This window comes from Babylonia areolata, chromosome 14 (assembly GCF_041734735.1).
Source record: "Babylonia areolata isolate BAREFJ2019XMU chromosome 14, ASM4173473v1, whole genome shotgun sequence".
Taxonomy (NCBI): Eukaryota; Metazoa; Mollusca; class Gastropoda; order Neogastropoda; family Buccinidae; genus Babylonia; species Babylonia areolata.
Genome location: NC_134889.1, coordinates 12,507,111 through 12,650,338, shown reverse-complemented (window position 1 = coordinate 12,650,338; position 143,228 = coordinate 12,507,111). Strand labels below are relative to the sequence as shown.

General features: G+C 41.7%; 3 protein-coding genes across 6 annotated transcripts in view; 2 read left to right on the top strand and 1 right to left on the bottom strand.

Annotated features, from left to right (window-relative positions):
* Window positions 1-7,929, top strand: part of LOC143289823 (uncharacterized) — a 135,687-nt gene extending 127,758 nt beyond the window's left edge. The window contains exons 34-35 of one of the 2 annotated variants that reach the window (XM_076598998.1): window positions 3,461-3,516; window positions 6,114-7,929. In XM_076598998.1, the coding sequence (XP_076455113.1) occupies window positions 3,461-3,504 (44 nt within the window). In that variant the 3' untranslated portion in view covers window positions 3,505-3,516; window positions 6,114-7,929. Of the gene's footprint in view, window positions 1-3,460 lie in introns of both variants that reach the window. The other variant, XM_076598997.1, reaches the window with a different exon arrangement.
* Window positions 7,930-22,744: 14,815 nt separating this feature from the next.
* LOC143289822 (uncharacterized) lies at window positions 22,745-101,209 on the top strand. 3 transcript variants are annotated; one of them, XM_076598993.1, is made up of 20 exons: window positions 22,745-22,855; window positions 35,078-35,129; window positions 40,934-40,999; window positions 48,088-48,294; window positions 49,472-49,573; window positions 51,627-51,830; window positions 55,646-55,765; window positions 58,348-58,584; window positions 59,538-59,636; window positions 63,848-63,954; window positions 67,426-67,523; window positions 69,084-69,193; window positions 69,880-69,984; window positions 70,875-71,049; window positions 72,323-72,399; window positions 74,420-74,773; window positions 76,362-76,548; window positions 84,006-84,196; window positions 88,823-88,963; window positions 93,771-101,209. In XM_076598993.1, exons 1-20 carry the CDS (start codon window positions 22,778-22,780, stop codon window positions 93,908-93,910), a joined length of 2,850 nt encoding a protein of 949 aa, XP_076455108.1. In that variant the 5' UTR covers window positions 22,745-22,777; the 3' UTR covers window positions 93,911-101,209. The 3 variants fall into 3 exon arrangements, with proteins under 3 accessions (XP_076455108.1, XP_076455109.1, XP_076455111.1); XM_076598994.1 differs by lacking the exon at window positions 22,745-22,855 and adding an exon at window positions 23,419-23,587; XM_076598996.1 differs by lacking the exon at window positions 22,745-22,855 and adding an exon at window positions 30,903-31,020.
* A 3,257-nt stretch (window positions 101,210-104,466) lies between these two features.
* On the bottom strand, window positions 104,467-136,338 carry LOC143289821 (general transcription factor 3C polypeptide 5-like). The gene is made up of 9 exons (XM_076598992.1): window positions 136,108-136,338; window positions 133,660-133,912; window positions 128,152-128,397; window positions 126,890-127,020; window positions 126,277-126,490; window positions 111,940-112,076; window positions 110,628-110,750; window positions 108,749-108,869; window positions 104,467-104,872 (listed from the first exon to the last, which is right to left on the bottom strand). The coding sequence occupies exons 1-9, from the start codon at window positions 136,291-136,293 to the stop codon at window positions 104,754-104,756; spliced, it is 1,530 nt and encodes a 509-aa protein (XP_076455107.1). The 5' UTR covers window positions 136,294-136,338; the 3' UTR covers window positions 104,467-104,753.
* Between the last annotated feature and the right edge of the window lie 6,890 nt (window positions 136,339-143,228).

Genomic DNA, 143,228 nt, shown 5'->3' with positions numbered 1-143,228 from the left:
GTTGTAAAAATCTTTTGAGATTGTAGCAATATCATCATTACAACATTAATTGTCTGTCTCAAGGACTCATCATACTGTGTTGTTTGTTTGTTCGTGTGTGTGTGTGTGTGTGTGTGTGTGTGTGTGTGAAGAGAGATATATATAGAGAGAGACAACTTAAACTTGAACTCAAAAACTTTAATCAGTATAAGCCGTGGTCATTCTCAGGGGTTACAGTATTTTTTACACAAATTTTCAGAGTAATTCATTCAAACAGAGATACACTGAAAGAAAAGCATCACGAAAGCACACTGTAAGCAGTTAGTTAAGTCAGCTAAGCATAACTGTGCATCTTTTAAAATTAAAGGCTTACTGTTTGCACACTTTGAGTTGCCATGAGCAGAGCAATCCAAAACAGGGATGGGTGCTGACAATACTGATGTGGAATATACTTCAGACAGTAAATCATGATCATCCTGACAACAAAGCATGGCTGTCCGTGTAAATGAATGTATGCAAGTATATAATGCTGCGCGCGCGTATGTGTGTGTGTGTGTGTGTGTGTGTGTTGTCAACACCAAATTTGGCTTACAATGTGAATCGTACCAATAGTTAGTAATAACATTACTGATTCTTTCTTATTCACAGAACTGTATGCAAAGCTCTCACCAATCTGTGCATAATGTTCATGAATGACTGTTGAATAAACAGATCCACATGTCTTACAGTAGACAGCTCATCACCTATAGAACATCTGATATCCAGGAACCATACAAGAGAATGTCAGGAAAAACATCTGATATCCAGGAACCGTTCAAGAGAATTTCAGGAAAATCACAAGACTTCAGTTTCCAGTGATCACATTTTTAAAAAAATGTTTTGAGTGATGGAATGCATTCGATCCGCCATTTGTGGTTTTACTGGCAGAACCAGATTTGATCAGAATGACTGTGTACATATCACCTGAAAATAAAAACATAGGTCAGTATTACTTTACAGATTGTTTACTCCCAACTGGACTGACTGTATTGCTGAGCAAACAAATGAATGCACACATGTCAAGATGGTAACAAAACCACTATGCATGTAGTTGTTGTTCTGCTGGGTGCCCCATAGAGATATGGTGATGAGTTCCATGCATGCCAAGTGAACATAAACAGGACACTTGCTTTCAACATTATGAGGGTGCAGTGGCTGTGCAGTTGAGTAACACTTTAAAAAAACATAGAATAAAACATGGAAGTGGAGTGGGGTTTTTTCTTTTTAAATCAGTAAGAATCACATGTGAGCCATGAAGGCTTTGCCTCTCTTATTTATCCAGTCCTTGCCCGAAGAAGTGTGTACACCACACAATGTTAAATGTTAAAGGTACATGCATGCTGGTTTACAAAATGCCAAAACAAAACCAAGAAACACACACATCAGATTATAACAGCAATGTTGGGAAGACAGCCAACAAGCCTGACAAGAAGATGCAGCCAGCAAGCAGGCAGGCTGATGGGACAACAGAGAGAGATACAGCCAGCAAGGCAGGCAGGCTGATGGGACAACAGAGAGAGATACAGCCAGCAAGGCAGACACGCTGATGGGACAACAGAGAGAGATACAGCCAGCAAGGCAGACAGGCTGATGGGACAACAGAGAGAGATACAGCCAGCAAGGCAGGCAGGCTGATGGGACAACAGAGAGAGATACAGCCAGCAAGCAGGCAGGCTGATGGGACAACAGAGAGAGATACAGCCAGCAAGCAGGCAGGCTGATGAACAAACAGACAATAGAGAGAGATACAGCCAGCAAGCAGGCAGGCTGATGGGACAACAGAGAGAGATGCAGCCAGCAAGGCAGACAGGCTGATGGGACAACAGAGAGAGATACAGCCAGCAAGGCAGACAGGCTGATGGGACAACAGAGAGAGATACAGCCAGCAAGGCAGACAGGCTGATGGGACAACAGAGAGAGATACAGCCAGCAAGCAGGCAGGCTGATGGGACAACAGAGAGAGATACAGCCAGCAAGGCAGACAGGCTGATGAACAAACAGACAACAGAGAGAGATACAGCCAGCAAGCAGGCAGGCTTATGGGACAACAGAGAGAGATACAGCCAGCAAGGCAGGCAGGCTGATGAACAAACAGACAATAGAGAGAGATACAGCCAGCAAGGCAGACACGCTGATGGGACAACAGAGAGAGATACAGCCAGCAAGGCAGACACGCTGATGGGACAACAGAGAGAGATACAGCCAGCAAGGCAGGCAGGCTGATGAACAAACAGACAATAGAGAGAGATACAGCCAGCAAGGCAGACACGCTGATGGGACAACAGAGAGAGATACAGCCAGCAAGGCAGACACGCTGATGGGACAACAGAGAGAGATACAGCCAGCACGCAGGCAAGCTGATGGGACAACAGAGAGAGATAGGCAGGCAGGCTGATGGGACAACAGAGCAAGGCAGACACGCTGATGGGACAACAGAGAGAGATACAGCCAGCAAGGCAGGCAGGCTGATGAACAAACAGACAACAGAGAGAGATACAGCCAGCAAGGCAGGCAGGCTGATGGGACAACAGAGAGAGATACAGCCAGCAAGGCAGGCAGGCTGATGAACAAACAGACAATAGAGAGAGATACAGATAAGAATGTTTTATTCAATACAGGCCATGGCACCTTATGAAGGGGTGGTGTAAACAAACATTTCTGAGATGATAAATATAGTTATGTTAAATAACAAATATGTAACCTGAAAATGATAAAGAACACTCATCAGTTATATCCAGTATTTTTAATTCGCACAACGTAACACTGTGGAAAAGTAAACACACACACAACAGCATTTTATATTTCTAACTTTTAAGGCTTTACACACACACACAACTGCATTTTATATTTCTAACTTTTAAGGCTTTACATACACTCAACAGCATTTTATATATCTAACTTTTAAGGTTTTACATACACGTAACTGCATTTTATATTTCTAACTTTTAACCTTTATACAATTAAATTATCAGTATATTAACATGTTTGTTTGTGGATGATTTAAGCAAAGGCAATTTGAAGAGGGATAGTTGCCATAATATTTTGAATTTATTAGTGGATTTCTAAGATCGACAACTTTGGACAACAAAGTACATAGTGCAGTTCATTTTCTTTCACACATTTACATAAAGGGCAGATAAGGTCGCTGTCATTATTTGTCTGTAGCTGTAATAATATATAAACAAATCAGAAATTCAAAATTTTAACTTTGCCATAATACAGTTTAAATGTCTTTCCATATTCATAGACAAATGAACTTGTTCAGCATGTCTCAAGTTAATTAGTCTATAAAAATAAAATCCAACACTATCTTGGGTATGACTCGACCATTCTTGCCAACAGCTGTCAATTAGTCTCTAACAGAGTGTACGTAAAAATATGTTTTGGGGAGAGAGAGAGAGAGAGATCTTAACTTGAATTGCTTTATTGTTGTTTCCAACAGAAGGCGCTGTACCCAGAAGAATGACATCTGAGGGAATGGAGTAGAATGAGGCTCAGGTAACCAAGGACTAGACCTGCATTTTATCAGTGCTGGACTTAAGATGCACCGTACAACAGTCATGTTAAAATATTGATGACAAAGGTTTGCATTGCTTATCAATCAGCTTGGCATGTCGAACTGGGTTTGAACAATGACTTTGATACTGAAGGGTTCCACAGAACCAGGTTTGTCACAATGCAAGAAAGAAAAGATACTATTCTTCTGTGTTCCCATCACAGTCTTTACATAAATCCTGGTATAATTCTGTTATCTATATTGCTTGTCCAGTGTTGATTAAATGCTTACGTTTTCACTTTTCTTTTACCATTGTTGCTGTACATACATGTCAAACTGAGGGTATATGAATGGACGTGAAGCTTCCTTTTTTTTTTGGGGGGGGGGGGGAGGTCTTTGGGGAATTATTTCTCTGGTCCACGTATTTCCTGTCTGCTAGCTGAGGATTGTGCAGGCAGCGATCACTTTGTCTTTTAAAGTGTAACAATACTTATTCTCTGTTTGACATGCCTCTTCTATTTTCCTCACTCATTTTTCCTGGAGTAAATATTTCTTCTTCTTCTTCTTCTTCTTTGTCTGCGTTCATTGGCTGCAACTCCCACGTTCACTTGAATGTACACGAGTGGGCTTTTACGACGTGTATGATCGTTTTTACCCTGCCATGTAGGCAGCCATACTCCACTTTCAGGGGTGTGCATGCTGGGTATGTTCTTGTTTCCATAACCCACCGAACACTGACATGAATTACAGGATCCTTAACGTGCATATTTGATCTTCTGCTTGCAAAAGATGTTGCACCGTTTAATAGCTCATGGCACATACAGTACTGGTAGTGTCATTTGCAGTAAATATCACTGAGAGGAAGGGTTAACAAAGGAGGAAACGAGGTTGAGGGTGATGAAAGGGGAAGGGAAAAGGGCAGGGGAATGTATCGGAAGAGAATGGTCTGAGGAGATACCATCTTTATGTAACCAAGCGCTCTGCTTGCTTCAAAAACTCCTTCACGCACAAGCTGTATAGCAGATGACGTCAGTTTTTGCAACTAACCTGCGAGCAGAATGTGTGACGCCATTCCTGGTTTGAATGAAAAGCCCATTCTAAACCTTTTCCCTAATCATCTATTAAATCAAGTCTCTGTATCGTTCACTGCAATATTATATGTGTTGTGCTTCCACACACACTTTAATCAGTTAGAAGCGTGCTTGATTTTAGCTTAATCATTCATCAGTCTAAAGATTTCAACTGACGCTAAGCCACTTATGTCATTTTGTCCTTCTCGCGAGACAACCTACTCCTGGACCAGTTCGCATCGCCGTAGGCTATTGGCTGAGCTGGAATCTGTGTTTCTGCTCCACCGTATTTAATTAATATCTCTTTTGTCGGATCAGTAAACTACAAGTATTAGTTGTCGTAATTCCATCTTTAAGTCTATTCCATTTATGTTTGCCTACATTAAAGTATTAGTTGTCATAATTCCATCTTTAAGTCTATTCCATTTATGTTTGCCTACGTTAAAGTGATTTAATGCAGTTTGTAATTTTCCTCGATGAGCTCGTTAAAACTTACCCTCTTCAGGTGACTTAAAATTATTATTAAGATTATAAATTCATCTTAAATAATCAACATTTCATTTTATACTCATTAGAAAGTAGGCATTCAGCTCTTTCTTTTGCGACTTATCCAGTGTAAATCGGTTCAGGAATCATTTAGAAATCTATCACTGAACACCTTGTAAGAAACACAGTTGTTGTCGGATTTGGCCTGATTTGAGACGATCTGCTTCACAGCACACGTGATTGTCTTTGCAGTCCACTCAACTTGCATATAGAGACAAGTGGGTGATCAGTGGTCTCTTTCTTTCAACCTGGTCAGTCATCTGCCAGAGCTGTTCTCTCTCTGTCTCTCTTGCTGCGTCGCGAGCAGTATGTGTGTGTGTGTGTGTGTGTCGTGTGTGTTCCCACAACGGCAGACATCTCGCTACGTATCACTGCACTGTCTTCTTCTATTCTTCTCTCATTATTTGTCATCTTTTCTTATGTTCTTATTACTATTGTAAATAAAACAATAGAAAAACCCATTTGTGAATGGCCTGTGCGCAGGAATTCTTGTCTATCCTTTAATACAGTAAATCATCATTAGTTAGTTCTTCTGTACTGTCCCTTGAATAACCACTTGGTTAAACCTCATCGGCTATGGTACCGCCACTGCGCAAGCCGAAAGCTGAGCTGTAGCAGACGCATTTTAAATTAGTATTTCATGATAACTTGCTCCCTCTGCACTCTGCCAAGGGAAGGGCAGAAGGGAGAGGGTATGGGGAGGGGTGTTGGTGGGGATAGATGCCATGGAAGGGGGAGGGAGGAGAGTAGGGAGGTGGGAAGGAGGGGTCCATCAGTAAGCAGTGTGTGCTGGGAAAAATCCCACGTTTCCATCACAGGCGCCTGACAAACTATAACATTGCATTGAAGCGATAGGAAGATGCATACAATAAAGCCCAGTTTACACACCTCATGGGGCTGCTACTAAAGTATGGAGTAAGTTTGACACTAACAAGATGGATAGCTGCAGTGCTTCATGAAAGAACTGTCGTCCTACGTCTTAGAGACTGGATCTCTGCACCCTCTAAACTGTCCATGGGACTGCCACAAGGATCTCCGCTCTCTCATGTCATCTACAACGTATACAGACTTGAACAATGGAGCAGCTCCAGTGCTTTCTCTTGCGGATGATGGCCTTGTCTTCAAATCTTCGAAAAATGCTCAAGAAAGAACTGCAGCTGTCCAGAAACAACTGAACAATATCTCCCAGAAACAACTGAACAATATCTCCCAGAAACAACTGAACAATATCTCCCATTGGTGCAAGGACACAGGGTCTTCCATCAATCCAGTGAAAGCCCAAATGTTCCTATGCACTCTCAACAGCAACAGAACTGAAATGCAACTACCAGAAAGATTTGGCTGGCCGAAAATATTTCTTTCAGAATTTTGTTGTGCACAGCAATTATTGATATGGTAAAGGAAACACTTGCTCAATGCAGATATTGCATTCAGTGTCATCAGCATTTGGTTTCCAGATATCAATAATAGTTATAGAATGAAAAAATCTGTAATCATGGACTGGTCATTCTGGTCACCATCTGGCTAATCTGAAACAACGTGCCAGTGTCATGACTTTTTTTTTTATCCTTCAAGTATTCACAAATGATTGTAGACAATGTTACATGCAGTCCGTATTGTATAATCCAGTAAGGATGTACATGTGTGTGTATATTTGCCAAATGGCAAATCAGACTACTGAAATGTTTACAGTGTGTGTTTATTTGTCAAATGACAGCAAAGAATAATGAAATCTTTACTGTATGAATCAGATATCATTTGTCCTCAAAACCAGCTGGTTTACAGGACAATGACAAAGAGAATATTCAGTGTTCCATAATTACAAAGAGAATATTCAGTGTTCCATCTTAATTTAAAACAGTTGTGAAAGTAGGAAACTGGGCCAAGTTTTATACATTCTGCTTGCAAGGAACCAGCATTTGAATGTGCAGATACTTGTAAATTCTGTTCTATCATTTTCATATAATTTGCACTTATCAAGAAAATAAATGGTATATTCCAATATGTCATGATCTTTGCATGTTCTTTACTCAACTGATATGTTGTTGTGCCTTCCGTTCTCTAAGTATGAAATCATAAGCACTCACTCTTGAGTTTGCTCATTTCTCTTCTGTATTTATATATTTTACATTGTTGGTGATACGGTTCTGATCTATGATCTGATTTTTTTTTTCATTATAAAATTTTAGACTGGACTTTGTTTTCTTTTATTCCAGTGCTGAATGTATTTTTACCCTTCAAATTTACTCTGTATTACATATTTGAGTCTGTTTACACCCATAGTCGATTATTTATTCCATACATGTATAAGACCCACTTCAATTAAGATGTTTTCGATGAAATGAAGCCATGTGTAATTAAGTCCTTTGTATGTATTCTACAATGATTTGACTGAATTGTGTGTAACTGGTATGTTGTCATTGGGCACTTAATTTCAGCGTTGCTTGGTATCTTCAAAATTCTGCAAGTACTGATAATGCCATTGATTTCTTGCAAACGCCCAAAAGAAATGACAAAATTTGACTTGATGACTTTCATGTGGATATGCATTCGAAAGACAGCTGTCAAATATTTCAAAGAGATCATCTTTACATTTGCAGATGTTAGGGACCATACTTCAGGACTATGCGCACAAACTGGATTTATCAAAGTGTTGTATAACAGTAGTGATATCCATTGGCTTGATCTGCCCATGGAATTTCCTCATTAGATTGCAGTGCTCTGTTGGTTTTTCTTTTAAATCATTCTTGTGCTTCTAGAATGTTTCCATTTTTATTAAAACATATCTATATCTATCAATTGTGTCTAGAATGTTTTGCCCAGATTTAAAATGAATCAGAAACTTTCGGAGAGAGAGAGAGAGAGAGAGGGGGGCGGGGGGGGGGGGGGGGGGGCAAGACGTGTTTTTTTTGTTTGTTTTGTTTTGTTGTTGTTTTTGTTTGGTTTTTTTACACAAGCACTGCTTACGTGGCACTCAACGCACTCGGTGCATGGCACAAACCACGCGAAATGACACGCCCCGCACACCCACCCTTCCCTTCCTCGTGCCTTACCTTCCCACACTGCATGTGACTGGATCGTTCAAGTTAACAATTACTGCAGAACTGAAACAGGTAACAGGTTTTAATTGTGCCATTTACCTCCATCTGATACCACCATTTTCTAACTGAAACGGGGTGTCATGACCGACAGCGGCCTACCTGCTTTGTTCTCGCTGGTATCTGAACTGGAGTTAGCGATCTATTCTTTTTTCTTTCTTTTTCTAAAAATAGTAACATTACTATTTATCCTTAAGGTGACCATAACCCCCACTACCCAGGGGTTGGGGGGTGAGGGTGGGGGTCATTATATATGTTTTCCCGAAAGTTTGATCAGTTTGCCATCCAAATATACCTGTCTGGCAAAAACGAATTACGGAATGAATAATCCTGGGTATGGTTAAGATATGCACTGTTTTTGTATTGTCGCGAGTGTGTGATCAATGAAAATGGTATGTTGTTATTAGTGAAATGTTCTGTTAGGTTTGTAGAGCTTCAGTGTTATATCACTCAGCCTTCTACTATCAAGAATGGCCTGGTGAAATATACCCCAGTGATACAGACGTATTATTACTGATATAAACTCCACAATTTCATAGCAGATACTGAATTCAAGATTATAGTGAGTTCGCAGACGATAGTTCTTTTACTTTAGAAGGTGATAGACATTTATATGAAAAATTGTTTGAAACATTAAACAGATTTGAAGATATTTCAGATTTGAAAATGAACTGTGAGAAAACAGTAAATGCTTGGTCAGGCAGCAAAAAATACACAACAGAAATGTACCTACCGCATAAAAAAATGGAATGGAATCCAAAAGAGTTTAAGATATTAGGGCTCTGGTTTACGAAGGAAACGTCTCTAATGATTGAAAGAAATACCCGAGATAAATTTATTGAAGTAAAATATCTACTCAGAACATGGCTTAAAAGAATAACACCACCAATTGGAAGAGTAGCTGTATTAGAATCGTTAATATTATCTAAATGTATTTACTTGTGGATTCTTTTGCCGAATCCACACGACAGGCAGATCAAACAGTCACAAAAGATGTTGCGAGTTTATATGGGATAATAAAAATGATAGAATCAGGAGACAATATTCTGTACACAGTATTCAAAAATGGGGCGGGGAAAGGGGTTGTATACCGAATATTGAAACATATTTACAACCATTATAATTGTCATTGGTACGTAAACTGTTAGTTCAGACTCCAAGGTGGAGAATAATACTGACATCTCTGTGTCGTGAGGTGAAAATCATGAACAATTATGGTCCAAAACACTATATAACCAGCAAACTAAACCCTTTTTGGAGAGATGTTTTTACCGCATAAAAGAGTTGAGTAAGGACAAGGAAATATTAGCTGAACCAATATTTTTAAATGAAAACTTCACTATTGGCCATGAACATTTTTTAATAAGAAGTGGGCTGGACTTTTTTTTTTCTTTTTTTTTTTAAGATTCGATTGATGAAAATGGTAGATTCTTAACGTACCAGTCTTTTTCACAAAAAATGATATGTAGAATCAATTTTATGGAGTATACAAGTTGCATACACTTGATTAGATAATATACGAATAAGAATAATATTCAGACTGAAAGTAATGAGGCTCAAATTAACACAAAATCTAAACAACGCTTAATGAGTATAAATAAAAGATCTAAACAATATTACGAAATGTTAACAAATAAGTTTAAAGTATCTAGCTATAAATATTTTATGATATGGGAGGAAAAGTTAAATACACGGATACAATTGGAAACGAAATTGAAAAAGATTTGCAAAATAACAGGTGTGAAGTTGAAATGGTTTCAAATTAGAATTTGTCATATAATCTTCGTGACAAATACAATTCTTAAAAATATGGGAGCAGTAAATAATGACAAATGTAACTTTTCTGGAAGGACACTGTAAATCATTTCCTGTATGATTGCCAGTATTCACTTTCATTTTGGAAAAGATTACAAGGTATCATCGTAGAAAACTGTCAAAACTGTGTTGACCTGAACTTTGATATTAAGCTTATACTATCTGAAACTGAAGAAAACAGCAGAACTGATGACATTATAGATCTTAATTCTTATCCTATTACTTTGAAAATTATTTATATACAGACGCAGAATAAACAAACTTAGACCAAATATCCAAACGTTCTTGACGGAATTAGAGATAAGGTACAAAACTGAAAAACATGCACAGCTGCTGAATATTATTGTTATAAAATAGCTTCCATACATGAACTTAATAGAATAATGATGTATGTCAGTGCCTTACTTAAAAGAAAAAGATCATATATATATATATGTGAGAGAGAGAGAGAGAGAGACGCAGCACGCGAAAACCCGACTTCTTCTTTTTTTCTTTTTCTTTTTTTTTATACCTTCTAAAAGTTTAAAAGTCAAAGATTAAGATAGAAAAAACAGAACTGATCTGTCTGTCATAGTTTTTTTCTGTGATTTTTTTTCTAAGTTCGTGTGCCCGAGGAGTAGAAATGGAGAAATCGGCTCGAAAAAAACACATATTTGTGTGCCTGTGACTTAAAAAACAAAAATTATCCTTAATGTTTATGTGGTGTCAAAAGATTCAGAACTGAATAAACTTTTAATTTCCATATGAAAAAGGCACAGGATAATTCGTATTTTCTATCTGTGCTACTCAAGAACGAAGACAAGTATTGCAAGTGGAGGAGTGACGTCATGCAATACAGATTATTCAGCCACAACAAGCTCATGGAAAAACCCACATATTTGTCTGCCTGCAGCATCAAAACAAGAATTTTCCTGAACATACATGTGGTTTTAGACGATTCAGAATTAAGTGAATTTTACATTTCGATATGTCAAAGGCACAGGAAAATTCAAATTAATAAAGACAAGAATGGCAAGTGGAGGAGTGACGTCATGCAATACAGACTGTGCTGCCATAAGAGAGCCGACGGCGACAGTGAATGTTCAAATATTTCACGCCCATAAGCTAATGCATGAATCTTTGGAACTTCGGCTTAGATCCAGATCAAACTAACGTTTCTTAACTGCAGTCATGATGTGTATTGCCACATAATCAGCTGACGTGAAATCAGCCTGGGACATAGACTCTATGATTAGTCTCTATGCCGGCCTGGAGCGAAGCCCAAATCCACTCAATGTTACAACTAAAGTGACGATCATGTCGTTTGTATGCAGCTTTACCAACAGCTCCAGCGTCTTGACAAGGATGGAGATCCTGTGTGAAAGTGGTCGAGGGAGTGACAGTGCGTGCGCGCGTTCATGTACATATGTGTGCGCGTTTGTGTTATGCATGCTCGCATGTTTACGTGTGCGTATGTGCGCGTGTGTGCCCTTGTGTATGTGTGTGTGCCCACGTGTACGTGTGCAGTTTATGAATGTTTGTGTGTATAATATGCTTGTGTATGTGAGTGATGGTAAAATATGTGTGTGTGTTCTCGCGCGCACGTGTTTTCCCTGTTAGTGTAAAAAAAACATGGTGACTGTGTGCATGAACGCAGGCGCGCAGGCGCCGCACACACACACACAAACACTGACACACATTGGGCCGTGGGCAAATACGCACGCTCCCAAACACAAAAAAATCTTGTATTGTTCGGAGTGGAAATGCGTGTTTGATCCGCCAATTCTAAATTGTCGAAAAGAAATGGGCTTGCCCGGAGTGACTGCCGAAAATATTTCACCAGAATTTGCTTTGGGGCATTTTTGTTGCAAGTTAGTAAAGCAGGAAAGTCGCGACAAACATAGAGGAAGTTCTAAACTTTGACAGATTTGAATAATGATTTTAAAACAAAGAAATAAAGATGGATGTGGGGTGTCAAAGATAGGATCGTTTCGTTTGCAGCACACATGGTTTCGAAAAACACTAGTATCAGATGGTCATAATATATATGATATGTATCAGATTCATATCAGTACTGTTAACTGCCACCCTCCCTTCCCTTTGTCACTTTTGATTTTGTTGTTGTTCAGCAGGAATCGCGCATAAATAATGGCTTTGCTTGTTGGCAGAAGCAAAAGAAAAGCATCGAACACATGAACTGTGTAAGCAAACTACTAATGCTCTCTCGATGATGATGGATAACCAGTCTAAGACCCCGAGTTCTTCGTTGAGCAGTTTGTTGCCCTGTTGTTTGCCAGTCATATATCTGATCATGTAAGTGTGTTACTGGATCAGTCCTTTACAGTCAAAATCAGTTACTAGAGCATAATCTGGAATAACAGGGCCTTGGCTGATGGGTAAAAGCAGATTTACAAGTTTTTAAACTACCGAGGACTGTGTTAAACATTCATTTTTGTGCCTTTTAGTACCATATCAAATACGATTGGAAACGAAAATGGTCTTACTGTATTTCCCACATTATAAAATATCTGTTTCGGTAGTTACAATAGCATGAGTATTCGCATTTACCACAACCTAATAAAATATATGTTGTAGTTCAGGCATTAGAGATAATCTTCCAGGCCTAATTATGGATCTGCTGGTCAAGGCCATCACATCTTGCTGTGACCAAATTACAGATTTAATTAATCTCATGACGTGCAGCTGATATATTAAACAAAACAAACTCAATTAGATTCCAGGTAATCAGAGTGTTTATGAATTTAGCTGATACAGATCTCGTGCAGCACAGTATTTGTGGGTATGGTCACAGGTAGTGCGATAAACACACCGTTTAGATCAGTAGTCACCGTAATGTAGTCAGTGCATGTAGTAACCTAATTTCATGACAAAATCTAGCCATTTGAAGAAAGTGCTGGTAGATCTATGTGCCTCAAAATGTTCAGATAGCATCACAATACATGCGTGAACACATTTCCATTCAGTTGTCTCTGGCTACAAATTTTATATTTGTCTTCAAAACATTTTAAGTTAAAGGGTTTGCCGGTCACGGTTATCTCGGGTTTTACTGTGACCAAATCACATGTTTAGTGCTAAATCTATTAAGCAAAGTGTCTGAAACAAATAATATTACATAATACAACAACACACTGATTGTTTGAAAATCAAAAGTGATGCTCAAAGGAAAGACAACATGTTTGAAAATCAAAAGTAATGCTCAAAGACAACATTTAGATCTGCAGTTACAGTTCGTGACCTACATTCATAGCTATTTGTAGCCAAACGAGGAAAGTGTCAAGATGCCTATTGCCTGTATATGTTCAGACAGAGTCACAGTGCATGTGTGCAACAGGCCATGCTTTCATTTCACAACCTAACCGTTGGGATTCGTTGAGAATTGCTGTGAGTCTTTTGATTGATTGATTGATGTGGATACTTATAGAGCGCCTATCCTCGGTCAGAGACCAAGCTCTAAGCGCTTTACATACACGGGGACATTTGCACCACAGGCTGCCTACCTGGGTAGAGCCCACTGACGGCTGCCACTGGGCGTTCATCAATCGTTTCCTGTGTCATTCAATCAGATTTCAGACGCACACACATACACACTCAGACAGACATGTTACATTTTACGTGTATGACCGTTTTTTGTTGTTGTTTTTTTTCATTTATTTACCCCGCCATGTTGGCAGCCATACTCCGTTTTCGGGGGGGGGGGGGGGTATATGCTGGGTATATTCTTGTTTCCATAACCCACCGAACTTTGACATGGATTACAGGATCTTTAACGTGCGTATTTGATCTTCTGCGTGCGCATACACACGAAGGGGGCTCAGGCACCAGCAGGTCTGCACATTTGTTGACCTGGAAGATCGGAAAAATCTCCACCCCGGTTTACCCACCAGGTGCACCGAGATTCGCACCCAGGACCCTCAGATTGGAAGTCCAGCGCTTTAACCATTCGGCTATTACACCCGTCAAGTCGATTAGCAAATGATGTTTTCGAACACGCCATACTTGTTCACTTCACGTTGCGTTGATTTTATGAACAGATAGGTCCTTCGATGAATTTTCGTGAGTCAAACACACCACAGAATGAAACAACATCAATTAAAATATTCCACGGAAAGCCTGAACTTTTTTCTTCTTTTTTTTCCGAACTTCGAGTCGGAAACTTGGCTAAATTCGAAGAATCGATGGGACCCGGCTAAAGTCGCAACTTACGGAGGAAGCCAGTAAAACCGTTGAAAACTGACTACATTCATACGCTATCTTGATTCAGAAGGTCTAGGGGAGACGATTAATGCCTGTTCACTGCTTATTTCCATTTATGACTTCGCAGACCGGAGTTTCCCCGTCTTCGTTACATTCAGCATGCAACTGAAATAGGGCAAAAGAGTGCAGTATTTTTCTTCATGGTTTTGACAGGCATGCACATGAAAACATTGAAAATACTACAGTTCCATGGTGTTTTGTGCAAAGATATTTACCGGCAGCAAAGATAAGACTTCCAAGATGCGATATCAATAAAAAATCCCGATCTTTATAATTTTGACCCTAACCACTTGTTTTTGTGCACAGTTAAGAATCGCTGGATGCGAGTTTACCCGGGTTTTCGCGTGCTGCGTCACACACACACACACACACACAGATACACACACACACACACACACACACACACACACATATATATATATATATGTATATATATATATATATATATATATATATACACTCCACCTGCATTCGAGCCACACAAACTTACCCGCAATCATATTGATATAGTATAATTTCTTTCATAAAAATGCACTGGAAAAAGAAGAGAAAAAAAATGGCGCTTGCGGTCGGCCGGCTGGGCCATAAATTATTTTCAATAGACTGATTAGATATAATACTACATGTATAAAATGAATGTATTCGAATACAGTGCCAAATCATGTCAGCAGCTACCTTACGCTGACAAGAAATCCTTCATCTAGCAACCAGATTGCAAGCATTTGAGCATTTTCATTACACCGGAAGTATTGGTCACGTGACAAGCTATCACGGCACGAATCCAATTTTGATGTCATTCTTGGAATAGCTCACTCTAATTCCTTTCTGTATACTTTAAAAAAATTTATCCGCGTGATGAAATATGTGGATTTAGTGTCGTTTCAAGCACATATACCTCCAACAATCATTATAGGGCCCAAAGAAGGAAAATTGTCCCTTTTTTTTTTTACCCTCCCCATGCATTTATACCGCAATTCAAACTTGGCAGACAGGTAAATTATGATTTCTGACATGAAATCACACACCAGAATCACTATGAAAATCTCCCTCCACCCCTTCCGCACCCCTTCCCCACCCCTCCCGAAAACTATGTCAGCACATAAGGTTAAAATTCATAATCAGTATGTGCTTGACTAGCACATGGATTCAGTTGGTAGCTATATGTCCCAAAATTAGCACACACAAAAAATTATCAATACATGGGGTCTTGTGAACACAACCACATAACTATTTCTAAAACAATAGCAACAAACAAACAAAAACTACCAACACACACCTCAGGACAAAGATGTTCCAGCAAACGTTCTTGCCTGCTGCCTGTCAGACACACATTCTGACGGTGCACTTAAGTCACTGAAAACGAGTTTACAATCATAAGCACCCAAAATCACTACTCCTGATATCAAAATAATTTTTAGACATTGTAGTGTTGCGGAAATTATTTGTGAACAATTCAAGACTAAAGCCACGGACTGAAGTACAGCATCTGAGTTTTAGCTTTTTACTGAACCGGTGCTCGCAAACTCAAACGGTTTACAAAAACAACCGAAAGCAGATAACTCTTAGTTCAGGGGAAGTTATCACAGTACCCCCCTGAGGTGAAATGCTTGCCTCAGTCCAAGGTAATGTCTTCGGGTACACCGGTTCTGGCTATCCAGTGGACGAGAGCTGTGGCACAGGTGGAAGCATGGGCACCTGGAAGAGGAATGGCTTCTGACCATCTGGTGAAGCGACCAATGATGGCGAAGAGGTAAGTGACTTGCTGGCAGTGGCCCAACGAGGTCAACGTGAAGACAGCAGAACCCGACTGTTGGAAGCGGGCGCTTCACCAGTGGCACTCGTGTGTGTCGATGAATTTTGGAAGCCTGACAAGCATGACATTTCTTGCGACATTCGCGTGTGTCCGGTTTCATGCCATGCCACACGAAACGTGTGATGGCCTGTTATGTGCGGCATGCACCTGCATGTGAGAGTCCATCAATTTGATTAAACACCGCGCGAGTCTAAGAGTTTGGCAAAACTGGTTGTGGGACGCCAGTGGATGTATCACACAACAGAGTTGATGTGCCAAACTGGATGTTTTGAAACTTGAGGCTGGTGGTAACTGTGCGATAGGAGCCCATCTCGCCAGACTGTACCTGGGCTTGAGCAAGTTGTTTGAAGTTTCCCACATAGAAAATGCCCTGTTCCTCACAGTTGGAGTTGATGTTGAAGCGTGAAAAGGCATCAGGCACCATATTGAACTTGCCTCTGATGTACTGGATGTCAGTGGTAAACTCAGATATGCAGGAAAGGTGTCTTGTCTGCCAAGGAGAGCTAATATAATAATAATTCATAACTTTTCTATGGCGCGATATCCAGTCCTAATGCTGCTCAATGCGCCTTACACCATCGAGCCAGATAAGAACATAACATAAAACATTACAACAGCTCAATCCAATGCATTCACAGAATGAATAAAAAATAAATAAAAGCATGATCCACCAAACAATAAAAAATACCAAGTAAATAATGCTTAGATTAAAAAGAAATGATGGAGTCTCCCGTCGGACCGACGGATGAGTAGGCAGGCAGGCTTATTTGTCGGTGTGTATCCTCATATGGGAGAAGAGGCCGATTCTGGATGCGTAGCACTTCCCACAGGTGTTGCAAGGGAAAACGTCTCCAGAAGTTGAGACCTGCTTCCTTTACTCACGCTTCTCCTTAATGGCCAGCGTTCTCTTGTTTTCAAACGTCTTTATACCACTAGAGCACAGCGTCCTCCAGCGAGAGCGGTCAAGGGCATCAGTTTCCCAGGAAGCGATGTCTATGTCACAGGAATTGAGGTTTGTCTTCAAGGTGTCCCTGAAGCGCTTGCAGGGTCTTCCAAGTTCACGGTGGCCTTCCTTCAGCTGGCCATACAGTAGCATCTTCGGGATCCTGCTGTCTGTCATGTGGACAACGTGTCCTGTCCAACGTAGCCGGCACTGGATCAACAGGCTTTCGTTGCTGGGCAGGCCGCTCCTCTCTAGGACCTGGAGGTTGGAGACCCTGTCTTGCCACTTTATGCTGAGGATCTTTCGTATGCATCTCTGGTGAAACTGCTCAAGTTGTTGAATGTGACGGCGATACCTCGTCCATGTTTCACAGCAGTACAACAAGGTGGTCAGCACAACAGATCTGTGGGTTTTGATTTTGGTGCTGAGCCTGATGCCTTTGTTGTTCCACAGCCTGTTGTTGAGTCTGCCAAAGGCGGAGCTGGCCTTGGCGATGCGCAGCGTCACTTCTGCATCAAGGGATCCGTTGCTGCATGGGGTGTTGCCCAGGTAGCAAAACTTGTCAACTGACTTGATCTCTGTGTCACTGATCTTGATTGCAGCTGGGGGTGGGGGGTGGGGGGGGCGGGGGGTCGGGGGGAGGCACTGGCGTTCTGTGAGCTAGCTGGTTGGTACATGGATTCGGTCTTGCTGAGGCTGAAGGTGAGTCCGAAGTGCCTGCAGGAGGTTGAGAACCTGTCCATAATGAACTGCATATCTTCATGGGTGTGTGCAGCAAGCGCGCAGTCATCAGCGAAGAGGAACTCTCTCAACAGTGCCTCAAACACCCTGGACTTGGCGTGGAGTCGCCACAAGTTGAAAAGTTTGCCATCTGTGCGAAACTGAATGTAGATGCCCCGAGCTCGGTCTCCTACAGCTCAGAGCCGATGCCAAGGGTTTGTGGCCAGTTTAAAATGTCGTCCCTCAAGAAAGTGTCTGAAATGTTTGATCGCACTACAGGCTGCCAGAAGCTCACGACCAAAAGCGCTGTATTTCTTCTCCATTTCAGAAAGTTTCTGGGGGAAGAAAGTGAGAGGAACCCAGACAAGCATGCACACACACACACACACACACACACACACACACACACACACACACACACACACACACACACACACACACACACACAGCCCCCTCCATCCCCTCACCCCTCCTGCCCACATACACACCGTGACATCGACAGTTTCACCAACGGATGATTGAGAAAACAAGAATTCCGACATTGGAATGTGTGAATTGACCAAACAACATACATCGACCACAGCTGGTAAAAGCGGATGATACATGCTAAGAACTTTCGACCAACGCCAACCAGGCCCAGCGAACCAGTTAGTTAGCACATGACATCTGGAACACACCGTGGAAAAAAAATTGCAACGCCTTTTAGGTTGGTGCGAAGAACTTCCTACTAATCTACGAGAATTTTCTAAACTTCCGATCGTTACATAGATGCCTCAAAACAACGAGTGCAGTTGTTACAACTAATCTACGAGAGTTGTTGGGGTTTTTTTGTTGTTTTTTTAACATCCGATTGTAATGCCTCAAAATGACGCGGAGTGCAATTGTCACAACTAATAAATCTACGATAAAAAATTTTTTAACTTCCGATTGTCACAGAGATGCCTCAAAACGACGAGTGCATTTGTCACACATTTTCATTTTTATCTTCTTTTTTTTTTCTTTTTTTCTTTTTTTTTTTTTAAAGCAGCAGCAGTATTAGGCAGACCTGATGCCATTATTATCGTAACAAGCCACAGTAACTCAGCCAATGGGTCAATGGGGATATCAACTGAAGGAACAGATAAGAAGTGAATAAACTCCTACAACAACAACTACTACTACACTGAACTACTACTACTGCTACTACTACTACTACTACTGCTGCTTCTGCTGCCGCTGCAGCTGCCGTTCCTGCTGTTCCTCCTTCTCCTCCTACGGGTACTAGTAGGTTAAAAACTACTGCTCTTTATCCAAGACTGGTGAAAGGGATTCATTTAAATCTGGAGTTTAGTTAAAAGGGCCACATTGTGACATAATATTACTGGAGTGGGGAGAGTTCCAGTGAATACAAAAAGTTTACGGGGAAAAACAAAACTGCTATATCAGGTGACCCAGCCATGCAGGGGCCGCTTCGCAGCGCCGGCCCTAACGCCATGCGGATTATGGCAGGGAAACCCTGTCTTAGGATCTTTCAAAAAACAAAAACAACTTGAAAAAGTCTCTGCTCCGGAGTGAACGCTTACTCAGTCTGGTCAGTGGCAAAGCCATTCATTGTCAACAGTCAGGGCTTTACTAGCTGGGGAGGAAGGATGGGACAGCACTGTCTTGAACGGCACAGCTGACATGTCAGCGAACACAACAGTCGTGTGGCCCAAGTTAATCCATTGCATGTAGGGTACCTAAATTAATGAAAAATATGCTAAAAGTGGAAATCGCTGCAATATATATATATATATATTTTTTTTTTTTTTTTTTTTTTTCCTGAATATTTCTCTACATGGTTTGTAGAATCTGAAAATCAACCCTAGGACGCACAGGTCTCTGTCCTAGTAGCTGAAAATTAGGTCACATTACGCAATACCCTGTACAAATGACCTACTTTACAAATTATTGCGGGAACATGCAGAAGTTGCACCTCGTTGGAAAGGTCTTGAAAAATTACGTTCAAATCTGTTATCAAACCATATTCATTAGATAAATTACAACAGTAAAAGGCTTATTTGTGTGTCAGTCACCAGTCAACATAAGATTGTCTTGCCTGAGTATTCCTCAGTCAGCTCCTCTAAAGATATCACAGGAAAGTTTCCTGCAATATATTTTCCTTTTGCTGAATATTGTTCTACATGGTTTGTAGAATCTGAAAATCAACCCAAGGACCCACAGGTCACTGTCCTACTAGTTGAAAATTCGGTCACATTACACGATACCTTGTACAAATGACCTACTTTACAAATTCTCAGTTGCGGGACTATACAGAAGTTGCACATCGTTGGAAAAGCCTTGAAAAATTACGTTCAAATCTGTCATCAAATCATATTCATAACATAAATCACAACAGTAGAAGGCTTATTTGTGTGTCAGTCACCAGTAAGCATAAGATCAGTTTGTCCTGGTATTCTCAGTCACTTCCTCCAAAGATAATCACAGGAGAATTTGCATAAGTAACACTGCCGCAGTCACCACATGTAACAGAGCAGGCCAGTCCATGTTTCTTGCAGCTCCACCACCTTGAACCACAGTCTGACTAGCATTTGTATCCACTTACTTAAAGAAAATTGATGTGTCTGGAGCAGGTTGCGGGTCAGCTATGGTCGTCATTTTCACGCCATCCCTTGTCCTCTGGATTCAGGTTGCAGTCACAGTGCACCCATTGCGGTACTTGAAGATATAATCACATATTGTGATACTTGCTGGCGTCACTGGCTGGTGGCAGAGAGTGGACCTGTACGAAGCTGGGTGATTAGACCCACTTTCCGTTGTACAAGATGATGACAATCTCGCCTGCAGACACCACCCCTTCCACTGTTTGGAATGCAATTCAGCAGCTTCCTGAAATATGTTTTCTGCCTTCAGCTCCCTTTGTGTTGGTATACTTTTCCCCATCCCAAACAACCTTGAGGTTGTGCATAATTATGCAATGGCATGCACAAACAGTAATGCCTGGCATATATCCTCTCCAAGTGCCTGCTGTAGCCTCTGGATGACCCACACACGTTGTTTCTTTATCTTTGACTTTGAACCTGATCTGAAAATTTGGGCTACATGGTATCAGAGCAAAATCAGCAGGTTGGTGTCTTCTCTAATGACCACAACAGGATGATCAGCTGTATGTCCGATGGCAGTTTCAACATTTTCAACGATCAGGGCGTCTGCATCAATTTGGCTGTGAAGTGTTGGGTGTCCATTTGCCACAAACATCTCACAAAGCACAGTTATGAGTTTCAGCTTGTTCACAAGGTTTGCCAGAAATTCTCCTTCTTTTTATGATAAAGCGATGTTGGTATTGAAGTTGACTGGTTCAAACAACACACCCTGACCAGCAAAGATGGGCCATGTCTTGTGGACGGATCAGTTCCATAGCCATAAGAAACAATGATGGAGGGCTAAATTCATGTTCCCAGGAATAGACTTCATGTTTTGTGATCCTATTTTATATCACTTCTGTTAAGTTTTGCTGCTGTTTCGATTCCGAAAAAACTGCCTCTGAATCTTCTGTCTGCGAGGTGTTAAACTACAGGTTGAGGATCTTCCAAGAAGCTGTTCTGAGGGTTACCACATTGGTATTTTTGCCTCATCTTAATATCAAAATATCTGCCTCAACGTGTTCAGGAATTTTGTTCTTTTATACGTGCTTTGTAGTGTATGCATCAACTCTATCCCGGAAAACTCCTACGTTTTGAATACAAGATCAGACAACGCGGCTTGTTCAGCATTATTTACCTCCAAATGTTGACATATTTTGAGGGAAGTGTGCAACCTGGCCTAGTTTTTAAGGATCCTCAAAGGACAGGGACGGTTTGGGTTTTTTACGTTGGTAAATCAAGCAGGAATGTTCCTGTGTTCTGAGGCTGGCACTGCAGGCATCATGGTACACAGCATTCCTTACAAAAAGGTCCTCCCTACTTGCTGCCTAAATTCTGTCAGATACTGTTTTTGCCCTGTTGTCATCTCGATCTTTGCAGACTCCTAGAATAGCTGCCTGAAATTCTTCTTGTGGTTTGGTTTTTTACTGGGAAGTTTATGTATTAATTTTTTCTCTGATGATGGACATTAGCAGGGATACCACAAAACAGACAGTGGATCCTTGGATCTTAGGCAGGCTGAACTGACTCGTCTGGATGGCCATCTGTACAGGCGTTTTGTTTCGTCTCTGGATATATCCAAATTGTTTTCACATTTGTAAAGACACGCCAGGCTTTTGTACGTAATCTCTGTCCTGTACACTTTAAAATATCACCACACTGTGTGCAGTGTACCGACTGACAGTCTTAGATCCAGACTCACCTAAATTGGCTGACAATTATCATGGAATTCTTAGCATATGATGCACTTTGCTGCTCTTTCACCTGTAATACACATACATCTTATTGCCCTTTTACTTGTTCAGTTAAAATAAATTGTGATATTGACCTTATGTGTTCTCATATTTTTTATTGACACACACACACACGCACGCACGCACGCACGCACGCACACACACACACACACACACACGACACATTCATATATGCATCCATTAGCCAGACTGAATAATAATCACTGTTTAAAAGTTCACAAGGAAAAATAATCAGTTTTTATCATATTTCCAAATCCAAGCTGATAAAGAAAATAAACTCAGAACTCCAGCAACAAACGTTGTAAACTCGAAACATGGTCAAAGCATTCCTACTAACTTTAACAATTTCGTCACTCATAATTACCTTATCGAGATGTCAAAATATGATTACATAAAATTAATGTTACATGTCGGCTGTGTCATATTTCGTTTGTGTTAAAGAATGAAAACATCAAGTTCAAGAAAGCACGTTACTCTTTCCTAATGTCCAGTTTTCTTCTTCGGGGAGATCCGCCGATTCCGCGGGATTTTGAACTTCTTGGTCGACCACAGTTTTTCAGGGTCGGTTACCAGTTAGTCTACGTCCGTCGGTATATCGTGGCAAGCGCAATGCCAAGATAAGAAGAACTATGCTTTTCAGGGTAGCGGACGCCGCTGTTCTCAGGACTTTGGCGCGCTTGCCGCGAGTTGCATGGCGCATCAGAGCGGTCAGTATTTTAGCAAATCACAGCGTTTGAAAACTTAATAATTTGTTAATTATGACCACATGCCAAACGTTTGTGCGTCCTAGGGTATTTTTCTTGTTATAGATGACTTCATTCTGAGCTATGAGAAGAAAACAAAATTATATTGCAGTGATTTCCATAAAAAAAAAAATTAAAAAAAAAGTTTCAGTAGACTAATGGTAATTTTCGAGGTGAAACTTGTAGGGGGGACTTGTCCCTAGTTTTGCTAAAAATTTTATTTTAATCAGCATTGCAGCAGCGCGCGTTGTTTCCGGCCATGAACTGGCCCACTGAGCGGGCGGTAAATCAGCGGGTAGTCGTTCGCGAGAGAATGACTGAGACCTGACGGTAGCTAGAATATGGTTACAGTAAAAGAGAAGCAGAATGGAGTGATCCCTTAATGCCGTTGTAACAATTATTTTGTCTGTCGGTATAACATGAACATTTCCTCCCAGAGAAATTTAGTCCGGTGTAAAATTCTCTGGCTACAAATCTTGTCTTACACTGGTAGAACCCTCGTGACACGGAAGTAAAATCCGTGCACATGTCAAGGCCAGAGAAGCGAAACGAGGTGGGCTGCACAGCTTGCTTTTCGTGAAATTTGACGTCGTTAAGCTTTACTGGCTCATTATTTCAGTAGACCTACACTGCACCAGAATTAGCAGTCTCCAGAAAGGAACTGCCGTTTTCTGAAGACAAACTTTATGCTGTGAGGTAATGTTTTTGACAGAATGAAGAGTGTGTGGTGTTTTGTCATTCACTGTGCAGATAAGTTTCCGGGTTTGTCGCTTGACATTGACATGTTTGTTTTGGTGTCGAGTAGATAGGCCTGATACTGCGAACGATCCAGTCGAAGCGACCAGCTCAGCGTATGTATTGTAGGGTAGGTATGCCTAATTGCAAACAATACAGTCGAAGCGACCAGCTCAACGTGTGTACTGTAAAGAGAACATGTACGAAAGTCGAAAGGTAGGCAAGTTTTTTTGTCGACGCTTGAAATAGCAGAGGTGCCTGAGGCTAAATCCATAACCCACCGAACGCTGACATGGATTACAGGATCTTTAACGTGCGTATTTGATCTCATGCTTGCGCATGCAAACGAAGGGGGTTCAGGCACTGGCAGGTCTGCACATATGTTGAGCTGGGAGATCGTAAAAATTTCCACCCTTTACCCACCAGGCACCGTCACCGTGATTCGAACCCGAGACCCTCAGATCGAAAGTCCAACGCTTTAACCATTCGGCTATGGCGCCCGTCGTCAGAATGCTTCAAAGTGGGGTGGTACACGAACTGTTCACAATTACGCCTACCAATCCTACTCTTAAAGTGTTAGACAGATATTGAACACATATAGAAATGATACATAGGACTAGGAGTGTCAGATATCAAATTGTTGAACAGGTTGTTAATTTTTCTGTAGTGATGGATTTTTCGTCTAAAATTCTACCTTATTCTGAAATTCCTTTTTTACACCTAAAGAAATCATGTGGATGGAGCCTGATGGGAACTCACCTTTCCCAGAAAGAGCAGTGCAAATCTTACAAAGGAATCCATTGTGGCTGAAGAATAATAGAATGAATACAATACGATACATATGAATGCTACTTATATTTATGTGGGGTGCCCTTCTACAGGAGAAAAATTACACTTTTTCCCAGCTTCCCCATGTTGATTACAAGTTTAAATCTATCAATTCAGCTGGATGTTTTTGAGACAGACATGGTAAAAACACTTCTCTCTCTCTCTCTCTCTCTCTCTCTCTTGTTAGACAGGGAGGGAGACTGTAGGAGACAAAACGAGACAGGACAGGAAGTGCTGATAAACAGAGAAGGGACACGGACAAACCGGCTGTTGACTAACTGGCTGAAACATCAAAGCAAGAAGACAAACTGGACAGTCCATGCAATGACGACAACAGAGCAGAACAAGACGATAGTCAACAAATCACACAACTTCACTTGCACAAACGGACAGCTGACAGTGAAGACACTCACACTAATAGGAATACGAATACACAAGGGGATTCCCCTTCTGCTAAACTTGGCAAGACGGCAAACAGGCCAGCACGGAATACACGGAAAAAAAACCAACAGCTCAAGCATGACACACAGACTGCATGCCACAGACAAGCAGATCGAGTAGTCAGTTGATACACTGAGACAAATGGGGTAAAGAGATAGAAGTGGGGAGGGCAGACAAGGGAGACGGGGGAGCTAAATCATGGAAAAAACTGTCCAAGACGAATAGGACATCACCCGGGCCAGTTGAGTGAACTCAGTTGATGAACAGTTAAATAACTCTGCATGTGTTAACAAAATGAACATTCCAAGCACCAAAACAAAATAAAAATTTCTCAGTTACAATGTAAATGGCTGCCTCCAAAAACTGGACGATAATGATTTCATTGATTATATTCAATTGCATGATATTAGAGTAGGTAAGGGTAATTGCAAACGATCCATTCAAAGTAACCGGCTCAACGTGTGTACTGTAAAGATTACATGTCATATGATAGTTGAACATAGTTCTTTTGTTTTTGAAGGCTTTCTCCGACTGGTTGCATCAGGAAAAGTTTGTCTGCTCATTCTTTTCAACTTTTTGTCAACGTTTGAAATAGCAGGGGTGCCTGAGGGTAAATGCGAATGTGCAAGTCTAAATGTGAACAAGGGTTTTGGGTACATGTAGACAATTAAAACAGAAGCAGGTCTTTAACTCATTAGACATAACATATTATTGGAACATTGCACCAGATTCTTGTATTGTTGGTTTTGATCACACACGCGCACAAACACACAGACATTTAAACACACACACCCCACACCGCACACAAACACACCCTTTTGTGCAGCATCGTTCGCAAATAGACTCACGTCAAAATATCCTATGGTCTAATTGCAAATGACAATATTTTGCAGATTCCTGTCAAAACTGATGTTCTGATCTGTCACCAGTGTGCTTTCTTAAATTCTCCTAGCACTGGTAATGTGCAGTCAACATATCCGATCAAATAAAAGTATTTTAAACTGTGTCGAAGTTCAAGTCCTACAACTTGCTTCTCTTGATTTTAGGATTTTGAGAGTACGTTTAGTAACCTTGGTCGGCAGTGGTGTGCGAAGAGAAGAAATAGCACGGAAATTACCAGAAATAGCTGATGTTTGACTGGTTCTTTGAAATGGATATTCATTAAAAGGTATTTGGAAAAGGTTGAAGCAGACGTTAAATTGTGAAATGCAACCGATAAGAGTGCTTCGAAGTGGGGTGGTATACAAATCGCTCGCAATTACACGCTGTTCACAATTACCCATACCTACCCTATTTGTTTAACGGAAACATTTGTTGTTGCAGAATTTGAATCTGACCTATTCAGCTAATTTCTTTTATTCACTTCCAAGGTTTCTGAATTGTCATGCCATGGTAGGTATTCAGGTGGAGTTGTTGCCATGATCAGGAAAATAATTTCTCCATATATTAAGCACATTTGGGTCACAATGGAAAACACTATAGTGATTAAGTTTAGTCAGACTGTATTCGGAACCGATAAAGACGTTATGTGTATATGTTCTTATATTCCCCCACATGATTTAAACTACTTGAGGACACATCCAGATGGATATGGTATAGAGCTGCTGGAAGCGTGTTATCTTCAGCTTCAAGACATGTATAATGATTTTTATGTTTTGATGTTTGGTGACTTCAATGCCAGAACTTCCAGTGCTAACTACTGCTTTGTGGACACTGATTTTTCAAGTTCACTGGTGCGCACACAGAGTGATTTTTCCAGTGAATCACATGACAACTGCCACATTGCTTTTTGTGATCTATTGGTGGAATTATATAGCATGTTTGATTGCATTATTTTAAATGGACTGATGGAGAAAGGTTTTGATCAAAGTTTTACTTATGTACCTAGTTCGGGATGCAGTGCGTAGATTATTTCATTATTTCTAGTGATCTTTATGTTAGTGTGAATATTGTTTCACAGGGTGTTCATAATGTGTCAGAGTCTGATCACTTGCCGGTAGTTTTGACGCTTGCTGGAAGAAACTGATATGATACAAGAAGAAAAGAAGGAATCAGCAAAGAATTCTGTAATGTTCATGAAAAATGTATGGAAAGCAGAGAAAGAAGCAGAGTTTATCAGTAAATGGAAAAGTAGTGATATTCAGAAGATGCTGCAAACAGCAAGTGACACTCTGGTACATAATACCAGTGAAGCTTTAACCATGTTTGTCAAATGTTTGAATAATGCTGGTAGTTGTATGGTTGCTAAATGTTATTCTGGCAAAGCAAAATGACACTCGGAATGATTTGATGACAAATGTAAAAATGCAAAGAAAAATACCAGAAGAAAATTAAACATTTTTCGAAAACCAAGGGATGCGGCGATAGAGAGGATTATGTTCAAGCAAGAAGATTATATGAAAAAATGAAGAAACGTGAATTTCATAGAGATAAGGCTACTTTTCTCAGCTCAAATTCATTAGATCCAAAAATATTATTGGCAAGAAATAAAAAGTATGGGATGTGGAAAAAATAACAAAAAACTTTTAGCAACAGTATAACGGTTGGTGAATGGTATGAACATTTTAAGAATGTTCTTGGAAATAATACTGATGAATTCAGTCATGAGCTTCCCCAGTTTGATCGGGTTGAAGAGCCAGAGCACATTTTATATACAATTATTACAGAAGAGGAAGTGAAACTTGCCATTAAAAAGCTAATAACAGGCAAAGCAAGTGGTCTTGATGGTGTAAGTGCAGAAATGTTGAAATTAGATGGGGAGGAAATTATTTCCTTTTTAACAAAACTGTTTAATACTATATTTAGTAAGGGTGAGTACCCACAGGAATGGGCAAAAGCTATTGTTATACCAGTCCATAAAAAAGGTGATAAAGAAGATGTAGATAATTTGAGAGGGGTGTCCCTCCTTAGTATTGTATCCAAATGTTACACAACTGTGTTGAATTCGAGGTTATATTTATGGCTAGAAGATAATAGGCAAATCTCTGAATGTCAAGCTGGTTTTCGAAAACATCACTCAACTATAGATCACATTTTTACTCTCTATGCTATAGTACAGAATAGTCTAAACAAAAAAGGTAAAAAAAAAAACCCAACTATATGTTGCTTTTGTGGATTTTAAAGAAAGCTTTTGACTCTGTTCGACATGATAGACTGTTAGAATGTATAAAAAAACAATGGAATAAAATGAAAGTTTTTATGTTCACTTCGAGCTATGTATGATTCTTTAATGTCATGTGTAAGGATAAACTATCAGCTATCAGATTAGTTTGCCTGCCCTTTTGGTGTTCGTCAAGGATGTGTATTAAGCCCCAACTTATTTTCTCTTTTTATAAACCAGTTAGCCGATCATGTATCAAGAAATTGAAAGCATAGTATTCAAATGCTTCCTGGAATTACGGAATTGTTTATATTACTTTTTTGCCGATGATGTTGTTTTGCTCTCATCCACTCCTTCAGCTCTACAAACACAGTTAAACTGTCTAAAGGCTTGCTGTGAAAGCATGAAACTTAGTGTAAATAAAAACAAAACAAAAATTATGGTTTTTCGCAAAGGCAGATTCTTGGGTAAAAGAGAAAAATAGTTTATGAAGGCATACCACTGGAAGTTGTGAACAAATACTGTTATCTTGGTTTTAGTTCCACCACTAAAATCAGTCATAAACGGGGCACTAATCTTTTGGTAACGAAAGGCAGGAAAACACTATTAAGCCTAAACAGAGCATTTCGATCATATGAAGATATGTCGCCCAATGCCTTCTTTAAGATTTTTGATACAAAAATCAAACCAATATTACTTTACTCTTCTGAAATATGGGGAATGCAACGATTGGATCATATCAAAAAGGTTCATATTATGGCATGCAAAAGATTTTTAGCGGTTTCTGTGCGCACACCCAACAAGATGGTGTATGGCGAACTGGGACGTTATCCATTGTACGTGAACTCGTACATAAACTGCCTTAGGTACTGGTTTAAATTTCTGTAAATGGATCAGCAACAGTTACCACGAAAAGCGTACGATATGTTATGGTGTTTAGATGAAAATGGAAAGAACTGCTGGGTTACACAAATAAGAGAAATTTTATGTCAAACTGGTTTCAGTATTGTGTGGCTACAACAATGGATTGGGGATGTTGTTCCTGAATATACTAAAAAAAACGTCTGGTTGACATATTTATTTAAGAATGGTCTGGGGCTATTTAAGATAAAGAGACATATTTACATTATCCAATATTCACATTATCGATCATTTAAGGTTGTCTTTGAGAGAGAAAAATACATAATGAATGCTGGTATTTACTGCTTTAGAGTTGCTCTCTCTCAGATCAGACTTGGTGTACTTCCTCTCAGTAATAATATTTATTGTTATAGCAATTCGAACCAGAAGAGATGCTGCCCCTTTTGTATGTCAAAAACCGAAAGTGAATTGCATTTTCTGTTTGAATGCCCAGTGTATGCAGATTTAAGAATAAAATTTCTAAAACATTGAAAAAAGGTTCCCATTTGCATATTGCTCCAAGCAGACCATGACCCACATAGGCGTAATCTGTCTCAATATATATTTCATTGTATCAAGAAAAGATCTCATAAGATCAATGGTGATTACTGAACAGATGTTTCTACATTAATTTCACACCTTATATATGTTTGTGATGTTGGTGAATGCGTAAGATTAAAATGACACTACAAACATGATGTTAAAATGCTAAGAAATGTCAAATGTACATTATAAGAACATTTAGTAGTAGTAGTAGTAGTAGTAGTAGTAGTAGTAGCAGTAGTAGTATCAACGTGTGTGTGTGTGTGTGTGTGATAAAAAAACAATAATATTAGCAAAGAATAGTGCTGTCAACATGTTTAGCTGTTGTCACATATGGACATTGACATACAGTGCTACCGGGAGTTACCCAACATCCCGGAAGTACAAAAATCTAAAATGATGAGTTTCAGAGAAAAGTTTCTTAAATGGTGTGTTTGGTAGAATGGTGGCACACTTGTGTGTAGTCTCTTCATCTTCCTTGATTGTCCAAATTACCTCAGTTTACTGCAGTTTGGGTAAGAGAGAGAGAGAAGAGAGAGAGAGAGAGAGAAAGAAAATGAAACGAAAATGTTTTAGTTCAGCAGAAAAAGACAGACAGAAAAGCAAAATAAACCAAAAAGTTTTATTCAGATAAAGGCAAGAGACTTTAATTAAAGCTTCAGTATTTTATACTTAGTTTGTTCTTGTTTGTTCAGAGAAAAACCACCTCTTGTGTGTGTGTGTGTGTGTGTGTGTGTGTAGTGCAAATATGTGCTTTCTTCAAGTGAATGCATGTAAATGTTTGCCTGAGTGAGTGCACATATATTTGTTATAATCAGTGATCTTAGTAACATGTTGGTCTGGAGGCTTGGTTATATCCTGTCACGCGCGCACGCGCGCGCGCACACACACACACACACACACACACACACACACACACACACACACACATGCTGGTATTTGTTGACAGCATGCATTCACACATTACACACCCATTTTCTCATGTACACCCATTAAAAATTTAGATATAAAATAAGATGATAGTAAATTATGCAGACAGCACTAAACAAGTGTTGATTGTACACTGAGGATCCTGTATCCTGTTGGACACCTTATTTCCACAAGTGACGAACAAGGAACTACACGCACCACACAACACATGACACGAAATCACTTGTGAATCACTGGTAGAAATGTTTTTTTCTTTCAGGTTTCTTTCAGGTTGAAAGAAAAAAAATTTCTACCAATGATTCACAAGTGATTTCGTGTCATGTGTTGTGTGGTGTGTGTGTGTGTGTGTGTGTTGCATTGTGATCTATATGATGTGTTTGTATGTCTTGTGTGTACACATGCAAACTGGAAATATTTTTAGCGTTCATAATGTGCACCACAGCTATGTAGCAAATGTGTGTCAGGGATAGCTCAGGAAGATCGAAGTGAGGGGTGGTGGGTGGTTGGGCCTTGACATTGACACATCCACCCCCTGCCTAGCTCAGGTCCGGGTTTGGGTTTCAGTTTTGCTCAGGTCCCCGGTTTCAGTTTTTGATCAAGCTGTGCTGGTGCAGATTTGTTCAGCTGTACAGAGAGTACAGGTCATACACAGGTAGGAAGGGTATTATTTGTTTAATAATACATGATTATGCGTGTACATTCTTAAATTTATGTGCATGTGCGCGTGTGAGTGTGTGTGTGTGTGTTATTGATTGTTTTTTTGTTGCAAAATATATTTTAGTTCCACGTATTACTCACTTCAGATATCCCTTAAAATTTCATTGAATGATTTATTTTAGCATTTGATTGAATCCCATTAGATGATTCTGATCTCCAAATTTTTTTAATGGTTACTTTCTTGGCTTCAGATTTTGTTTAGTATTTGTACTCATTATTTTTACCTGCAAAAATATATTTTTTTATCTTTGCGCCCCACCTGATGTGACCTGTCAGTGGCATTACTCCCCAGCACTCCCAAAGTCCCCGACATGATATGACCTGTCAGTGGCATTACTCCCCAGCACTCCCAAAGTCCCCGACATGATGTGACCTGTCAGTGGCATTACTCCCCAGCACTCCCAAAGTCCCCGACATGATATGACCTGTCAGTGGCATTACTCCTCAACACTCCCAAAGTCCCCGACATGATGTGACCTGTCAGTGGCATTACTCCTCAGCACTCCCAAAGTCCCCGACATGATGTGACCTGTCAGTGGCATTACTCCTCAGCACTCCCAGAGTCCCCGACATGATGTGACCTGTCAGTGGCATTACTCCTCAACACTCCCAGAGTCCCTGACATGATGTGACATGTCAGTGGCATTACTCCCCAGCACTCCCAGAGTCCCTGACATGATGTGACCTGTCAGTGGCATTACTCCTCAGCACTCCCAGAGTCCCTGACATGATGTGACATGTCAGTGGCATTACTCCCCAGCACTCCCAAAGTCCCTGACATGATGTGACATGTCAGTGGCATTACTCCCCACCACTCCCAGAGTCCCCGACATGCTGCCACAACAGGCTGATTGGGTTGCATTGTGAGCACCAAGAATTTGAAATTTGAGCACCAAGAGAAATCAACATCATAAGGCACACACACCTGTCAGAGTTGACCCATAGTCCTCCTGGAGTCACTTTTAAGGTGTTCACCTTGACTACAGTCTGTGATGAAAATATTGCTTTCAATAGCTAAAGCCAACAGTTTTTTAATTTCCATTTCCCATTTACCACTCAAGATGGTCAATAGGTTGTTTATTTCCATTTCCCATAACCATTGAAGATGGTCCCCATTCTAGCAGCTGTTTGGGGGATCAGTTAGAAAACAGCAAGTACTGTGAAGAGCTGTCCAGATGAAGTCTGAGTCATATATACTCGGTAACTGTAATAATAGCAGAAATGGAAAACTTTTAACTGATGCTTCTGGACAACCAGAATGTGGAGTCTGACTGGAGGACCCTGCATGAGCTGATCTATAGAACAGCTTCAGAGACCCTGGGACCCATGACCAGAAAGCACAAAGACTGGTTTGATGAAAACTGTGATGAAATCAAGCAGCTTCTGGATGAGAAACGCCGTCTGCATCAAGCCCACCTGAGCAACCCAAAGTCCACATCAAAAAAGGATGCATACAATGACATCCGCAGGACTGTTCAGCAAAAGTTACGCCAGATGCAGGATAAGTGGCTGAGTGACAAAGCTGATGAGATCCAGGGATATGCTGACAGGCACGATATGAAGAGGTTCTATGATGCCTTAAAAGAAGTCTACGGCCCCACATCCTCAGGATCATCCCCCCTCCTCAGTGCAGATGGGAATACCTTGATCACCGAGAAGGAGAACATTCTCGAACGATGGGCTGAGCACTTCAACAGTGTCTTAAATCGCCCTTCCTCCATAAATGATGAAGCCATAGACCGTCTCCCACAAGTCCCCACCAACGAAGCACTGGACGATCCGCCAACACTTCTTGAGACCCAGAAAGCAATCCGTCTGCTATCCAGTGGCAAAGCACCTGGCTCAGACTCCATACCAGCAGAGGTCTACAAGGATGGAGGCACTGTGCTGACTGAGAAGCTTCATCAGCTGTACTCACTCATGTGGAAAGAAGAGACGATCCCCCAGGATTTCAAAGATGCATCTATCATTCACTTGTACAAGCGAAAGGGGAACCGGCAAGCCTGTGATAACCATCGGGGCATTTCCTTGCTCTCCATCGCAGGCAAGATACTTGCCAGGATCCTACTTAACCGCCTCACAGCACACCTTGACCAAGGTCATTTGCCTGAGAGCCAATGTGGATTCCGGAAAGAGCGCGGAACCACTGACATGGTGTTTGCTGCAAGGCAGCTGCAAGAGAAATGTCAGGAGCAAAATGCTGATCTGTTCTCCACCTATGTCGACCTCACTAAGGCCTTCGACACCGTGAGTAGAGAGGGACTGTGGAAGATCATGGCCAAGTACGGATGCCCTCGGAAATTTATTTCCTTGGTCAGCCAATTCCATGAAGGAATGCAGGCTCGAGTCCAGGACAATGGTGAAACATCTGCTCCTTTTGCTGTCACAAATGGTGTCAAGCAAGGCTGTGTCCTGGCTCCAACGCTGTTCAGCCTCATGTTCTCTGCAATGCTTACTGATGCCTTCAGAGATGGCGATGTTGGAATCGGCCTAAAGTACCGAACAGATGGCAAGCTGTTTAACCTCAGAAGGCTTCAAGCAAAAACGAAGGTCATGACAGACATCATCAGAGACTTTTTGTTTGCTGATGATTGTGCCCTCAACGCTGGATCTGAAGCTGACATGCAACTCAGCATCGACAAGTTTGCCACTGCCAGCAGGAACTTCGGCCTTACCATCAGCACGAGGAAAACTAAGTTCTCCATCAGCCAGCCCCAGGGAAACCCTACGTTGAGCCCAACATCACAGTCAACGGTCAGAGACTCAGTGCGGTGGAGCGATTCACATACCTTGGCAGCACACTGTCACGAAATGTGACAATCGACGATGAAGTGAACGTCAGGATTGCAAGAGCAAGCGCAGCTTTTGGTAGACTCAATGCAAATGTCTGGAACAGAAGAGGCATTAGTCTTGAGACCAAGCTAAAGGTCTACAGAGCAGTAGTTCTCCCCACACTACTGTACGCCTGCGAAACTTGGACAGTGTACCAACGACATGCCAAGAAGCTGAACCACTTCCACACAACATGCCTCAGGAAGCTACTGAACATCAAGTGGCAAGACAAGACCCCTGACACAGAGGTGCTCGCAAAAGCCACCCTTCCCAGCATCTTCACCATCCTGATGCAGTCCCAGCTTCGCTGGGCTGGACACATGGCGCGCATGCCAGACCATCGGCTGCCCAAAAGGCTCTTCTATGGCGAGCTGCAACAAGGGAAGAGATCACACGGAGGTCAGAAGAAGTGCTTCAGAGATACTCTGAAAGTCTCTCTGAAAGCGTTTGATATCAACCCTGACTCCTGGGAGGAATCTGCAGTGGACCGTGACAAATGGCGCGCTGCTGTGCACAAAGGCGCCAGGTTGTGCGAGGCCAACAGGATTGCTGCAGCTGTTGAGAAGAGGCAGGCCAGAAAGTCACAGGCAAACAAGCTCCCTGACAATGATATGCCTGTCTTTGTCTGCCCCAACTGTCAGCGAACATTTCGTGCGCAGATTGGACTATTCAGCCATCTGCGCACTCACAGATAGATTCATGAGCATCCTTCCCCCCACCCCACCACCACCCTTCCCCCATCCCCCATCCCCCATCTGGATGACAACGATGGTCATCATCGATCTCGATGGACACACCATTTTGCAATAATTGCAGAAATGGAAAACTTTTAACTGATGCTTTTATTACAGCAATTAAATATTTAAAGCTTTAGTGTGTTTGCTCTCGGTGGGTTGCACAGTTGTTTACACCTGAACAAAAGACAATAGAGTGGACATTCCATTGCTTGCAGCATGTGGACAGTGATCCATGGTAAATGGGATTGTTACTGATGGTCAAACTTCTTTTTTGTCAGCTTGATTGAGAGGAAGATAATGAACTATGGATCATCAGATAGGACCAAATGGCCTCCGACTGTATGCACAAGGAAGAGAATGTGCCTGGTGATAACTGCTCTGTTGTTTACTGCATAGACACTGGTTGTCTGATTCATGTTTCAGTTCCTGGTGAGAACAGCAATGGACAAGTGGCTCTGTGGAGTTATGCTGGCAGGTCAGTGTGTGTATGTGAGAGAGAGAGGAGGGGGGGGGGGGGGTAACATTTACCATACATTGTGGATCAGAATGATTTTTTTTTTCTATAAAATTTTGAGACTTCACATATTTCTCAGACATAATAAAAGGGTTGGCTCAAGCAAATATACCTATAGGAAAACAAATAAATGAACAGAGAAAATAGCGTCTCCCTTTCCCACTTCATATTTTGTTTACTTAGTGTGGCAGGTGCTCTCATTTTGTTTGTATGAATAGTGCAGCTGTAGGCAACAAAGGATAGCTATTGCCAATAGTTTTACAGCGCCCCTGTGGTCCCTGGTTTTTACACAATTCATTTGAAAAAAAAAGACAGCTTATGACAAGTTTTTTCTTTCTCAATCATAAAAGACACTAGAAAAAAGCATCACCATTTCACACTTCAATAATTGTTGTGTACTTTGAATGTAGCAAAATGATTTTAAATACACACACACACACACACACACACACACACACACACACACACACATCAAAGACAACTGGAAAGACAGAAATAATCCAATGGAATTCATAACAAGGTGTGATCAGAGTTGTTATGTTGAACTACCAGTCCTGGAGATTGTGCAATATTAATGACAAGATAATGGGAGAAGCATGAATTAAGCATCTCGGATAGAATCAGATCAGGATAAATGCATCACAGGGCCAATATGGCCATCTTCACAATGGACTTGGGAGAGTGCATGTAAAAAAAAGAAGAAAAAAATCTACTATCAGTGATGGAAAATGGCAGATGGCAGGTAACATTTGATGTCCGCCTTGAATGCTGCGGTTGTCCCTGCTCACACAGCTCCTTCCTCCTGTTGATTCCATTCTGCTGTTGGTTTTACAAAAAAATGAGTTCCTTTGTTAGTCTGTTTTGCAGAATGGAATTACAAAGCCCTTGCTTTATCAATAGTTCTTGCTACTTTATTGTATGTGTCATGATCTTTATATCAAGTAGGTTTGGATCTTCTGCTGGTCTTGCTAGCAGGTGTCAAGAAATTTCCTGGTGGTAAGGCTGGTATTTGGTTGTCAACAATCCCTATGCATTGTAGTGAGGCGGAGGATGATTGTACATCAATCCTCAAAAGGTAATTTCTGAATTTGTAGCATGTGCGTCACACAGCCTGGATCCCTTGATCTATAATCCTTGGTGATGAATCTGGTGGCCTGGTGTTTGACCCTCTTGAGCCTTTCAACATCCTTTTTGAGGTGAGGGTCCTCTCCAGTGTGGAGATGTATGCCATCCAACAGCTTTCTCAAGGGCAATTCCTCCTTTTCTCTGGTTTCGTCTGAGAAAGCTGAGTGAGCAGCTGGCTCTTTTGCAGATGTTTAATATGTGGCTGGTCTATTTCAAGTCATTTGAGATCTGAACTCCCAAGTAGGGGTTTTGTTGTACATGTTTTTATACCACTCTGTTTAGTTGATAGAAGAAGGTGATATGGTCTTGTAAGGAGTGAATTTCCTGATACAGAAGGCTGTCATCCACAAAAAGGCATACTGTTGATTTTGCAGATAGTGGCAGTTTTTTTAATATAGCACAAAAAGGTTAAGGACTGTTCTTTGGGGGACACCTGATAGCACCTCTGTTTCCTCTGTTTTTCTGCCTCAAGAAGCACCCTTGTTTTCCGTCGGGTCAGAAAGTTCTGGATCCATTTATGGATGGGTCCTCTGATCCCACAGTGGTTCAGCTTGTGTAGCAGCCTGTTGTGTTGTACAGTGTCAAAGGCCTTTCTGAAGTCCAATATCACCATGTCTGTTTGGATGTTTACGTTTTCTGATTGGAAGAGGTCTTGCATGGTGGTAAGCAACTGGATTTCGCACAGGTAGCCTGTCCTAAATCCATGGTTTCTATCAGTCAGGATGTTGCATTTTTCAAGGTGCCTATGGAGGTGGCAGCAGATATGTTTTAGCAGTTTGCAAGCTATCAAGTTAAAGGACACTGGTCTGTAGTTTTCTGCTCTGTTCCTGTTGCCTTTCTTGTAGACACCAAAGATGTATGCTGACAGCCAGTCTGTGGGGAGGACTCCAGTAGTTATCAAATGTTTGAATATAATGGTGAGTGACGGGGCAGTGGTGTCCGCTCAGGTTTTCAGGACTCTGGATAGGATTCTGTCTGGGCCGCAAGCCTTGGAGGGGCTTAAATTCTTAAGAGTTTGACATTTCCGTCCGTTGTAATATCAAGGTTGTCAATACTGGGATGGGCTAGACCCTCCATTGGGGGAGGTGGTTTCCATTATCATGAGTGAATACAGACTTGAATTGGCTAAGAATATTTGCCATGTAGTAGCTGTCACTATAAAGGGTGTTTCCATTTTTTAGGGCTGCTACACCTGTGTTGTCTTGGCGCCTAGCTTTGATATATCTCCAGAAGGGCTTTGGGTTTATCTCATTGAAGCTTGTTTCAGTAGTTTCGTTGATGTATTGCCACTGCTTTTCTCAGTGCTGGACAACTCTCTTTCTGAAGGAAGCAGTTGTTAGACCAGTTGTTTGATTTCTTGGCTTTCTTATATGCTCTCTTTTTCTAAGTATTCTCTTGATCTTCTTGTCTATCCAGGGCAAGTTATTCTTTTGTTGTCCTAGGTTAGAAGGAATGTGTTTGTAGCTGATTGTATGGTCCTTTTGAACTGCGCCTAGAGTTCGCTGGTATCAGATCCTGCTTCCTGCATGGACTTCAACCCAGTCTGTAACTGAATCAGGTCAGTATTCAATCATCCCATTTGGCCTTGGAGTACAGGTCATGTTTCCTGGGTTTCTCCTTTACCCTGTGGGGTTGAGTGTCAAGGTCAGTCACAACTGCTTCATGTTCTGAGAGTCCTGCAATGACATGGAGATGTCCATTTGTTGTTGCTGCATGTGATGATCCTGGGTACTGGCAGTTATTTCATTCGATGTCTGGACAGTTGAAATCTCCTACTAAGAGGATCTGTTCTTGCCTATCAGTCCCTGAGATCTTTTGAAGTGTCTGATCCAGTTCATCGAGGTCGACAGTCAGTAGATGGGGCATGCAGAAGCAACCTGTTAATAGGTCTTTATTTTTCTTGAAGTGGGTCTTTACCCAGATCATTTCACAATTTGCATCCGTTTATGGTAACTCAGTTGATGCAAGGCTTTTATGTACTAGGATGAACACTCCTCCCCCAAGCGAACCTCAGTCTTTACGGTAGACTGTATTATCATCTGGAAAGATCTTGCTTGAGTAGACAGATGGCTGCAGCTATGATTTAGTTCTGAATACAACATCTGGTTTGACATACTTAATTTGTGTCATCAGTTCTGTTCTTTTCTTGATTAGTCTTTGACAATTGATGTTTAACACACGGAGATTTTGTTTCTTTGGTCTGATGTTTCTGGTGCTATTGTTTTCTCATTGGGATGAATTTTCTGTTGGGTTCTGTGTAGGACTTGTAGTATTCCTTTCTTGACATGCAGAGGTCTGATTGAAAGATGTTTCACTGGCCTTGGCTAGGGTTGTTTTGCCTTTAGGGCTGCTTGCCTTAAGTGGGCTAAATCTGTGGTGGGGTGAAGTGAATGAAGCAATGCGATCTTCCCCGTGATAAGCTAGGTGAGGAAAGGTTTGCTGAATCCAGGAAGGTAATGTATTACAGTTAATACTGTCGCATTTATGGCTGATCCACTGTATTTTGGAATGGGTCAATAGGTCATAGTCAACTGTACAAAGTTCAGAGCTTGACTTATGGTACCAGATGTTACAGTCGTCACAGGCTACCCCAGCATCTGACCAGGGGACATTACTCTCACACTGTCCACAGGGGAAGGTATTTTTTGGATGAGAGTCAGGGTTGCTATGGATGTCTCATGACAACATGATTGCCATCAGGAGGAGGATGCAACAAATAAAATGTGTAAAATGTCATCGTGAGTCCATTGCAGGTTCATACAGTTTGGTATCAGCAGTCTGCATATATCTTGCAGTTCTTATAACGATATATTTTGCAGTGTTACTTTACCCAGCATACTTAGTTGTTTGCAGATGACTGGTTATTACTCCCTGTTTGTGGCAGTCCAACTAGTAACAATGGATCCTAACACAGGTTGTAGTTAGGCGTTCAAAGGCAGTGACTGTGTAGAAGACAGGTCGCATGAAACTCCTCTTCCTTCTCTTTCTCCATCCGTTCAGTGGGAATTGGTTAGTTCTGACAACTCTTGACTGCTGCACCATCCAAGGCTCACTGTAACAGTCTATACTGACATTCAGTTCTCAGTCAAAATGGCATTCAATTCTGAATCGAAATGGTAGGAGTGGGAAGGCATTTGTACTCACCGCTATGTTGATACAAATTCTGAGGATTCTGGTGATTTTTAATATTCTGTTTTTAGGTTCTCACAGTTAAGGCAGCATTTAAAAACATATTTCAAAGCTTAGAAGTAGATAAGCTGTGTTTCAAAAAGAAAAGACATAATTTTTACGAGAGGAGACTTTTTTGTTACTGGCTTCCTTTCTGGCATATGCACTTCCATGAAGGTAGATGTTAAAACATTTTAGTTACATGTGAAAGACAACTGCAAAGATGGAACTCGTCAAATAAAATTCATGACAAGGTAATAAAGGAAGCATTTTAATATCATGAATAAAGCTACAGTATGTAATTTAAACATTTTTAGTTAGTCAGCCTATGTATATTATGCAATCAGTTGACCTGCCAAAGATATTTCTTAAAGTGTAAAAGTTTGAATATAACACTGTTTGAATTCATTCAGCAAACACATACATGTGCACAATGACACATACTCCCTCTCTCTCTTTGTAGAAGAGTAGTAATTTTGTTGGGGGGTCAGGGATGATGCCTGAATGGTATCCCAATGATTTTGCTGCGAATGACATTTCTTAACAGAACTGATAGTGCCTTTGTTTTTTGTTTTTTCCTTTTTTCTTTTTTAAATTTTATTTTATTTTATTTTTTTGAAGAGGAATCGAATCTGAGTGCATACGTTCACATTAACCTCTTGACTACACTGTTGACGTACGACATACATCATGAAATTTGGGTCATAGTATTTCTGTTCAGTTTGAGCAAGCGTTTCAAAAATTTCAATTCTAAGTTTTCAAGTATATCTACATTTTCATAACCCCATATTCCTGCACCATACAACAAAATAGGAACAATCATAGACTGGTACATGTCCAGAATGATATGTGAAGGTAAATCTTGATTTCTGGCTGACTGAAGTAACGAAAACATAGCTTTTTGGCCCTGTTCATAAATCTTTTTTTTTTTTTTTAGCCTTGTAAAAAGTTCAGTTTCTACTAAATTCGATACCAAGATATTTAAAAGAACCAACAATATCCAAACATGCATCACCAAACTTAAAAACAGGCTTTAGCTTGTTTGTAGAATTGAATATCATCACTTTAGTTTTCTGTACATTGACCACTAGTTTCCATTTTAAACAATATTTGTGAAAAACATTGAGGGACTGCTGTAATCCTCCTTTCGTCTCTGAAAGTAAAATTGTGTCATGTGCATACAACAGTACAAATAGTTGCATGTAATTATCTAACTCTGAAATGTTAACATTCAATAAAAGATCAACACACACACACACAGGGAAAGAACCCCTCCAAAAAAGTTTAAAAAGTATTTGAGTCTTTGTTTTAGATGTTGGTAAAATGATCACCTGATAGGACTCCTATATGTGTGGAGTGAAATTCTAGAGTGAATTTCTATCAAATGTCTAGTTAGGTGTGTAGCAGTTGTGTAAGAATTGTGTACAAGTGACATGAGTGTGAAAGGTAACAGTGAAGAGCTGGACCTACAGGTGTACTGCTGGCTGTTGGCCTCCCTGCACTCCACGCACTGACAGAGGAACAGATTTTGTCAGCAGGTGTGTGTGTCTTCTCTCTCTCTCTCTCTCTCTCTCTCTCTCTCTCTCTCTCTCTCTCTCAAAGATAAGAATAATCAGCAGGATGATGTTGTGCAGACATTCATTGAAAAAATTGTCTGGGGTGATCAATTAATGCAACAATATCATGAAAACATGCATTCTAAAGAAACAACAGAAAAAATACACCATGCAACAAATTTATTGAAATGATACAGATATGTAATTCAACGTTTTCAGTGATTGTTTGCGACAACAAGCAGACTGCATGAAAAAGAACATTTACATTAATTGTTAAAGATCAGAAGAATTGTACGATCAAGAGTGTAGAATAGCGAAATGCAATGTCAGAAGGCTTTTCAGAGTGGCCAGAAGAATGAAAAAGAAAGACGATAATGATAGTTTTTGCAGTGCTGGAAATGATTAGAAAAAAAAATGTTGAGGAGGAAGAAAAAAGAATATAATGATACTCTGTTGATCCAGTCAATTAAGGGCCAGAAAGAATTCTGGAACAACATGAACAAAAGTTGTAATAACAAGAGAGTCAAGGCCTTCAAGACTTAACTTGTGATATGCACTTAATCCAGCAAAGGAATCAAGAAGAAAGAAAAAAGAAATGGATAATCTGGCGCGCACACACACACACACACACACACACACACACACACACACACACAAACAAACAAACACACACAAACACACACACATTTTGATCATGATCTATATGTGTTTTTATTCAATCTAGATCTGTATGTGTGTTTGAAAAAAAAATTTTAAGTGAAATACGGGGAACTTGGGCTGCTTCAGATGGAATTGTTCCATTTCAAACATGCAATTTTCAATTCTATCAATACTCAATCTTGACGAAAAGCAGAAAATATTATTTGGATGAATATATGTTAATAGGCCCACACATAACACTTGATAAGAGGTCGCTTATTCACCCACAAGGTCAGTCAGTGGATGAGATGTTTAAAGTTGAACATAAGGATTTTACTGACCTGAGTAAGACAGATACTATGTCAAACTAACTGCCGAAGCAACATCTTATCTTCAAATTCAACAATACTTGCTTACTATTTCTACTATTTTATGAGAGTAAATAAATAGCAGAGCTGATACACACTTGTTCTTTCAGAACTGTGAAAAAACAACGGGAATCCCCAAACCAAAAGTATGCGATATTCTGCATTTCCAGAACTGTTCCATTTCATTTTATATGGGTTACTTTGTGACATCAGTCAGCTATGGCATGACCTCTTGCATGTTCATTATACCAGCCATGTCAACTGAATGGAGTATACAGCAACAGCTATTGTTAGACAGGCAGCGAGCAACCAAAACAAAACATCCTTTGGCACCTCAAAACATTGCTGTCTGCAAGCAGTTGCTTAGCATATTTGTAGTTAGCTTCTGAATGATATAGAAAACAGTACATTAAAGATTATGTTACTGTTAAAAAAAAACTTCATACATCTTCCAAAGCTAGGTATTGCATGTTTTACAGACTTCCACGCTGGGACTACTATAAATAGACACATGTATGCAGACTGCGACGTGATGTAACTGAAATTGTGCTTGGAAAAGCAATTTTGTGTATTTGGATGCTTGTTGGGGACATTTATGCAGTGGGTTTTTTAGGCCTGTGTGCAAATCTCTCTCTGGATAAGAAATCAGCTGCCTTCTTTGCCTCTTGTCAGTTATATGTTATCATGAATTATTGAGTGAATGGGGCACACTGTAATCCAAGCCTGCATCCATCGATTCGTGTGGGGTCTGTCAAGTACAATTTCAGTTACATTTATTCTAGTTAATGTAGTAACATCTGTAAAATATTTGTATGCGATAAACATGTCAATGTTGTAGTTAGCATCATTCTCAAAATGTGAATAGTGTAAGACCTTCCCACTTGGTATAAAACACAAAAGCTTTTTTATGACTTGAGTCATATTTTAAAATGTAATGTTTCGGATGAGTGAGATCTGTCATTAGAAAATTATCTCCCTTTCTAACAGTTAGTTTTCAGCCTATAACGTCCCATTAACAGGCACATTGACATATGTGTGTGTAAATGTAACTTTCACATTGAGCAAATGAAGTTCCATTTTCAGCAAGAACTAAAATTAATGAACTGCTTTTGTTCAGTGTGTTACGACCGTGATTTTCTTCTCAGTTTACGGTCAGTGCGCGACCCATCCGCTTTTACTGAGCAACTTTTACCTCGTGATCTTATTTGTGATGACGAAGAGAATGAAAGAGAAGGTGAGAGAAAGAAAGCACGAAAGAGAGGAAAGAGAGGAGGCGTGAAGAGAAGACAGAGAAAAAATAAAACTAAGCCCCCACTGCCATCTATGATTTTATCCAATGTCAGATCTCTTAACCCAAACGGCAGAAACTGTAATTTAGATGAAGTACGAGCAAACTGTCGATTTTTAAATGATTTTAGGAACTCGTGTGTGCTTTGTTTTACCGAAACCTGGTTTAGTGAGAAAGTGTCGAATGAATGTGTTGCGATTGATGGTTTTAACACTCCGTACAGAATGGACAGAGACTGCAAGAAAGTGGGGAAGAAAATGGGTGGTGGCGTGTGCCTGTATGTCAATGAGAAGTGGTGTGACAGTGCGAATGTGTGTGTGAAGAAGCAACTGTGTACACAGGAACTTGAACTCATATCAGTGTCGCTGAGGCCTCGATACCTGCCACGTGAGTTCGGCCGTATTTTCTTGACTGTTGTGTACGCCCCAGTCTTTGACCAGGCATCTGCTGCACGTGCAGGAAGGACGATCGCAGGTGTTGTTCGCGACCTTCAACTCATCTCTGCTGACGCCCCGTGTTTTATTGTTGGAGATTTTAATCACTGTGATTTAAAGAAAGCCTTACCTTCTTTTAAACAGTATGTTACCTGCCGGACCAGACTGGACAAGACAATCGATCTGTGTTATGGGAACATTCCTAATGCCTACAAATCTGTTCCCCTTGCACCAGTGGGTGTATCTGATCATGATGTTGTTCATTTAATCCCAGCCTACAGACCAAGATACAGAGCGAGCCGATTGTGAAAAAGAGTGTGAAAGTTTGGACGTCAGAGAGTGTGGATGAACTGAGAGGATGTTTTGATTGTACTGATTGGAGTGTGTTGACTGACCCATGTGAGAATGTTCATGAAGCAGCTGATGTTGTTACATCTTATATCAGTTTCTGTGAAGACATGATAATTCCAACAAAAATAATTAAACTTTTCCCCAACAACAAACCATGGATCTCAAAGTCTCTCAAAACAATTTTAAACGAGAAAAAAGTAGCCTTTCAGTCAGGGAACAAGAAGGATAGGAAATTGATACAAAAGAAGCTTAGAGGTGAATTACGAAGGGGACAGAGGGAATTCAAGTCAAAAGTAGAGCAACAGTTTCAGACAGGAAAAATGGCAGATGCATGGGATGGGTTAAAAATTATCACTGGAGAAACGAAAAGGAAAACAGTAGCTTGTAAAATGGAAAAGGATGAACAGATTGATTTTTCAAATAAACTGAATGATTTCTACTGTTGCTTTGAAAGGAATGATCTGGGAAGGGAACTGGATAGTGTTATCTCACAGTTGCAGGAAAAGATCAAAGATAGGAACACAGGTGAAGACTGAGATCGATGCAAAAGTTGTTGAATCTTTATTTTTAAAACTGAATGTCACGAAGGCAATTGGCCCCGACATTATCTGCGGAAAATTACTGAAAACATGTGCTTCCCAGTTGTGTGACGTGTTCTGTAAAATTTTCAACTGGTCTCTGAAGGACTGCTCTGTCCCCAGCATCTGGAAAAAATCTACTATCTGTCCTATCCCCAAGAAAAAGAACCCAGCCACACTAAATGATTACCGTCCTGTTGCCCTGACTTCAGTAGTGATGAAATGCTTTGAAAAAATTATTCTCCGACATCTTCTTTCTTTCACTGAACAGCAGCTTGACTCTCTTCAGTTTGCTTATAAAGCACACAGAAGTACTGACGATGCTATCCTAACTCTCCTTCATAATGCTTTCCTTCATTTGAATAACACGGGATCTTTCGTTCGTATCCTTTTTGTTGACTTCTCTTCTGCTTTTAACACAATACAACCTCACCTCCTTGCCCTCAAACTGCTAGGCATGGATGTTGATCCGAAGCTTACTCTTTGGATAGTAAGTTTTCTTCTCAATGTTCTACTCAGTCCGTCCGCTTTCATTCTGCCCACTCTTCTCTAAAATCTACTTCTACTGGTGCACCCCAAGTTACAGTGCTGTCCCCTGTTCTTTTTACACTGTACACAAATGACTGCAGAGGCACGGAGGAAACTCCTGTCATAAAATATTCTGATGATTCAGCAATTGAAGATCTGTCCAACTCTGATGCTATTTATTTCAGTGAAATCAAAAAGTTCTGTTCCTGGTGTGAGAAAAACTATCTGGATCTCAACGTACTGAAAACAAAAGAAATGTTAATAGATTTTCGGAAAGACCCCTTGCCTGTAGCTAATCTTGTTATTGATGGTCAAACAGTGGAGAGGGTCAGTGAATATAGGTATTTAGGGACCATCTTAGACAATAAGCTGACTTTTGACAGAAATGTTGATTCCATTCATAAGAAATGTCAATCTAGAATTTTTTGTTTACAGAAGCTTAGAAATGTTGGTATAAATTCAAATATTCTTCAAAGTTATTATCGATGTTGTATCGAGTCTGTGCTTACAGTTTCATTTATGTGCTGGTATGGAAGTTTGGGAGTGAGGAGTAAGCGTATTTTGAACGATGTCATGAGTGTATGCAGTAAAATTGTGGGAGTGAAACAAGCTAGTACGCAAGAGCTGTATGAAAGTCGAGTGGTTAAAAAAAGCAGGCAGATAGCAACTGACGACACCCATATTTTAGCAAAGTATTATGAGCTATTGCCATCAAGACGACGCTACAGAACTTTTAAGTTAAAATCCAGAGCTCTGAAGACTTTTATTCCACGTTTAATCCACCTTTTAAATTCTTGAGAACTGTGTGTGTGTGTGTGTGTGTGTGCGCGCGCGCGCACTCATGTGAGACGTGTGAAAGTCCGTGCATGATAGGCTGTACCTTGTTCTAGTTGTGGTGTGTGTGTGTGTGTGTGTGTGTGTTTTGAGCTTAAAACGTGACAATTGGTTATAATGAATGTGCAATATGTAGGAAGAATAATGTGCAATATGCAGGATGAATGTACAATGAATATGTCTAATGCTAACGTCCATATTCTAAATATATTTCTGTTTAATAATTACGATGTAATAATTAATTGCAATTTTTTTTTAAAAGCGAATATGTGAAATGCTTTTATTTGAGAACATATGTTTATTACTCTTGTTTAATCAAGTTATCCGCGTGTGTGGGGTGGGTGGTGGTGGTGGGGGTGCGGTGCGGGTGTGTGCTGATTATCTGGTTGTGGTTTTCCGCAACTCATCTTTATTTTTTATCTTATCTGTCTATTATAATCAATGTAATACAATGTGCAGTATAGTAGGCTATGTTTATAATTATATTCAAATAATGTTTCTTAATTCTTTCTGTTTTTACATTAAGAATACTGGTTATTACCTGCAGTGTGTGGATGTATGTATGAAACGATGTATGTGATATTTTTTACATTTGTATCTTTGTAATATTTGTAGGGGCTGTTGTTGGCTTTTACAGTTATGGTCCCCATGTTGTTTACTTGTCTATGTTGTGATAATGCACCTGACCAAATTTCTCCAGTTGGAGATAATAAAGTTATTCTTATCTTATCTTATCTTATCTATGTCACATAGAAATGCTAAGTTTTGTGTATAAAAACGAAAAATGTAACAGTATTTTTTGTGTGAAAATATTTGAATCTATTTTATGCCCTTCCCAGGGTTGCAATATCATCATGATTAGAATGTATGGAAAGAACTGATTATTTGCTATTGTTGTGCCAAATTTGTTATCAGCTAAGTATTTCGAGAGAAAATGACAATGTTAAAGTTTACCACACACACACACACACACACACACAATCGAACACCAGGTTATTGCATAGACACATTGTTTACACAAGTGAGTCAAAATGGCATGATGTGAGCGGGATTGAACTGTGCATATTCAGTTCAGAAGTAAGTACACTTATCCACACTGCATTGGTGCATCAGACATTGTTCGACCAGATGTTATATTTAAAGCTATGTTGTTGTTTTTTAGTGCGATAAAGATATTGTATTGGAGGTAATAACACCGTTTAAATCATGTTTTTTCTTAGTTTTTTTATGTTTTGATTATTTAAGTTCTTAGTGTAGCAGTAAAGGAGACGTTGCCATTACCTGAGGCACACTGCAACATGTAGATCTCAAGATCTGCACAGACCCGTCTAGACAAGGCTGACCAAAACTCAGTGAAACGGTCGATTTATTTTTTTCTTTTATGTTTATTCTAGTTAATTCAGGTCCTCTTTAGAATGTATATATTTACAGTAAACACATTGATGGTGTTGTTAGTGTCACTGTATATGTTCTGTCCAGAATTTGTATTGCTTTTCTTTTCATTGTGTACAAGAAAAACAAGGTCATGCCATCTTCCTACCAAACATATTCCGGCAACTGGGAATCAGTAATATAGTGTTTTCGGATCTGGAACGAGCTCAAATTAATAAACGTTAATGATCTGGAAATACGACTTAATTTGGATGACTTAAACCTATTATTGGTATGACTGTGAAGATTTTTTTTTTCTGATTATGTTTCAAACCAAATTTGGTATTGGCAGACAAACTATTTCCAGAGAAAATGGCAGTGTTAAAGTTTACCACGGATACACAGACATACATACACACACATGTGCGTGCGCGCGCACACACACACACAGATAACCGAACACCAGGTTATACCATAGACTTACTTTGTTTACACAAGTGAGTCAAAAATCAAGGTCAATTGTCCCTTTGTCACTGTTGGGATATAGACAAATTATATTCAGGGTGGTTAACTAAACAAACAACTCCCACCCAGATACACACATTTTGATTATGAATCACATCATAGGGTGACAAGCAGTGAGTTTGCAATATTTCAGTTTCACTGCTTTTGCTGACAGGCTACACGAAATGTAACACCACAGCAGAGAATGGAACCATCGTCCTGCCTCCTTCCCTTTCCATCCAAACCTGCAACATCACGGTGCAGCGTGCTCCTGGCTCAGAGTTCACCACCATTGTCTTTTCCCGCCTCGAACTGATGGGCAATGACAGCCTGACGGTCTTTGATGGTGACAGTCAACTGCTGAATGTCACTGGTAACCAAGGTGAGGAAAGGTGTAGCATGCTATTTGTGGAGCGCCATGAGTGAGTGATTCTTATTTGAATTCTCTTCAGAATTTTTGTTTCTTTATTATATTCCATTTGAATTCTCTTCAGAATTTTTGTTTCTTTATTATATTCCATTTGTGAAGCGCCGTTAGCCTCTGTGTGAGGGAATAGCGCTATAGAAGAGCACTTCATTGTTATTGTTATTATTGTCCTAGAACAGAGAAGGGTGGAGTAAGGAAGCAGTAAAAGAAAGAACCAGTCAGTCTCACACAGAGAGAGAGAGAGAGAGTGTGTGTGTGTGTGTGTGTGTAAGGAAGCAGTGAAATGGTTAGTGTGTGTGTGTGTGTGAGAGAAAGGGGAGTGGGGGTGGGGGCGTTCTGCAGTGAATTTCACCTGGGATTTCTGTAGGACTTGGGTTTGTCTTCAGTTTTAATATTAATAGTCAACCAGGATTATGAATGGTGAATTTTGAATGATAAAATGATATGGACCAGATATAAACAATGATAGTCATGCTTGTATTTATTTATTTATTCATTTATTTATTTATTTGTCAGAATGCAGCAAGGAGACAAGAATGTTACAAAGTTCTGTCCCTTGATACTCCCAGTGAAAATAACAAGTTTCCAGTTATCACATTAAAACTGATTTATGAAATACTCCCATTTCAAGGGTTTCCTATAAAAGAAAACAGTGTGTAGCTTTCACATGATGATCTTACTTAAATTTTACTCTTAGATTTTACTCAGACTTTGACACTTATTGAGTATCTGGTGATTTGCCAACAGTTAAAGAAAATGAAAGAATAGCATTAACATTTTACTTTTATTCATTCACACGTTTAACCAGATGGATCTGTACCCAACAGTTTACATTTGGAACAATTTATTTTCATGTTATTTTGGATGTGCACACCACAAAATGTAGCTCAGCATGTTGCTGGTTTGTTTACTTCCTATTTTACACTCTTGTAATGTTGAGTTCAGTTTGAGGGAGGCAGCTGATTGTGCAGAGCAGTCCATATTCATTAAACGCCTACTGCTTAAAAAGACGGAAGAAAAAAGCATAAGAAAAGTAGATAAACTATATGCTACATTCCATTATAAAAAAAGTATTTTAGGATGTTATTCTTTGTGAAACGCTAGTTACTATTATTATTTTGTGTATTTTCAGACTCTCTGGTGGTGGTGGTGATGTCAGCCAAAGCGTTGCTGATGGTGCAGATCAGAACCGACAACAGTAGCAGTGTTCTTCAGGCCACCTATAACACCACAGGTAAGGGAGCTCAGGGCCTGAGGCTGCCATTTTTGCACTCCTGTCTCTTTTCACACCAAATCTCACCAATGAAGAATCCATTGAACCATTGTGTTGGAGCCTGGACATATCTCACGTAAAGCTAGGGTGGTGCTTGTTCACAACTTATACTGAGTGAAGAAGAACAGTAATAGCTGCTGGTGTCTCCTTGCCTCTCCCCAGTCCTTTGTAGGTTTTACTTCTGTTCTTCATGTTTTCATATCTGTTTGGCTTCACTACTATCCTGTTGTACAAAATATTGAATGCAGGTTGCAATGCAGTCTACATTTATGCTGTTTGATATTGCTCCCTAGTTTTTGTTTCATTTTACCTCATCATCTGTGGTCACATCCCCAAAGCATGAAGTCACTTCTGCATGAAGAATTGGCTGAAGTTGTTCGTCTAATGTTGCCTGTGATTGGATATACACTCGTGTTGCTTTCAGCAGCTGCAAATGATAGACAAACTACACAGGGTTGCAGATATCTGGCCACCAATTCAAGTCTGTGCAGTGATTTTTGTGCACAATCTTTGTGCTGTTCCAATGATATCACACCTGTGCCACTCCCCCTGAACCCTGCTGGCTCTGTGCCACTCCCCCTGAACCCTGCTGGCTCTGTGCCACTCCCCCTGAACCCTGCTGGCTCTGTGCCACTCCCCCTGAACCCTGCTGGCTCTGTGCCACTCCCCCTGAACCCTGCTGGCTCTGTGCCACTCCCCCTGAACCCTGCTGGCTCTGTGCCACTCCCCCTGAACCCCCATACACCACTATACCTGTGCTGGCTCTGTGCCACTCCCCCTGAACCCTGCTGGCTCTGTGCCACTCCCCCTGAACCCCCATACACCACTATACCTGTGCTGGCTCTGTGCCACTCCCCCTGAACCCTGCTGGCTCTGTGCCACTCCCCCTGAACCCTGCTGGCTCTGTGCCACTCCCCCCCACCCTGAACCCCCAGACACCACTATGCCCCTGCTGGCTCTGTGCCACTCCCCCTGAACCCTGCTGGCTCTGTGCCACTCCCCCCCACCCCCCTGAACCCCCAGACACCACTATACCCCTGCTGGCTCTGTGCCACTCCTCCTGAACCCCCAGACACCACTATGCCCCTGCTGGCTCTGTGCCACTCCCCCTGAACCCTGCTGGCTCTGTGCCACTCCCCCCCCCACCCCCCCTGAACCCCCATACACCACTATACCCCTCTGGCTCTGTGCCACTCCCCCTGAACCCTGCTGGCTCTGTGCCACTCCTCCTGAACCCCCAGACACCACTATACCCCTGCTGGCTCTGTGCCACTCCCCCCCCACCCCCCCTGAACCCCCATACACCACTATACCCCTGCTGGCTCTGTGCCACTCCTCCTGAACCCCCAGACACCACTATACCCCTGCTGGCTCTGTGCCACTCCCCCCCCCCCCCTGAATCCCCAGACACCACTATACCCCTGCTGGCTCTGTGCCACTCCTCCTGAACCCCCAGACACCACTATACCCCTGCTGGCTCTGTGCCACTCTTAAAGCTGTCTGTCCACAGGTGTTAGGTCACCATTTGTCTGCATACCAGACATTCCTGCACTGCTGCTGAGTCTCTTACATTAAGTAAAGTAGCACTTGCTTAAATTCAACACATGCAGGATGCCACCTAGTGAATGCTGAGAAATTTCCCCCATGTAGTGAATGTTCTTTCCTTTCAAAAAGGAATTCCCTCAAAATGTGTTATTCACATTTTTTAAGAATAGCCCAAAAGAGACTTCCCAAGAACAACTTTTGCTGCTGCATTGTTCATGTTGTATAAGTTGATGAGTCCCACAATAACAGGCACTTTAAAGTTGTGGACATTCACACACCTCCCTGCACCCTGCCTCCCCTCTACAGTTTCTGCACACACACTGTCCCCTGGACAACACTCCTTTCCACACAGAAAACCCAGTTGACATTTTCCTGAGGATTAAAAATTTTACACAATTATATAATGTAACATTCACCGGTTCATTAGTTAGTGTGTGTGCTTCCATGAGTACTGATTACTGTGATCCAGGTTGCAACATCCAGCAGACAGTCAACAGCAACAGTATGGTACAGTCACCTGTGTACCGGCCAAACCAAAAGGACTTCAACTGCACTTACATGGTGGATCATGTGGGTAGCTCCAACACCAAGTTAGCCCTGTCTTTCATACAGGTGTCACTGCAGAATGCCACGCTCAATGTCACCTCACCATCCCCCTACCACATAGTGAATGGTATGTGTTTGTGTGTGTATGTGTGTGTTTGAGAGAGAGACAGACAGACAGACAGAGCAATATAGAATGAGAACGAATATGGAGAAAATTATTAGAGAGAATAATTATAGTACATGGTGATAATAATGATGATGATCATAATATGGAATTAAAATGATGGTTAACCTTTCATTAAAATGACAACATGTCAAGTGAATACTGTTTGGAGTGCTGTTTAGTGAGAAGAACAAGACAGGCATAAGGCAGCATCCAGTGGAAACAACTTCCTCTAGCACTTGAAGGGGAAAATAGCATGTAAATAACCTCCTCTAGCACTTGAAGGGGGAGCACAGTGTAAACAACTTCCTCTAGCACTTGAAGGGGGAACACAGTGTAAACAACTTCCTCTAGCACTTGAAGGGGAAACACAGTGTAAACAACTTCCTCTAGCACTTGAAGGGGAACACTATGTAAATAACCTCCTCTAGCACTTGAAGGGGGAACACAGTGTAAACGACTTCCTCTAGCACTAGAAGGGGAAACACCATGTAAACAACGTCCTCTAGCACTTGAAGGGGGGACACCGTGTAAACGACTTCCTCTAGCACTTGAAGCGGGAACACCATGTAAACGACTTCCTCTAGCACTTGAAGGGGAAACACAGTGTAAACGACTTCCTCTAGCACTAGAAGGGGAAACACCATGTAAACAACGTCCTCTAGCACTTGAAGGGGAAACACAGTGTAAACGACTTCCTCTAGCACTTGAAGGGGAAACACTATGTAAACGACTTCCTCTAGCACTTGAAGGGGGAACACCATGTAAACAACTTCCTCTAGCACTTGAAGGGGAAACACCATGTAAATAACCTCCTCTAGCACTAGAAGGGGAAACACCATGTAAATAACATCCTCTAGCACTTGAAGGGGAAACACCATGTAAATAACGTCCTCTAGTCCTAGAAGGGGAAACACCATATGAATAACCTCCTCTAGCACTTGAAGGGGAAACACCATGTAAATAACGTCCTCTAGTCCTAGAAGGGGAAACACCATATGAATAACCTCCTCTAGCACTAAAAGGGGAAACACCATGTAAATAACCTCCTCTAGCACTAGAAGGGGAAACACCATGTAAATAACGTCCTCTAGTCCTAGAAGGGGAAACACCATATGAATAACCTCCTCTAGCACTTGAAGGGGAAACACCATGTAAATAACGTCCTCTAGTCCTAGAAGGGGAAACACCATGTGAATAACCTCCTCTAGCACTAAAAGGGGAAACACCATGTAAATAATTAACAAATAGTAAAGAGTGGTAACTCTCTCCATTCACAAGGTACACAACTTCAAGTCAGTGCTGCTTACGCTACCGATTCAGCTAGCACACAGGTAAATTAAAGGGACATTGGAACAAACCCTACTATTTGTTAATCATCTCCTGGCCTCATTATTTGTTAATTTCCAGTTGAAAAACCACGGAGGAAACCATGTGTTTGTTCTGTATTGTCCATGTGTTCTGTGTGGCTTGTTCATGATTAAAGAGGCTGTGCCAGTCTTGAATAAAAGCTAATTTTTGTTTGCACATTTCTTGTCTTTGCTGCTCTATGCACATGTCAGATGATCGGTTTTAGGACAGGCCTGGCGCTTGTTCCAGTCTACCTTTTATTTACCTGTGTTCTAGCTGAATCGGTAGCGTAAGTAGCACTGACTTGAAGTTGTGTGCCTTGTGAATGGAGAGAGTTACCACTCTTTACTATTTGTTAATCATTTCATCTCCTGGCCTCATTATTTGTTAATTACCCTGTAAATAACATCCTCTAGCACTAGAAGGGGAAACACAATGTAAACATCTGTGGGTGCTGAGCTTCTCTGGAGGATCTTCCCAGGGGAGGGCAGTGTGTGTAACATCCAAGTGACTGCCATGTGGCCCTGGGAGGACACAGCCTTGCTGCCCCTGGCTGCTGGCTGCACAGAAACATCAAGAGACATGCAAGAAGCAGTTCCCAGAGGTTTCGGAACTCTATTTACACCAAGAGGAGAGGGGTTTCTTTTGTTCAAATGGAAGAAATATACTAAGCAGAACATTGTTGTGAAATGTATACATCAAGTTAAGACATAGTTTAATGGTTTAGAACTAACCAAGACATAGTTTAGTGGTTTAGAACTAACCAAGACATAGTTTTGTGGTTTAGAACTAACTGTGTACTTAACTCACTCAGTACGGCCAGTCCTCTCTTCTGCTCTACACAGACCCCTCGGATGTCCAGTGGGTGTCTGAATGACCCAACCTTTAGCTTCCGTCGTCAGAATTGTGGTATTCTTTGTCAATATTCACCTCTTCAGTGTAAGAGCCTTCTGCTTGCAATATTTTGATGATGATAATTGGGGTGAAACGCTGTTAACGTCGTCTCTTTCACCGTTCGTATGGAGAGAGTTAAAAAATAAAAACAAACTTGAAGAAACTGACATTGAGCCAGATATTGTCAATGAGCTGTCTGTAAAGACATGGAGCTGACAGAATAGTACAGATCTATAACATTTGTCTATTCTGAGAATAGTACAGATCTATAACATTTGTCTATTCTGAGAATTGTACAGATCTATAACATTTGTCTATGCTGAGAAGTAGTAAACAAATGTTTCAATACCTGTACATTGTTGTAGGCAGGAACACAGGTACCACATAATATGTACATTGTTGTTGACAGGAACACAGGTACCACATGATATGTACATTGTTGTTGACAGGAACACAGGTACCACATAATATGTACATTGTTGTTGACAGGAACACAGGTACCACGTGATATGTACATTGTTGTTGACAGGAACACAGGTACCACATGATATTACATTGTTGTTGACAGGAACACAGGTACCACATAATATGTACATTATTGTTGACAGGAACACAGGTACCACGTGATATGTACATTGTTGTTGACAGGAACACAGGTACTACATGATATGTACATTGTTGTTGGCAGGAGCACAGGTACCACATAATATGTACGTTGTTGTTGACAGGAAGACAGGTACCATGTGATATGTACATTGTTGTAGGCAGGAACACAGGTACCATGTGATATGTACATTGTTGTTGACAGGAACACAGGTACCATGTGATATGTACATTGTTGTAGGGAGGAAGACAGGTACCATGTGATATGTACATTGTTGTAGGCAGGAACACAGGTACCATGTGATATGTACATTGTTGTTGACAGTGTTGACAGGAACACAGGTACCATGTGATATGTACATTGTTGTAGGCAGGAATACAGGTACCATGTGATATGTACATTGTTGTTGACAGGAACATAGGTACCAAGTGATATGTACATTGTTGTTGACAGGGAGACAGGTACCACATAATATGTACATTGTTGTTGACAGGAACACAGGTACCACATAATATGTACATTGTTGTTGACAGGAACACAGGTACCACGTGATATGTACGTTGTTGTTGACAGAACACAGGTACCACATGATATTACATTGTTGTTGACAGGAACACAGGTACCACATAATATGTACATTGTTGTTGACAGGAACACAGGTACCATGTGATATGTACGTTGTTGTTGACAGGAACACAGGTACCATGTGATATGTACATTGTTGTTGACAGGAACACAGGTACCATGTGATATGTACGCTGTTGTTGACAGGAACACAGGTACCATGTGATATGTACATTGTTGTTGACAGGAACACAGGTACCACATAATATGTACATTGTTGTTGACAGGAAGACAGGTACCACGTGATAATTACATTGTTATTGACAGGAAGACAGGTACCACGTGATATGTACGTTGTTGTTGACAGGAACACAGGTACCGCCTGATATGTACAGTAGTGGCCCAATCCACATGAATCTCACAGTGCCAAAGTCTGGGACAAGGCAGACGTTTTTGGCGGCTGTCACTGCCATCACTGCCTCCTCAGGTTTGTCTTCTGTCTGACCGTGTGGTCTGTTGGTGGTGAACTATTGTACTGTTCTTTTTGTTGTGTCTTTGTTGTGTCTCCCTCTGACACCCACCCTGCCTTGCCCTTGTTCCTCTTCTTTCTGCTGGCTTGTTTTGTGTTTCTTCATTTCCTTTGTGTTAGCAGTTGTTGATTCTGACAATGTATACATGAATGTTTTTTATTAGGTGGTATGTGAGGTGATTATGGTCAACAAACAGGCTGCCCTGATTAGTTTCACTCTTAGAATGAAGTGTGAAAAAAAAATAGAGATGTACACTTAGAATGAAGTGTGAAAAAAAATAGTGATGTTGCTTATGAACTGAGGTATGTTCCAGACAAAAAAGCAGTTTGGACATTTTGGAGAGAATTCTTGTTTGTTGTTTTCAGTGCTATGTCACCCATATATCAACTGCTTTGGATTATAGAGTGGACAATTTCATAGATAAAAGTTGAGAACTGACTGGGTTATGCAATAATCACATAAAATGAAAGAAACTAATTCCTACACCAGTGGTGTTTGCCGCTTGTGGTGGACACTCAGCAGTGTCAGGTGTGGAAGAGATCAGGATCAGTATATAGTCGTTCATCCATTGTGATGATTTTTGTTTCAGTTTATTATCACAAAATAATTCCAGTAGATCTGTAGGGTTTTTTACGTTCCGGAGGAAGGAAGAGAACTGAAGCAAACAATAGTGTGTAAACAAGTGAAGAGAGAGAGAAGAAGGGGGTGTGGGGGAGAGAGATATATATAAACACATTACTGGACAATGCTAAAAATCATTGCCCAGTTTCAGAAGATAAAATTCAGAAATCAACAAGAGAGGCAAGTCCATCAAGACTCACTTGTGACACACGCTGTATCCAATAAAGGAATCATGAAAGAAAAAAAAGATTTTGGTGTCATATACTGTACCATGTCAAACTGATGCAAACTAGGCCTATTGGTTTGCTCTGCTTGGCCAGATTTCACGCAGCTAACAGTGAAAAGTCTTGCTCAGTCCACTCTTAGCCAATGAAACGCCTCTAAAAGCTACAAGTGCTGAATCATTCCGTTGTGTGTAAGTATATGTATCACCAAACATGGAGTATAATACAAACTCCTCCTATTAAAAAAAAGGGTTGAATTGGGTCCTTGGCGAATAAAAGACAAAAAACAAAAAAGTGCCTGTTAGGGGGATCGAACCACGGATGTTCTGTTCAGAAATAGGTTGTCTAATTCCCAACGCTACGCCACCTCTGACAATTTTTCTTTCATGTTCATTCTAGTTGATTCAGTATCCACTTTAGAATATTCATATGCAGTAAACATGTCAATGGTGTAGTTAGTGTCACTGTATGTGTTCTGTCCAGAATTTATATGTCTTTTCTTGAAATGGAGAACAAGAAAAACAATGCTATACCGTCTTCCCAAACATGGCCTACATTCTGGCAACTGGGACAGGATAAGTAGAAGTTTCAGAATCCAGAAAAAGCCTCAACAAAATAAACCATTAATGATCCAGAAATACAGCTGTATTTGGGAGACTTACAACATATTGTTGGTATGACTGTGATGATTTTTTTTTACCTAAGTTTAAGCCAAATTTGGTATTGGCAATGAACAGTTAATGATAGCTGCTTCAAAAATCATTTGCAACAATGAAGCGAAATATTCAGTGGATAAGTTCTGACTGCAAATTACATAGAATACATTTACTTTGAAGGTGAAGAATAAAAAATTTTTTAAAAAGAAAGTCTGAAAGCGAAAGTTTTTACGGTTCAACTACTTGACACTCATGTATTCAACAAAAATAATGTGTTTTAGAAATTTTGAAAAGAGACAAGTATGTCTTTTTCAACCATCTTGCACATTTCTGTTGACAACAAATTACTAGTAAGTTGAGTTGCATTTAAAATATCTGTTGCTCTGTGCTTCAGATGATGATCAGCATGTTCATTATAATTAATTCTACAATGCAAAGGAATACTCTAGCCAATGGAAATCAACATGAACAGCAAGCAGGATATCCATGTTTTATTATTCACTTCCAAATCACTTTGAACTTTGCATATCATGGTGAAAGAGGGAAACCACCAACAATATTCAGCTTTCACCTTGACTGGAATGATTATGCAAGATCATGTAGTCATAATAGTAGTGAATAGCCCAAGATTGGATAGAGGTGTTTGGGAAGAGAACCTTTGATGTGGGAACCTGAGAGTTTACTGGACATTGTGAATGGAGTGTCTGTGTTTCCCTGCATTTCATTCTGACAGGGCTCCATTGAAGTCACACTGACCACCACACATGAAACTGTCCTACCTCTCAGACCTCTGCTTCATCCATCACCTAATCTCAGTCCTCTGCTTCATCCATCACCTAATCTCAGACCTCTGCTTCATCCATCACCTAATCTCAGACCTCTGCTTCATCCATCACCTAATCTCAGACCTCTGCTTCATCCATCCCCTAATCTCAGACCTCTGCTTCATCCATCACCTAATCTCAGACCTCTGCTTCATCCATCACCTAATCTCAGACCTCTGCTTCATCCATCACCTAATCTCGCCTTCCATGGCAGTGTGTGGACAAGTCCAGGAGGTTGGTTCGAGCCTCAGCACCATCAGCCTGACAGTTCCAGCATCGCAGCCCCTGCCCTATGACTGCCGTGTGACACTGAGTGCCACCAAGGGGAAGTCAGTGTGGCTGAACATCACCGGGCTACAGCTGCAGGGTGGGGGTGACAGTGTGGAGGTGGTAGACGGGGCATCCCTGGCAGAAGGCAACACGCTGGCTGCATTCACAGCTGACACATCAGGTGGGGCAATAGCTCAGTGGTTAAAGCATTGGACTTTTAATTTGAGGGCCTTGGGCTTGAATCTCGGAAACTGCGCCTGGTGGGTAAAGGGTGGGGATTTTTCCAATCTCCCAGGTCAGTATATGTGCAGACCTGCATGTGCTTGAACCCCCTTCTTGTGTATATGCATGCAGAAGATCAGTTACGCATGTTAAAGATTCTGTGATCCATGTCAGCATTTGGTGGGTTATGGAAACAAGAACATACCCGGAAAACAGAGTATAGCTGCCTACATGGTGAAATAAATAAACAAAACAGTCATACACATAAAATGTTAAATGTCTGTCTGAGTGTGTATGTGTACATGACTGAAACCTGATTCAGTGACACAGGAAACAAATGATGAGCACCCACTGGCAGTTGTCATTTGGCTCTACCCAGGTAGGCAGCCTGTTGAGCAAATGACCCTGTGTTTGTAAAGCGCTTAGAGCGTGGTCTCAGATTGGGGATTGGCACTATATACTGGTAGGTAACCACATCATCATCATCATCATCATTTTGACCTGTGAGGTTGGGTGGCTCTGGCAAGGTCTTTTGGGGACACTTCTCATATGGAAAGGGGGAGACACATAGATGAAAGAAGAGAGAGCTGCTTGGGAAATGAAGAATTTTTACCAGTGTATGCCAAGAAAAGTCTGTTTGTTAACAGTTTTACTTGAGCTTTCACTTAACAGCTGACAAATAATTACAGAAATGAAATACCTAATTTTTTTAAATGTTTGAAAGTTACTTGCAGAGAAGAACTGATTTGTTTTTTTTCAAAATGACTTGACTGGTAGCATATCAGCCATGTTCTACAGAATCTTACCAATTTTTGTTGGTTTTTTGTTTGATTTTTTATCATTTCTTTTTTTTTTCCTTCTTTGTTTATTGTGACTGTAGAGAATGTGCAGGTAACAGTGTGTGTCCCACAGGGTACTTGGTGTTGAGCGGACACAGCCAGGTCCTTGTGCGGCTGGTGCTGGGTTTGAGGAGGGGGGGTCGCAGTCTCAACATCAGTGTGAAGGCACTGGGTGAGTGGAGGGGGGTGCAGAATGGAGACAAGTCATGGGTATCATTGTGGAACAGAGAATAACTTTGTTTTTGCATGCACATTTTGGGTGTGTGTGTGTGTTCATGTGCGCGTGCACGCGCGCATGTGTGTGTGTGTGTGTGCAAGAAAATATTTGAAAGAATGGGTGACATTGATTAGGTGAGGAAGTTGATTTTTTTTAATGACCATTGTTTGACTCACCAATATGAAATGACTGGCCTGAAAATGGTGAGAACAGCTCCCAGGACCAGAAGAAAAGGTGAACAATGTTTCCAGTGTGTGAGCAGGAAGATTTCTGGATAAAATGTTTGGCAGTCTTTCAGGTCATACACCCTCTTTCTTGGGTTGTTCTAGTTAGTGTCTTCATTAATTTTCCTTTTATTGTTTTGTGTATGTGTGTGTTCCCGTGTGTGTGTGTGTGTGTGTGTGTGTGAAAGGGGTGAAAGCAGTGAGGTAAGGAAAAGGATGGGGAAAAGGGCAGGGCAGTTACACTGGGGAAGAAGGGGAAACCAGAGGTTGTTGGATCCTTGATCCACAGTTGCACAGCCTTGTTTGCTGAAAACACTCATAACAAGTAAAACAAGCTGGATTCAAAGGCCATTTGTTCTGTTTTCTTTAATGGCCTTTGTACAAAAACTAATTTCTATTAAACTTGTTTTGGCAGATAATGATGTTTTAATGTCTGAGACAGTAATTCCTCTTCATGCAAAACTAAATAGTCTGTGTTGTGCATCTGCTTCCCTGCAGTCAAAAATGAATATGTCCAAGAGTGATATCATTCTGTTTAGAAAGGATGGGTATTTGGGAGCTAGAAAGCATTGGGTTTACTAAGAAGTAGCTATGCCTGTTATGAATATTTTAAAATATTTAGATCTTTATTTTTCAACAACTGAGTTTTACTGTCCCTTGTGAAGATCTTGCAAGGAGGGCAAAAGCTGGCTCCATTGTGAAAATGCAAAAGTTATCTAGTTAAGGTAATCAATCTTTTGAAGTATTCATTAGATTATTTGACTCTCAAATTCACCCTATTGTTCTATATAATGCAGACATACGGGTTATGGATAATGCTGCATTGTATGTCCAGAAGAATTTTTTTAAGTAGTTATAAAACCCCACATGATTAGACATACGGCGAAACTAATTGATACCCAATAAATTTTACTCTGTTGTGATGTGCAGAGTACTGGCTGATCATAATACAATTAGATGAATTAAGATTACTCAAGAAAGCTTATGATATGTTATATATATATATGAGGGGTGAGATAAATTGTGACCAGCTTCTACAAAATATGGATATATATACATACCATTGGAAAGAAGACAGAAAGACCTTTCCAGTGATGTATAAAACATGTTCATGGGTTAAAAAATGTAGAAGTTATGATAGTTCAAAGTGTGTTGGTAGTGCAGCAGCCATTTTGAGAAAAACAGCTTTTAAGTTTTGCAACTGACTCTTGAGATTATTCCCCAGTATCAGGGGGTTGTTTTAGCTGTATGCATTTGAAAGTTAGGCAAGTTATCAAACTGGGGTCTGTACATGCTTTGGGCAATGATATTTACACTTGATAATATTAACCTCTAGGCTGCCTATATGACGAGATAACTTGTCATCGAAATATTCTGACTTTTCCCTGGTTTGCATTGAGTTCTTTGACAAAAATACTGGTAGCTGTTGCTCGGGGAATCTTTCTAGTCTCGATTCATAGCTAGAAACCCCATCTACGTGATGAGGCAGTCCTTTATTTGAATGTTTTGGTTGGATTACTGTCCCAGTGTTTGCCTGGCTCCTCTCGACGCCGTGCTCAAGACATGCCACCATGGAGAACTAAATCAGCCAAGATTGCTTTCTTTAGCTGATGCTAAGAAAGAATTGAAGTGTAAATTTGAAGGAGAAGGCAGTGATGAACTTTTGCAGGATGATTTGATAGAAAATAAAGGGAGCAATCAAGAGACTGGCCAAGTTATGACTACCAGTGAGTGATGCTAACTTTACAGCTGTAGCAGAAAGTGACCAAATTTTTAGCAGGACACAGTGTGAGTGATTTTCTTGGCTCTCAGCCAACATGATCTGATGAGAACTGGATGAATGGCCTGTGTGAGAGGGGTGAAGAGGAGGGGGGTGGAGACCGAGGGGGCGTGGCCCCACATCCATATTATCACTTGGAGAGGTCACAATGCATTGTGTATCTGTCACTGTTTGTGTGTGTGTGTGGTTGTTCTAGTATAATTTGTGTGTGCAAGTATTATCCATTTGTCCAGAAAATATGATATTTATGATATTTTAGTGCAGTTTACCTGACTAATGTTTGTAATGAACAAGTTGAAAATGTGACAAAAAACAAAACACTGATTTCAAAACAACAGCATGTCACGGAAAATATATAAAATGGGAAAACATCATGTGTTTTGTATTCTTAATTCATTTAACTTTCTGCAAATATATACTTTTATGGGTTTTTCTCCAATAACAAAGAGCACATAATTTTTTGAAAATACATACCCATTTTTGTGTGGAAAAAAACCCTGGCAAATAGATTTCACATAAATCTTATTTCCCTGGCAGTGATAGGGTTAATGTAATTTTGAATGGTTTTGGGGTGGAAAAGAGTTTTTTCCTCTTGATCTCTCAATAAACAAAGCTTCTTTTGTTTTCATTTCTCTTACATTAAAATTAGAATGGTGCACATCTAATTTTTGTTTTGTTAAGAATTGAAATAAACTTGTGGATTTTTTAGATTTATTTTTATTTGTTGTACTTTAAATATGCCAGTGTGGGTGGGTGTGCAGGGGTTTGCTGAGTGTGGCCCATTTTTGTTCATTCTTTATTTCAGTGATTTGCCCTATAAGTATCTTCCATTTCCACTTTATTATGTTTTTATGTATTTACCTATATGCTTATTTTTAGTATTCCTTTTTCTTTTATGTTAATGTATTCCATTAAGATATCATATAGATATTAATGCAAAATATGCTGGGTTTTTTTATTTTTTATAATTGCTCCGCAATATCAGCACATAGGTGCGGAATTAACTAAATTTTCAAATTTATAGTTTGAATTTGGCAAAAACAGCGAGATATGTTAATTTAGAGGTTGAACTATGCACTGGTGCAAAAACCTCGATTTACCCCAGATGGACCCTCAGCACTGTAGCGCTATTGAATGCAGCGCAAGTTATCTGTCATTTCGTGGGAGACGGTCACAGTTGGGTAATAAAAGTAAGAGGTAAGATTTATGAAATTGGGATGGGATTTGTTTGGTTAAATCTAGGTGTAGGGGGTATCTCAGGATTTATTTGAAGTCTCTGCACCAGAGTTAATAGACTGTAGATGTCAAAAAGGCATTTGACGGAGTCTGGCATGACGCACTATGGGCCACCATGAAGTTCGACATGGGACAGAAGCTGATCTATGCCATCCAGCAGCTGTACGCCAAGGCAGCCAGCGCAGTGTTTGCCTAGGGCACCTTCAGGGAGTGGTTCCGTACTTCCGTAGAGTTTTCAGAACTAACCCTTCAGATTCTGTTTATGTGAATTGAACCAAACCCCAGTGAAGGAAAAATCGGAACATATGCAGGACATCAGTGGACGTCTTATAGGCACTACGGCAACACTTTTTGTAGGACGTCAGCTGACATCTTAAAGGCACTCTCCTGGTTAAATGCCTGAACAGTTATCTACAATCAAACAAATTAGGGGGGAAAAAGCCCAGATTCAGAATCTGTATTTGTTTTCCTTCACAAAAACATTTTATCTCCCATAATTTTTGTACTAGAATTTTAAAAATATTTATTACCCCTGAATCCTCAAAAATTCCTGGCAAGGGGAGAGCACTTATATATATATATATATATATATATATATATATATATATATATATATATATATATATAATTCTCCGGCATTGAACTAGTTAATCCTAACACACACACACACACACACACACACACACACACACACACACACACACACACACACCATACATATCCTCATATCCTCTCTCTCTCTGTGTCTCATTCTCTCAGGGCTAATTTCACCACACACACACACACACAGAATATCTGTTTTCATGAGTATTTGATTAGCTTCTGTTAATTCATTTTATCTGTCATTGAATATTATGAATAGCATGCTTCAGTTTCTTTCGATCTTGTTTTGTATTTGTCAACTATGATGCTGGTGTATGTTTCAGACTCAGTCAGCCACATGTACAATGCAGGGAACTTTGAGATCGCCCCATCCTCTGGGAAAGACATGGACAGTCAGTATTACCTGCTGGAAGTACTGGCCAATTCCACGGTGAGAGGTTGGAGTGTGTGTGTGTGTGTGCGCACGCGCGTGTGTGTGACGTTATGTATGGTGTGAAGAGAACCCACAACCAGAAATAAACGCAAAATATTCAAAATGTATCCATATACCCCTTGTCCCACCCCTCTGACCCATCACTATGGAGCTAAACAGCCGCTCCAAAATAAAAAATCATTACATGATTTTTCCTGCAGCAAAATAGTCCATTTCATGGGTGGCAGAAGTAATGTCTTCTAATTTTCCATTCTCTGCTGAAAAAAACAACTTTGACACAAAAAGTGACTGTTTATGTAGACAGTGACTGTCCAGCACTTAAACATCTTAACAAGATGTACAGTTATAATCTGCCTTACCTCTGTGGAAACTGTACAGTTATAATCTGTCTTACCTCTATGGAAACTGTACAGTTATAATCTGTCTTACCTCTGTGGAAACTGTACAGTTATAATCTGTCTTACCTCTGTGGAAACTGTACAGTTATAATCTGTCTTACCTCTATGGAAACTGTACAGTTATAATCTGTCTTACCTCTATGGAAACTGTACAGTTATAATCTGTCTTACCTCTATGGAAACTGTACAGTTATAATCTGTCTTACCTCTGTGGAAACTGTACAGTTATAATCTGTCTTACCTCTATGGAAACTGACACTTGTCTTTCACCAATTTGAACACCAGCTTCACATCTTTCATGCCGGATATAAACTGGGATTAGAAAAAAAAGGAAATGATCAATGAAGATGATGACAGTGCAGTTTTGGGGATTCATTTAGGTGAGACTACTTGATGCTGTATGGTATACTTCCTTCAGGTGTGAGACTACTTGACAGGTGTATGGTATACTTCCTTCAGGTGTGAGACTACTTGACGGTGTATGGTATACTTCCTTCAGGTGTGAGACCACTTGGCGCTGTATGGTATACTTCCTTCAGGTGTGAGACTACTTGACAGGTGTATGGTATACTTCCTTCAGGTGTGAGACTACTTGACAGCTGTATGGTATACTTCCTTCAGGTGTGAGACTACTTGACAGGTGTATGGTATACTTCCTTCAGGTGTGAGACCACTTGGCGCTGTATGGTATACTTCCTTCAGGTGTGAGACTACTTGACAGGTGTATGGTATACTTCCTTTAGGTGTGAGACTGCTTGACAGATGTATTGTATACTTCCTTCAGGTGTGAGACTGCTTGACAGATGTATTGTATACTGCTTGACAGGTGTATTGTATACCTCCTTCAGGTGTGAGACTGCTTGACAGGTGTATTGTATACCTCCTTCAGGTGTGAGACTGCTTGACAGGTGTATTGTATACTTCCTTCAGGTGTGAGACTGCTTGACAGGTGTATTGTATACTTCCTTCAGGTGTGAGACTGCTTGACAGCTTGACAGGTGTATTGTATACTTCCTTCAGGTGTGAGACTGCTTGACAGGTGTATTGTATACCTCCTTCAGGTGTGAGACTGCTTGACAGGTGTATACTGCTTGACAGGTGTATTGTATACTTCCTTCAGGTGTGAGACTGCTTGACAGGTGTATTGTATACTTCCTTCAGGTGTGAGACTGCTTGACAGGTGTATTGTATACTTCCTTTAGGTGCGAAACTGATTTGGATATCCCGCCCCCACCCCCCACCCCCACCCCCAACTCCCCTCTCCTCCCAGGTTTTTTTCTTAAAGGTTCTGTAGATCATTCTGTCAAACACTGGTTTTGAAATGAGAAAATCTAGCAAAAAATCTCTAATCCTCAGAAACTTTTTATGTTTTCTTTGGGAAAATCGAGGAGAGGTCCACATGTGGCCTGCTATGCATGGGCAGAAAACAAGAACCAGACACTTTTTTCTCCAGCGCACGCACAGAAGACATTCTGTCCTGGTTGATCAAGCTTTAAGACTGGCTGAAACTGCCTCAGGGTTGCATGCATGATGATGCTCGCCATGTTCTGATTGAACTGGTAATTTCAGGAGGATTAACCCTTTCGCTGCCAGGAAAATAAAATTTAAATGAAATCTATTTGCCAGGGTTTTTTCCCCAAAAACAGGTATAAATTTTCAAAAAAATTCTGTGCTCTTTGTTATTGGAGAAAGACCCATAAAAGTATATATTTTCTGAAAGGTAAATGAATAAAGAATACAAAACACATGCTGTTTTCCCATTTTATATATTTTTAGTGACATGCTGTTGTTTTGAAATCAGTGTTTTGATTTTTGTCACATTTTCAACTTGTTCATTACAAACATTAGTCAGGTAATTTGCACTAAAACATCATATTTTCTGGACAAATGGATATCTGCAAACACAAAATCATACTAGAACAACCACAATATATATATATATTTTTTTTTAAGAGATAGATACACAATACATTGTGACTTCTCCAAGTGATAAGATGGATGTGAGGCCACGCCCCCTCAGTCTCCACACCCCTCTCACACGGTCACTTGATTCAGTTCTCATCAGACCGCGTTGGCTGCGTGCCAAGAATATCGCTCTGCTGTTAATTCGGTCATCTGTCGACTGCTAACATCTGTACAGCTGGCATCACTCACTGACAGTCGCATCTTGGCCACTCTCTTGATTGCTACCTTTATTTTCTATCAGATCGTCCTATAAATGTTCATCACTATCTTCTCCTTCGAATTTTCGCTTCAATTCTTTCTGAGCATCAGCTAAAGAAAGAAATCTTGGTTGATTTAGTTCGTCACGATCGTATGTCTTAAGCACGGCGTCAGTCCGACATTTTGTTGAGCGAGCGAGGAGAGAAGTCAGGCAAACACTTGGACAGTGACCCAACCAAAACGTTCAAATAAAGGACTGCTTCATGACGTAGATGGGGTTTCTAGCTATGAATAGAATCTAGAGAGATTCTCCAGGCTAAAGCTACCACTATTTTTGTCAACGAAGTGAATGCAAACCAGGGAAAAGTCCGAATATTTCGATGACGAGTTATCTCGTCATTGTGGCAGCGAAGCATACATGCTTGCCATGACGAGTTATCTCGTCATACAGGCAGCCTAGGGGTTAATTTGAAACAAAGGTTTGTTACACAGTGTCAGAGCTTAAAAGAAACATATTGGACTATGACTTTGCTGATGAAAGCATTATGGAGCATTTCTCATCATGAGCAATAAAATGATAGGACGTTCTCAGTTCTACCAGACTGTGCCTGATGCCAGTGTGTACCCCTGATGCTGTCAGAAACCCATTTATGATGTGGATGTCACTTGATTGTACACTTACAGCGTGTATAAAATCCACAGATGAAGCCATTTCTCTGTTATCACCACATCATTGCTTGTAGTTTTGTTCTCTGCATCATTTTTTCTGTTGTCTTTCTTGCTTACATTGGGGAAGTCCAGGTGAATGGAGGTGTATCTGTTATCGTTTGTTGACACCTAAAGTCAACCTGAGTGAGGTGAAAAGTCCATAATCATGAACACAGGAATGTGTCTTTGTTTTTTACAGGTGAAGTTCATTTTGTCAGAAACGAACGGGACCCATGACAGCACTGTCAGTGTGTATGATGGAGACCAGGTGTCTAGTCCTCTGCTGGTCACCTTCAGGTACTGAGAGAGAGGGTTGTGTGCACATGGTCCACTGGACTGAATTTTTATATGTAGACAGTAATGCATCTGTTATATGTTCCTATATTTTTGTCAGACATCTTTTTTTGTATGAAATTATTCATTTTTTCCTTTGAGAATCTATTGCCATGAAATATATCTATCTTACATTCTAATTTTTCATTTGATTTCAAATTTATATTTTAATTCTGAGGCACAATTACAACATTGTAGTCTGATCATGCTGCCATCGTCTTTGTTCTCTGTTAGTTTCCACCATCACAACTTTAAACAAGAAAAAGCTGTGCAATATGCTTTATGTGACACTGCATGTGGATTTTCCAGAATAGCTAATATTTTTTCAATTATTACACAAACAGAAGTGTCAACAATTATGTGTTGAGAAAATACAGTATGTTAGAAGAAATGTAATGACAAAGGAGAAGAATGTTGACCAGATGGTTTGCCAAGTGCTGAGTTATCACAGTACAGACCCCAGTGAGAGGGGTGGACCCATTGGGGAGGGTATGTTCACTTTTAGAAATCTCATTTTTTTGTGAGAATCTGACAGGCACAATAGCCAAGTGGTTCAAGTGTTGTTCTTTCAGTCTGAGGGTCCCGGGTTCGAACCTCGATAACGACGCCTGGTAGGTAAAGGGTGGAGATTTTTCCAATCTCCGAGGTCAACATATGTGCAGACCTGCTAGTGCCTGAATCCCCTTTGTGTGAAAACGCAAGCAGAAGATCAAATGCACTTATTAAAGATCCTGTAATCCATGTCAGTGTTTGGTGAGATATGGAAACAAGAACACACCCAGCATGCACACCCCCGAAAACAGAGTATGGCTTCCTACTTGCCCATGTAAAAACGGTCATACACGTAAAAGCCCACTCTCATACATACAAGTGAACGTGGGAGTTGCAGCCCACGAACAAAGATGAAGTTAGAATCTCAATCACTGACTGTTCGTTAACAAAACAACAGAATACTCAGGGATATAGAGCCACACTTTTACAAAAGATGTTGCTATTCATTGAAATTAAAGCCATGCTCCTGAGTTCAAAAACAAAGATGTATTATTAGATGCATTGTACTTTGTAAAAACATGTATTCATGACAGCAGATCAGATCTTTAGAATATTAACCTTGAAATTATTGAGAGAGAGGTGGAACTGTAAGACGAACAGAAAAAGAAGCAACAACTAGACATTGATCTGAAAACCTATCATGGGCTGCTGCAAACCGGCTTGCTCATAGAGTGAGTGGCAGTGATTCCATCATCCCCCAGATCTAGTGTTTGTCAGGGAAACGGTGAGGATGGGTGTGTGTGATGTTACAGTTCTGGGCAGCGTGTGCCTGTGGTATTGATGTAATGATTGTGTGTGATGTTACAGTTGTGGGCAGCATGTGCCTGTGGTACTGATGTAATGGGTGTGTGTGATGTTACAGTTGTGGACAGCGTGTGCCTGTGGTACTGATGTAATGGGTGTGTGTGATGTTACAGTTGTGGGCAGCGTGTGCCTGTGGTACTGATGTAATGGGTGTGTGTGATGTTACAGTGCTGGGCAGCGCGTGCCTGTGGTGTCCTCTGGCAGCAAGATGCTGGTGGTGGCCAGTCTGTCCAACACCTCGCTGTCCCTCAATGCCTCCTTCTCCACCCAGCCTCCAGGTAAGGTCCGGGGGACCACAGGGACCAGGAGGGGCCAGGGCAAGGAGGGGTGGGAGTGAACAAGTGAGAGGAAGAGGGGGGTATTACAGGAAGTGGTGAGGGATAGGGCAGCTTGGGATGAGGGCAGGCAATGGGGAAGGTTGAGGAGATTGGGGGAGGTAGGGAAAGGAACAGTAGGGAGTGAGTGTTGGAGGTGGGGTAGGGGAGGGGAGGGATACAGAGAGTTGGACTGCAGAATTGATAAGGAAGGGTGGTGGTACACAATCTACCTGCTGTGCTGTTTATTACATGCTTACAAGTTTTTATGACCAAGGGAAACAGTGCACAATCAAAGTATTTAGGACATTGAAGGCTGTCAGAATGCTGGAAGTGGGTGTTTGTGAAGTCTTTCTTTTCACATACACACAACAACATGAGTATTTTATGACAAGAAATCCAGTGAAATGAAAGTGTCTCAAAATGCAATCCCATTTTTCTTTCTCTCTGGTTTTTTTCATTTTTGTTTTGTGTTCAGTCTGTTGAAGACTACAAGGTCAAAACACATAGTGCTTGCTGTCTTGTGCTCAGTGTTCAGTTGAGTACAGTATGCTTTTGTACTCTGCACCTGCATTCAGTGTTTTCCAGTGACTATGGATGGGTGGTTCATGAGGTGATTCATCGCACGCTTTGCCTGCATGTGATTGCAGGCTGTGACAAGATAACATCACAGTCTGAGGGAACGTTCCAGCTGACTTCACCCTCTGTTCCCCCCAAGTGTCAGTGGACTGTGACCGCACCTCCAAACAGCAATGGTTTGTCTGTGTTTGTGTGTGTGTGTGTGTGTGTTTGTGTATCCGTATATGTGCTGCCATGATAAATATTGGAATTTTGTCAGGAGAACCAAACCTTGCAGGATGGCAGATGTTGACATTCTTATTGTAGTTACTGCTTTTCTAGAGATACTGGACATTGATAATGTATCTGAAAAGTAAATGTAACTGAGCTGACACACACTGCCTTTGACTGCCATGTGCTAGTGAAGCCACCTGAGCATGGATCAAATAGTCTGTTTCCTTTTCAGTTGCATTTTTAGTTTAGTTTTAGTCTACTGTCACAGAGCAACACACCCATAGCAGGAATTAGTATTTAATGATGAAAGGCATGTTTCCAGTAGTCGGCTCCTGCCCAGAGTTGAGTGTGCTTTGGGCTTCAGTGGGAAGACCAGGACCACATTGCCCACTTCACAGATGCGTCTTTGGTTGTTTAGTTTTCCTGGTCAACTCTGCAAGTGTCTGTAAGCGATTGTTGTCAGCTGGGGGCTTAGTTGGTGGTGGTCAGATTCTGTTAAGTCAAAACAGGCACTACTGAATGCCACCAAAGTGACTCAGCAGCAGTGCAGGGTCTCCTCTGGTTTGTGGCCTGCTAACAACTTAGCATTGTTCCATGTGGATTAATGACACTGGAACTGCGACAGACGGATGCATGTGTGGCTGTGTAGGGGACTCGGAATGAATGATATGGGAGTAATGCCACTGGAACGGTGCAGTTTATGTGACAGCATAGGATAAAGAATATATATATATATATGTATATAAATCCATGAAAAAACAAAAGTATGAAAAAAAATTTTTGAAACTGAAATTGAAAGTCCAGTTTGGCTAAGTGGAACAACAGATGACCCAGAGGTATGCTGAATTTCCAGCGACTATCCTGTTGGACATGACGGCAGTGGAGCTGTCCCAGGATGCCACACTGTCGGTGTTCAGTGGTGTGGCAGGGTCAGAGGACGCCTCCCTGGTGGCACGTCTGGCAAATGTCAGTAGTGTGTCGTCGCCTCCTCTTCCCTCTGTGGCTGTGCTGGCTTCAGACTGGGCTCAGTGAGTTCTTACAGGGAGTGCCTGTATGTGCATGAATCAGAACCTCATTCATGTCTCATATAAACCTTAGATTAAGATTTATAGACGCAACAACAAAAGGAAGACATCTTGCAAGAGAGAAAAAATAATAAAAGAGTGTGTGTGAAGTATTCAGAGTGTGTGTGAAGTATTCAGAGTGTGTGTGAAGTATTCAGAGTGTGTGTGAAGTATTCAGAGTGTGTGTGAAGTATTCAGAGTGTGTGTGAAGTATTCAGAGTGTGTGTGAAGTATTCAGAGTGTGTGTGATGTATTCAGAGTGTGTGTGAAGTATTCAGAGTGTGTGTGAAGTATTCAGAGTGTGTGTGATGTATTCAGTGTGTGTGTGAAGTATTCAGAGTGTGTGTGAAGTATTCAGAGTGTGTATGAAGTATTCAGAGTGTGTGAGATGTATTCAGTGTGTGTGTGAAGTATTCAGAGTGTGTGTGAAGTATTCAGAGTGTGTGTGATGTATTCAGCACTCTGTGATGTATTCAGAGTGTGTGTGATGTATTCAGAGTGTGTGTGATGTATTCAGAGTGTGTGTGAAGTATTCAGAGTGTGTGTGAAGTATTCAGAGTGTGTGTGAAGTATTCAGAGTGTGTGAGATGTATTCAGTGTGTGTGTGAAGTATTCAGAGTGTGTGTGAAGTATTCAGAGTGTGTGTGATGTATTCAGCACTCTGTGATGTATTCAGAGTGTGTGTGAAGTATTCAGAGTGTGTGTGATGTATTCAGAGTGTGTGTGATGTATTCAGAGTGTGTGTGATGTATTCAGAGTGTGTGTGAAGTATTCAGTGTGTGTGTGAAGTATTCAGAGTGTGTGTGATGTATTCAGAGTGTGTGAGATGTATTCAGAGTGTGTGTGATGTATTCAGAGTGTGTGTGATGTATTCAGAGTGGGAACTGAGTATGAAAGCACCTGCCAGTTTGTAGTCTTTGTGCGGTTTCCCTGAGTAGGATAAATAAAATATTTTGAATTGAATGGACCTCAGAGTAGGAAAGTAATAGAGGAATATGGGGAGAAAAGATGTGATTGTGTCAGAGTGCCATGTATATGTACATGATTCTTTTGTGTTTTCAGGTATGTGTTATGATATCGTCAGAATGTCATTATGTCTTTGGACTTTGTCAGAATGTCATGAAGTGTTTATGACTCTGTCAGAACGTTATGTATGTGTTTATGGTGCTTTCAGAATGTCAGGTATATGTTTATGGTATTGTCAGAATGCAGTACTTGATGTATGTGTATGTTTCAGAGTGGTGTGGTCCTCAGGGAACAGTACCAACCTGACGTCTGTTGCTGTCAGTGTCCGCTTCCAGCTGCGGGATAAAAGTAAGATTGGGAGGACATGTGCAGCTGTTTGTTTGGGTGCTGAGTGTATTGTGCATGTGACAGTTTTTGGGAATAGGACGGGGACATAGCTGGGACAGGTGTGTACTGGGACAGGTGTGTCCCAAACGATGGACAGAGCCAAGTCAGATAAAAGCTAATGGGTATCAGCCTCTAGCAGTGAGGAATATTGTCATCACTGAGTCACACGTCAGGCCTCTCCCAGCACCCTGCCAGGCTGACTGGGGATCATAGTTCATTGCAGAGAGATGTTTGTGGACATTATTTACTTCATGCACAATTGCACAATTATCTTGACGTTTCTCTTGGTCTGGAACTAGTATGAACTCTTATTAACAAAGTGTCTTTTTTTGTCTTGGTTACAAAAATGTTTGAATACTTTTTGTCCTCTTGCTGTATGTGCATGAACACTCCTTCCATTTTCTTTTATCTGATGTAAACAAGTTTCATCTGTTTTGTTTCTGATGTCATTATCTCACTCCAGACGAATAGTTTTCTCCCTTGCTTTCCCCTGCAGATGACCCATTTGTTAGGGTTAGGAAAAAAATCACAACACATATAAAACACAAAGTAACTGAATGAAACTCACAGTACTTGACCCACTGACCACTCTCCTCATGTCGTGTGTACACCCACCCCCCTCCCTCTCTTCACTGCTCTCAGAAGCCGAGTCACTGTCAGTACCTTCTTGCTGGTGGCTTTCTTCACTGCAGATACTTTATTCAACGTCTTCATCATCCTCGTCAATGTCAGAATCTTCAGTTTGAAGCATTTCAATCAATTCAGCAGCAGTAAAAAGCCACTGTCATGATCTAGTTTGCTCCAAAACTTTCCGTTTGTATTGCAACACCATTTTCAATGCGTATGCAGATTAGCTTGTCATGTGGGGTGCCGAACTCAAAGGCTTGCTGGCGAGTGTGTTGTTATGGAACCTCACGAAGAAACTTTCCATTCAACCCTTAACACGTTCGCAATGCCCATTGTAGTTGCGATTTTTATGCTACCACATGAGGAAAGTGTGGACAAATTTTTAATTGTTGAAACCGCTGTAGTGTTCCATCGTCTGGAATGCTTCCTTACATCAGGAACGCTATAGTATTCCATCATATGGAGTGAGTTAATCTGGTTTTCTTCTCATATCATTCTTTGCCTTCCAATGTTTAAATAAAGTTTTGTATTTTAGTTTTACATTTTTGTCATTGTTGCATACAGGACTGTTCATGGTGTAATCTTCATTAACAGTATATATGCAGTGCAATACAATGCAATGAAATTCAATACAGAAATAATCTAATACAATACAATATCAATATGATGAGATGCAATGCAATGCACAATAATTTTTTGTGTATATTTAAACGTGTACATTGAACATCACAGATAAACCTGAGCATAAAAACATACAGGCATAAAAACAATTTTTTAATAATTATGTGTATATTGCCGAAACAAACAAACAAAAAAAAGATTGAGTAGGGTCACATTCTCTGTCTCTCTCTCATCCCCATATTTACTCCTTTGTCACCAAATCAGTTGAATTTTTCTTATTTTTTAGGCACATCAAAAATGGGTATGAGCAGTTTTGTGAAATTTGTACATGTGGTTCAGATAATGTTTCTATTTATTTCATCTTTCCATGGGTATTGCTTTGATAATTTGTTTTGTTTCTCTTAGTTAATTCTTGGCTGGTTGTGTTTGATTTGATATTGGAGTCCTTCATTTTCCAAATGAAGAGAAACGATAATTAAAACTGGAGTCTGTGTGTGAGATATATGTGACATATTGTTCTGCATGTATGTGTGTTTGTGTTGTGAAAAGTGTTGAACCAAAGCTGTTGTGCAGTAGGTACTGTATACATTCAGCTCATGAGTAAGCACTGTAGAAATGCTTGCTATCTTACTGTTATTAAGTAAAATATGCGTGTGAGTGTATTCAGATGGTGAATGGACAGCAACAATCGGAATTGAGCAGAGCTCAGTGTGTGTCCCTGCTGTTGTTTCAGTGTGTGGAGGAGATATTAAAGCTGCCCAGGGACACCTGCGTTCACCCGGCTTCCCCAACCTGTACCCCCTCAATGCCATGTGCCAGTGGACCTTCCCCCCTGCCAAGCCTGGAAGGCTCCTTTTCTTCGATTTCCCCCAGTTCCAGCTGGCACAGAACCACTCAGTGGTCATCACGGAGAAAAGAAATGGCTCGTCAGTCCAAGTGGCTTCCTTCAATGGAAGTGCACAGTTGCCCGACCTGCTGTATGCCAGTAACACTACAAACACCATCACTTTCTCTGCTCACCTGCCAAAAAGTGTTGCCGTTTCCAACAAGGTGGCGCAGGGCTTTGACATTCGTTTTTGGACTCTTAGTAAGTTATTCTTCTTCCTTTTTAAAAAAAATAATAAATGTCTTTACACTTTGCTTTCACTCGCATCATTTTGATGGTTGTCTTCTGAAACTGATGAAGATTTCAATTTGTATAATTGTATTGTATGACTTTTTTCTTGTCACAACAGATCTCTGTGTGTGAAATTCGGGCTGCTCTCCCCAGGGAGAGTGTGTCACTACAGTGAGAGTGCCACCCTTTGTTGTTTTTCCTGCCTGCAGTTGTTTTTTTATTTGTTTTCCTATTGAAGTGGATTTTTCTACAGAAAAGTTCTACAGAACTTCGCCAGGGACAACCCTTTTGTTGCTGTGGGTTCTTTTACATGCGGTAAGTGCATGCTGCACACAGGACATCGGTTTATCGTCTCATCTGAAGGAGATGTCACAGTCTCTGGACAATTCCATGTATGTTACACCACATCTGCGAGCACATGTCTAACAGCAGCATAACCAAACACGCTAGTCAAGCCTTGAGTGCATGAATGTACATTTTTGTACCAATCAGAGAGGATTTCTTCTGAATTTTGCCAGAAGACAACATTTTTGTTGCCATAGGTTCTTTTTCAGTGTGCAAAGTGTGTTTAACACACATAACCTTGGTTGTGCCTGTTCTGATTCAACATACTGAAGAGACCATTCACTAGGCCTCCACTGACAACAGTCATAGAGCCAGGCTGAGTGAGCAACCCCTCATGAGGTGTCTCATGTTAAAGCCTGCATGATATTGTCCTGGCGCTGATTTATCTCTGTGTTTATGGATTTTACGGCTGTGTCACCTGCACACCAGTCCCCTGCACCAGTGTCATAAACATTCATTGCCGTGCACTGTTTGCACACAGGTTCTCTTCAACAATCATTGCCGTGCACTGTTTGCACACAGGTTCTCTTCAACAATCATTGCCGTGCACTGTTTGCACACAGGTTCTCTTCAACAATCATTGCCGTGCACTGTTTGCACACAAGTTCTACACACAGGTTCTCTTCAACAATCATTGCCGTGCACTGTTTGCACACAGGTTCTCTTCAACAATCATTGCCGTGCACTGTTTGCACACAGGTTCTCTTCAACAATCATTGCCGTGCACTGTTTGCACACAGGTTCTCTTCAACATTCATTGCCGTGCACTGTTTGCACATAGGTTCTCTTCAACATTCATTGCCGTGCACTGTTTGCACACAGGTTCTCTTCAACAATCATTGCCGTGCACTGTTTGCACACAGGTTCTCTTCAACATTCATTGGCGTGCACTGTTTGCGCACAGGTTCTCTTCAACATTATTTGCTGCGCTGAGAATAAAGATCTGTAACACAAGATGTCATTGACAAATTCTTTAATGGATTTTTGATACATTCTTGGTGATGGTGTACCTTGAATGCTTATAATCATAATTTCTTTAACAGCCACTATTTACAACGCACGTACTGAAGTTGAACTTACATATATCACCTGCATACTCCTCCACCTATTCCTCACAGGTATACCTCACCTTTCTCTTGCTTTCTTGCACACCCACATTCAGACATACTTTCCCAGTAAATTCCCTGCACATTCTTGATGTTCCTTGTTTCAGTGTGTGGTGGATTCACAAACCAATCCAAAGGATCCTTCTCCACCCCGGGATACCCTGCTCAGATCCCCATCTCCCCAGACAACGCCACCCTGTGTGTCTGGTTTGTCCAACTGCCAGAGAAGACAGGCAGCGAGCCCAATGTGGTCAACTTCACCCTGCAGGCCATCAGCACAGGAGCAGCTGATGTGTGAGTTGTCTGCCCTCTTTCACTGCCTCTGGTGCTTCTGAGCACCTTGTTTTGGTGTCTGGGTGGTTATGTTTGTATCTGTGTGTGGGGTTGGGTGAGTAGGTGGGTATGTGGGTGGTTATCTGTGTGTATGTGGTGTGAGTGTGGTTGTGTATGTATGTGTGTGGTGTTTGTGTTGTGGTGTGCTGTATTCTGCTGTGGAGTGTGTGTTGAGAAGTGAGAGCATATGTTTAGAAGTGGGAGTGTGTGTATGTATGTGTGAGTGTATGTTTAGAAGTGGGAGTGTGTGTATGTCTGTGTGAGTGTATGTTTAGAAGTGGGAGTGTATGTTTAGAAGTGGGAGTGTGTGTATGTCTGTGTGAGTGTATGTTTAGAAGTGGGAGTATATGTTTAGAAGTGGGAGTGTGTGTATGTCTGTGTGAGTGTATGTTTAGAAGTGGGAGTCTATATTTAGAAGTGGGAGTGTGTGTATTTGAGTGGTTATCTGTGTGTATGTGGCGTGAGTGTGGTTGTGTATGTATGTGTGTGGTGTTTGTGTTGTGGTGTGCTGTATTCTGCTGTGGAGTGTGTGTTTAGAAGTGGGAGTGTATGTTTAGAAGTGGGAGTGTGTGTATGCCTGTGTGAGTGTATGTTTAGAAGTGGGAGTGTATGCTTAGAAGTGGGAGTGTGTGTTTATGTTTAGAAATGGGAGTGTATGTTTAGAAGTGGGAGTTTGTGTATGTCTGTGTGAGTGTATGTTTAGAAGTGGGAGTGTGTGTATGCCTGTGTGAGTGTATGTTTAGAAGTGGGAGTGTATGTTTATGTTTAGAAGTGGGAGTGTATGTTTAGAAGTGGGAGTGTATGTTTAGAAGTGGGAGTGTGTGTATGTCTGTATGAGTGTATGTTTAGAAGTGGGAATGTATGTTTAGAAGTGGGAGTGTGTGTGTCTGTATGAGTGTATGTCTAGAAGTGGGAGTGTGTGTATGTCTGTATGAGTGTATGTTTAGAATGGGAGTGTATGTTTAGAAGTGGGAGTGTGTGTATTTCTGTATGAGTGTATGTCTAGAAGTGGGAGTGTGTGTATGTCTGTATGAGTGTATGTTTAGAAGTGGGAGTGTGTGTATGTCTGTATGAGTGTATGTTTAGAAGTGGGAGTGTGGCTATGTTAATACAAACATGACACAAAAATAGGCTCCCCCCCACATGCATGCATCATGAGCATGTGCGTGTAACATGCTCCCAACTGCGCACACGTTATGTTAACACAAACAAGACACAAACACAGGTTGGTTTTTTATTTTTTATTTTATTTTTTTTTTTAATTTTTTTTCCCACATGCATGCATCATGAGCACGTGCGTGCGACATACTCCCACTTATGCACACGCTATGTTAATACAAACATGACACAAAAATAGGCTCCCCCCCACATGCATGCATCATGAGCATGTGCGTGTAACATGCTCCCAACTGCGCACACGTTATTGTTAGCACAAACAGGACACAAACACAGGTTGTTGTTTTTTTTGTTTTTTTTTGTTTTTTTTGTTTGTTTTTTTTGTTTTTTTTTCTCCAGTGATGCACGTCGCCTCGCCGCAGGAGCCCACTCACTTGACCAAGACTTACCTGTTTGTCTAAATGTGTGCTTTTCTCTTGATGTACTTTGTTTTTATTTTAATTTGTCCCGTCATGGATGATATAAATGATTGTCACTCAGTGATGGGTACTTATAAAGGAGTGTATTTTTCTTTATTCGAAAGCCTTTGCTCAGTTGTACTATGTACCATGCAAATAGAATGAGTGGATGCCCTTTAGACTCCACTAGAAAATATAGTATAAGTCATTAATTACTTGATATAATAGCCACAATAATAATAAAATAAAATGGAAAATATAAGCATTGTTTCCATGAACTGTCAAGGACTGGGTAACGTTAAAAAGAGGAGAGATGTTTTTCACTTTCTTAGACAAAAGAAACACTCCATTTATCTCCTTCAAGATACACATTTCGACCCAAATATTGAATCGTATGTTAGATCTGAATGGGGTTACACTTGTCACTTTGCATCTCATAATTCACAATCCAGAGGTGTTGCTGTTATGTTCAATAACAATTTTGAATTTAAAATTAAAAAGGTGTACAAGGATCCTAATGGAAACTGCATAATTATTTCCTTTACAACAGTAGAAAAGGATTTCTTAATTGTAAACATTTATGGCCCAAACAAAGATTCCCCAGAATTTTATGATGAACTGGAAAAAAATATTACACAGTTTGGATACCCAAACCTGATTATTGGAGGTGACTGGAATCTAGTTCTTGACCCACATAAAGATTATTCTAATTATAAACACATAAATAACCCTAAAGCTAGAGACAAAGTAGAAGATATTATGACAAACTTAGATATGTATGATGTTTGGCGAGACTTAAACCCTGATAGTACACGTTTTACATGGCGTAGACCATCCCCTTTTCAACAGAGCCGTTTGGACTTCTTCCTTATATCTGAATGTTTGATACAGTATGTGCATGAAGCAGACATCCAATATGGCTATAGGACAGACCATTCAATGATAGTTCTTAAACTTTCATTTGGCGAAAAAATTAAACGAAAATCTTTTTGGAAATTCAACAATTCTTTACTGAAAGATATAGATTATGTAAATGAAATTAAAGAAGAAATCAAACAAGTTATTAGAGAATATGCAGTTCCATTATACAATTATGAAGAATTAAGAAACATTCTAATGTCCGAAATACAGTGTGTAATATCAGACCAATTATTGTTAGATGTTCTATTAATGAAGATTAGATCAAAAACAATCTCATATGCCACAATGAAAAAACGTAAAACAGAGGAGGAAGAACAACAGTTAGAAATAGAAATACAGAACTTAGAAAGCAGGAATGTCAGAACATGTCAAGAAAATGATAGAATAGAAGAGAATAAGTTAAAGCTTGTAGATATTAGAAAAAAGAAGATGGAAGGAGTACTCATGCGTTCAAGGGCCAGATGGATAGCAGAAGGAGAAAAAGTATCAAAATACTTTTGTAATCTTGAAAAAAGGCACTTTGTAAATAAGAGTATGAAGAAATTAGTTACAGACAAAGGAGAAGAAATCCATGAACATAATGTAATATTAAAGGAAGTTCACGATTTCTATAAACATTTATATAAAAAGAGACTTATTCAAACATGTGAAATAGCAGATATTGTTAAGGAAATGCCTAAACTTAGTAATATAGAAATAGAAAACCTTGAGGGTGAAATTACTTATGAAGAAGCTACCCAGGCACTTAAACGCATGCAGAACAATAAGAGTCCAGGTACTGACGGCTTTTCTGCCGAATTTTTTAAATTCTTTTGGAAGGATCTTGGATACTTAATTGTCAGGTCACTAAATGAAGGTTTGAAGAAAGGTGAACTGTCACAAACACAGAAAGAAGGCATAATAATTTGTATACCAAAGGGTGACAAACCAAGAGAATTTATTAAGAACTGGAGACCGATATCTTTATTAAATGTTGTTTATAAAATTGGATCTTCTTGCTTAGCAAATAGAGTTAAGTCTGTGCTGTCCTCTTTAATTAGTGATGACCAAACAGGATTTATGTCTAACAGATTTATTGGTGACAATATTAGATTAATATATGATATGATTCATTATTTAAATTCAAAGCAGTTGCCTGGTTTATTGATTTGTATAGATTTTGAAAAAGCGTTTGATACTGTTGACTTCACTTTCATGATGAAAGTGTTAAAAGCATTTGGATTTGGTCCAGTCTTCTGTAGATGGATAAGTACCTTTTATCAAAATATTAAATCAGCAGTAGTAGTAAACGGAACGGCGTCTTCTTGGTTTCCAGTAGAGAGAGGATGTCGTCAAGGTGATCCCATTTCACCCTACTTATTTCTTCTATGTGTTGAAATCCTTGGCATAATGATAAGAGAAAATAAACTGATTAAAGGTATTAATATTAATAATACAGATCATAAAATTGCACAGTTTGCAGATGACACCCAACTGATGACCAAAGGAGATAGAATATCGTTTGAGGAGATCATAAGGACAACTGACTCGTTTAGTAGTTTTTCAGGATTATATATGAATGCAGGTAAAACTCAAGCAATATGGCTGGGTAGCAGAAAACAATGTCAAATTAGATATCTACCTCATTTAAAAATGGTATGGAACCCACCAAAATTTAAAATCTTAGGAGTGTGGTTTACTGTTGATTTAGAAGAATGTGAGGAATTAAACTATAAAGACAAAATGTCTGAAATTAGAATGTTATTTAGAATATGGATAAAAAGACCGATTACCCCTTTAGGAAGGATAGCTGTTCTCAAGTCACTGATTTTATCAAAAATAACCCAGTTATGGATGTTTCTACCAAATCCACCTGATGAATATATTGATGAGCTGCAGAAGGCATGTTTCAAGTTTATTTGGAACAAAAAACAGGATCGAATAAGTAGAAAAACAGTAATTAAAAGTACAATATTAGGAGGATTAGGAATGTTTGACATCAAACAATTTATTAAAGGTCTTAAACTGAGCTGGATACGTAAATTAAAGTTTTCAAACCATAAATGGACAATAATAATAAAAGAAAGCAATCCAGTTATCAAAGATATTGATAGATATGGACCCTGTCTACCAACACCTAATGATAAGAATAAGTTCTGGATCCATGTTTTCCAAGCCTACAAAGAATTTTGTCAGAAGGTCCCACTATTAAGTAGTAAAGAAGTTTTAGCAGAACCAATCTTTCTGAACCAAAATATTAAAATTGGAAGTAAGATTTTATCATACAGAAATTGGATGGAAAAGGGGGTCTGGAATATTTCTCATCTAGTGCACAGGGACAGTAGTTTCCTTTCCTATGAAGATTTTAGTCAAAAGCATGGAAATATAACAAATTTCCTTACTTTAAATGGTTGCATAAGGTCAGTTAGAAATTACATAAAAAACCTAAACATTAAAATTGATAATAACACTGCTTTGCAGATGAGAAAATCATTACAAATGATATATTCAGTGAAAAAAGGAACAAAAGTTTATTATGATACTCTAGTTAAAAACAATACGACCCCTAAATGCTGTAAGAAATGGAACGATTTGTTGCAACTGAACATTAATTGGAAACAGACATTTCACAAAATACACAAAATAAGTGATGTTAACTTAAAATGGTTTCAAATAAGATTAGTTCATAGGATTATTGCAACAAACAAATCACTGAAACAGATGAATATCTCTCATAATGATAAATGTAGCTTCTGTGGATCACATCCAGAAACCATTGAACACCTTTTTTGGAGATGTGAGATTGTGCAGAGATTTTGGACTGCTTTCCAAACTGATATTAATAACAAATGCAATAATGTATACAATGCCCAATTATGTGAAGAATTAGTTTTATTTGGAAACTCACACACATTTGCTACAGATGACATTTTAGATTTTATTATTTTACTTGCCAAAAACTTTCTGTACAAATGCAAATTCAATAAACAACCACCACAACTCAATGCATTTAAAACACAGCTCAGATACAGATACAAAATCGAAGAACATGCATCTTATATACTAATGAACCATCATGCTTTCCGTACAAAGTGGAACAGTTACCTTCCAATTATGGAAACTGTTACTTAATCATAATTTCACATGTTCCATAGTTACCATTCTATATAACAGTCCTTACTTTGTACTAATATGTCTTTATTTATTTCTCAATGTGTATTATTTGTTTGTTTGTTTAACTTTTATAGTTCCTGTTGTCTTTACAATGTGACCAATTACAAGTGTTCTTTTCCAATAATGCAGAAGTGATATACTCATGATCATTATTATTATGACATTATAATGTCACCACTCGCTTTCGCCTTACCCTAGATACCATTACTATAATAGTTGATACATTTGATGCTGTTGCTATGTCACAACTGGTCTAGGCTATTTACTATTAATGTCATCTTAAATCATCATGATTACTACAATCATTAAGATGTAAGTATTGATTGATTGAATGATTGGACAAATCTTCCTTTCTTCTTTTTATTTTTTTTTATTTATTTATTTATTTTTTGTTTTGTTTTTGTGTTATTGTGTGTGTGTTTGTTTGTTTATTTGCTTGTTGTTGTTGTTATTGCTGTTGATGTTGTTGTTACAGATTTGTTTTGCCTTGCTATAGCCTGTTTTGTTTTATTTTGTCTTATCTATCTCTCTGTAGTGGAAGATGCTACTGTTTGTTGTATACGGTTTGGTTCATACTATTCTCTGTATTGTATACATGTTTTTGGAAAATTAAAAAAAAAGTTTAAAAAAAGAAAAAAAAAAAGAAGTGGGAGTGTGTGTATGTCTGTATGAGTGTATGTTTAGAAGTGGGAGTGTGTGTATGAGTGTATGTTTAGAAGTGGGAGTGTGTGTATTTCTGTATGAGTGTATGTTTAAAAGTGGGAGTGTGTGTATGTCTGTATGAGTGTATGTTTAGAAGTGGGAGTGTGTGTATGTCTGTATGAGTGTATGTTTGGAAGTGGGAGTGTGTGTTTAGAAGTGGGAGTGTGTGTATGTCTGTATGAGTGTATGTTTGGAAGTGGGAGTGTGTGTTTAGAAGTGGGAGTGTGTGTATGTCTGTATGAGTGTATGTTTGGAAGTGGGAGTGTGTGTATGTCTGTATGAGTGTATGTTTGGAAGTGGGAGTGTGTGTATGAGTGTATGTTTAGAAGTGGGGGTGTATGTTTAGAAGTGGGAGTGTGTGTTTAGAAGTGGGAGTGTAGTAGTCTTCAGTTTAACGTCTTCCACTTTAAGTCATATTAGAAGTGGGAGTGTGTGTATGTATGTGTGAGTGTATGTTTAGAAGTGGGAGTGTATGTTTAGAAGTGGGAATGTAAATGTTTAAGTTGTATGTGTGTTTGCATGAATGTGCTTGTTTATATATAAATGCACTGGTGGGTGTGTGAATATGTTCAAATCCAGAGGTGGATGATACATGTGCAGTGTGCATAGATAGGTTTTGGTGATACTGTAGAAATAATATATACATATATAGATAGTGAAGTTTTGGTGAAAGTATAGATAGATTCATATACAGATAGTGAGTTTTTTGTGATACTGTACAGATACAGGTATAGATAGTGAAGCTGATTGTGATGGTCAGCGGTTTGGGAAGGGGAAGGAAGGGGTCATGGCGGTGGCACGCTTCACTGTGGCAACTATGAGGAAATTTGAATCCAGTTTTAACTTTGGTATGAAGTGTATAATTTTGTCATTCCTTTTGTCAGAACCTCTGTAAATGCGTTTACATTGAGCCTGAATTCAAAATAACTGATCCAATGGTGAATCAGTGAAGGAAAACACCTGACTTGTGACAGGAATGATGTGGTGAAGGTGTATAATGGAAACACCTGACTTGTGACAGGAATGATGTGGTGAAGGTGTATAATGGAAACACCTGATTTGTGACAGGAATGATGTGGTGAAGGTGTATGATGGAAACACCATGAGGCATGGACTGATTGAACTGAACAACAGCAAAGTGAACAATGCCCTCTCACGCTACAACTTGGCCATCATTGTCTTCAACTTCACCTCAAAGAACGGCGGTAACAGTGCTGATCCCCCCAAACTGGCCTTGAGAGTCAATTACACCACCTTCAGTAAGTGGGAATTAGTCATTTGCTTGTTTCATTGGTTTTTCACTGAAATGTGGAAGAAAGATTTTGAGGCTTGAATGAGGGCTTGGACACAAGAAGAGGAATTGAAGTGGAATGGCCCATGTGGCCCAAATGACCACGGTTTTTGGGGGGAGGGCGTGAAATATTTTTAAAGTTGGAAATAGAATTTCTTGGGATCCTACTTGCTTCAAAACTAAACTGGAATCAAACGCATGGCCTTAAATCATCTTGTTCAAATACCAGTTATGATAAGTAATGTCCTTTTTGTGTTGATTCTCAATCAGTTTTAAAAAGTTTGATCCTTTTTGAGAATAATCAGAGAGAAAATTTATCATTTGAAATTAGTATTGATTACACTCCCTATGAAAGGTTCAAATGTTGATTTTTATTGGATACCATCCCATACTGGATTCCATTATAACAACCGAGCAGATAAAAAGGGGAGCAAAGAATTATACAGACAGTATAAAAGTATTTTGCTCATTAAAGGAAATTAGTAATATACTAGAAAGAGACTTTTATTGGTGCTTTCATTCAGCTCAGTGGATTTTGGTCCAATTCAGAGACCAGTTCTAAGTTTGATTCTGAGACTATTACTGCGGACTAAATATTGCTCTGAAGTCAAAAGCATATACTTCAGTAATGTGACAATTAAGCATACAATTTTTGACTGCAATTTGATGAAGGCTTACCTGCACAAAAGTGTGTCATCACAAGTGACTGAGAACATTGAAGTTTTTTACTTTTTGCGTTCATTATCAGTTGTTTCGCTTGTTAGATTAACAACTTCTCTTGTATGTAGTCCATTAAATAATTTTCTGTAACTGTATCTAGATATCTGTTTCAAATTTCATCCCCAATTTCCCCAGCTCACCATTCATCCTCCTTCCCATCCTTTTCAAACAATAATACTCAGAGTATTCATTAATACTCTAAAAAAATTAAAAAAAATTAAAAAAGAAAAGGCTTCAGTCACTGATATGTGTGATGGAACATTAACCCCTTCACTGCTAGTACGTTTTGCTATGGCCTATGCTGAGAAAATTTTCAGAAAAACAAGAAAAACACGCCAATGACTTTAATTTGCTTATATTTCAAAAAGTACTGAAGATAAGTGCATAAAAGTATATATCAAATGAAAGGAAAATGAACCAAGATTTTGTTTTTGATACTCACATGTTCAAATAATTAGTCAATCTGACAGAAAAATTCCATAAAATGCATTAATAAAAAAAATTGGTACTGTCATTCCATCATGTAGGTGCTACAATATCAACCAGGTTATCAACCTGTCTTTCTTGTGACTGTTGTGATCAACCACACACACTGTCAAGGCTGAGCAACAGTGTCCAGGTGCATAAGACTCCAACACAGTCCACACAAAGAATTAAAAGGGTGTACTCACCCAGGATCTATCACCAGTAAAAATGCTGTGTGTGGTACTTGTAGAAACAGTCTTCAAGACACAGTGCTGGTTTGCTGGGGCAGTCTGGGCAGTAGAACCCCACATCCTTTCTTTGCCCTTTCTTCCAGCAGACTCTGTACCTCCTTGTGGCAGGGCCTTCTGTGGGGTATGTGGGATGAAATCAATGAAGTGCTGTTCACACAGACAAACAGCGTGGTCATCTTTAGCAGTGTCTGGGTCTTGGTCACCAAAAATCATGGCACTAATTACATCCTTCTGAAGTCCAGGAGTGTACTGCTGTTGCCTGCTTTTTTGTAGAGGATGTGTGCATTCAGCATGGCAATTTGTAGAAAATGCACACGCAGCTATTTGTACCACTTCAGGGTTTTCCTTATGGCATCGCAGGGCTGCAGCTGTTGGTCATGATGGTTCATGGCACCCATGTTTTTGTTGTAATCCAGAATTGCTGGAGGCTTGTTTACTGCCCTTTGGTCTTGCTGCTGCTGGTCTTCAGCTGTAGGTTTGTGGCAAGTTGTCAACTTCAGATGATCCAGGATGAACATCATGATCATCACCATGCTGCATACCTGAAACACATTGCATAAAAGACTAAGTTTGTTGGGTTTTGGTTTGTTTTGTTTTTTTTACATATAAAAAGATCATGAAATGGTACCATTTTATTTCTGATTGTTTTCAGAAGCTGAAATACAAACACACACATACCTACCCCACCCCCCACCCCAAACCCCCAAAACACACACACACTGAAACTGGTTCATGGTATGCCACACCCCCTTCATTCTCTCTTTCTCATACAAAACAAAATGACAACACATCACACACACACACACACACACACACACACACACACACACACACACTTCTACAAGTGTTGCATTTACAAAGTAATTTAGGCATACAGTTCTGTATATCATTCTCTGATTTCAGTTTTATAAACATCATCTCTCCCCCCCCCCCTCTCTCTCACTCTCTCACACACACACACACACACAACAACAATAACAACAACAACAAACCAATACACACTCAGGAACGAACACACAGAAAGCTGCAGGCGAGCGACACACGCTGTCATCAACAATGAGCCAGCCAGCAAGCCATGCCCCCTGGGCTGTGATGGTCAGACACAGTACCCACGTGACTGACTCTCTCACACACACACACACACTGGTCAGTGACTGACGAAGCCACTTACCACAGCTAACACATTCAAAACACACACAATGCAGTCATATTCATTGTTACAACAAACAGAAAGCAAATGATAAACTGACAAACCTTGTAAACACCCACCTGCATCTTGAATCAGCTGAGCTTGTCTGTCTTCAGTTTCGTCAAGCAACTCCCCCTCCCCCCCCTCCATTGTCAAAATCAGCGTCTTCGGCATCAACTTCACGCAGTTCTGTCTCATTCAGTCCACAATCTTCATCTCTACTGTTTGCATCGCGAAAGAATTCTTTCAATACAAGTGCAAGTGTTGGGGTTTGTCTGCGTTCAGCCATGGCTTTGCAACACAACTTGAGCTTCGTACAAACTTGCAAAACTTTCGCCATAAATATGACAGTCCGATGAATAATTTTAGCTTATGGAACTCAGGAGATAAAGAGCTCTCAGGGGAGCTAATTTAATGGTTAGCAGACTGTATTTTCTGCAATGCGGGACTCGAAACATAGAACGTTGTAACATGACGTACGGCGCACGTCAATACAGCATTGGTGAGCGACATTTCATGATGTACTCCGTACGTCAACAGCGCAGTCAAGAGGTTAAACAAAATTCCTTCTCTGCCCATGTGGTAGAACTGTAACTGTTCATTTTCTTTTTCAGCTTTCCCCCCAGGTTTTTGTTGTTGGACTCGATTAGTTATGTGGGTTTGTTTTGTGACATGGTTTCAGTCCTGGTGTGATGCAGTGAGAAAGCTGTGTTTTGAATCAAACTGATGATTGATGTTTTAGCTGTCCACAGCATCAGGGTTGAAGAGACCCTCAGTAATGATGGCTCTGTCACGTCATGATCTGTTTGCTTTGATTCCCTAACCCCTTACCTACCAAACTTTTAAAAAAAAATGTCTGCATCACAATTCCAGTCAAATTTGTATTCATAGGGTGCCTGTGGTGGAGTCTTGTTCCAGTGCTTGATGAAGAAGAAACTGACAAGCCAGCTGTATGTTGGTACACAGCCAACAGACACTCCCCCTCCTCTAGACTGACCACCACTCTCCTCACCCCTCTTCCCTTTCCACACTGCACTATGCAGTGACCAGCAACTGGTGCATGTTCGCTGTCATCTTATGCCAGACCTACTTTAAATCCAGACTGTCAGTTTCACTCTGTGTCACAAAGTGGGTAGTGACTTACCATCATAATCCAGATCAGCTCCTGAACCATCACCCACACCAGTTCTCAGGTTTTTTCCCCACTGTCCATATTTTGCAGTATTTCCTGAGCCACTTGTAAGGTTGTAAACTGAGTCAATATTGTCCTGTGCTGGACAACACCATTTTGACCAGCTGTGTCAGCAAGTGGTGTTAGAATTTTCCACTGCCTGTTGGTCATACAGTGCAGACCGAACAAGTCCAAGGAAGAGCAGGTTGCTTCCCTTCAACTATCGCCCATGATTTTCTGATGAAAATTGGATGTATGAGATGCGTCCTGTAGGCGTATCACATTGCGACAAAAGGGAAGAAAGTCATTCGTCCTAAAGCAGGCAACAATTTATGCAGCTTCAACCTGATGTCTCCCAGTTTGCCTTGAACCCAGAAGGCCCACAACTAATTAGTATGACACATTTAAACTTGATTGGTCCAGAAATGTGGGCAGGCATAGCAGTCATGGACAGTTGTTACAAACAAATGATAAACGTTCCACATTTCATAGAGTGGACCATTGTCTGTTTGTATTACAGCTGAAGACAGTGGAATGTTCCCCATTGACCAGGTTGCAGTGAGACATTCCAGTGCAAGATGTGTTGATGAAGGAATAAAGAAGTGTGCACTGTGGGTTGTTCCTCATTGACCAGATTGCAGTGAGACATTCCAGTGCAAGATGTGTTGATGAAGGAATAAAGAAGTGTGCACTGTGGGTTGTTCCTCATTGACCAGATTGCAGTGAGACATTCCAGTGCAAGATGTGTTGATGAAGGAATAAAGAAGTGTGCACTGTGGGTTGTTCCTCATTGACCAGGTTGCAACATGACGTGCACGAACGGCCTGTGTATGCACCCAGACTGGCGCTGCAATGAGAAAGATGACTGTGGAGACAACTCTGATGAACAGAACTGCATCAGTCCACCTGCCCCTGTAAATCCTCCCACTAAAAAAGGAAGTGAGTGTTACGTGTGCACATACATGTTCATGTATGTTTGTGTGTGTTCTTGTGAATGTGTTTGTGTGTGTGTGAAACATTGGTCTGGCTGTGTTTGTGTGTGTGTGGAACATTGGTCTGGCTGTGTTTGTGTGTGTGTGAAACATTGCTCTGGCTGTGTTTGTGTGTGTGTGGAACATTGCTCTGGCTGTGTTTGTGTGTGTGTGAAACATTGCTCTGGCTGTGTTTGTGTGTGTGTGGAACATTGCTCTGGCTGTGTTTGTTATGCTGCCATGAATTACTTTCCTCATCCATGTTCAGTTCATGAAGTGGGAGCATGGTGCCCTTTCAGCTGTTTAAATGTTGTGTTGTTTATTATTTGCTAAGAGAGTGCAGCACAAAAAAAAGAGAGAGAGAGAGAGAGAGATAACATGCAAGTTTTTGTGTGCATGTGTTCTTTGGATGATGCACATGGAATGACACAATTGTGTTTACTTACATAAAAGTAGAGGAGGTTGAAGCAGCAGTGTAGTGTTTATACACATCATGAATCTATGTAATAACCCAGTGATTCAGTTATGTATGTGTGTGTGTGGTAAACTTAAACATATTTATTTTCTCAGGAAATACTTTGCCAATACCAGTTTCATATAACCATACATTAATTTCTTTTCACTCTTACCAGGTTTAGGTTAAAAGTCCTCTGGACTTCGGATTGTGAATGTATTATTCCATTTAGTCTGCTGGTCAGGCATCTGCTTGGCAGATGTGGTGTAGCGTATATGGATTTGTCCGAACGCAGTGATGCCTCCTTGAGCTACTGAAACTGAAACTGAAACTTAGTCTGCAGATTGTTTTTTGTTTTGCGTATGGATCCAGAAGATACAGCTGGGTTGTTTCCAGTTCATTGCTGGAATGTGAGGTTAAAAGGTGGCCAGACATTCTGTTTCTTGTCTGCAGAAATGGAAAAAGAAATTCTGGACAGAACACACAGAATGACACAAACTACATCACTGTTGTGTTATTGCATACAATATTTCTGAAAGGATACTGAATTAACTGAAATGACTGTACTGAAATTTGTAGTTAAATGCATCATCAAAGGCAGCCATCTTGTCTGGAAAGGTCACTATAGGAATTGGTCTGCATACGTTAACCCTAAACACTTTTTAAGTGAAATAGTTTAGCAAAAAAGTTGTGGAAAAGATGGAAACAGGTTAAAAGTTTGACAGGTATGAAGGTATACTTGGATATTAGTATTACATGTTTATATATTAGTGAAATGTTAATTCAGTGTGGCTAAGACTGTGTAGCACAAACCACATGTTTCAACAGATATGCACATATTTGATTTTTGATAGTAAGCATAGAAATTAGATTTTTATCAGCTGAAGCAGTTTACACAATGCACTGTCAGTGTCTGATTGTAGTTGTTAATGTGAAAGGCAATAATCCCCAAAACAGATTTCTGAAAATGGGTCTTATGTGGTGATTTGCTCATAATGATCCATAGAAGCCAGAAAGCTGTGATGAAAAATGGGAAATTCAAAATTCTCATCTAGAAACCGGTATATATCATGCACTTCCGATCCACTGATCATAATTTTTTAAAAAGAACCAGAGTATATATATATATATATATATATATATATATATATATATATATATATATATATATATATATATATATAAAAAACTATATGTAAGTACTGGTAAACCCCCACCCCCTCCGCTTCCCTCACCACCAGCCACAGTGTTGGTTTCATTCTTGTTTTTAAATCAGTAGGAATCACACCTGAGCCAAGGAGGCTTTGCATCAGGTTTCATTTTCAGTTTTATATTTGTGAAATATTTAAGTCATGATTATTATACATGGTGTGTCTTTAGAGAAGGGTTTAGTGTTTGTTGTATTGCTGATGACTAGGGCGGGGATCACGTGGAAGTGAACAGGGTGTGATCTTGTCTGATTGATGCTGTGTCTTGTCTGATTGATGCTGTGTTGTTGGTGTGTCTTGTCTGATTGATGCTGTGTTGGTGTGTCTTGTCTGATTGATGCTGTGTTGGTGTGTCCTGTCTGATTGATGCTATGTTGGTGTGTCTTGTCTGATTGATGCTGTGTTGGTGTGTCTTGTCTGATTGATGGTGTGTCTTGTCTGATTGATGCTGTGTTGGTGTGTCTTGTCTGATTCATGGTGTGTCTTGTCTGATTGATGCTGTGTTGGTGTGTCTTGTCTGATTGATGCTGTGTCTTGTCTGATTGATGCCCTGTTGGTGTGTCTTGTCTGATTGATGCTGTGTCTTGTCTGATTGATGCTGTGTCTTGTCTGATTGATGCTGTGTTGGTGTGTCTTGTCTGATTGATGCTGTGTTGGTGTGTCTTGTCTGATTGATGCTCTGTTGGTGTGTCTTGTCTGATTGATGCTGTGTTGGTGTGTCTTGTCTGATTGATGCTATGTTGGTGTGTCTTGTCTGATTGATGCTGTGTTGGTGTGTCTTGTCTGATTGATGCTATGTTGGTGTGTCTTGTCTGAATGATGCTGTGTTGGTGTGTCTTGTCTGATTGATGCTGTGTTGGTGTGTCTTGTCTGATTGATGCTGTGTTGGTGTGTCTTGTCTGATTGATGCTCTGTTGGTGTGTCTTGTCTGATTGATGCTGTGTTGGTGTGTCTTGTCTGATTGATGCTGTGTTGGTGTGTCTTGTCTGATTGATGCTGTGTTGGTGTGTCTTGTCTGATTGATGCTGTGTCTTGTCTGATTGATGCTGTGTTGGTGTGTCTTGTCTGATTGATGCTATGTTGGTGTGTCTTGTCTGAATGATGCTGTGTTGGTGTGTCTTGTCTGAATGATGCTGTGTTGGTGTGTCTTGTCTGATTGATGCTCTGTCTGTGTCTTGTCTGATTGATGCTGTGTTGGTGTGTCTTGTCTGATTGATGCTGTGTCTTGTCTGATTGATGCTGTGTCTTGTCTGATTGATGCTCTGTTGGTGTGTCTTGTCTGATTGATGCTCTGTTGGTGTGTCTTGTCTGATTGATGGTCTGTGTGTGTCTTGTCTGATTGATGGTCTGTTGGTGTGTCTTGTCTGATTGATGCTGTGTCTTGTCTGATTGATGCTGTGTCTTCTCTGATTGATGCTCTGTTGGTGCGTCTTGTCTGATTGATGCTCTGTGTGTGTCTTGTCTGATTGATGCTATGTTGGTGTGTCTTGTCTGATTGATGCTCTGTTGGTGTGTCTTGTCTGATTGATGCTGTGTCTTGTCTGATTGATGCTCTGGTTGTGTGTCTTGTCTGATTGATGCTGTGTTGGTGTGTCTTGTCTGATTGATGCTGTGTTGGTGTGTCTTGTCTGATTGATGCAGTGTCTTGTCTGATTGATGCTGTGTTGGTGTGTCCTGTCTGATTGATGCTGTGTCTTGTCTGATTGATGCTCTGGTGGTGTGTCTTGTCTGATGCTGTGTTGGTGTGTCTTGTCTGATTGATGCTGTGTTGGTGTGTCTTGTCTGATTGATGCTCTACTGGTGTGTCTTGTCTGATTGATGCTGTGTTGGTGTGTCTTGTCTGATTGATGCTGTGTCTTGTCTGATTGATGCTGTGTTTCTGTGTCTTGTCTGATTGATGCTGCGTTGGTGTGTCTTGTCTGATTGATGCTCTGTTGGTGTGTCTTGTCTGATTGATGCTGTGTCTTGTCTGATTGATGCTGTGTTGCTGTGTCTTGTCTGATTGATGCTGTGTCTTGTCTGATTGATGCTGTGTTGGTGTGTCTTGTCTGATTGATGCTGTGTTGGTGTGTCTTGTCTGATTGATGCTCTGTTGGTGTGTCTTGTCTGATTGATGCTGTGTCTTGTCTGATTGATGCTCTGTTGGTGTGTCTTGTCTGATTGATGCTGTGTTGGTGTGTCTTGTCTGATTGATGCTGTGTCTTGTCTGATTGACGCTCTGTTGGTGTGTCTTGTCTGATTGATGCTCTGTTGGTGTGTCTTGTCTGATTGATGCTCTGTTGGTGTGTCTTGTCTGATTGATGCTGTGACTTGTCTGATTGATGCTGTGACTTGTCTGATTGATGCTGTGACTTGTCTGATTGATGCTGTGACTTGTCTGATTGATGCTCTGTTGCTGTGTCTTGTCTGATTGATGCTCTGTTGCTGTGTCTTGTCTGATTGATGCTGTGACTTGTCTGATTGATGCTGTGTTGGTGTGTCTTGTCTGATTGATGCTGTGTTGGTGTGTCTTGTCTGATTGATGCTGTGTTGGTGTGTCTTGTCTGATTGATGCTGTGACTTGTCTGATTGATGCTCTGTTGGTGTGTCTTGTCTGATTGATGCTCTGTTGGTGTGTCTTGTCTGATTGATGCTCTGTTGCTGTGTCTTGTCTGATTGATGCTCTGTTGGTGTGACTTGTCTGATTGATGCTCTCTGTGTGCTGCATTGTAATACTGAGAGTCTTCTGAATGAATTTTGAATCTGGCAATGTTTTCCATGCTGAACTTAATGATATAATAGTGCAGACTGACATCAAAAAGCTTGTGGTGTATACAATTAAATTTATACATACACAGATACACATGCCTTTAAATACAACATACCATTGACAAAGTACAACATACAATTGACAAACAGGCATGTGAACACACAAACATGTTCATACACAACCAACACAAGTTTTAGAAGCATATTTATCAATAACGTAGTCAGCAGGATGGAAGTGTTGGGTTTAAGAGTCTGCTTAAAGTGAACATTGAGAATCGTTGTGATGGACTGAGTTGAGTCAAAATAGGAGAAAGCACTGACGTTGGGATTTTGTAACTGAATGCTGGTGTGTTTTGATGTTTCAGTGAGGCCAGGCATTGTGGTCGTGCTGTTCTTTGTGGCTCTTTTTCTTGGCATACTACTGGCCATCGTCATCCCCCGCATCATCCGCCGATTCCGCACCAACCGCTACTCTACCTTCCGCGATGATCCACCTGTGGCATAAGGCGGGAGGGGACTTCAACAAGCCCAGGACAGGGTTCTGCTTTCTTTCACTGCACTCCTTCATTCCCGTCCTCTCTCTTCTTCATGCAGTTTGTCAAACTTGATGGGTTTTTTATCACTCTTATCCTGCTCTCCGTCTCTTTCAAGATATAAGTCATTTTGGTAAATATTCAGATATGCTGATTTTGCTTTCTTCCTCTTTGTTTTTTATCTGTTTTCTTATCTTTGTTTCTGATTGTTTCTCATTTAACAGTCTGTTTCAACAGAATGAAACTATTCTCTTCAGACTTTCAACCAATTCTCACAAAACACTTTTTTTTTCTTTTCAATTTGATAGTCTGGCAACATTTTCCTTGTTCTTCTCTCCCCTATTTCTTTCACTCTCTGATCTTCCACTGTGTTGTCTGATCTTCCACTGGATGAAGGTCTTCCACTGTGTTGTCTGATCTTCCACTGGATGAAGGTCTTCCACTGTGTTGTCTGATCTTCCACTGGATGAAGGTCTTCCACTGTGTTGTCTGATCTTCCACTGGATGAAGGTCTTCCACTGTGTGAGGCTGCACTCCAGTGTCATCTCACCAACATTGCTTTGGTTATTTGCCGTCAGTTATTCTTCTGTTATTTGGGGTTTAGTTTTTCACATTTTTTGTTTATTTGATTTTTATCTTCGAAAGTGACTGTTTTCTTTTTTCATGTGTTTTTTCCCTGTTTGATAGTATTCTTCATTCATAACTATTTTTGTTACCAAAAAAAGTGCTCATATTAAGAATTTCATTACATATTTTGTTTTTCAAAAAGGCCTTTTTTCCTATTTTCAGCTTGTTGTTACAGTGGGGGTTTTAGTGTGTAGAAATGTAGTGCTGTGGTATTTTGAAAAATACTTCTATTTATATTTTTGAAATTGTGCAAAAAGTATTGTTGAAATGACGAAAGATCACTTTCATAGTTGTTTTTTTTTTATTCTAATGTCAGTTTGTGTTGGTCGGGTGTTCAGTTTATTACAGAGAATGGGGATCACAGTTAATCTTTACCTTATTTGGACTTAAGTTTGGATGAAGTAAACATATTGATTCTGAATTTACCATAATCTGTTGTTAATGAACAAATAGCCTTTTCTTTTTTCAGGTAGGTTATTAAAGATATTCTCAAAATGTTGCCTCTTTAGTTAAAAAAAAAAAAAAGAAAGAAAGAAAGAAAAGAATCTCATGTTTGTCATAATATTTATGAAGTATTTCAGCATTTTTATTTTAAACCCAGAACTAACCAAACTACTTGTCAGTTCAGCATGTGCAACAAAATATGATGGAAAAGGTCAGTCTGAGGTCTGATTGCGCAGTGAGCAGGAAATGCTCAGAAAAACTGGTAGTGGAGCTGGAAATTACGTCTGAATGCAGAGGTTGAAGAATTCATTTTATGAAACTTTATGTGTGCAGCTTTCTGCTTTGAGATGCAGTTTTCCTTTGTCGTTCATGTCAGTCAGTTAGGCTTATGATGAAAGGGAATATGGCAGGGCAGATTTCCCATACCTTTACAATCAGGCTTGCTCACTGTGTCTCACAAGAAAGACATATCAGTAGAGCTGATAATTATTGTACAGCACAACTTGATTTGAAAAATGAAATGCCAGAGAAAGTTACTGTCAAAATGAATCTGCTGTCAACAGATGAATGGCTGTCATCTAAGATGCTTTTGGCTGACATGAGTTAATAATGTATGTCTGTTTTTCATGTCTGAAAATCAGACAGTTTTATGTACTTTTTTTCTCTTATACTGTTATATTTTTAATACATGTTTTGGTTTTATGAGCAGTTGAAGGCTTGCATCTTCTGTTTTTTCTTTCCATTATGGCTTCATCATTCTCAGTTATGCTTATGGGTGTCTTTTTTTCGTTTGTTTGGAGTTTTTTTGTTTTGTTTCAGTGTTTTCAGCTTGTGTTGGATTTTGGATTGAGATCTGTGTAAATAATGCTTTTTTTTTGTTGTTGTTGTTGTTGCTTTTTTATATAGCTTTCAATAACCTATTACTTATGTGGCATTGTTTCACATTGTTTTTCAAAACATCTTTTTTGGCAGCCACATGCAGTTATAGTGAATGTTTTACATACTCCATTGAATGCCCTTTTTCTGCAGTGCTTGAGATGAACCATTCAAGGTAAACATGTTTTCACAGGGATATAGTGGAAGCTATAAAGAAGAAACAGGACTAGAAATGAACTTATAACCCGCAGCAATACCCACCAGTCACCAAGATTGTTTCAGAGCCTTGATTTTTGTAAACATATTGTGGATATGTCATAAGAAATAGTGTATCATCAGCTGTATTAACTAATAGAAGGCCAGATAATTAGAAAATAGTCAGAAATCAGGAAGCACATGTACACCCCAACAGAGATGTGCAGATGGCTGAAGCAGGCTGCGCAGAGAAGCAAGCAGCCCATGTTATATATTGTGCACTGAAAATATGATGGGAGAGAACTTGCAAATGGTGTGCCGAGATCAGGTAAAGTCCACTCTTTGTGTACAATGCTATGGATGGTGTAGGAGAGCAGACAACATTGCAGTTGAACATGGGTAAGAACAGCAGTGGCTGAACAAACTGAGGATCTAAAAGGTGTCAGGAACCAGAGAACAGTGGCTGCTATGATGTGTGTGTAGCAGTGGTAGTGGTGTGGACATATTGGCACCTGAACACATGATGGGCAGGTGTGTGTCTCTGTGGCCAAAAGAACAACAGTGGCTGCTGCTGTGCTCACAGGCCAGCAAACCAAGCTGGCACTTGGAGGATAGATTTGTCATGACAAACCATTGACTTGTGTCATGACAAACCAGCGACTTGTGTCATTTTAAACCACTGACTTTTGTCATGACAAATCAGTGACTCGTGTCACAACAAACCAGTGACATGTGTTATGACAAACCATTGACTTGTCATGAAAAACCATTGATTTGTCATGCAAACCATTGACTTGTGTCACTACAAACCAATGATTTTTGCCATGACAAACCATCAATTTATCCCATGACAAACCATTGACTAATGTCACTACAAACCATTGACTTGTGTCATGACAAACCATTGATTTGTCATGATAAACCATTGATTTGTCATGCAAACCATTGACTTGTGTCACTACAAAGCAATGATTTTTGCCATGACAAACCATCGATTTATCCCATGACAAACCATTGACTTATGTCACTACAAACCATTGACTTGTGTCATGACAAACCATTGACTTGCTTCATGACAAACCATTGACTTCTGTCATGACAAACTGTTGACTTGCGTCATGACAAACCCGGCAGCTGATGGGAATTAGGAGCCAGCTGTGGTCCCTGTTTTCTGTGTCGTTTCCCCACCAGCCATTCTCTTTCTTGGCATTTTTCGCGCTACACTAAATCTACCTATAAAACCAAGTATCAGTTTTTGTGTAAGCAACAGCATGAGAGCCAATCACTGCTCACAGTACTGACATTATTAAACTGACCAATCAGAACAAGCCATGTTGTTAGACCTTTTACTTGTTGTATGTATTCACATGGTCATGTTCCCATGCTCTGAGTGTAAATGATTCTTTGAGTTTTCCACAAATCCATTACACACAACATAACACATTGAAAGTTTTATACTTCTCAAGTGTTTGTTTTTTTAATTAAACTTAAATAATCGTTTAGCCTTTTTTTCCGGTGCAGTGTTGCTGCTACAGATTATGTAAAACATTTGACTTCACTGTGGCTGTGGCTGTTGTTTCATTGTTTTTCAAACTTCATGCTTGTTCAATGTGCCCTTAGTTTTACACTGGTTTTCACATAATGTTTGTCTTTGTCACACACATTATGTGTAGTGATGACCATGATGGTAATGGCATGATTAACTTATGTATATATTATTACTCATTACAAATTTTTTTTCCAGAGTTTTTACAAACATATACCCACCTTCTGTTTTTGACTGAACTTCATGTTGTTGTGTAAAGTTAAATTTTCTGACAAGTTCATATCTGATAAAAACAGAATTGTTTTAGATATTGCCTGGTCTGATAAAACATGTTTATTTTTGTGAAGAAAAAGATACACTGTTGTGCCATTACTTACATACTTTTTATTTGAATGAAATGCATACATTCCATTTGTCTTCAGTCAGTCCTTAGATGACAGAAGATGTAAAAGGTTTACAAATTTTTCCATCTTGTTTTTAAAGGGGTAATTTTGTGTGTGTATTTTTGCCAGTGCCTTCTTTACCAGCATTACATTGCCCAAAAAGCTGATTGTTACCATGACATACACATACAGAGTCACACACACACAGTCACACACACACACTAAAACATATGCATATCACTTTACCACTAAGGAATGTATCAAAAAGTAAGCAAACAAAATTCTTTATTCTTTATGGGTGTGTGTACATATAACCGTTTATGCTTGTAGCCTCGAAGTTTGATTCATATTAATGTTGTGAAGGTCAGTTTGGTTTTTGTCAGTTTTTTTTCTTTCCTTTTTTTCCAGTGTAGTGTTTTTCATGCACTGCAGATTAAGGAAATATGCACACCTTACAGTAAATGTAGTGGTGGTGGTGGTGGTTTATGTGCAACTATACATATGTGGTTTGGTAAAACACCATGAATATATTTCTTTTTGCAAAATGACATAAAGAGAAGTTCAAGATACATTGAAATTGAATAGCTCCTGTCTCATCATGAAGTTTAAAAGTCTAAGTTAGTCCAGCTTTTATTAAAACCTTTTTTTTTTTTTAGAACCCTCGATCATAATAGATCACCACTGTCACCAGTTTGGTGTATTGGGATCTCTTTAAATACTGATGAAAACATTTAAGTCAGCAATGATTGTGAAATAACTGACTTCAGTCTGCACTCAGATTAGTGCACAACAATCATTCGCAAAATTTCCCACATAAGATAGAATTGTGACAGACATGCACACACACACACACACACACACACTATATGGGGGAACATGTCTTTGTTCCCACAGGTCTGTGATCCCCAAAAATGTTTTTTTTTAGTAGGTCTATGTTCCCCCAGGCATAAGTATGTTTCATCACACATACACTTTTGTTGCTGGTCAGTGGTGGTCAGCAGTCATTAGTAGTTAGCAGTGGTCAGCTTTGGTAAGTGGTCAGTTGAAAGTAACTGTCAGTGGTCAAAACCAGTTAAAAGGTACTGATATCGCATAAGATAGTATTCATAATCAATGTGGAAAGATTTTAACTTGTTAATGCAGTAGTCAGCAGTGAGTAGTGGTCAGGGGGGAACTCAGACCTGGCTGAAAGACAATTGGGGTAACATAGACCTGAGGGTGTGGGTGGGGGGGACATAGTGCTAACCCTGTATGCACACACACCAATGGAAGGAGGAAACCAGCTCAACAGTAAGAACTAAGTTCCACAAAGTTGCTGGCTGGCTAGACTGCCATAAACACAGGTAGCTGAGTTCTGCTGTTATGTCAGGCCAAGTTATGTTCAGCTGTTTAGAACACTGCTGGTAACACAGCCCAGACACCAGTAAGGTTCGAGGAATGGTGTGTCCTTGGTGATACAAGTTCCTGTTCTGTTGTCTGCCAAAGGAACATTTACCCGTGTTTGAAGATGACCGGTTCAAACCACTGCTGGTCCTCGGGGGGGAAATGTGCTGCTTCACATGTAGACTGGCAAGGGTTCAAACTGTGACAGCTGGGGATTTTTCTGAAATATGTGATGGTGAGTGTGAGTCATTAGATCACTGATACGAGTCAGTACAACTGGATCAAAAGCATGACCAGCAGTGGTGGTTTTCATTCGGGTGATCCGGAGTGTTACTTGTTTTCTGTTAGGATTGCAATAGATTGTTCCATTGATTTTGTTTGCTTGCTTTATTTAATTTAGATATTATTGCTGCTTCGTCGGGATTTGATGCCTTTATTTGATGTAAATGTAATCACGATAAATAGTTGTTGTTTTTTTTGTTTGTTTGTTGTTGTTTTGGAAATCATATTCATTTCTTATCTCTGTTTACATATTTTCAGTCATCCTTTTTCTTTTCATGTTTCTCACAAGACTTCGCTTGGGTTCCCCTCCTTCCTTCAGAGACCAGAATGAACGGTTCAGATAAGTCGTGTAGTTTCTGTCAGGCTTGTCACACACAGGACTTCAACATGCCTGTTTTTCTCATGGAAGCAAACTCAGTATGCACACAGTATGTAAAAAAGAAAGAAAAAAAAAAGCAGCAGAAGAACAAGGAATATGAAAGTCCATCTCTGGAACAAAGTGACAGAAAGCACAGTTAACATCTACTCGTCTATGTGGAACTTTGACATGGATTGAAAACACATCCCTTGACTGTAACAAGATCATAAATAGTCAAGAAGGAACAATGAAATTATATTCACAGCACAGAATTGTATGGATTGGAAACACATCCCATGAATAACAAGATCATAAATAGTCCAGAAGGAACAATGAAATTATATTCACAGCACAGAATTCTATGGATTGAAAACACATCCTGTGACTGTAACAAAATCATGCTTATATGAGAGAACCAATATTTTCAAGTTACATCATAATAACAGTTCTATTCTTATTCATTGCACATATTACATTTACAGTGACTGTTGTGTTCTACCACTGATTCTATTTTTGGATATCCTTGAGTTATTCTACTGTGTCATGTGTTGTTTTTTTTCTCTCCCAGTTATGCTTTATTCTCTTACATTCAATGTTGTTATTCATTTAAGATTTCATGTGAGGCCAGACACGTTAGTCTTTTTTTTTTCTTCTCGGTCATTTTTCAAAAATATAAAACCAAAGTAGTAAAATTACTACTACACAGTTTGTATTTAAAAAAAAGAAGAAAAAAAAGAGAAGAATATGGCCCGTTTTCCATTTCAACAATCGGGTTTTATATAAACCTTGTAGATTAAGCAAATAATTATATCCAATTTCATTATCATTTTGTAGCAGCCATTTTTTCCCATGGTAACAGTTAATGCCATATAACAATAATGATGATAATAATATTAATAATAATGCCATATACTCCATGTTTTTCAAGACTCCAACCCAGACCTTTTACCGCTGGCATAAAATGATCTGACAATAGGTGTAAAGAAAAAATATGAGTTATGTATTGAAGTGTTGGCCTACAATGTTTATGTTGATGCTACCCACTGTAAATCTCTGCATCAAAAGTTGGGACATTTATTTTGCATTGTTATTGCTCACATATATATTCAAGCACATGTAATAATATGTATATTAAAAAAACAAAAAAAATTGAATAAAAGTGGACAGTTCAAGTGTTTGGGTATTGTGTGAGAGTGTGCATTTATGCAACCGAAAGCAGAATTTAAAATGTGTTGAAAGATTATAAGAGGTCAAAGTGTAACCAGTCACATTAAGCTAAAAATAGCATTTGTCCATCCTGTCAGTGACAGAGAACAGTCCGAGGGGTGACAGGTCCTGGGGCACTGCATAGTGACAGAGAACAGTCAGAGGGTGACAGGTCCTGGGGCACTGCATAGTGACAGAGAACAGTCAGGGGGTGACAGGTCCTGGGGCATTGCATAGTGACAGAGAACAGTCAGAGGGTGACAGGTCCTGGGGCACTGCATAGTGACAGAACAGTCAGGGGGTGACAGGGGACAGGTCCTGGGGCATTGCATAGTGACAGAACAGTCAGGGGGGTGACAGGTCCTGGGGCATTGCATAGTGACAGAGAGCAGTCAGAGGGTGACAGGTCCTGGGGCACTGCATAGTGACAGAACAGTCAGGGGGTGACAGGTCCTGGGGCACTGCATAGTGACAGAGAACAGTCAGAGGGTGACAGGTCCTGGGGCATTGCATAGTGACAGAACAGTCAGGGGGTGACAGGTCCTGGGGCACTGCATAGTGACAGAGAGCAGTCAGAGGGTGACAGGTCCTGGGGCACTGCATAGTGACAGAGAGCAGTCAGAGGGTGACAGGTCCTGGGGCATTGCATAGTGACAGAACAGTCAGGGGGGTGACAGATCCTGGGGCATTGCATAGTGACAGAGAGCAGTCAGAGGGTGACAGGTCATGGGGCACTGCATAGTGACAGAACAGTCAGGGGGGTGACAGGTCCTGGGGCATTGCATAGTGACAGAGAGCAGTCAGAGGGTGACAGGTCCTGGGGCACTGCATAGTGACAGAACAGTCAGGGGGTGACAGGTCCTGGGGCACTGCATAGTGACAGAGAGCAGTCAGAGGGTGACAGGGGACAGGTCCTGGGGCACTGCATAGTGACAGAACAGTCAGGGGGTGACAGGTCCTGGGGCACTGCATAGTGACAGAGAACAGTCAGGGGGTGACAGGTCCTGGGGCACTGCATAGTGACAGAACAGTCAGGGGGTGACAGGTCCTGGGGCACTGCATAGTGACAGAACAGTCAGGGGGGTGACAGGGGACAGGTCCTGGGGCACTGCATAGTGACAGAACAGTCAGGGGGGTGACAGGGGACAGGTCCTGGGGCACTGCATAGTGACAGAACAGTCAGGGGGTGACAGGTCTTGGGGCACTGCATAGTGACAGAACAGTCAGGGGGGTGACAGGGGACAGGTCCTGGGGCACTGCATAGTGACAGAGAGCAGTCAGAGGGTGACAGGGGACAGGTCTTGGGGCACTGCATAGTGACAGAACAGTCAGGGGGGTGACAGGGGACAGGTCTTGGGGCACTGGATAGATGAGACTGGCCGGGGGGAAGAGGGATCAGGGAAGGGAAACCACTAGCCAAGTAACAATAGAGAGGGTGTGCAGGCCCAGTTTTGTCAGATTTTCATTGGGATTCCCCAATTAGTTATTGCAAGAACCACATGAACCACATGCACATACGCATCTCCATTTCCACTTTTCTAACAAAAGGATTTTGAACTATTTTGATGAGAATTTTTGCAAGTTTACAAGACATATTTGGTTTTTATGATTACACCAATTATTTGCGTTAAAATCTTCTCGGTTTACTTTGAGCATGTTTCTTGTCACATCTCTGCAATTAGTATTCAAACTGATCTATTTAAAATTCAACTCTAAGCCTCACCTAGTTTCGACTTTAGAGAGACTTGACACACCGAACATCAGTTTGAAGTTTATCCACAGCATGTATATCAATTATTTCATGTCTTTGTGAAGTTGAGGAAAGGGGAAATCATATTGGACAACTGTTGATGGGATGTATTATATATATTCCATTTCAAGTCATAGGTTCCATGGATTACATGATCTGCTTTCTGTCATTTGTTTACACCATATCTCGATCAAAGGAATCACTAAAACTTCTTTTTTTTTCTTTATTTTTTTGTGTAGTAATGAACTTACTGTGTTGCTTTCTTTTAAAATGCTGCAGACAGATGTCTCGAGCTCTAAAGACCTTTTTGATGATAGTTTTTGTTGTTTGGTTCAGTCTGTGCAAAGAAAATGATAGGATAAACTCTACCAAAAAGTTGTCCAAAGAAAGGCAGTGCAAACCCAGAAAAGTATGGTGGTAGGCTGCCCATGATGTCATACAACCTACTTCTTGCTCTGCAAGCAATAAAAAATTCCCCATGAAATTGGGCCTGCCCACAATCCCTAATATTTGAATTTGAATGTGAAGGATACTATAAACCTTGTCCCTAACCACCAAACTTCAGACGTATATTATCGTAGCGAAAATGCTAAAAATGAACACAATAAATTTCCATAATGCTGGTCATGGATTTTGGCGGATATTTCACAGGATCAAGTTTGGGTCATGTTCTGTTTGTACAAAAACTATTTAAATTATTTTCCACCCCAATCACACTGCACTATAAAAGACAAATGACAGCTGAGCCACACCCACATTGCCCCACCCAGTCTGGCCTTCGACCTATTGTCTTAAACAGCTCCTCTCTCTCTCCTTCCCCTCTTCTCAACTTATGTGAAAGTACGAAGCCTTCTCTGTCAGTCATGGTCACTTGCTCAGAAATGTCTGATGGACTGGAGAAAGAGTTGTCAGTTTGGCCACTGTTGTCATCACCTTTGAGTTTGAACCAATCATGAAGCAAGACAGAACCATCTCTCATCATTTTACTCATGCATAATCATCAGCACAGCTTGCAAAGTTGTGTAAATCCACTGATTGGGACCACGGTCTTCACTTTACAAAGTGTCCAACACCTTTTTGGCATGTGAGGCAAACCCTCTTTAAATGCGTGCTCCAAGTGATCCAGTTAGCGAATCATTATTGAGACAGGGGTCTTCCACCTGATAAATGGTCACTTAATAGTACTTTTTATCATCGAGACACATTAAACTAGCCATTCAGAGTCTGCTTATGTTCATTGTACCAAACCATGATGAAGGAAAACTTGAAATACATGCAGGATGCCAGTGGATATCTTTTAGACAATAAGGCAACACTTTTTGCAGGACATCAGCTGACATCTTACATGCACTCAGCTGGTTAACAATAATGTAGTTGATGTGAATGGTGGTGAACTGAGGGAAACAGCAGTTTAAATCTGACACACACATGTCAGACCTTCAAAGTCAACAGACTAGTACTTGGATAGATAGAGACACACACATACACACACACAATTTTCTGAAAAAATTTAATTTGTACAAATCTCAAACACAAATCCTGACACTTCAACTGCTCAAAATTCTTGTATATGAGGGAAAATCCCAGCCTTCGTGTTGGAGAAATATCTAAAGTTCTTCACATGTTGTTGTCCTGACAGCCTTTCATACAGCTCCACAAACTGTTCTCACACCTCGAAAAGCAGGCCTGGAGTCGGAGAAACAGTTCACAAATTTAGCAACATCCTGTTCTGTAGGCCAGACCCCTCACTTGTTCCACATGCCATTCAGTGATTGGCTTGTGCTGCCCCATCCCCCATGGAAGTGGTGTCCAGGGAAGTGCTGGCATTCTCTGAGTCTGACATCTGCTCTGCTCTCTGGGCCTGTCTCGTTCTGTTCTTCTGATCTGTTCACAAACAACACAGGCCTTCACTCAGACCTTCACTGTGTGGACAAACAACACATACCTCCACTGTGATCACAAACAACACAGGCCTTCACTGTTTCACTGTGTTCACAAACAACACAGACCTTCACTGTTTCACTGTGTTCACAAACACAGCCCTTCACTGTGTTCACAAACAACACAGACCCTCACTGTGACTACAAACAACACAGACTTTCACTGTGTGGACAAACACATACCTTCACTGTTTCACTGTGATCACAAACACAGGCCTTCACTGTTTCACTGTGTTCACAAACAACACAGCCCTTCACTGTGATCACAAACAACACAGACCTTCACTGTGATCACAAACAACACATACCTTCACTGTGATCACAAACAACACATACCTTCACTGTGATCACAAACAACAAACAACACATACCTTCACTGTGATCACAAACAACACATACCTTCACTGTGATCACAAACAACAAACAACACATACCTTCACTGTGATCACAAACAACACAGACATTCACTGTGTGGACAAGCAACACATACCTTCACTGTGGTCAGAAACAACACAGACCTTCACTGTGTGGACAAACAACACATACATTCACTGTGATCACAAACACATACCTTCACTGTGATCACAAACAACACATACCTTCACTGACACATACCTTCACTGTGATCACAAACACAGACCTTCACTGTGATCAAAAACAACACACACCTTCACTGTGTTCACAAACACATACCTTCACTGTGATCACAAACACAGACCTTCACTGTGATCACAAACACATACCTTCACTGTGTGGACAAACAACAAAGACCTTCACTGTGATCACAAACACATACCTTCACTGTAATCACAAACACATACCTTCACTGTGTTCACAAAGAGCACATACCTTACCTTCACTGTGTTCACAAACAACACATACCTTCACCGTGTTCACAAACAACACATACCTTCAATGTGATCACAAACAACACATACCTTCACCGTGTTCACAAACAACACATACCTTCACTGTGATCACAAACAACACATACCTTCACTGTGTTCACAAACAACACATACCTTTACTGTGATCACAAACACATACCTTCACTGTGTTCACAAACAACACAGACCTTCACTGTGTTCACAAACAACACATACCTTCACTGTGTTCGCAAACACATACCTTCACTGTGTTCGCAAACACATACCTTCACTGTGTTCACAAACAACACAGACCTTCACTGTGATCACAAGCAACACAGACCTTCACTGTGATCACAAACAACACAGACCTTCACAGATTCACTGTGTTCACAAACAACACAGGCCTTCACAGATTCAGTGTTCACAAATACCACAGGCCTTCACAGATTCACTGTGTTCACAAACAACACAGACCTTCACAGATTCACTGTGTTCACAAATACCACAGACCTTCACCGATTCACTGTGTTCACAAACAACACAGACCTTCACAGATTCACTGTGATCACAAGCAACACATACCTTCACAGATTCACTGTGTTCACAAACAACACAGACCTTCACAGATTCACTGTGTTCACAAACAACACAGACCTTCACAGATTCACTGTGTTCACAAACAACACAGGCCTTCACAGATTCACTGTGTTCACAAACAACACAGACCTTCACAGATTCACTGTGTTCACAAACAACACAGACTTTCACAGATTCACTGTGTTCACAAATACCACAGACCTTCACAGATTCACTGTGTTCACAAACAACACAGACCTTCACAGATTCAGAATTCAGAATAACGCTGCCAGACTCATTTGCAGAGCTTCTAAATTTGACCATGTTTCTCCTCTCCTTCAGTCTCTCCACTGGTTGCCTGTTTCTGATCGAATAGACTATAAGCTATCCACTCTGACCTTTTCTGCAGTCAACGGATCTGGCCCTAAGTATCTTTCTGAACTCATCCATATCTATACCCCGTCTCGCCAGCTCCGTTCTTCCTCTGATACTCGACTTCTCAGGATACCTCACGTCAGAAGTAAGACCTATGGACACAGATCGTTTTCTTTTCAATCGCCAAAGACGTGGAACAAGCTCCCTGATAACCTCCGTCATTCTGATTCCCTCGCATCTTTTAAATCTCGTCTCAAAACTCACCTTTTCCCTCAGCAATAAGTTCAATTGTGGCAGGTCCACAACTACATGCATGTATATGAATGTGTATTGTGTGTGCGTGTGTTTATGTAAGTTTGTGCCTGCCTATGTGTGCGTATTTGTTAGGGTAGCTGTTAGATACACATGTATGTTAAAATGTATGTATGCAGTGTGTGTGTGTGTGTGTGCGTGCGTGCGTGGGTGTGTGCGCGTGCGTGCGTGCGTGCGTGTGTGTGTGTGTGTGTGTGGTCACATTTTGGTGTGTGTATGTAACATAGATATAATGTTTTATGTTATCAAAAGCGTTTTTGTAAAGCACCTAGAGCAGATTTCTGGATAGTGTGCTATATAAGTATCCATTATTATTATTATTCACTGTGTTCACAAATACCACAGACCTTCACAGATTCACTGTGTTCACAAATACCACAGACCTTCACAGATTCACTGTGTTCACAAACAACAGACCTTCACAGATTCACTGTGTTCACAAACAACAGACCTTCACAGATTCACTGTGTTCACAAACAACACAGACCTTTATGTGTACATAAAAATAATAATTAATTAAAATAAAATAAAGAAATAAATTAAATAAAGAAATAAAAAATAACAGATAAATACATAAAAATACTACTACTACTAATAATAATATTTATAAGGCTCAAAATCTTGATGAAGTCAACTCGAAGCGCGCGCACACACACACACACGCACACAAAAACCAAAAAAACAGAGCTTCACTGATTCACTGTGTTCACAAACAACACAGACCTTCAAGTGCTTCCTTGAGTATGTGTCTGTATTATGTGTGTGTGTGTGCGCGTGCGTGTGTGCGCGCGTGTGTACTATATTATGTATTTAGTCCACTTCCTTTGCGTTAGCTGTGCTTGACTATGTATGTATACATATGTATGTGTACATAACTACATGCATGTATATGAATGTGTATTGTGTGTGCGTGCATTTATATAAGTTTGTGCCTGCCTATATGTGCGTATGTGTTAGGGTAGCTGTTAGATACACATGTATTGTTAAAATGTATGTATGCAGTGTGTGTGTGTGTGTGTGTGTGTGTGTGTGTGTGTGTGTGTGTGTAGTCATATTTTGGTGTGTGTATGTAACATAGATGTAATGTTTTATGTTAACAAAGCATTTTTGTAAAGCACCTAGAGCAGATTTCTGGATAGTGTGCTGTATAAGTATCCATTATTATTATTATTATTTATGAAGGTTTTTTAAAATCCAAATCAGGAAATCTGAGAACAATGTCAAAACTACATCTGCAGACACCTGATGTGCAGCCTGTTGTGTTCCTGTGTCCAGATCACACTGAACTGGGGATCAAAACATCCTGTAGATGGTTGCAATTTACAAGAGTCTTTAGTGAGTCTGTTCAGTAACTTGAGGATGTAGGTGGGTGAATACTTGTGCACTGCTGAAAATGTCAATGTGATGAATGTCAGCAATATTAGAGGTAATAATTGCATTTTACAAGGAAAAAATAAAGAAAAAGAAAACCCACACAAATCTAGGTGAAATTTTAAAACAAACTATTGTTCCAACAAATGTTTCTTTTTAGTTATGAAGAGTGAGCTGATTTCAAACCTGTTCCTGTTATGGTCTCACTTCTTTTCAACATGTAAGCTGAACTTTTTATACCAATGCTGACAAAGTATACACAAAGAAATGCAGAGTGGCAAAGTAAATGTAACAAAAAGAACACAGATGGCACTGACACTTTTTACTTCGTGGGACATGGTAAGGATAGAGCTTGCTGACATGTCTGGTCATTATACTGCGACATCGGTCGGTGAAGTTGGGAACACACCATCCATTTCGTTCATCACATGTTGTCTCCTGAAAAGGAAATGAAAGTGTTCTACCCTCTGAAAATTGTATCCACATTGGAGACAAAGAATATAAAGAATTTTTTTTTTTTTTTTTTGTTTTTTTTGTTGTTGCTGGTGTGGGGATGGAGGTTGGGTTTTTAATCCAGTGTAGAAAAACCTACTGTCATTAACCTTGTGAAAGAAGCAACTCAAGAGAACACACAGGGACATTTTGGGAACACAAATAAAATCTGAACTCAAAATGTTGAATACATTCTCAGGAACTTCTAATGACAACAGTAGTAAAACATGATGATGCAAACAGATTTAAAATAATTAAAAACCACAGAAAAACAAGTAGAATGATAACATGCAGAACACATCTTTAGAACTTTTTGTATTTACTATCACATTTCCTCCATACACAGCCACACCGAGGCTCATTCAGTCGCAATCCCTTCAGCAGTGCAAACAGCTGACCAACCAGTTGACATCAGTGCAAACAGCTGAATACCCAGCTGACATCAGCATAAACAGCTAACTTCAGTGCAAACAGCTGAACAGCCAACTGACATCAGAACAAACAGCTGACATCAGTGCAAACAGCTGAACAGCCAACTGACATCAGCATAAACAGCTGACATCAGTGCAAACAACTGACATCAGTGCAAACAGCTGAACAGCCAACTGACATTAGCATAAACAGCTGATATCAGTGCAAACAGCTGACATCAGTGCAAACAACTGAACAGCCAACTGACATCAGCATAAACAGCTGACATCAGTGCAAACAGCTGAACAGCCAACTGACATCAGCATAAACAACTTACATCAGTGCAAACAGCTGAACAGCCAACTGACATCAGCATAAACAGCTGACATCAGTGCAAACAGCTGAACAGCCAACTGACATCAGTATAAACAGCTGACATCAGTGCAAACAAATGACATCAGTGCAAACAGCTGAACAGCCAACTGACATCAGTATAAACAGCTGACATCAGTGCAAACAGCTGACATCAGTGCAAACAACTGAACAGCCAACTGACATCAGCATAAACAGCTGACATCAGTGCAAACAGCTGAACAGCCAACTGACATCAGCATAAACAACTGACATCAGTGCAAACAGCTGAACAGCTAACTGACATCAGCATAAACAACTGACATCAGTGCAAACAGCCGAAACAGCCAACTGACATCAGTATAAACAGCTGACATCAGTGGAAACAGCCAACTGACATCAGTATAAACAGCTGACATAAGTGCAAACAGCTGAACAGCCAACTGACATCAGCATAAACAGCTGATATCAGTGCAAACAACTGAACAGCCAACTGACATCAGTATAAACAGCTTACATCAGTGTAAACAGCTGAACAGCCAACCCACATCAGTATAAACAGCTGACATCAGTGCAAACAGCTGAACAGCCAACTGACATCAGTGCAAACAGCTGAACAGCCAACTGACATCAGTGCAAACAGCTGAATAGCCAACTGACATCAGTGCAAACTGCTGAATAGCCAACTGGCATCGGTACAAAGAGCTGAACAGCAACTGACATCAGTACAAACAGCTGACATTAGTGCAAACAGCTGAACAACCAACTGGCGTCAGTGCAAACAGCTGAACAGCCAACTGACATCAGTGCAAACAGCTGTCATCAGTGCAAACAGCTGACAACCCACTCTGTAGTTACGTCATGCCTTTTTCATTTTTTCCATTTCTGAAGTGTGTCACTGTTCCATGTCTCTTCTGACACTGAGTAAGCTGAATGTCCTACCTTGCCGTCAGTCTTTGACACCAGAGCCTGAATTTCAGCATCAAAGATGTCGCAAACCATGTACACCATCTGACGATAGGGAGGCAGGACATCAGCATGGAACTCAAAGTCCCTCAGCTTTGGCTTTCAGCAGAGAACAGACCAGTGTTAGTAAAACAATGTCAGACATCATGTCTGGTTTGTAATTCTCATGTGCCAGTATCATAATAACATCACAATACAGTAAGTCTATGTATCGCACTAGTCTGCATTCCATGACACTAAACTGTACTGATTATCTTATTGTAATGTGTGTGTGTGTGTGTGTGTGTGTGTGTGTGTGTGTGTGTGTGTGTCACTCTGTGTGTGTGTGTGTGTGTGTGTGTGTGTGTGTGTGTGTGTGTGTGTTCAGAGTAGTATATGTACAGTTACAAGATGTAAGTAATATTTGATAAAGGCAAAATTCATTTGAGAACAGTTGCAAATGTACACTTAAAACTACTACACAGCATTTAACACAAAACACTCCAGAAAACAAATGTATTGAGTGACACATTTCAGATGCAAACATTGGGTAAAACTACTTTTTTTCCATTTGTGCAAAGTAAATCTACAGAACTATGGTAACTGCCAATATGAATTGTTGTCTCATACATAATGCATATATATTCATTTGGATGTAGCCTTTCCCTTCTGGGATTTTGTGGAGAAGACAAGAGGATACTGGAAAGTGTGTTTGTGTGTTCACATGCAGCAGGAGATTAATGAAGGCACTAGCACTTCTGTACATTATGTTGACATGGTACTTTGAGAAGTCAGTATCTGCGAAGGTGTGGACCTCCACAAAGCAGTGAAAAGAAAGCCACTTGTCCAGAAGAGGAAGTGATGTCAGACCGACACAGTGACAGTGACACTGCAGACCTGTCTTCAATTTACCTGCTTGGCTTCTATTCCCCCCCCCCTTTTTTTTTTTGAGTGACATTGCAGCAACTTTGTGACTGAGACACACAACGCCTGTTCTTATTGTGATCTGATTTATTCTTTATAACACAGCACTTTCACTATCAAAGCACTTAAAAAAAAAAAAAATCATAAGAAGGGGAAAAATCCCACATTATTCACCATTTGTGATGCAGCACGCAAAAACCCAGCTTAAGCTGCAGCCAGCTGTTATTGGCTATGCACAAAAACATGTTCAAGAAATGTTCAATAGCAGTGCACAAATGTCAAAAGTGATAAAATCCAACTTCAGCTGGGTTTTTGCATGCTGCGTCACATTTACTCTGTAAATCAAATATTGAAACAAAGCTAAACAGAAGGAAAAGACACTTACCTCTTTACTGTCCTCAGCGTCTGTGTTCTCTCCCTCTTTCAGGAAGGTGAGGTTGATTTCTGATGCCACATCTTTTTTGCGGTGGTAGTCCTTTTTCTTCCCCACACCAAGAACCTTGGGTGATTCCCCGGGTCCTCCTGCAATTGGATTGCCAAAGCTGTTAGGACAACATTGTTGACCCACTTCAGACGATGGAACACTATAGCGTTCCTGTCATAAGGTGCAGTTCTGGATGACGGAACGCTATAACAGTTTCGACAATTTTTTTTTTTTCCATGTTTTCCTCATGAGGTAGCATAACAATTGCAGCTACACAGGGCTTTGCAAACATGTCAAGGGTCAAACGGAAAGTTTCATCGTGAGATTCAGGAACAACACACTCGCCGGTGACTGAGTTGAGTATCTTCCTCACAGTCATTCACTCAATAAAAGGACTGAACAAAGGAAGAACTACAACAGAGATCCAGATGTGGTGTGGTGTGGTGTGTGGTGCAGTATAGTGTGGCATAGTGTGTGGTGGTGTGTGGCATGGTGTGTGGTGGTGTCTGGTATGATGTGTGGTGGTGTGTGGAGTGGAGTGGTGTGGTGTAATGTGGTGTAGTATGGAGTGTGGTGTGGTGTGGTGTGGTGTGATGTGTTGTGTGTTGTGGAATGGTGTGTGGACTGATGTCAAATAAATTCAAAACTACTACACACATTCAGAAAAAAATTCTAGAGATTGCATGATGAACATTCACATCACTTGCAGACATAATAGAAAATGACATAGCATGACGCACTGTAAAATTTGCTTCTTCATTTGGGACAGCAAATCATCATAACTAATCAAAACCAGGAAGGACTTCATGAAGATCAGTGAAAAAATTGCGCAGAAGATCTTCTGTGATACCAAGTGACTATAGTGACATTCTTCTTTCCCCTCACAGTGATGACACATTCATTCTTTCCTTTTTTTTTTTATTTCCCTTAATTTTTTTTTTAAAATTCAGCATCATGCTAAATTGTAGAATCAATATTTTTGCCTTAGTGTGTAAGGGTTGCCTGACCGGTATATGGTGTAGTATGCTATGGTGTGTGGTATGGTGTGTGGTGTGATGTGGTATGGTGTGTGGTGTGGTATGGTGTGTGGTGTGATGTGGTATGGTGTGTGGTGTGGTGTGGTATGGTGTGTGGTATGGTATGGTATGTAGTGTGATGTGGTATGGTGTGTGGTATGGTGAAGTGTAGTGGTGTGGTGTGGTGTTGTGTGTGGTGTGGTGAAGTGAGGTGTGGTGTTGTAAGATGTGCGATGTGGTAAGGTGTGTTGCATGGTGTGGTGCTGTGTGGCAAATTACTCTTCAGTCCCAACAGATTTATCTGTGTGAACTCTCCACAGGAACAATGCACTGCCATAATTTCTAACTACCCCTGTTTTTTTCTGTTTCCAGACATCAACATATGTATAATTGTTTACCTACCAAAGTGCATTTTTCTGCAGAATTTTGCAAGGGACAAACGCATCACTGATATGAGTTCTCTGTCCTAGGTTAGGAGTAAGATGTGTGGTTCGTCTGTCGGCATCAACAAGGACCATCTAGTCATCCTGGGGGTGGGTGGGTTGGGCTCTGTGGGTGCGCAGATGACTGGTCAGGCCAATCTGTGCCCGAAGGTTCTGACGCAGTGTGGACAGGGGATGGTGGCGGCTGTTGGTGACTTGCTGGCACTGCTTTTCCTGGCCTGTCTGCGTTGCTCTGCTGCAGCGATTCTGTTGGTCTCACAGGATTTGGCGCCTTTGTGGACAGCTGAACGCCACTTTGGTCTGTCCATTGCATTCAGCTCCCACGTGTCGTGGCTGATGTTGAAGGCCTTCAGAGAAGCTTTCAGAGTGTCTTTGAAGCACTTCTTTTGGTCTCCATGGGAGCGCTTGCCATGTTGGAGTTCGCCATACAGCAATTTCTTGGGGAGCTGGTGGTCTGGCATGCGAACTACATGGCCTGCCCAGCGCAGCTGGGCCTGCATCAAGATGGTGTAGATGCTGGGCAAGTTTGCACGAGTGAGCACCTCTGTGTCAGGGATCTTCTCTTGCCACTTTATGCCGAGAAGTTTTCTAAGGCTGGTAGTGTGGAAGTGGTTCAGCTTTTTGGCGTGGCGTTTGTAGACCGTCCATGATTCACATCCTTAGAGCAGTGTGGTGAGAACTATGGCCTTGTATACTTTGAGCTTCATCTCCAGGGTGATGCCTCTCCTGTTCCAAACGTTCTTATGGAGTCTGCTGAAGGCAGCGCTGGCTTTGGCGAGTCTGGCATTCACCTCGTCGTCGATGACAACTGTGTGAGGGAGTGTACTGCCCAGGTATGTGAACTTGTCCACTGCATTCAGTCGTTGCCCTTTGATGAAGATGTTCGGTTCAACGTAAGGCTTTCCTGGAGCTGGCTGGTGCATCACCTCAAGTCTTCTTTGTGCTGATTGTGAGGCCAAAGTTGTCACAGGCAGCAGAGAACTTGTCGACGCTGTGTTGCATGTCAGCTTCGGAGGCAGTGTTGAGAGCGCAGTCATCAGTAAACAGGAAGTCGTTGACGGTGTCTGTCCTCACCTTGGTTTTTGCTTGAAGCCTCCTGAGGTTAAAGATTGAGCTATCTGTGCGGTACCTGATGCCAATGCCTACGTCAGCGTCTCTGAAGGCATCTGTCAGCATGGCTGAAAACATGAGACTGAACAGGGTGGGGGCAAGAACACACCCTTGCTTGACTCCGTTGGAGACAGGGAATGGTTCTGAAGTCTCTTCGTTGTCTTGGACTCGGGCCAGCATCCCATCATGTAGTTGCCGTATGATGGTGATGAACTTTCTGGGACGTCCGTACTTTGCCATGATTCTCCAAAGGCCATCTCTGCTAACAGTATCGAAGGCCTTGGTCAGATCGACATAGGTGGAGTAAAGGTTGGCGTTCTGTTCCTGACACTTATCCTGGAGCTGCCTGGCAGCAAACACCATGTTGATAGTCCCGCGTTCTTTCCGGAAGCCACACTGGCTCTCTGGTAGGAGACCTTGCTCAAGGTGCACTATGAGACGGTTGAGTAGCACTCTGGCCAGAGTCTTGCCTGCGATGGACAGCAGGAATATTCCATGATGGTTGTCACAGGCCTCACGATTTCCTCTGCGCTTGTACAGGTGTATGATGGAAGCGTCTTTGAAGTCCTGTAGAACTGCCTCATGCTGCCAGATGAGCTGGAATAGCTGATGAAGCTTCTCAGTCAGCGCCATACCACCTTCTTTGTAGACCTCAGCTGGAATGGAGTCAGAGCCAGGGGCTTTGCCATTGGATAGCAGACGGATAGCTTTCTGGGTCTCTTCCAAAGTTGGAATGGCATCCAATGACTCACTGACTGGCACCTAGGAGAGTCGGTCGATGGCTTCATCATTGATGGTGGAAGGGCGGTTCAGTACGCTGCCAAAGTGTTCAGCCCATCTCTCAAGGATCCCATCCTTGTCAGTGATTAGGGTAGAACCATCAGCACTGAGGAGTGGAGCAGATCCGGAGGTGGTGGGACCGTAGACTTCTTTCAGGCCATTATAGAAGTTCTTCATGTCATTCCTGTCTGCAAAGCCCTGGATCTCATCAGCTTTGTTGCTCAACCAGGAATCCTGCATCTGCCGCAGCTTCAGCTGGATGGTGCTGCGTGCGCTCTTCAGTGTGTCTTTCTTTGACTGTGACTTGGGATCTTCAATGTGGGCTCTGTAGGCTTGGCGTTTGTCTTCCAGCAGCTGCTTGATCTCAGTGCAGTTCTCATCAAACCAGTCTCTGTGCTTCCTGGCAGAAGGCCCCAGGCACTCCATGGCAGTGTTGTACACCGTCTCATGCAGTGCACCCCATGCTGCCTCCACATTCTGGTTGTCCAGCACGGTGGACTCAAGGCATTCCTCCAGGGTGTCAGCAAAGCTCTGCTTGATGTTGCCTAGCTCCAGCTTGTTGACATTCAGGCGTTTGGGGGTTTCATGTCCTGAGGCCGTCTCTTGGGCTGGATGCGGAGGTTGAGTTTGGAGACGATAAGGCGGTGGTCTGTCCAGCACTCGGCACCGCACATGGCCCTCTGCCTGTCCCTCTTCCTGACGATGACAAAGTCGATGAGATGCCAATGCCCAGAGCGAGGATGCATCCATGACGTCCTGTTACGGGTAGGGAGGCAGAAGACGGTGTTTGTGATAAGGTGGTCATGCTCGGCACATGTCTGGAGAAGTAGTTGACCATTGCTGTTACGGTTGCCAACCCCATGCTTCCCAATCACGCCTTCCCAGGAGGTGCTGTCACAGCCAACTCTCGCGTTAAAGTCACCAAGAATGATGAGCTTGTCTGCGTTGGGAACAGTGGTGATGACAGCGTTCAGGTCCTCGTAGAACTTGTCCTTGATCTCATCCGGGTTGGTCATGGTGGGTGCGTAGGTGCTGACAATGGTGGTAAACTTCTTCCCGCTGCATAAAGGAAGTTTCATCGTCATCAGGCGATCGTTCACTCCTTTCGGGGGGCCAGCCAGCTTGCCAACAAGGGTTGTCTTCACTGCAAAGCCAACTCCAGCCTCACGTCTCTCTTCAGGTCCGCGACCACTCCAAAAGAAGGTGTAGCCTGCGCCTCACTCACAGTTCACCTTCTTCTGCCAGTCTGGTCTCACTTTAAGGCAGCGATGTCGATGTTGTACCTGGCTAGTTCACTCGCAATGAGTGCTGTGCGTCTCTGTGGTCTGTCCAAGTCGCCTCTGTCCAGAAGCGTACGCAGGTTCCATGTGGCAATGGTCAATGGGGTGCTCCTTGTTTTCTTCTTTCTTTCCTTTGTTTGTCGACCGCTTGAGTAGGGTCCCCATCAGCCGCGGTATGCTGACTAGGGTGGTGTGGAGCAGGCAATGTTTAGGGCACCTTTTCTAGCCCCTTCCTCATGCCATGGAGGTGAGCAGTGCTGTCCTGAAGAGGGCTCTTCAGTCGCTCAGGGGGCTGCCGATCTCCACTGCTGCTCTAGTCGGTGAAAAACAACCCTATGGCCTGAGCCGCCTGTGTGCAGGTCCACGGCTACTACTGCCAGTGTACCCACACCTGTCGCTTCATCGCTCGCCTGTCACCACAGGGCTTGGGGAAAATGATGGTATGGGATGAAGGATGACTAATGACTTGCGCGATAACTTTGTTTATAGTGAGGAGGAGCTGTGCCCCGTCGACCTCACTCTCTTGTCCGAGACCGTCTGTATCCAGTGGCAAGACGAGGTCAAGACAACTGGAGATGGAAACGGATGCAGTGGATGACCAGGATGTCCTATGTGCCTCATCCTGCCCTCAGCACTCCACAGTGCTCTGCTGCAACCGCCTTCCTCTCCGTTGAACCATAAAGGTTTCTTCCGCAGAGTCCACCGGATCCAGTCTTCACATGCTTGGGTAGACAAGCCCTAACTCACCGAGGGTTTGAGACTCGTCGGCTACCCTCACGTAGTTTAGCCAGCCTGTCAAACCTGTTGCCCGGGGGTTGGGCACTGCCGCATGCTAGCAGCTTCTAGGACCCATAAGTGAGAGCTGGGTGCTGGTGGGGACCAACAGAGGACGAACCACTCCCGGAAGAGCGTGACGAGCCCCCCCTCTAGAGGTACTACCCCTCCAGGAGTAGATGTACACAGGACCCCAGACCACAATAAAGATCTGGTTGAGGGGAAAGTATACATTTCAGTCCTTGTGGGAACTGAACCCAGGACCCTCTCTTCTCAGCCACATGGTCTATCCATCAGGCCAGCACTCCACTGAACTGTTGTATTGTTTAGCTTTGTACTGTATCATATTGTATTACAATTCTGTGAATGAAATTTAGACTGCTTGTTTTGTGTCAGAACATTTCCTCCCCGCCCCTGCCTCCCTATCCCCCACCCCTTCACAATGTTTTCTTGCCTATATCAGTGAATGTGTGTTTGCTGAATATTTTTTTCAGAGCAGTATGAGGAGTTTGTATTATACTCCCAGTTTGGTTAAATATACTTACCATGTCAAACTGATGCACACCAGGCTGTTTGCTCCTCTCAGCCAAAAATGTTCACAGCAACTCAGTGATAAGATGTCTCGCCATCAGACCGCCAATGAAATGCCATTTCCAGCAGAAGCCAAACAATCATTAAAATGGGCACCAGAGAAACACCCCATGTGAAGCACGGCAAACAACGTGGGGACAGACCTTTGGGCAGGCATTTGACTTTGACATGGTAAGTTATCTAACCAAAAGGAGGAGTTTGTATTATACTCCATGTTTGGTGTTTACATATACTGTACCATGTCAAACTGATGCAAACTAGGCCTATGGTTTGCTCTGTTTGGCCAAATTTCGCGCGGCTAACAGTGAAAAGACGCCCCTCTTAGTCTGGCCCGCTCTTAGCCAATCAAACGCCTCTAACAGCTATAAGCGCTGAATCATTCCTTTGGCCAAGGCTCTCCACGCCATCTTGTCAGGTTTTCGCTCTGTCTCGTCTAACGCTTTTTTTGGCTATTAAGCGTTTTCATTTGGCCTTATTTTGTTGTATGCGGCTTGCATGTGTATTGTGCTTACATTCTGTGTACTCGTTTCGACTCGGCCCCCTCGATTTCTTCGTATTTTCTACCTCTGAGTCGATCCTGTCTTTCCTTTCTCTGTTGGGGTTCGTATTGTTCGCTGGGTGCTTACGCGCGGTACCATGCCTCGTTTGCCATCCTACGAAGGCAGGGATCATGATGCTGGCAGAGATACTCGCCAAGAGACTCTCCCAGGCCCGGAGCTCATGATTTCTCCCGATAGGGACCGCGGCGATGCGTCTGCAGACGCTGATCGCGGAGGGGACGCTCGTCCCGATAAAACGGTCATGAAGGGGACCGGGGGGAAAGGGATTCGAGCGTCACCTCCCGAAGTGTCCCAGCGCGAGGCGGGTGGAAGGGGGAGTAGCACGTCCTCTCTTGGTGGTGGAAACTCGCGGCTGGGTGCGGACTCCCAAGCCAAACTGTGAGTATAATACAAACTCCTCATTTTGGTGTCAAATATTGAACCATGTCAAACTCTATGCAGAATTCAAAGCAAATGGAGGAGGGCATTGCCTTCTGGTTCACATGGGAAGTCCTTGTAACAGTGACAGCTGAATTAGCCATGACGAAGGAAACCCCTAAGAACTATCTGCCATGAGCATACAGACTTCACGGAGGTGGATATCGATGAATCAATCTCCAAACGGCAGAAGACCACCTCCAAAACCTGGCAAAGAGGCACAGAGTGCTGAAAGGTGGCTGGAGTGGCAATAGCATGAGCCTCCTGAGCTCTCAGAATCCAGTAGCAACAGGAACTGAAAATGCCTGGTGTTCTGATCTCTAGGCGTTGCGACCCTGGCCTAAGCCCTCTGAGACCAGCCTAGTCTCCATGCACCTTGAACTGAACACTTAAAACCCCTGACTGACTGTCATGGACCGTATGGCAGATGTCATCCGTAGGAAGTCGGAGGACTGACTTTGGGAGAGAGCGCAACTTCTCCCTTGTTGCGACAATCCCTGTTGTGTGCACAGCTCCAGGAATCTGGACGTGTGAATTGTACACAGGGCTTGCAGCTGTGCCAAGTGGAGTCAGCTGTGTAGGTACATACATAGAGGAATAGAACCCTGAACTGAACCTGGATACCCATGCCAGCACCATCTTTGGCAGAGGACAGGGAGCAATGGAATGACCAAAGGGGAGAGCAGAGAACTGGATTACCCTGTCCCTCCACATGAACCTAAGGTACTGGTGGGATGCTGGATGAATGAGGATCTGGAAACCCCCAACCTGCAGGCTGAAAGCTGTAGCGCATCGCTCTGCTAAATGGTCTCTAAAATATGTGCCTGTGTGTTCCTACGAACTTGGCCCTGATGAGGGGTACAAATCTAGGATTGGTTGCCACCCTCCTGGGATCTTTTGAATCACAAGCAGGCTTCTCCAAAACCCAGGGCCCCAGTTTGGGGTCTGATGTCACGTTTCAAGAAGCTGTGTGATATCCCCCTTGTCAAAATGCTATCACACTCCTCTAAGTTGGGTACTTAAGGAAGAGGAGTGGGTCTTAAAGAAGGGGGTATCTTCTGGCCAAAACACCATGCATCCCTATATAACCCAGTCACTGAGTCCCACCTTGCACCACTGTTGTGCATGGGAGAGAAGCCCTACTTGCCGGGACTGAGCGACTGGAGGGTCTCAAATGTGTCTGAGTCATTGGGGGTGTAATTAGAACCCAGCTCTGTGCAAGGGACAAAGACCCAAGAGGGAGTGCTGCTGGTTGGGAAGTGACTGCGAGGCAGCCCTTTCTTCCCCTGAGCTGTTAGACAGACAGATGACGGCGCCGCTTCTGGCAAGCATGGAATTGATGTGCAGGCTGGTAGCAGCATCTGCCTTAGCTGTCAGACACGTAGCCGCTCTGTCGCCAATAGTAGTCAGCCCTAGATGGCTGAAGAAATAATGAGGTTCAAGAAAAGACAACTCCAAACCTCTGGGGAGCTCACGCTCTCACCAAATGTGACTGACCCTGTAGAGGAAAGCAGAAAAGACGGCATAACACCGAGGAAACATGTAGCAATCACCGATAGGCCTCCTCAGTCAGATCTTGTAAGAAAGGATGGCCGAGGTAAGGAAGGGAAGGCATTGTGGGACAAGTCCCTTGTCCAGCCCAGAGGGTGTCACCCCATAGAGGCTGTGTGAACAAGTGTGTATAAGGACCTGACCACACCCCTGAAGTGTTCTTTTCATTTGTCTTGTCTTCTCTGTCTACAGAGGTACTTCTCCAGGGGACAGACCCCAGGGACAGACAAGGACTCCATACTGGGCGGGGGTAGAGAACAACTACCCCTCCCCAAGAATGTGGGTTTTATCAGCCACTCATGTGCTGTCTGTGGGACCTTATGGCAAGAAGTTGTCTTGGAGATGGCGCTGTGCTGCCAAAGAAAGGTTACTGGTCACAGTGTGGTGTGAAGGGCAGATTCCAAGGGCCAATGGCGGAGTGACCCATGTTGGGAGGGTCAGCCCCAGTGCCACCAGGACCAAACTGGGTTCAGCCTGATCAGAAGGTGAACACTCAACCTGTCACCCAAGACAGGGGAGGAAAAACCATCCGTATTCTCCAACTCTTCAGAACAGCAGTTCGAAATGAACCTCCCAGTCTATATTTGGAAGAGCCCCCTCACGCCTGTACACACCTAATGGGGTCTCCAGATTTGGGTGTGTGGCCCTGTGGGAAGAAGAGCGGGACAATCAAAAGGCTGGTAAGTTGCCCGCTGATTATCCCCTTTATGCCTGCTGCAGGCCTAGGGCCCTTGGACCGTAGGTCCAGCAATGCCTACAAGGGTTGTGCCAATCTTGTCACTTTGTGCCTCCTGGAAGGGACCCATGCATGCTCGGAAGGCATGAACACCCATTAATATCTCCAACACAGTAACGAGAGCTAAAAAGAAGCCGCAAGCTTCACTGACCTTGTCCAGGTGACACAGAAGCGGTCAGTCCCCAGAGGGAGGTGCTAGAGACCCAGGACCCCATGTAAGAGGACCCAAAGGGGGTGGTGCAGGTAACCATGGTGGCTGCCCTGACCAAAGATTAGGTGTTCACAGCCAAACCCTTCAGTGTGTGCTGCCTGGTAAGAGGTGCGTGGCAGAGTCCAGGAGGAAGAGGATGAGGAGTTCTGCCCAGGCCTTGTAGCAGCCAAGCATGCATAATTTGAAAAGGAAATCCCCAGTGGAGGGCAACTGACCCCATGAAACCCTCCCCAAGGGTCTCTGGCACAGGGAACTCAAGCAAGGGAGAAGGTGGCCCAGGAGTGAGGTCCCATCCAACTTAGGTGTTGGGCATGCGGGCCGACGGAGAAGAGGACAGGCCGGAGTCACCTGACGCACATGTGTGCTATTGCCTGATGCACAGGCAGGGGTCCTGCATGCAATATTTCCTCCCATGGCCACACAGATGCCCCACAAGGGAGGTGCTGGCAGCCACAGTGGTAGCCCCAAACCACAAGTGCCCGGTCCCTCCATGCTGGGCTGCGACCGAGTCCTGGTGGAGAAATATACTGGGGGCAAAACGTGCTGGGCAGGGACTCAAGAGGCAGGTCCCCTACTAAGCCCAGAACGTCCCAGGGGTGAAAGCACCCCATCATATCTCAAGAGGCTGCGGAAACTCATGGCTTCTGTGAGTTGATAAGGGTGAAAGGACCCACAAAGGAGGCGCTGGTGAAAGTGGATGTTGTCATGACTGAGAAATCCTCAGTCCTTCCACAGTGCTGGGCTGAAATCAGGGTGGGGAGAGGGCTTATCCCTCCGCTGAGCCCAGTGTGGCCACAGGGCGAACCCCCACAGGGGGGAATCAACCCATGGGCGCCAGCCAGAGGGTGTCAGGAGAACATCTTCAGCCACACTTGAGAGTGACAGTGAGGGAGCCAAGGTCCTCACGTAGCAACTCAAGAGAAGAGGTGAGGACACATACATTCTTGGAGGCAGTAACACCTACTGATCTCCTGACAGAACCTATGGCTGAGGCAGGGGAATGCAAGCTTCTCCCACCTGGGTAGGCTGACCCAGAGGTGCTATGTCCCGAGTCGATTGCGCAGGTGACCATAAAGGTTACCCTGACCGACACCAGCTCAGCCACCCCAGGTGATGCGGTGGGCATCCCCAGTAGAGCACCAAATCTGTAGGGTAAGGGCTGCTGGGCTGTCCAGGGAGGACAGGACCTTGAGTCATCCCTGGCCCTCCCAGCAGCCCACAGTGCACCAGGGGCGCATACATGTACAGGTAGAATGGGGGGATCTACCTGTGATTACCAACCATCCTGTGAGCCCATCACCAAGGCTCACTGACACACCGACTTCTAGAGAGGGAAAAAATAAGAAAAATCTTGTCCAGGTCAGCAGGAAGTCCAGTAACCTGTCCCAACCTGGGTGTCCTGGGACCGCCTGACATGTGTGTGCCTCTCCCAGCAGGGCAGACTGGCCGGTCAGTGGGACCACCTGACACGTGTGTGCCTCTCCCAGCAGGGCAGACTGGCCGGTCAGTGGGACCACCTGACACGTGTGTGCCTCTCCCAGCTGGGGAGACCAGCTGGACAGTGGGACTGCCTGACATGTGTGTGCCTCTCTCAGCAAGGCAGACCGGCCGGTCAGTGGGACCACCTGACACGTGTGTGCCTCTCTCAGCAAGGCAGACTGGCCGGTCAGTGGGACCACCTGACACGTGTGTGCCTCTCCCAGCAGGGGAGACTGGCCGGATTGCGCCGTCACCTGACAAGAAGGTCTGAGTCACGCATCCAGTATCCCCTCCCGTAGGGATACTGGGGTGACTTGACCTGGGGAGAGCACGAGAGTGTGGCCTCCCCAAAGCCATAGCTGTCCGCCCCCACTGAGGGAGGTGGGGGAGGGGACTCCGCATGGGAGGGATGGAGAGAGAGAGCAGTGCCACCACTGAGAGCCTCTCCGTGAACAGAGAATAAAGGGATGAACCACGCCCTATTGTGACAGCATGTCTGGCCTTAAGATTATCAGTGAGAGAGAAAAAGAAAATTTATATATATATATAAATTTTCTTTTTTTTTAGGCCATCTACACAGGCACAGTAGGGGCACATCCCTCAACAAAACTCCAACTCCACTTGGGATAACTTGGGGTCAAGCCCAAATTCAAATCCCCCACAGTCCCCTTCCTGACTGTGTTAGGAGGTTGAGCTATCCTGCCTCAATGCGTCTACAAAGACACACTGGCTCGATCGCAAACGGGAGAACCAGTGGGTCCCAGGACCTGAGACAGTCTCCCAAAAGAGCACTGTCCCAACCTCATGGGTTCAGCAATTGCCGGAATGGTTAGCAATGCTCCGCGATGGGGACAAGTTATTCCCAAGTATTGCGGCGAGTCTGTAAGAAGAAAAAAGAAACAAAGATATGTCAGGAACAGTCGGCAACGACCATAAATGTAGTTAGTAGAAGAGCGAGACGAAGTTCACAAAACAAAACATCGAAGAAAACGTCACAAACAGACACAAAAGATGTAACCATGAATCCCGAGATGAAAACCTCTCAGAAAGCCACAACAAACAACAAACATGCATGAAAATAACATTTATAATGCATAAAAGGTTGGCAAAGACAGAGCAAATCAGTAATATCACTTACCTGAAAAATGGTGGCCATTGAGAATGACTGTTTATCTCCAGCCGGAAATGGCATTTCATTGGCTAGCAGACGGCAGTCTAATGGTGAGACATCTTATCACTCAGTTGCCACGAAAATTTTTGGTTGAGAGGAGCAAACAGATAGGCCTGGTTTGCATCAGTTTGACATGGTACAGTATATGACACCAATTTTTTATTTGTTGCCATAGGTTCTTTTGCTGATGTGCAGTAAGTGCAAACTTCAATCTGGCCAATCAACACATCTCAAAACTACAAAAAAACAAAAAACAATTTCTTCCAAGTACAAACAACAAACATTGGCAAGTGTATCAATAAGTGACAAATTAATTCATACTGACTCACATACATATCACCTCACTCGTAAAACCACGCGGGAACCCTCTACCCTCTCCCTTCCCGCTGCATGTCCTCCCCTAATTCCCATCCGTCTCCTAGACAGACAGACAACTCACACCCCTCCCCTTCACCTCTCATTCCCATTCACCCACCTGGCACATGCACAGCTCATGCACATGCACGCACCCATACACATGCATGCTGACTGGAAGCACATGCATGTGCCAAAATTTATTTTAAGGATCATCCTTTGGCTATGATCTGGTATATTAACCCTTTCGCTGCCAGGAAAATAAGATTTAAGTGAAATCTATTTGCCAGGGTTTTTTCACAAAAAACGGGTATAAATTTTCAAAAAATTCTGTGCTCTTTGTTATTGTTGAAAGACCCATAAAAGTATATATTTTCTGAAAGGGAAATGAATAAAGAATACAAAACACATGATGTTTTCCCATTTTATGCATTTTAAGTGACATGCTGTTGTTTTGAAATCAGTGTTTTGTTTTTTGTCACATTTTCAACTTGTTCATTACAAACATTACTCTGGTAGTTTGCACAAAAATATCATTTTCTGGACAAATGGATATCTGCACACACAAAATCATACTAGAACAACCACAATATAGAAAAAAACTGAAAAAGAAATAGATGCATTGTGACTTCTGCAAGTGATATTATGGATGTGAGGCCACACCCACTCAGTCTCCACCCCCCTCCTCTTCACCCCTCTCACACCGTCACTTCATCAGACCGCGTTGGCTGAGTGCCAAGAAAATAGCTCATACGGTGCCCTGCTAAAAATTCGGTGACCTGTCGTCTGCTAGAGTTGAACAGCCGGCATCACTCACTGATAGTTGTATCTTGGCCAGTCTCTTGATTGCTCCCTTTATTTTCTATCAAATCGTCCTATAAATGTTCACCACTGTCTTCTCCTTCGAATTTATGCTCCAATTCTTTCTGAGCATCAGCTAAAGAAAGTAATCTTGGTTGATTAAGTTCGCCACGATCGCATGTCTTGAGCACGGAGTCAGTCCGACATTTTGTTGAGCGAGCGAGGAGAGGAGCCAGGCAAAGACTGCAGCCAGTAACCCAATCAAAACATTCAAATAAAGGACTGCCTTATGACGCAGATGGTGTTTCTAGCTATGAATAGAATCCAGAAAGATTCCCCAAGCTAAAGCTACCAGCACTTTTGTCAACGAACTGAATGCAAAGCAGGGAAAAGTCAGAATATTTCGATGACGAGTTATCTCGTCATTGTGGCAGTGAAGCATACATGCTTGCCATGATGAGTTATCTCGTCATGCAGACAGCCTAGGGGTTAAAGAAAATGAAAAATACTGATGTCTATTATACATCTGCATCACTGATTTCCCTTCTTTTTTTTTCATTCACCACATCCAAGTAAATATCTTACAAGAGCAATCGTGCAGTTTCCGAAATGATTTTTGAGATTTCCATAACGCCCTTCTTGCCTTTTCTATTTATGTCAGTGAGATCAGCATTAACACATAACTTTGTAGTAAATATCATACCTAATATTACACCTAAATATTTATATCTATTTGTTATTTCTATTTCTTCATTTCCAAATGTCCATCTTTCCCAGGCTCAACATAATCACCTTTATGAAAAATCATTATATTTGTTTTATCCAAGTTAACTTTTAATTGTAATATGTTGGTCTTACTTTTAAGGTTGTCTGATAACAGCATGACATTATCCGCAAACAGTAAAAACAGTTCTATTTCACCTGGTAACAACTGAATCCAATGCGCTCCCTAACCCCTTCATTTTACAACTATTTATGCAAATTCTAGATGAGCTTTCTCATTCACCCCTCTCTGTATGCATACTTTGACGTCGGAAGTCAATGCCCTGGAACTTCTTGGCTGCCGGGTCATGGCGGGGGTCGTATCCCATCCTCACCCAGAAGGTGCGCCACGGGCCAGTCAGGAAGAAGTAGGCAACAGAGGGCAGTACATCCTTCAGATGATGAGCTGTTTGGGGGTTGTGCCGCAGACGATATGCAAGGGCAGTCCGTGGCCAGATGGGTCTCTCTTCAAACAGCTGTACACAGTGACAGACAGACAATCAAAACAATGCTGAGTCTACTGATGCAGCACACCATCCCTATAACAGCCTTGAAAATGTCTCATGCACATAGCAAGAACAGAAAATAAGATTCACTTCCTGGTAACTATTTGCAGTTACTTCAAAATTGGGTTGAAATTTTTTGTTGCTTTTGATTTTTGTTATTGAATTGGGTGTAGCCACAATACTACAAAGGTTTTTGCCATTTGTGGTGTCTAACTTTTAAATCAGATAAAAATGAAAATTAGTATGTTGGGAGTATGAATTGAGCAGCTTATTGTATTCAGATGATTCTGAATTAATTATCTGGCTGAAAGAAAAAGCTTTCTCCTGGAGTGTCAAAGACAAGTAAATAACCAACAGAATGAGTGGTACCTCTTGCAGGGCCTCTCGGAGTCCTGTGTCATTGAACTTGAGGGCATGGGCCAGGCAAACAGCACCAGCGGCCTGGGGGATGGGGTCAGTGAAGGACACCACTGTGGTGAACCTCTGCCTCGCCTTGCGTCCTGCAACATTTGCTTCATGTCACTCATGTTGGGTGCCACTGGCAACAGTGGTTCTCTACATGACAGGTGCAATAGTCAAGTGGTTAAAGCACTGGACTTTCAATCTGAGGGTCCCAGGTTCAAATCTTGGTAACTGTGCCTGGTGGGTAAAGGATAGAGATTTTCTGAACTCCCAGGTCAACATGTACAGACATGCAAGTGCCTGAACCCCCTTCGTGTGTGTATGCAAGCAGAAGATCAAATACATACATTAAAAACCTGTAATGCATGTCACTGTTTGGTGGGTTATGGAAACAAGAACATATCCAGCATGCACACCCCTGAAAACAGAGTATGGCTGCCTATATGGCAGGGTTGATAAACAAAACGGTCATACACTTAATATGTTACATGTCTGTATGAGTGTATATACATGTGCGCGTGACTGAAACCTAATTGAATAACACAGGAAACAAATGATGAGCGCCCAATGGAAGCTGTCAGTCAGCTCTACCCAGGTAGGCAGCATGTTGGGCAAATGACTCCTTGTTTGCAGAACACTTAGAGCTTGGTCTCCGGCTGAGGACAGGCACAATGTAAATATCCATATCATCACATGAAACAGCCCTTTGTTGTGTCTGTCAGTGAATCAAAGATGATATTTGTGTGTGTGTGTGAGGGCATCGCTTTGCACTGTGCACACTGTCAAATATACATCAATTAATTAAGTCTAAAGCTGAACACTGAACAAAAAATGAACAAACAAAATAAAATAAACCATAGTATTTCAAGTTCCTTGCTGTTCATATTAATCACGCGGTATTATAATATCTTGTCGTGTCTAATCTTTTCATGTAATAATGCAATATTTTGTCATGTTAATTGTTTTTATGTAATATACTAATAACAGGATTCACACTGATTACAAATTAGATTCAGTGAATCATTCATACAAATTCTACATCATGTAAAATTAAATAATAAAATATATCATGTGATCTCATCATGTATTTAACATAATTTCATCTTATCACTTGTGTATACAGATACAGAGGTAGATAGATACATATATTGATAGATATTATATATAAATACATGTGTGTGTGTATGTGTGTGTGAGAGAGAGAGAGAGAGAAAGAGATATAAAATCACCAGCGGCTAAAATCTCGCTCGGCTGCATGGCAGTAGTGGTATCTTTCTTGCGTCTCTTCAGCAGGAAGCCATAATCCTGTGGAGTGTCAAAACGGGAAAACATGATGGGGCTAAGAAAGACTGGAGCATCCAGTGACATGTAGTCTTCTTCTGGTAGGAACTTTCTCATCACCAGTTTGTCCAGATGGTTCTCATAGGAGCCGTCCTCTCTTCGTGACACGGGAAGGTACTGGAAGTCACACATACCTGATGGGAACACAGCAGAGGGGCTGGATGAGAAAATGGAAATACTAAACAATTAACTGATACTGATTTTGAAATCCATATGAAGCATGAGTTTCATCCTAAAGAAAACATCTCAAACTATTTTCATTTGAATTCCTGATACTCCCCCATATCATGGTCATAAACACACACACACACACACACACACACACACACACACACACACACACACACACATGCACAATGTCAGCACTTCATCAGTTGATGTAGTAATTGCTCGATATTGCACAGACATTGTTCAGTCAACATCCAACATATAAAACTGTCAACCTTCAGTTGAGTTGTGCCCCTCCATCAGTCAGAAAAAACACACTGCAGATGTTCATGACAAAACAAAATGTCAGACATTGGTCAGCAGCAAATACTTGGCCACACCTGGATATGATTCCACAGCTGAGCCAATGAAGTCATTAGCCATGTCGCCATTCAACATGACTGTGAAGTCTTCAAGTGACTTATCCGCAAGTAAAACCAAAACTGACCCTTCAAAAGGAGTCACAACAGAAAAGAGAAAGCAGAGCTCTACACAGAAACAAAGGTCACCACAGCAAACTGCAGACAAAGACAGAAACAACACCAACAGCTGGGCAAGCGAAAGCTCAGAGGAAACAAAGGACTCTGAAAGCGACACCATGGACAGTGACTGGAACTACATCAGGACACCTACAAGATTTCCCAACTCCCATGGGTTACGCTGCTCCACAACTCAGTGCTGAAAGTACAGGCAGACAGACTTGGCCGTTCCTATTGCTTGGAGGTGGACATCAATAAAAGAAACTGAACATTTCTCTACAAACACTGTGCATGATTCAGAACATCCAGACACCATACTGATTCACTATGGCATTGATGATAGCTGGAAAAAACATGCAACAATCTTTTTACGATGTTACTCCAATTTTCCTTCCTTCCACCAAGGTATGAATGGATACCTGACTTGGTTGGGGAAGGATAAAACAGGGCTGAGAAGATTGGGCCCTGCCTTCCTGTGTTGAGCCCCAGACAAAGTGGATATGAATTCACTGTCCCAGTGGCCATAAAAGGCTATGGGACTTTAAACCTTTAACTAATTGATTAAGTTAAGCATGATGTTAGACAGCAAGCTGCATCTGTTGCCAGACACTCATTGTTCTTTTTCATAATGTTTGGTGTTCCCTTTGTATTTTTTCTTGAATTTTTTAGCATTACCTTATATTTCAAGTAAAATCATATACATACCTCTAAAGATGTATCAGGTATGTGTGAGTATGTATGTGCATCCACTAAAATGCTTCACTATTTGATAAGCAGGGCCAGCTTAAATAATAATAATAGTATTTATATAGCACTGAATCTTGTGCAAAGACAAATCAAAGTGCTTTCACACCAGTCATTCACTCTAAAACTGGAGAGACTGAAGACAAGGAAGAGGCATGACAGAGAGGCTATCTTGGGAAGAAGTGGGTTTTGAGACCAGACTTGAAAGAGCTGATTGTGGAGACCTGATGAAGTGAAAGAGGAAGTTAAATCCAAATGCAAGGTCCAGAGACAGAGAAAGAATGGCGGCCAACAGCGGAGTGTTTGAACCTGGGTATGTGTAAACAGAGTGAATCCAAAGCCGACTGAAGAGAGCTAGATGGAGTGTACAGATGAAGGCAGCCAAAAAGATAGGAAGGGGCAGATTTGTGAATACATTTATAACATACAGTACTGATCTTGCACTTTATTCTGTGTGAGACAGGGAACCAATGGAGTTGTTGCAAAAGAGGAGAGATGTGCTCAGATCTTTTCTTTCTTAGGACGAGTCATGCAGCAGAGTTTTGTATGCGCTGACAATCGAGAATAATAGTTGTCAAGGCAAGAGAGAATGAGAGAAAGAACAAGTCTAGATGTCACGTCAGTGGACAGATATTTCCAAATGGAACCGATGCGCTGCAACTGACAGAAGCAGGACTGACATGTCTAACTGATAAATTTTTGCATGGACAATGTCTTGTCAAGGACAACACAAGTTTCCTGACTGAGCTGGAAAGAGGGATGGATGTACTGCCAAGTTTGTGTCAGTTGTGATAGAAGAGAGTTTTTGTTTAGTTCCTATGATCATTGCTTCAGTTTTGTCCGCGTTCAATTGTAACTTATTCAAAATGAGTCATCCAGTTTTGAATGTCCAGGAAGCAGTCAAATGTTTCTTGCAAGAGCGAGGACAATTTTTCAGGGGTATCACTCAGGGGTGACTACTCAAAGTGATAACATCTATGTGAGGCCACGCCCCGTCAGCCTTCACCCCCTCCTCTTCCACCCCTCTGACCTGGTACACTTTATCCGATTTTCCTCAGTCGATGTAGGCTAAGTGCCAAGAATGTCGCTCACAATGTGTACTGCTAATACTTCGGTCACGTTACTGTCGGCTGCTCTGTACAAACCACCTTCACTCACTGTTCGTCATATCTTGGCCAGTCTCTTCATTGCTCCTTTTATTGACTTACTTGTGTAAACAGTGTGAGTCCATGTTATAACCATGTGTTCGGTTGGCTGTGTGTATGTCTGTCTGTCTGTATGTATGTATGTCTGTGTGTCCATGGTAAACTTTAACATTGCCATGGAAATACTTTGTCTGCCTATACCAAATTTGGCTTAAACATAGTAGGAAAAAATCTTCACAGTCATACCAATAGTGTTTGTAACTATAATGTAAGTCTCCCGAATTAAGCCGTATTTCCTGATCATGAATGGTTTATTTCGTTAAGGCTTTGTCCGGAATCTGAAAACACCATTTACCGCTTCCCAGTTGCCGGAACGTAGGCTATGCTTGGTAAGAAGACAGCATGAGATAGCTTTCTTGTTCGTAATTACAAGAAAAGAAATACAAATTCTGGACAGAACACATACTGTGACACTTAAGTGGACACTGAATTAACTGGAATGAACAAAAAGAAAAATTGAATCAAATATTTTCTTTCAGTTTCAGTCAGCCTGTTGTGGGACTGGTTTGTGCAGATTGATACATGTTGGAGTGTGCTTGAGGCAATGTCAGCATCTCCTTTGTCACTATCAGTTTATGGCTGAATTAAAAGAATTTCTTAAATAATCTAGACATGTCAAGAAAATATGATTCAAATGGTGTTATTACCTCAAATACAATATTTCTATTGCGCTAAAAAAGAGCCATACCTTTAACCTTTCCCGTACGTCGCCTAAAATTTTGCGCGCCGTACATCGTGGGTGTGCAGAAACCCATGGTTTCTAAGAAGGAATGACCCCTCGCTGTACGTCGTGGGTGTGCAGGCACCCATGGTTTCTGTGTACGAAGTAACCCTTCGCTGTACGTCGTGGGTGTGCAGGCACCCATGGTTTCTGTGTACGAACTAACCCTTTGCTGTACGTCGTGGGTGTGCAGGCACCCATGGTTTCTGTGTACGAACTAACCCTTCGCTGTAAGTCGTGGGTGTGTAGGCACCCATGGTTTCACTGAAGAAATAAGACCTTGCCGTACGTCGTGGGTGCACAGTAACCCACACCTGTCCGTAAAGCAAATCTGACTTTTCTTCAGCAGACTTGCATGCGCAGTTTCCACTTGTGCGTGTAGGCTATTTACTCCAGTGCTTGACCAGGCGCATTGTGAATAAGTTTTGCCCGTGAGAAGAGAGTGTTGTTACTTACAAAAAACGGTTTTTTTTTGGGGGGGGGGGGGGGGGTTTGTGTGTGTGTGTGTGTGTGTGTGTGTGTGTGTGTGTGTGTGTTGTTTTTGTTGTTGGTTTTGTTTTTTTGGCTGGCTGGCTGGCATTTTTTTTTCTTTCTTTTTTTAGCCATAGTCGGGTTTTCTCTACTTTGAACAGATTAGGATAAGAATAAAATTTCTATATCAACTATCTTTCTTTTTTTAGCCATAGTCGGGTTTTCTCTACTTTGAACAGATTAGGATAAGAATAAAATTCAAGAATATCAACTAGATTTTAGATCAATTGATTTCAGACTTACAAAAATATCCAGTTCTTAGAAAGGCACTTTAATTCCAACTAGATAAAAAGCTATCAATCAGTTGCTCCCGATCATTCTCTACAAGAAAAACAGTTCATTCAATATTGTTGAAGATATCTAGTGCAATAAATATTGTTTTCTGAAATTAGTTACAACTTTAGAGTAAGACTTGAACCGGGATACGATCAACAAAAGACAAGGTCACTCTGATCTCTCTCTGTAGCGAGCCCAAGTGACGTCACATCGCCAACGCGTGGCGCGCAAGCTTTGCATGGGTGGCTCCACACCCACGACATACGGCGTGCAAGGTTTATTCTTTGGGAGTATGGGTGTCGTCACACCCACGACGTACTGGGACATTAATTGATTAATAACTTCTTTGTTTATGTATAAAAGAAAATAATGTTCAGTGGATATGTAGTAAACTATATTATGGACAAAGTCATGAAATTATGTGGAAGTGGCTTCAATATTACTTGAGTTACAGAGCAAAAACACTTGTCTGGGTGATTTCACACCCACGACGTACGGGAAAGGTTAAATCTCAAATCTGGTTGAGTGACATCAGATGCAGCATAGAGTTGGGGATTACACTACGTGTTGCTGAACAGAACAACCGTGGTTCCATCCTGCCAGCAGGCCTGGTTTTTCTTTCTTTCTTTTTTTTTTTTAACTTATTGATATTTAATACATGACCTATTTTAATGCTTTTTTCTTTCTTTTTTTTAAAATCTTTTTTTCTTCTCATGATTCCTTTACTGGATACAAAGCATGTCACCAGTGAATCTTGAAGGCCTTGCCTTTCGTTTCCTTTTGAATTGTCCGATAAAAGTTCATCAGTCTTCTTCGAGTTGAGGCCAATTCTTTCTGAGCATCAGCTAAAGAAAGCAATTTTGGTTGTTTTCGTGCACCATGATCATGTAACTTGAGCACGGTGTCCAACATTTTGCTGAGCAAGTGAGGAGCCTGGAAAAACACTGCAGCAGTAACCCAACCAAATCGTTCAAATATAAAGGGCTGCCTCATGACAATAAAAACTTGAACAATTTCCCAAGCTAAAGCAACCAGTATTTTTGTCAACAAACTCAATACATACAGGGAAACGTGAGAATATTTCGCTGACAAGTTATCTCATCATTGTGGCAGTGAGGCATACATGGTTGCGCTGAGGAGTTATCTCATCATATGGGCAGCCTAGGGTTTAAAAACATGCACTTTTCAATCACCTTCTGAATCATTACAGTCACTTAAACCAATAATGAATACCTTCAAATCTGATGGCTGAGAAGACAGTTCCCAAAATGTCCACTTTGTATTCGTACCCATCATCATGACAGTCACCAGCATTACCACGTGCTCCAGATCTGACCATGGAACCCTTTTTCCTTGGCTGCCTTTTCCGCCGCCTCACATGCAAAATGACTCCTGCAGTCTTGTGACTTGTACCACAAGCTGGTTTGCAGTATATGTCAGCAGGCCTAAAATGCATTTCCAGTCTCTTTGTCTCATCCTTTATACTCTGTAAGCACAGACAACAAAAACAACAAAAATCATGATGATGCAACAAATGTTATAACTGATCCTTGTATCAATACCTACCTTTCACAAGCCACCGTGGCGAAGTGGTTAGCGTTGTGGACTGACAGCTGGGAGGACTTGAGTTCAAATTCCAGCGGAGGTGGGTTTTTCGGCTTGCGGCTAGCTCCTACCCAAAATTGAGTGTGCTATGGGCTTAAATGGGAAGACTGAGACCACACAATCAAGTATCATCCACTTCATGGATGCTTCTTTGGGTGTGTTGCTCTGTATTCCAGACCAAGTGTCTGTATCTCTCAGGCCTGGTTGACAGCGAGATGTCATTATGACAGGAAGCATAGAGAACAGCCTTGTCACGTAGTCCCAAACCTAAATGGACCTCCATAGAAGCAGCGTCATCATCATCATCATCATCATCATCGTCATTCTCTTCTTCCTCCTTCACCATCAAAATAAAAAAAAGTCCCAAATTATGTGGCCTTTCATGCCCTGCTCTCATGGTGACCTCAGTTTCAATACCCTTCTACTCCTACGCTTGGGGTGAGTCTTGTCAAGATCTTTAATGTTGGCTGATTCATGGGGGATTGTCGTTGGAGGGATGTCATGGTGGTCTCCACTCTTGGGGAGACGCTCATTAAGTCTGGCTCTGCGACTGAGCCATTATTGTTGTCAGTAGGAGGCTTAGTAGGCGGTGTCTTAAATCAGAACAGGCACTACAGAACACCACCGAAGTGACTTAGCAGCAGGGTCTCCTCTGGTGTGTGACCTCCTGGTGACCTGACAGTGATGGTTCTCTGTGAAATGCCAGCACTGGGATTTCAACAGACGAGCCTGGGTGTGGCTGTGTATGGGGGACTCAGAATGAGTGGTGTGGGAGTAATGACACTAAAATGGTGCAGGTGACCAGGCAGCAACAAAAACAAAAATATAAAAAACAACAACAAAAAAACCCTTTCAGAAGCAAATCTACAAAGAAGCAATGATTAAAATTCATTGCTCTACATTATCTACACTGACTTCGAAAAAGCCTTTGATAGCACCTACCAGTACCACACCTTACTCTGGAAGATTCTTGGAGCATATGGATTTCCAATAAATGTTAACAACCTGAATGATGAGTGGTTCCAGGTGAAGACAGGGGTCCAGCAGGACTGTGTGATTTCACCTGTTCTCTTCCCTGTCATTATCATTTGGGAGAGCCACTGAAGAGCAAGAGGGTTTACTGGGACTCAGACTGACAGACTGGCTAGAAGACTGTGACTTTGTGGATGATATCACCCCAGTCAAATGCACCCAAAAACTTGAAAAAGACAATCAAGACAAGACAGTCAATCAGACAGCAACAAATGTGGGACCCAAGATCCATCCTAACAAAACAATTGTGATGAAAGTGAAGAACAAGAGTACAAAGAAAAGAAATGTACATGGTGTGGAGCTGAGGAAGTTAAGACTTTCAAGTATCTCAGTAGCAACATCTCAGCTGACAACATCGAAAAAGATATATCCATTAGAATCACACAGCAGAGGCCTTAAAAATAAGCTGCATGACATCTGGAAATCATCCGTCTTGCAGACTAATTTAGTGATTAATACCAAACTTAAAATTTACAAATAAGATGTCCACTCAATTTTCCTATACCTCTTGGAAACCTGGAGAAAGAACAAGAAAATTGAAAGCCAACTTAGACTAAGCTAGGGGCTTCGAAGGATGGTGTTTCCCTTGAAATTGTGAATCCTCATAATTTACTAGGAACAGCATGTCACCAACAAAAAAGTGAGCAGACACAAAGGCATCAACATTGTGGATGAGGTGAAACAAGATATTGAAGGTGGTTGGGCCACATTCTGAGGACGAATAAAATCAAACTTTGAAAACATTTGCAAATAAGTTAATAACTTATTCAGTATCTGCCTTCTCAAGATCTTATTCTTACACTGTGAAAGTACATCGACTTGCTTGCCAACGCACACACTTGTGTGTGTGTGTGTGTGTGTGTGTGTGTGTGTGTGTGTGTGTGTGTGTGTGTTTCGTTGGCGTGCACATAAGCATGCATGATTTGTGCTAATACCATTGCTACCTTATCTATTGGCGCACCTGCGATGTTTTACAAGCATACACTGATAGTGATACCAAAGGTTGTTTCCTTTACTTCGACAGAGCAGTTGTTGTGGGCCCACCTTATTTACAGCCTTGATCCCTCCGAGAGTCTGTAGCGCTTTGTCTACGTTTTGCACGATGCCTGGATACTCGATACACACCAACTGTTTATCGTTCATTTTGACATCCATTCTTTCGTCTGAATTATACGCTATTTCTTCAGAATGTGATCCCATTGCGTCACACTCGCCGAGTTCTGTTTTCATAAAAGTAACTTCTGTCACGCGCCGGATTTATCAGGCCTTAACAATGTGAATAGCGTCCCTTGGATGGGTCCGGCGAACAATACACTGTCCACCGAACCCTACCCAACAAGCTTATTTGTATCGGAATCTTCCGATGAGTTGGATTTAACCCAGATGTCGAAACTGCGTAATGTCTTCTTCTTCTTCTTCTTCTTTCCCTTGACTACCGCCTTCATCATTTTGAAGATTCTGTAGACTATAAGGGGGGTTTGCGTGTTTTGTAGTTTCCTGAGGTAGAGGTTTCTGGGCCAGGGGATGGGGGTGGGTGGGGGGGTTGGGGGGGGAGGTAATCAGATTCGGGATTTGAAGCCTTCCAGGGTTATGCTGAGAGCAGTCTCAGCAGGAAGGCTGTTCCAGTTTGTTATTGTTCGAGGAAAGAAAGACTTCTGTCTGTACAGCGTCCTGCAGTTGGAGAGGTAGTGTGCTGCTGGATGCGATCCTCGGGTCCCAGTGGATGCTGAAGGATTTTGAGAAGGCTTGTGGCATGTGTTGATAATAAGACTGCCGCTATGGAACTTATAGAAGTTAATCAGTCTTGCCTTTCTCCTTCGCTCTTTGAGGGGAGACCACTGAAGAGTCTCCATCATGTCTTGTACACTGGATGTGTCGATGGGTCGCCCAGCGAGCAGCCCGGCGTTGTACTGCCTCAAGTTTGTTAATATCCTTCTCTGTATAGGGGTCCCACACAGAGCTGGCATACTCCAAGGTTGGGCGGACCAGTGTTTGGTAGGCTTGCTGTTTGATGCGCTGGGAGCCTACTTTCAGGTTCCGTCTTAGTAGGCCTAAGGTCTTGTTGGCTCGGTTGGAGACGTTGGAGATGTGGGGGGTCCATCTAAGGTCAGAGGTGATGGTGATGCCGAGGTATTTGGATTTATTGACTACATCAAGGGTGTGGCCACGAAGGGTGTACTCTGATAGTAGGGGGTCTCTCTTCCGGCTCACTCGCAGGGTCTGACATTTGTTTGGATGGAAGTTCATAAGCCACTTCTGCTCCCATTCTGCAAGGCAATCCAGATCCTTTTGTAGGGCTTGCTGGTCGCTGGTGGAGGAGATGGTTTTGTGGCACAGGGTATCATCAGCAAAGAGACGAGCAGTGGAGGACAGTCCAGTCGGCATGTCGTTGATGTAGAGCAGGAACAGGCAAGGCCCAAGAACAGAGCCTTGTGGGACTCCAGATTCTACAGGAACAGGACTGGAAGTGGCTCCATCCACCACTACAGACTGCTGTCTATCTGATAGGAACTTCCTGATCCAAGTGTGAACTTTCTCTGTGATGCCAATGGAGTGGATCTTGTGGAGCAGGAGGGAGTGGCAGACTTTATCAAACGCTTTGGAGAAGTCCATGATGAGAGCGTCTGTCTGTTTTCCGGCTTCAAGATTTACTGAGAGCTCGTCTACGAGTCCGATGAGCTGGCTTTCACAGGATCGCTGGCGTCTGAAACCGTGTTGTGCTTCGGTGATGATTCCATTCTTTTCTGTAAAGTTCATAATAGAGCTTGTGATGATGTGCTCCATTATTTTGCATGGTATACTGGTCAGGGAAATAGGGCGGTAGTTTTCTGGGCGGTAGCGCTCACCTTTCTTGAAGACTGGGGTGACGTTGGCCATCCTCCAGTCTCTCGGAACTACTCCGGTGTTGAGGGAGCACTGGTACAGGAGTGTGAAAGCAGGAGCCAATTCTTCAGCAAGCTCGCGTAACAGTCTCGGGCTGATGTCATCGGGGCCAGGGGCTTTGCTGGGATTTAGATCCTTGAAGAGTTTGGTTACTCCTGCTACTGAAATTTCTATATTGCTTAAGGTAGGAGAGTTTGATGGGGGATCTGATGGTAGACCAGTTCTGTCGGTGAACTCCTCTTTGCTGCAGGTGATTTTCGCACTGAAGGCTGAGTGAAATTGCTTATTTAGTATTTCTGCTCGCTCTTTTGCACCTGAGACAAGTCTGCCGTTTTCCTTAAGTGGGGCAACATTTGCTGCCTCTGTACGTATTGCCTTAATGTATGCCCAGAATTTCTTGTTCGTCACTGGTCTTTCACTCGTGCTGTCTTTGAACATGTTCTCAGTGTATCTCCAGTAAGAACGGCGCAGATTTCTTTGGACATTGCGCTTCAGCTTCATCAGTTCTGCACACACTTCTTTGCTTCCGGTCTTTTTCCACCGTTTGTACAGTCTGTCCCGTCGTCGGATCATCCTCAGGGTGGCATAGTCTACCCAGGGCCTGTTGTTTTTTCCGCCTATGGTTTTCTTAGGGATGTGTTTCTCTGTCATGGAGGCGATACCTTCTTTTAGTGTGTGCCACAGTTGTTCTGCATCGCTATTTGTATCAAAGGTTTCCAGCACTGTATCAGAGAGTTCCTTTGAACATGATTTCAGTGAAAGCCAGTCCGCTTTGGAGAATTGGGGGACTGTGCGTTTTAATGGGCGTTGATACGCTGGGTTGGTGTTAAACTCCAGGTAGACAATATCATGGTCAGAGAGTCCAGGGAGGGGCTCAATCCGCGGCACTAGGGATGGATGGCTCGTGAGGAAGAGATCTAGAGTGTTCTCTCCTCTTGTGGGGAATGTGACGAGCTGTTCGTATCCAGCGTCATTGATTAAATCAAGAAACTGGTTGTGGATTTCTACGCATCTGGCTGGGCTTTTCAGTGTCTTGGTGGGCCAGTCAAAGGAAGGGAAATTGAAGTCACCTCCAATGATGACAATAGCATTTGTTTGTGTGACCCGTTGGATGGAGGTCTCAAACTTCATTAGGCTGATCGCATCACTAGTTTTGGGCCTATAGTAGGCGGCTACTAGGAGTTGTTTTCTTCCTTTCAGCTTGATCTTCACCCAAAGCAGTTCACATCCATCCACTGACAGCTCCTCCACCTCTTGGCATGGTAGATGACCCGCCACAGCTATCAGTACTCCCCCACCAAGCCGATCCCTGTCCTTCCTGAAGGTGGTGAAGTGAGGAGGGAAGAGCTCACTGGGACAGACATGTGAATCGAGCCATGTTTCAGTGCCTAGTACAATATCAGGCTTTGTACTGTCAATCAGATTCTGTATTTCTGCTCTCTTTCCTCGACTACACTGAAAGTTTATGTTCAGAGATCTTAGGGGCCGGTTAAACTGTTTGTTTTGGCTAGTCGCTCGGGAGGGTGTGGATGAGTGGATGGGCTTAAAATCCGCCGATGAGAGTGACGTTACCGAGGGACTTTGCAAAGAGACGTCTCCTCCCTGGATAGCACTTGGTGCTGCTGCATCAAGCCCGAACAGGTCGAAGGCAACTGTGCTGTAGTTTGCATTGTCACACACTACACATCTCCATACAACGTCACTTTCGCCCAGTCTTCCATACTCCTCAGAGTTAGATGGTATGCTTTGACAGGCAAGATGAAACCACTGGCGACACCTCGTTCTGACCAGGAGACAGTGCGATCGCATGTACCACAGGAGAACTTGGATTCTTCAGATTTTGTCTGAGAGGGTGCTCCTTGGGAGGAGATACTGCTGGATTTCTGGGGCTGTGTGGGCATTTCGTGTCTAGGAGGCGATGTGGAGCTCAGGAACAGTCCTACTCCTACTCCTAAGAAGGTTAGTAAGATCGAAAATTCCGCTCAGGAATATAGGATGCTAAAGTGGGACATTTTATCCGTCCCACTTTAGAATCCTAGATTCAGCTCCAGGAATCAAATACGCACGTCACGTTATTATAAAGATCCTGTAACCCATGTCAGTGTTCGGTGGGTTATAGACCTTGTTCTTTAGGAAAAAAACTAGAGTAATTTGCCCTTGATTAAGCCGGAAAGAGAATTCGTGGGACGTCTCTAAAAGTGAAAGTTGCGAGTTCGTCGATTGTACTTGTGTAAATGCTTCACAATGGGTCTGGGGGGAAACGGGAGGAACGAAGTACTGTGTGTGCTGTTCGAACTTAAAAGGAAAAAAGATGTCGCAACGAATACCAGCCACGAATTGCCGCGTATTAATGTGAGAGTGAATGTTTAGGTAAGTAGTGGGTAGGGGGAGTGCTGGAAGGAGGGCGCTGCGGCGGGGGGTGCCAGGGGCCATCAATAGGATGCCTGCCTGTCGCTTCTCTCCCCCTCTGATCCAGTTAGTGGGCAGGAGGGAGAGTGTGAATGTGATTGGAGTAAAAAATTTTTTTTTTTTTTAAGCAACCGGTCTGCGGAACCCCCCCAAAAATGTGGCAAAATAATCAACGTGTTGATTGTGGCTACACAACAGAAGAAGAAGAAGAACTGATTGCAAAGAGCCGCGTGGCGATCTCAGAACCACTTCATGAACTGAACTGAAGCCAAGGACCACACCCTCAGTGGCGATGATATTCCATCACTTTTTACGAACAAAGTCTTCAAAACAAGCACGGTATGTGACATTTTGAATCGAATATTATTTTTTATGTTTCAAAATATATTTGCCTAAGAATGTGACCACAAAAACAAACAAACAAACAAACAAACACACCGGCACACACACACACACACACACACACACACACACACACACACACACACACACACACACACACACACACACAAATCCAGTTGAATGATACAATATTGGTGACTGGAAGTTGAAAAAGACCGGCCAGCTGGTGTACTGTAATTCTCCGTTTTAAAGGTTAAATTGTGCTTTTGGATTCAAACATTAGGCAGATAAGTGTGTAAGAAATGAAGACAGTATAATTATCCCTCTTCAGTTGAGAAATCAGACCCAAAACATTCTTAGGCTTGGCTGTTGTACTGAAACAAATATATTTTAAAACATAAAAAAATAATATTTGATTCAAAATGTCACATACCGTGTTTGTTTTGAAGACCTTGTTCGAAAAAAGTGAAGGAATATCATCGCCACTGAGGGTGCTGTCCTTTTTAGTTCACGAAGTGATTCTGAGCTCGCCACGCTCTTTGCAATCCGTTCGTGGCAGGTATTCGTTGCGATGTCTCCTTTTTTCCTTTGAAGTTCGAACAGCACACACAGCACTTCTTTCCTCCCGTTTTCCACAGACCCATTGTGAACTTGCATTTACACAAGTACAATCGACGAACACGCAACTTTCGCTTTTAGAGACTCCCCACGAATTCTGTTTCCGGCTTAATCAAGGGCAAATTACTCAGTTTTTTGTTTTTTTTTCTAACGAACAAGGTCTATAGAGACACGAAAATTCACAGCATGCATGAAAAATGTTAGTAATGGTCAAAGTTATGACCGCTGAACATTAATGGAAGAAACAGAAGAAGAAGAAGAAGAAGAAGAATTTAGCGCCGCGGCCGCCGGGATGCCGGCTAAAGTGAAGACGTTCACAACATCGAAACAGTGAACAGTTTGCTGCAGTTGTCCAAACACATTGTATTGGTTTCTTGATTTTAAAAAAAGGAGACTTCGGGTGCTTGGCCGTTCGCTCTGTCGGTTGAAAGTTCCGGGCTCCGATCGAGCGGCCACGGCACCGGAGACATGACTGACTGAGTCGCACGCGGACGCCGCGAGCCGTGTGTGTGCCGGTGTGTGTGTGTGTGCGTGTGTGTGTGTGTGTGTGTTCCTGTTTTCATGCTTTGTGAGGTTTGTATATCGATGTGTTTGGGTTCGATTCCCGCTTTCATCTTTTCTCAGTCCCAAGCGGAATGGAAAATCGAACCCGGCAGCCGTAACACCATCTAGTCATTCAAATCATGTGAGACGATAAACCGAGGTCCCATGTGTACCTGGCGCTCTGAAGAAGAACCCATGGCACTGAACAAAAGCGTTGTCCTCTGGCAAAAAAAAAAAAAAAAGATTACTCAAAGATAACTTAAGAGAAGAAATCCACTCTGACACACACATCGTCTACACCAGGCCACAAATGTTTTCTCTCTCTCCCGGTACATTCCTCAGCCACTTTCCTTCCCTTTTCTTAAGCTTTAAACCCCGTTTCCTCCTTTATTAACTTCTCCTCTCGGTGATACCGCACATGACACTAGCCTGCTACCGGTGGTGTGTGCCGGGGTTACGAACTATCAGAGGGAGCTGTATCTTTCTTGAAGATGTGGGTTTCCCGGCTCCACTCTGCTTTCGTTTGGCACAGTGAGCTCAATCAGAATCGCTTGTTTCGTTGCCTTGGAGTCCAGTAATATGTCAGGTCTCATGCCGCTCTTGCTGATGATTTCCGGGTGTTTCTTCCCCTCTGGTAGGTCAACTGTGCATTCCCAATCTTCGGCACCATCCAGCAGCCCACGTTTCCATGCTTTGGATGTTACAGCTGTTCCTGGCCAGACTTTATTGCCTTCTGCAGAGAGGAACTCTACTGGAACTTTGGTGGTGTGGATGCTTCTTGGACAGTGCTCACCACGTGTGAAATTTCCTTTCATTAAGCACTTGGTTGTGCCTCCATATGTACCGTCCTTGCCGCAGCTTTTCATGAGCTGAGGACATGTAGGATACCACTGTTTGCCATGGCAGAGTGGGCATGCAGGGTTCTCTGCTTTCCCCCATTTCACCAAGTTTGTATTCGAAGGAGGTCGTACACAGCTCTGAGTATGAAGCTGATCCTCAGAGGGGCCATGTTCCACATGCCACTCCAGCTGAGGCTCCTTTTGAGTACATTTTCCCATGCTGTCCACGGCTGCTTCTGCTGGCCTTGCTGGACTGCCTTCTGGACTCTTTTATCATCCTCTTCCTTCTTGATCTCTGTATGATCATGCCTCTTTTTGCTTTCACCTTTGCCTTTGACCACTATTCCATCTTTGTCGATCCCAGGCCCTGTCTGTTGATTTGGGTGTGTCCTAGTATTTCCTTTGTTTTGACTCTTTCGCTGCTGACTGCCTCGCTGACTTTCCATTTTCTGCCAGTCTTCAGCTTGGGTTGGTTGGACCTCACAATACTGTCCCCCGAGTCTTCGAGCATGCTGAGTAGTCTTGCCTTCC

Coding starts and splice junctions, on each gene's coding strand:
- LOC143289822 (XM_076598993.1), top strand. CDS start 22,778: ATGCTTTTCAGGGTAGCGGACGCCGCTGTTCTCAGGACTTTGGCGCGC. Junction 49,574..51,626: donor GGCCACCTATAACACCACAG/GTAAGGGAGCTC, acceptor ACTGTGATCCAG/GTTGCAACATCCAGCAGACA. Junction 59,637..63,847: donor CATCAGTGTGAAGGCACTGG/GTGAGTGGAGGG, acceptor TGTATGTTTCAG/ACTCAGTCAGCCACATGTAC.
- LOC143289821 (XM_076598992.1), bottom strand. CDS start 136,293: ATGAAAACAGAACTCGGCGAGTGTGACGCAATGGGATCACATTCTGAA. Junction 128,398..133,659: donor CTCAGCCATCAGATTTGAAG/GTATTCATTATT, acceptor TGTTCCCATCAG/GTATGTGTGACTTCCAGTAC. Junction 110,751..111,939: donor ACGCTGAGGACAGTAAAGAG/GTAAGTGTCTTT, acceptor CTCTGCTGAAAG/CCAAAGCTGAGGGACTTTGA.